Source organism: Stegodyphus dumicola, chromosome 9, assembly GCF_044657685.1.
Source record: "Stegodyphus dumicola isolate Sdum_Otavi_A_Nest chromosome 9, ASM4465768v1".
In the NCBI taxonomy this organism is placed as follows: domain Eukaryota; kingdom Metazoa; phylum Arthropoda; class Arachnida; order Araneae; family Eresidae; genus Stegodyphus; species Stegodyphus dumicola.
The window spans coordinates 5,826,057-5,948,771 of NC_140776.1; the positions used below are offsets into that span (position 1 = coordinate 5,826,057).

The 122,715-nt window shown below is 31.9% G+C and overlaps 1 long non-coding RNA gene and 1 other non-coding gene across 2 annotated transcripts; one reads left to right on the forward strand and one right to left on the reverse strand.

The window, feature by feature from the left end:
• Window positions 1-21,595: 21,595 nt before the first annotated feature.
• Window positions 21,596-21,677, reverse strand: TRNAS-AGA (transfer RNA serine (anticodon AGA)). Its single transcript has one exon. It is a non-coding gene; the product is annotated as a tRNA-Ser (tRNA).
• Window positions 21,678-59,538: 37,861 nt separating this feature from the next.
• On the forward strand, window positions 59,539-121,127 carry LOC146995292 (uncharacterized). Its single transcript, XR_015043192.1, has 3 exons — window positions 59,539-60,693; window positions 118,879-119,020; window positions 120,317-121,127. It is a non-coding gene; the product is annotated as an uncharacterized LOC146995292 (long non-coding RNA).
• Window positions 121,128-122,715: the final 1,588 nt, after the last annotated feature.

Genomic DNA, 122,715 nt, shown 5'->3' on the forward strand with positions numbered 1-122,715 from the left:
AGATAGAGAATGACATGCCATGAAGTTAGTTCGACTGATGAAAAGACATTGTTATTTTTAAAAGCACAATTAGCTATACCATTTATTTCTTCTTTCACACTCTTTAACTCAGCTGTGTTTAGTTGTTTCAATACTGGTGTTTTGTTAGGTGATAAACTCTGTAAGGATTATGCTTCTTGTCTCCATTAGTTTTCTGTAAGTCATTTTCTTTCCGTTATACCGTTTCTAACTAAAACACTTCTAATATACTTTACTTAAATTTTATGAATTTCATTGTGTGTTTTATATTAATTTTGGTTCATTTTTATATTTTACAAGCCATTTTTATGTTGGTTTCACTCTATTATTTAATTTTCGAAGATTTTTCTTACCTCTGGTTATTTCTCTAAATTTCAATTTGATTAAATGATTTTTATGATATACGTATATTTATGATGCTTTAATATTATTAGCATAAAAACATTTTGGTAGTTCTTTAGTATCTGCTTTTGCGACTTCATCTTGATTGCTGACATCATCTTTTGTTGTACTAAGAATAGTTTCTAGAAAAGCCAGCTGTAAAGCTTACTCTAAATTGCTTATACTCATTATTGTAATTACGTATTATTTAAGTCATTGAGGTTTTCATGTCTTCTACCATTTTGCTCAGATTTCAGAAACCTCTATCTCCTTTCTAGATATTTATTGATTTATGATTATAACTCTGAAGACTAAACTATTGATAATCAACCTCCTATTTTAATAGCAGTACTTGGAAAACTTATCTTTTACTCTCATCCATTTTATTTCTTTCTTATATATATATATATTTGTTTTTTCTTCTTTTGCTGATATACTGAATTTTTGCATTTTTGTTCTTCTGTATAGATGTTTTCTCTAAATTCTTAAAGACTATTAGAAGTTATTTTTTCTAATTCCAGTATTTGAATTATATGTATGTTTATATATAGATAGATACAGAAAGAGAGAGAGAGAGAGAGATGCGTGTGGGTGTGTAATGAAAGCAGGTTTAGATATAACGATGTAGAGATATTGATTGCACAGACACATAAAATTCTGTTGATCTATAATAAAAATCAAACTGACATACGAAGTAGATTAAATATTCGCCTTTAGTTTAAAACACATGCTTCGGCCACAAACAGCTTGGCGCACTACTTGTGCTTATTTCAAAACGCTTACGTTTTTATAACATTGCAGTCAGAAGGCTGCATCAAGCACCAGTCTATCTGGGTCGAAGTACAGAAAGCAAGTAAGTTGGTATCAAAAGGATATCTTAATTTAGAATGAGTTAGTTTTAATTCTCAGTGCATTTGATTGGATACTTAACCCTCGAGAACGCGCGTCGGGCCTGCAAGGCCCGTCGTTACGAAAACGTAATACAAAAATTTCTCCCTTGGTGAAATTTTTCGACCTCCTCAGTAGCTGCGTTTAAGGCCATGTACTTGTCATTCACAAGCAGGGTAATACCCGAGTAGTCATAGAAAGCCGTCCGGGTGCCCTGTCCTGCTGTCACCTGTCACCTGTCATTCACAAGCATTTCCGTAATTTAACCCTTCATCTTTTCTCAGAAACTGAGTAACCGGGCTTCCCAGGCCCGAGGCGCGCTCTCGCATTGTCATTTAAAGTTGTGAAAGAGACCAGGCAGTTGCAAAAAAGTTCTTGCTATTTGAGTTATGACAATGAAATGAAAAGACTACAGAAACTATTAGCCTAAGTGCTCGACTGATGAAGATACAATTAATGAAGAGAATGAAGAAATAGTGAAGAACAGTTCAGTGATCACCAATCGAATTCTGAAGAGGCATTAGACTCAAGCGATGATTCTAGTAATGAATTAAGTAATTTTTTGTGCAATAAAAAAGAACCAAGACTTGTTGTGAGAACTCTTGCTCACAACATTGTGAGAAAATTGCTCGGAAATGTTTGTGAAGCAAAATTTGTGTCCTTCCCTATGAACTCTTGGCAACTGCTTATGAATATTCTAGTAGACTGTGCGAACGCGAACATTTATATCGAATCCATTGCCGTCAAATTTGGAAGATAGAGAGATGCTCGATCCACAAATATTACGGAAATCGAAGCATTTATCGGTCTTCTTTATTTTGGAGGACTCCACAGGGCTTCTCACGTAAATGTTCTCGACCTTTGGGTGACTGGCGGAACAGTGCTTAATATTTTTCATTGAAACAATGTCTAACAAAAAATTTTTATTTCTAATGAGATGTTTGAGATTTGATGACATAAGAGATCAACCTTCTAGAAGGAAAATAAATAAACTGCCTACGATAAGATATGCCTTTGAAAATTTCGTTGAAAATTGCAAAAAAGTTTACAGTCTTGTCGTAACGGACTGAAAATCACAAATTTGCTGCGCTATGTGCGAGAAAAATGTTTGTGGTAAACACAGTACGATTATTTGCAAAAAAATGTGAAATGTAAGTTTTATTTTGAATTTATTGCTGTAAAAATTTAATAATGCATAAATGAGTACTAAATTTCCTTTGAGCTCAAAAAGAAATCAGTTTAATTTTTGCTGTTAATGATAAATAATTTCAGTCTTAAAATGGTTTTAAAATACAATTTTCTTAGACTTATTAAATTAAAAATATATTTTTACATTTTATACACTCTTTTTTATTATTCAAATGTTTTTCTTCAATTACACAAGCAATTTTATTTTTGTTTTGTTAAGAAATAACTCTAGTTATGTCATCATCTTTATAAAAAAGTCATAGGATATGGATTTGTCTCGAAATTACGTTGTGCAGAAAAAGATTTCTAATTTTTTTCGAATAGTGAGGGGAAGTAAACATAGCATTAAGGGGCTAAACATTAAAAGCATAAAAAACTAAGCATAAAGGGACTTAAATTACCATTTAAGTATTTTTATCTTACATATTTATTGCATTCAGATATTACAAAATCATCATTTAACCCATATGTTGCCCGTGTAAATTTAGCCTATAAAAGAGACGAAAATGCAAGAACTAGATTATGTATTAATTATAGAAAACGAAAATTGAACGAATTATCAAAATAGGTTCTGAAACCATACCTAAAATACTATTTCTAAATTTTCTTACTACTTACATGATAGCCATTTTACTGTACATACTAATCATGCTGCCCTAGTTCGGCTTAAAATATGAAACGTCCTACATATAGACTATTTCGATGTCGTTAAAATTGTTTTTGTACGATTTTGATATAAAATATAAGAAAGTTCTACTAACGTTGAAGCTGATGTGCTGACTAGAAATCCTCAACATTTATGTAAACAAACTAATTTATTATCATTAGAAGAAATTAAAGGTCATCAAAATTTAGATAATATTTGAAAACCTAAGTATAAGAAAATTAATGATATGTAAACTATTAAGAAGCAACTTTGTATAAAATTTTAATACCTATATCTGTTCTTACTAAATTACTTTAAAAAGCTGTTGTTGGATTTGGGCATATTGGAATATCCTCAATGTTAAATTTGTTGGTAACTCAGTATTATTGGGCAGGAATAATTCAAAATATTTGAAATTATTGTAAACTTTGGGAAATATGCCAATTTAATAAGAATCAGCAAAAGAATTTTACTTTGATGCAAGCATTACCATCTGTATGTAAACCTTTTGAACTCTTATCTATTGATAGTGTTGGTGGTCTAAATTATTATAATTCTACTATATAGTATATTCGCATTATTATAGATCCTGCTGCTCGTTATTTATGGGATTTGGTTTCTAAAAGCTTAATTACTGATACTTATATTAATTATTTAAAACATCTTTTTCAAATTCAGATTCCAAAGTAAGTTTTAAGGGATAGAAATAAATGCTGCTTCTTCAAAATTTAATCATTTTTTGAAAAATAATAATGTTACACAGTTATTAACTACTGTTAATAGACCCCAAACTAATGGCAAAGTAGAGCGAGTTAATGAAATTATTATAACTAGATTTAATTTAAATTCTTATCAAGGTGTGGACAAAGTCAACTGCGTGGATAAAACGGTACATCAAGTTACTGAAAAATATAATGATACACCACATTCTGTAACAAAATCATTAATCACTTTTAAATTCTTAATTGAACTTCAAGGATACATTTTGAATCATTTGCGTCCCTCTACAGCATGTTACGTCACGCTTTCCCTGCAGTGAGTGCAGTACGAAATCTTTTGCCCAATCGCTGCTCAGAATTAAAGCAAAGACTTTCCCAAGCTTATAAATACTACTGCAGTTAGTATGCATCACTTCTTAGCTACTTGCTCTGTCAAGGAAAGTCATGCCTCTTCGCTAAGCTTCTTTATCCATTATCTAAAATGCAGTCTACATATATAGAAATTGTGGGGCACGTTTAGTACTCCTAGTGCTGTACCATTTAAGCAAAAATATATCTCTTAACAATTATTCCTGTTCAAAATAAAAATGATCTTTTAGCATTAGGCTAGTTGTGGTTTTCTCTCCAGTCAGATTTATGCAGCAGTGTTTCTCTGCCATAATTGAAAAGCGGATTGGTTTCATCTTCACTAGTCAGCTCTCTGCTAAATTTTATAAACGTTCTGCGAACATCTAAAATACCATATCATGTACTGGTATTTTAATTAAGTTCGCGTCGTACTTCACGACTTTAATAATCAATAATTATATTTTGCCCCTTCTACTTTAAGACTTCAATAATAACTGAAGCTTTAATTAACTAAACGCGTGTATCTTGAAAAAATATTGTTGCTTTTATTTTTCTGCGCCTTACAATAGTTGTTGCTTAAATTTTTGTATTTTGAAAAACATGTAAACACGAAAAATAATTACTTATTTGCAAAACAAATTACGGATCATTAAATCTCAAAATATTTTTCACATGAAGTACAAACACAAATATGCTATTGAATAATGCAAATAATATGTGTCTATGCTATTAATATGCGACTATGCTATTAAGGACGTAAGTAAAACATTAACATTCAAAACTTAATGTCGGTTTAATGTAATGGGTGAAAACTATGTAGTAATATTTTGCATTTTTAAATCAAATAATTCACTTCATGTACATCTTCTACACTCGCAAATTCCAATTGTGTTCAGTCTGGATATATATTTTTTCCCTATGATAAATACTATCAAGTAAAATTTATTAATCTCTACAATTAAAAAATCGTAAATTTTCGTTAACGTAACTTTTGTGTATGAAGATCAAGAGAAAGCTATTTGTTGAAAGCCTTTTAGTAAAGCATGCGGGGGAAATGAAAATTGTCGAAAAGTGTGCATGAAGCATAGTAGTTATTTAAGAAAAAATTTTACGTTTCACGATTTCTTACATTAATTTATTGAACGGTTTGTTTCATAAATTTCTATTTTACAATAAAAAAGAAAATATTAAAATTATATGTGTTAAATTACTTTATTTTTATGAAACAGATTTGAACTATATCCTAATTAGTAATTAATCTTGCTCTTTTAAGTTGATTCATAATGTATAATGAGCGAACAATTAAATTATTTAAAGTGACTACATAATGGTTGCAATATCGCGAGAGATTTAGTAAATAATGCAAATAATTGCAGTCATGAATATAAAAATTTTCCTCGTATGCAAGGATTGCATTATTCATGTGTGACAAACTACCCCGGGTTATACCTTCGGTGAAAGTATTTTAAGGGGTAACAAAACATTTGTCGCTATCATTTAATAAATTCAAACTTCATTAGCAGGTCATCCGGATAGCAGATCACTCCGTTCTTAGCTCAGACTTTTTTTAACCCTGGTCAATTTCTGTTTCATTTCTATGTAATGCATACCTGTCATTATATCATTTGTAAGATGATGGCTGTTTATCAGATCAAACTGACGATGTCAACTCGTGGTGGAAAACTGTTTGTTCTCTAAACGTCTTCTCAATAAGGGGTGCATCAAATCAATTAACATCTGTTTGATAAGTATGTAAACAAATGTGTGCTACTGATTTCTCAAGGAACGTAAGTACACATACTTTCGAAATTCCGTTATAGCTCATGCTATAACCTTATCGTTTGATCTCTAAAGTAAGAGAAAAAATATCGTCTAAGATTTTATTAGATTCTCCGACCGTTTCCTGAAAAGACGGTAGCGTCTCTTTGCTTGAGAAAGAAAACCTTCAGGTCACACAGGAAGTTCCGGAGATAACTGAGAGGAAACTTCTCAAAAGGCATCAATCAAAAAGACATTTCGGCGAATTTCAGTAGGGAAAACAGCATCAGAATGTCAGGAATATCTGAATCAAACTGAATAAAGGTAAGTTTGAAGCAAATATTTATTCCAAACATAAACATTTCATGAAAATAGTTTTTTGCATTAGTATGGTGTTTATTAGCTTACGTACTTCATGTAAATCTTTAAATTTGTATGTACCATGAGAATTATTGTCCATGATTTCATTTTACTTATTTAAATAGTTTGCTTATTTGTACCGAAGCCACCTATTCTTAAAACTCCAAATAAAAAATCATTTCGGATAATGGATCTTTTTTCTGATTCCAAGGGATTGATTATATATGAAATAGTATAATGAATACTGACTATACATGAAATGACCCTCAGTATTGATTATATATTAAAAAATCACAACCATCACATGCATCCAGCCCTCTCTACTTCTTGGCCATCCCGCTCTGTTTGTAGGCACGCTTTATTGAAAACTGACAGTATTTTAACATTAAAATTTTAAAAAACGTGATTTCAGTTCTAACACTAATGTTAACGCGCGCAAATCCCTTAACTTCGCTAGCGCAAAATATTTAATCAATATCTATCTGAATTTAGTATTCCTTTTTGCTTTCTTCATACGTTTTTGAAAATTCTACTTTTTATCAACGCATGCAGCAACATCCTGTTTCGGCTTCCTGTAAATCAATATTGTTCTTCAGGCAGTGAGCAAAAACATCAACGGGATATTTTAATTTCACTCTTCGAAGCTTTTATAAATATTCAAATAAGGTTTCTCGTATTTTGTTGCCATTGGTTAGAACCGAGTTCTTTACTTTGTTATATTCATAAGCCAAGTTTCTTACAATATTAGAATTTGTAGGGTATAATAAACCATAGAGTTGAGTTTCTTACTCAAATTCCGTTTTTCTCAGTTACCAAAAATTATTTATCAAAACAACCAAGAATATCTGTAAAGTCTTATTTAACTCATTTTGATTAAATAAACACTATATGCAATAATATTTCTTAAAATTTGCTAAAAATCTGCATGAATAGCTCTATCTTTCATAATTTAATAAACGCGTACTTTTTTTGTTATCGAAGATGATAAAAATGATTTTATTAAATGATTGCCAAATTTCATCCCAAAAATAACTGAAGAAGATGGATAATTACCAACTTCATAACACATTATCTTTAAAATAATAATACTAAGAACGATTGGCAGTCATAAACAGATATTCATAAAGTGATGTGGCTCCAACGAGGACCGAGAGGATAAGACTGTTGAAAGCTAATACTAGCTTCACGTTTAACCAAGTAGTTTCGTAATTTTCCCAGCTTGAACTGAAACCAAACAATAAATTTCTTATACGTGAAATATTTATTTGATTTTATCCCTCTAACAACTTCATGTAGTTGCAAAATCTGTATTGTTTTACGCTTCTTCAGTGATTGTACAGTTATATTATTATTGCTACGTTCTTTAAAAGAATTCATGCAATTATTGTCAGTTAAAGTAAATTTTATAAATTTTATGCCTAACAAGTCAGTTGAATTACGATTATTACTATTCAGTGTTTATAAAACCCGTACGCAAATATATCATTCTTGAGCCTCCAAAAGTACCTAATTTAATTCATTAGCATTCATTTAAAGTGTTATTAAAAACAATGCATCTTTATAACAGTATTTGTAAATATAAGTGTTTAATTAACCAAATATACTGTAATTTCCGAATATAAATCTTTCAAACCAAAGGAAATACAAGTGCCTTATACATACCATATTATCGTATGAAACTATTTAATTCACTTTATGGCATATGATATAAATATAACAAAAATTAAATATAATAGCAAGTTTTATTTTGTAAAAATAATTAACAAAATCAGATTTATTTCAGATTTTAACAAATAAAAATCGCGTCAAACTAACAATAAAAATATATTAACATATTAAAATATAATCATGTATCGGTGTTTTCTCAAACTGCAGGATGATTAGTTAGACCCGCTTACTATATTCCTACTCATAGTCTAAAGTAATATCAAAATGAACATTCATTATTAAATCTGTAACGGTTTTAAATCTGAACTCTCAGAACAACAACGGTTCATCAATGGTCGATTGAATAAGACCCCGGAACACTACTGGTTTGACCCAAGTACGTATCCCTGTAAAGAGCTAACTGCATGGTTAGTTTCAGTGTTTCTCCCATGTGTAATGCAAACACACTATTTTCCTTTAGAAAATCCTATACGAAGGTATCAGTCCTTTTTGGCATTTAGTCCTCGTGTGGTTTGTCAAGCCCTAAATCAATATACTTAAACATAATGGCTATGAATTGAATGAATATCAGAAAACAGTACTCAAAATGATGAAGTCCAAAATTGTGAGTATAAAAGTATAACTACATTATTAATTTAAAAGGAACAACTTTTCACATTTTTTGCGTAGGAAATCGATAGCTAGTAATCTTATTTTTATAAAGAGTCATTTCCTCGTCAGTACTAGTCAATAAAATGTTCCAGCAAATTCACAATCATCTTCAGTAGTAAAATTAGTCAGAAGTGGGAGATATTCCAGTTTATATCAAGGCGCTTACACAAATATAGTTTTGTGACTATTCCGAGGTTATTAAACGACGGACACGAATTTGGCTGAAAGAACAGGAACCTTTGGATGGATTTTATGGCTTCGCGGGGAAAATAATATCCAGGTCATAAACCTGCATTTCCATGGGCGTTTTGGTGAAGGCAAAGGAGACGTGAGCTTATAAATTGGAATAATGTGCACAGGAGAGCCCTTTTATGCGCGATTTTGTTTGAGAGACGACTCGATGACTTTATGGCCATTGGCTGTTAACAGCCACATTTCTCACAATCTACTATTTTACATTTTTATCAGTGGAAGAAATAAAACAGTTTTTATTTCCTATTTTGAATGTGGGCTAACTTAAATCTTTCTAGCGCAGAAGTATTAAATTCCTAAAGCTAAGAATTTTTATTTTCTAAAATATTTTTAAATCATTTAACGTTCAACCTCTATATTATACATTTTCATTAATAGCTTCTTAAAAAAATAATAGTTTATAGATATATATATTAACCTAATTCAAACTTTTTAAGTATTTTTTAACTTTATTTTTCATTATAACACTTTTTTATCACGTTGTAGGTAACGAAAGTATATAATTCAAAGCAGCGATTGTAATAATGCAAGAAATTCTATTGCGGGACTGATTTGTTTCATTTCAATCAGGAATCATTTGATTTAACTTTGCATTCGTCTTTAAATATCTTCTGAATCGTTGAGGCCATTTGGAGGAAAAAATTTTAAGTTCTAAAATATCCATCCATCAATAGCGACTGTTAATTTGTTGTAATATTTATTAATAGACAATAGCATTAAATCTCTTAAGATTGGATCAGAATTCTTCAAGTTCTTCTGTATACAACCAAGAAATAGAGGTATTAACTATCTAATCGCCGTTATTATAAGGTTGCTTTTACCTGACTGCAGAGACATTAATTGATGAGCAATGATAAGGGCAATAGATCGCATGAAGAAAAATAAACCGACTGGAAAAGTTACGAAAGCTAAACATCTTTTATCAGAAATTAAGACACAATAACATGCCGAAAAAATACTAATTCAGAAGTCAAACGACAAATTGCGCTTTTGAAGCTGAGGATGGTGGTTCGGTAAAACCATCGAAACTAGTCCTGTGAAAATTTGAAAATATAACGCTGATTTTTGTCATTTGACTTCTGAATTAATCTTTTATCAGTTTATATCATTATGTTTTGAGAGTATGGTGTCATTACAAAATATATTCATGCTACCATTCGTAGTTCTAAGGAACAACACAGGTGGTGACATTTACAAACTGAGAACATTACTACTTATTGTTTCGATATTTTACAGTAATCTCTGAAACAATTTGCAAATATGAAATACAAGAGGCGTAAAATGAAACAGGAGACATGTCTCATGCACATGCATGAGGAGATCTGAATTTAAAATCTTTGTGCAGAAGACTGAATGCCACGGAAAAATGTCTTAAATATAAACCCATGCACGCATATTTGAGTCTTTTACTTAGAAATCCAAGACTTGTCAGACTCCGAAAAGTCTTGGCAGGGGAATTAAGGGAAATCTGCTTAAGGGGAATTTGGTCAAGATTCTGTTGATTCATTACGTTTTCCTTGGAAACCATTGTGACAGAATTTTACAACTATGTTCACTTTCGATGTGATCAGAATCCGGAATAGTGGGAGTTTTCTGTATGTCTGAAAGTAGTATCATCGAAAGGCCATAAAATTTCGCTTACGATTACAAAAATGGTGGTTTCACATTCTTTAGCATACTAAATAAATGTCATGCTAGTGATGCTTCAGACAATGTCACAGTCTTTGTAACGTGACTGCTCACATAAAAGAGTGGAATTATATTTTAAAGTTTTTTTATCCTTTTTGTATAATTTCTATACTACATAATATTATTTCAGGTTGAAGTGATTGAATTTTGGAACACAAATTATAATTTTGCCTCTTTTTTTAATTATAATGCCTAACGAGCTTGCTTCATTAGTTTACGCACAGCAATTTAAATGAATAGAAACACAGCAAGTTTAAATGAATTGATCTATCTCGGCCCCATATAGTAGTGAGAATAATAATTAGTGAATGTGTCTCGCTGTCATTCCTTGTATACTCATATGTATGTGTGCCGTGTATATATATTTCTATCTCTCCCTCTCTCTGTATAATAATATATGTTTATTCTCCGGACTATATATTACTATATATGATCAGTTCTCCGGACATATTTCCTCATCTAAATCATTAACTACACAGTCCGTGTGTTTTTACTTTAGGGAGGAAATATGACAAATGGTCTGAAATAACAACTATTTCTCCTTTTCTAACGTTCGATAGTGTCCTACTTTAGTGAAACTCGCCATTGCTCCTATAATAGTTCAGAACGACAGTGGTTCAATGCACAAAATGGTTGTGATTATTCTTTTATTTGGAAATGTATTGCTGCAACTACAGTTTCGTGCAGATCTTTTTAATAATTAGCTATGCCAAGTAGAAAGAAATGGGCGCTTTGCTGAAATAAATAACAACTTGCAGCAAAGTAAACAGCTATAAATAGCTCAAGGAAAACAACAGAGGTAAGCCGAAATTCTTCTAAGTACGCAGAAATTATCGCAGATCACGCGATAGCACTTTTAGAGTAAGCTGTAAAGTACTGTGTGTGTGTGTGTGTGTGTGTGTGTGTGTGTGATCATGGCAAAGCCTCGAGGGCTATCTGCCTAAGGGGAGGGATGCCTTCGTGGAGGACTTTCTAAGGGAAACTGGCTCGTATACACGTTACACATGGGGAAAACCACGAAAACGCCCATGCAGCCAGCCCGTTCGCGGGATTCGAACCTCGGACCGAACTACCAGTGTTCAGCGACTTTACCGCTCGGCCGCTGGTGGGCCGCTGTAAAGTACTGATCATTGTGTAAGTGCTCAATATAATCGCACAGCTTTTAAATGATATATCATTTTGAACTGATTCACGCATATAGGGATATAACAAATTTAGCTCTGAATATCGCGATAAGCAAGATGCATCCAGCTCCTCTAAATATTGCCACAGAAGTACGATTTTGTCAACATGAACTATTCTCTCTAGAAGGGGAATTGCTGAGCATATTCCCCTTCTAGAGAGAATATGCTCAGCCAGGACTCCTAATAGATACCCGTATACTCGTCCGTTAACTGGCATCTGCTGAATAGCAATTAGCGCTTTCCAGCTCTAGCAGATATTCCAGCCTTCTGAAAGCATAGAGAAAATTTTTCTAAGGTTCAGAAATAGTTTTCTCGAAATCTCCCGAAATGTCATTAGGTTGGCAAAAATTGTTAAATAATGCTAATGCTGTCAAGGCCTGTCGAGAACGTTTCGGCTTATATCTAGACTCGTTTCGCATTTTAAAGCTGTTCGGTTCAGAATTACAAAATATACAATATTATACATGCAGATAACTTCCTTAAATAAAACTACACTTTAAAATTATTACATAAAGTAGACGAAATAAACAAACAAATATAAAACATAATCTCATAAGCACACATGGAAACATACAAACAGTAATATTTACAAGGATATATCTTACTCAAACAGCGGGAACTATATCCTGTCGTTTTGACTTATATGAACGCAGCGCACTCCGTTTATTTTAATTTGATGAAGTACCATAAAGTTGAAAAGAAAATGCTTATGTAGAAAACTAAAGATTCAATTTTTTTTACCGTAAGTAAACTATCAGATCATTCACTAAATAAGCAATGATAAAAAAATAATCGAGGGATTTTAAACTTGAAATACTAATACGCCACAAAATCTTTACATGTATTGCAGTTTAAAATAAATTATCTACTTGTTCAAATGTCATACACTTGCATAGTTCCTTTTTTAAATTTAAATATTTCTTCTTTAAATTTTCGAAATGTTTGACATGTCCATCTGAGTGTTATTTTTCAAGATAAATACTAAAAGAGGTATTTTCGCAAAAATAAGGAGTCTCTTTAATATTTCTTAATTACTTTAATAAATACTACTTCCTTTTTATTTTAATCTGAAATTAAGAAATTTAAATCATACATGAATTATTTTCACGTGTTCTTTGCTTAATTTAAAATGAAAAGATCCTATCTTTTTCGTAAGGAATTATTGCCTCTTTCTTGAGACAATTCCTTACGAAATTCGTGGCATAAATGATTAGTACGTCTACCTACCAAATGATGAAAAATTCGTCATTCTAATCCTGATTGGATTTTTTTTTTAAGTTGTGTGCTCCGAAATGTGTAATATTCTCAACAGGCACACCCGAATTTAAATATGGGGAAGGATAATTCTTGAGAATCTGGATTTAGTTGAGTGACTCTTGCACCATTCCCAGTTGTCCTTTGTAAAAGGAAAAATGTAACGAATAATTCCGTTCTTTTCGTGCTTTCGTGATGCATGTAATCACCAAATTCAGTTAGCAAGTGGAGAAGAGTTGTTTAAGTGATGCGGTTGATTTTTCACGTTTCCTCTTCTGAAAAGTCTTTAGTCTCTAAGTTAATTATTAACGATGTGCTGCAAACTAAATCATTCGCGCTTTTCCAGATTACGATTCTCATGCCCCAACTTTATCTTATATGAGATCATTCTTTCAGACAAAAACGTCCGACCCTTAACCAAGAATGTCTGGCTATAGACCCTCCTTCTGTTTATAGCTAAATTTCAGCTCAGCAACTTTTAAGTCAAACCTTTTCTCAAAATTTCTGCTTCAAACGATTGCAGCAAATCTCAAAATATTACTCAAAATTTCGTTAGTATCCAGATTCTAATATCCAAATTCACGATTACCCGGACTTAAAAAAACTGCAATTCAATTTATTATAATTTTCAGAATGGTAAATACGTGACGTTTTAAAACCAGTAGCTAATTAAAAGATGTACAAGATTTTTCCTTTACTGTCGTTGCAATCATTAAGTAATTATAATTATTTTATATAAAATTTCGCTTAACAATAAATCGATAACCTTCTATCAGACTAATCATCATTTGCGGTTTTGCAGCTGAGGATGGTGGTTCGATAAAACCATCGAAACTGGTCCTGTGAAAATTTTGAAAATATAACGCTGATTTTTGTTGTTTGACTTCTGAACTTCTATCAGACTGGCAAAATAATTAAATTTAGAATCCATAAAGAAGTATTTAAAACACAATTTAAAAATCTAACGCACAGATAATGAAAAAATCACAAATAATTAACCAGACAAGTATTAAATCTAATGCAGTTCTTCCTTTGATCTATTTATGTGTATCTTGTATACGACTAAGTTTCCCTTAGAATGTCTTCCATGAATTCATCCCTTCCCTTAGGCAGATAAGCCTAGCATGCTTTGCCATAATTAACTAAAACCAAACATTTGACCTGCTTACATTTATTTGCATAGCATGAAGTACAGAGATAATTCAAATATCTTAAAATATATACGTAATGTGGTTGCCATTCAAACAGTGTTGTATTTTTATATACATCATGAAGTATATGTAAAGTTAATCAATAGCTATCTTTTCTGTGACTTCTATAACGATCCATAATAAAGACATTTAGAGAAGCCATCTTAGATAAAACTGCTAATGTACAGCGTTATTCTTATTTCCTTGAAACAGCTTGATAATTTATAATAAATAAAATTCGTAACTTAAGTTATATATTCAGAAACATTTAGTGAGTCCCCTTTTGCTGATACAGCAAATACTTGTATCATTGGCAGAATTCGTTTATTCCAATAGAATGAGCAAGGTTGATTATTGTCACAATTGAAGCCAGATAGAAATGATTATTTCTTTCAACAAGACAGTTAAGAGAGGTAATCATTACCATTTTCGTTCAATTCATTACCACATATATCATTATCAAGATTATTTACGAGATTATTACATCAAACTTTGACGCAAAGAGATCATTTCGGGAGTATCTCAATCAAGCTTGACACAAAATTAGACAGAACCCACAGGATGAGATAACCGCGTTAGTGTGGTAACCATCCTGGCTTCGGGCAAAAAAAAGTCCCAAGTGACATTTTCTGATGGATATTTGTCAGTGATACGATCTTTAAGCTTACTTTCCTCACTTATCTCCAGTATCTTCCCAACCTGGATGCTACGGTTCTTGTCTACTGTGATAAGCTGGCAGTATACGAAATGAATTATCACAAAAATGTCTACCATATGAGCAAATGTGAACGTATTGATCATTTGTAGAATACATGAACAATATTGAGTATTTTAGTACAATAAAATTTAATACCTTGAGCGAAATTTATTTGTCATGATTTTTTTAATGTTCTGCTGTTTAATACTGTATTAACAGCATAATATATTTTTTGAAACATGAATTCGTTAGAAATCTCGAAATGGTTTTGATCCATTTTATTTTGATTCCCTATGTTTCTTTAAAATTACCCATCTCTGCTTAGTTCATTTGAAAATAACAACATAAGTGTTTTATCTTTGTCCTGTTTTATCTGTATTTTCTATCCCTCTCCTTCGTTTTTGTTGTTATTTCTTTTTTTATTTTATTTTCTCCCAGTTTTAATTATATAAAATCGTTTTTCAAAATCTTTCTCACTTTATTGGAATTACAAATTTGTTTTAAAGCAATATTTAGGTGCGGGGTTATTTCAGCAGTCCACTTTTTGTTTTCACTGAGCTGTTTAAACCATGTTTATTGTGTATTTCCGTGTATTTAGGTATTTAAGGCTAAATGCATGTTATTAACCCAAACAAAATCAGAATTTAAACAATTAGAATTTTTCATTCATATTCTTCATTATTATGAAGGTCCAACGAGATTATCATTTTTCACATACCAAGGTGCTTGTATATCACTAGCTATCATCTTCTAACTTCCAGAATATTTCTAGCGAATAAGTAGTAAATATTATGTTTTTCGTGATTGCTAAGTAATATTTTTATTAATTTCAGCTAGACAGATAATAAGGTTTTCTCACTCTAAACCTGGATACGTATAAATATTTTCGAGCGTAAATACTTCACTTACCTTTCTACTCAATCATTACTTAAAACGTATTTATCATGCATTGACAATTATTAGTAGATGTAATTACCTTCCTGTTTTATTCCATTATATTATGTATTATACATCCTATTGATATTTCAGATTCATCCAAATTTAAAAATTAAAATAACATATAATAAGCAACCAAAAATCAGCATAACAAACTTAATGTATATGGATTTCAAAGATATTTAATGTACTTGACATAAAGATTCAGTATCAGTATTAGGCATATAATATTAAGCAACCGTTTTTGCTATATTTATTCTAATTCATGGATGGCATTTTGTCATACGTCTAAGAGATTTCAATTTTTTTTCTGAAGTGTTATACACGATCATATAAAACAAATAATATACGAATAAATAAAACGCGTTAATATAAACCGAATGATATCAAATGAAAAATTATTTTATACTGATTGAATTTTCTTGGATTAGTTGTAGACTCTTTAGTGGAAAAATTACTGTTACTCTAGAATATAAAAATTATCCTCAAATTTGCTTTTTATAATTTATTCATTGCTTAGTTTTAATCTTTATTCTTATTTACCAAATTTAGAAGCAAATAATATTGCTGAAATGTAAAACGTCTTATAAACGCCTACAACAAATTTGTCTTAAAGATAAATTACCGAAAAACATTTCAATCAGTTATTTATTTTCAGATCTTAAACTAGAAAAAACTTTTAAGTATCTTTATAATTTCAATTACTAAGAAGTGTGTACTATTTAAGTGATACCCTTTACATATGGTCTACCACAGCTATCCTGAATTTATGAAGAAATTGCAAATAAATTTTTTTTATAAAAATAGCATTATGAAAAAAATATTGCTAGTGTCTTAAACGCGATTTTTCTTGTTAACTAAAATTACAATTTGAAAAACTTGTGAATTAATTCATTTACAAAAATTTCACGTGGAATCTTCAGATTTTTTTATATAAATTTTGCTTGATCATTATTACTCACAACATTGGGTCACCCGGAAAGTTCTTTGGTTTTTTTGTTGAGTTGTCAAATAAATTAGTACAAAAACTTGAAATTTCATGGAATCACATAAGCATCATTTTATTCTATGACTTTTTTCCATCTCTCCAGCATCTGGAAAATACCGGTTTTAAAAAATGTCATTACATTAATTCACAAAGAAATTATTGAAGTTCTATTTGAGAATCTGCAAAGCAAATGAACTCCAGGTCGTTCAAAGAGTTAAGTGACTTCAAGCGATTAAAATCCAAGAGGCAAGTTAATGAATATGGAAGAGAACACGAAACATACCAGCTATGTTCAATAAGTCTTTGTCTGACATTCATTGAAATATGAGGTCAAGCATTGTCATCATGGAAGACAACACTATGATAATTAGGCAGTTTTGGGCACTTAGCTTCAATTTCTGCTTTTAAAACTGGCATTAGGATAAAGTATTTTTCTGAATTTATAGTCTGATTTGGTGACAACAAATAGTAGTATATAATTCCTTTTCAGTCTAGCCAAAGAAAAGCGACCGTTCGATGTTACTAGAAGAGGTTGGCTTACCTCATGAGCTTTTTTTGGGAACGTTATTGTCTAACATCCGCTTCTAATCTTCAGTAACGATCTGTTTCGAAACAAAGGAGCTTTCATTTTTTTCAGCAAAAACTCTCATGCTCAAAATCAAGCAAGCATATTCTACCCTGTCAAAGGTACCCATATATTGAAGCAGAACGGTCATGTACTACATTTGTTTTAATGTTTAGTCTATCTGATACTTCCTAAACTGTATAGGGTGAGTTTTTAGTGGTAGCTTCTTTTAATATGTCTTTGTTTACAGAGGATGGTTGTCCATAGCAGGCATCATCTTCACTGCTGAAATGTTAGTATTCAAACTTTGAACTACGTCATCCAGGCAGCACTTTATTCATACAGCAATTTTACAAGTAGTCTGGCTAGAATTTCTTTTTTTTAATAAAAGTGCATAACATGAAGAAAATGAACTTCTGTGTTTCCATTCATAGGACTGAACAATGAATTTATGACAAAATATTACACAATGTGAGCAGAAAAATCTGTATTTAAACATCTGCTTTTATCAAAGTCACGCCTTATCAGCAGGAACAAAATAATTAGAAGTAACCCCATCTTGATTTGGGAAACCAGCATAAATTTCCGGATGACCAAACAGAATTAAAAATGACAGAAATATATCAATTAACACACTTTCCATTGAAGAACTGACTAACAATTTTAATATACGTAGATTCAACGAAATTTACAGTCTTGAACAAACTAGATGGGATTGCTAAAAAGTATCTGTTTTTATGTTTAAAAGAGATTTATTTACGCATTAACTAAATTTAAAGCTATTTCCGTACGAAAGGCTTATAATGAATTATACTTAAGCAATAACAATAAATTTCAATATTCCACATGACGTATTTTGGCTTTTAATAATGCCTATCTTTTTAACAGTCCTTCTAAAAGACTTTCCTGTGCTGCTGCATATCTGTCATATCCTGTATTCTCTGGGATAGCTATTATTATTATTATTAATTGTATTATTAGTATTTCACACTTCCGAAGCGAAATTCCTAACAAGACTAGCTACAGACAAAGCTAACATTTGAAGCCCAGAATTAATATAATTTTTCAAGATTTTGAGTGTATGGTAAGGAACATTGTCTTGTTGCAAAATTGCCTTTTCTTTACGAAACAGTATATTAAACTTTCGAAAGAGATTTTACTGTTCTTTTAAATTTAAATTAAATTACTTTTGCAGACAATAAAAGGAAATAAATGACCGCGAACCTTATAAATAATGCAAATGGTTATACTTTGCCGAAATGGCAACTTCAGAAGAATACTTGAAGGATTTGATAAAAAATTATTGTACTTGGAGATTTTGATTAAAATAGAATAATTATAAATTTTTGCTTTCAAAAATAAAAATAAAATATGATGTTACCAAAGATGAATTTTTATTAAGAACAACCTAGTTTTTACGTTATTTTAATAAAGTGGGGGGGGGCTGCGATGAATTTCATTTCAGTATGGAATGAAAAGAAACAAGAAAGTTTCCTAAGATGTTTTTACATGATCTCCCTGTACTTTTGTGAAAATGCAATTCCTTTAATTTCTTCGATGTTTACATTTCCGTAAACAAATATGCTGCACGACATCATTAAAGACGGAGAGGTTTTCACCTTAATTAAAATGAAACTTTATTTTTATTTCTCCTTACTCAAACTGGACCCTGTCATTAAGTATCTAAACCGAAGTCTCATAAAAAAAAAGTACCTATTGGTAAAAACTCTCAATAATAAGGAAAGAAATATATCTTATTTAAGCAGCAATAGAGTAAGAGACCTTAAAAGACTAGAACAAGAATAAAACGAACTCTAAAGGAATTAGTCTGAGTATGAAACATAATTTAATTTTGAATAAAAACCGTGCTCCAATCCTGTGATTTCCATAGGGCATATGTTTCAGTCCAATAAAACCGTTTCTTTACGAATAAAATGTTAACTTAAGCTTTCTGTGTGATCTTCAAACTTTTAATCCAGTTTTCGAAAGGTGACTTTTTACAGTAATAGGTCCTGGCTGATATATCATGATCTTTTCACATCTATATTTATTGTGTGGACTGTCAGAGCAAGTAATATCCTGCCTTTTCCTTAACAGGATATTTTTTTTCGCATTCATTTGTCTAAAAGTTTCGGTGATATTTTTTCCCTTATATTTTTTTAACACTTACAACTTGAGGTGAAACGCCTAATTTTTCAAACATACACTTTTGTTTCAGAGCAGTAGTTTTAGAAATAGTTTGATCTGTTTTCTTGATTTTTAATGCAGATCTTTTCTTTTTCATGTACGAGTTCTGAGATAAATTGAATAATATAACAAGCAAAAGTAATTTAAATATTAAAACAAATGGGTAAAACTTAAAGAAAAAGCAACAAATTAATACAAATGAATAAAATTAATTAGATCTGAATATAAAATTTTTATTTTAATGGAAGTAATTAAACATTGTGAACTGCTAGAATAAAATCCACCGTTCTAAATGAAACAAGCCTGTAATTTATTAAATTCAAGATATTAAAAATAACTTGATATTTCTATTTGTTAAATTAAAAGTAATAAATTCATTTAAAATTGTTTGCTGAACAAAATACAGATGAGTAAACTTTAGTTTATTTTCCAGATGATGTTTAAGAAAAAACACCACAATATTCGGAACAAGCCTGTAATACTTGATAGAAACAAATAAAACAAATCTGATGTGTACACCACATGACTTCCTTGTACGGAATATTAAATTATACGCATTTTTTCTTGCATTTTGTTTAAACTTATTGGATTTAATTATATCTACTTCGCCAACAGCGCATAAACCACAAGAGAATAAGTGCATTCTTTAAAATTCACTCTATTTGTTTACCATAGCGACACTCTGGCACTAGGTTCACTTAACAGTATTATATTTCGTTCACATTATAACTCAGAATGCACAAAATTTGTATCATTTAAAGAATTATCTAATCATTGCCACATGTTCTATTCAAGTACTATAATAAAGCTAGAACGATGCATAAAAGAAATTAAGCAAACAAAACAAAAAAGAAACAGTTTTTCACAGACGATTGAGTATTTCTCATTCAATTAATTCGGTTCTCACTTCGCGACAAGGCAAAAATACATAAAAACTCAAAATATCTCTACTAAAATTTATTAATTATTAAAAATTAAATTACTAATAATTAAAAATTAAATTATTAAAAATTAAGTAAATCTTAAACACTTATTTCCTCGAAAAAATTCCAGAAAAGTCTAAGCATAATTTAAATTGCAATAATAAATGAAGGCGTTTATCTTTGTTGTTGCGAAGCTACGTTTCTCTAGATTGGCAACAAACTCACTACTAACCTGTTTCATATATAAACAAACAATGGCCGCCATCAAAATAGGCTTAGAGGCACTTAAACAACTTTTAAATTGTTCATAATTCTAAAAATATTGCATACAGATTTACTAAAGGCATAAAACCCTTAACCGGAAGATAAAAACAACATAATTCAATCATTTTTAAAGAAAAAAATGTACAATTTACAAACACATAAGAATAAAGAAACTGAGATCTCTGAGCCGGGTAACAGAGTGGATATATTTATAAATATATTTATATACGTTTTGGCGCGGACGATTGAAACCAAAATACAAGTTGCACATCTACATGTTATAGTAGTCCTATATACAAAAAAATTTCAACGTTCTGAGGCTACTCGCTTTTGAGTTATGCGAGATACGTACGGGGCCCACCAGCGGCCGAGCGGTAAAGTCGCTGAACACTGGTAGTTCGGTCCGAGGTTCGAATCCCGCGAACGGGCTGGCTGCATGGGCGTTTTCGTGGTTTTCCCCATGTGTAACGTGTATACGAGCCAGTTTCTCTTAGAAAGTCCTCCACGAAGGCATCCCTTCCCTTAGGCAGATAGCCCTCGAGGCTTTGCCATAATCACACACACACACACGCGCGAGATACGTACGTACGTTCGTATGCACGTACGTACATACGTTTGTACAGACGCCACGAAAAATTCTCTTCAAAATACATTTTAAAGCAGGTTTTTAGTTTTTTTGGAGAAAAAGAGTCTTTTTTCACATTTTATATTACGCCCAAAGGGAATTTTTTTAACGTTTTATGTATTACCTTTATTTATTAAATACCATGTTCTTCGCAGTTAAACCATAAAATTCTATTTCAAAATGAGTATAGTCCTACGTGCGTGATAAAAAGACCTTCGTAGCCGGTAGGATTCGAACCTACGCCGGAAGATCCCAATGGATTTCTAGTCCATCGCCTTAACCACTCGGCCACGACTACTCGTGATCACCTTCTACAAACGGGGATGAGTAAACGTAAATATAAAAGGAGAAAACAATTTTAGGGTTTTGTTTGGAATGCCTTCATCCCGTTCCATCACTATTCTGTGTTTCTAGGACAATTTTTTGGCATGTCTTGAATTGGCATATTTTCGCTTTTGGTCAGACTTTGAATATAACTCTGTTGCATATATTGATTACTGTACTGAGATAGCTGTAAGTTAAAATGTTGCTCTGATATCCGTCTAGCCCTACATTTTATTGTACTTTATAAAAATGCATGTAATTTAGATTTTGAGTATATTTGTGTTTTTTATAGATTTCAGTTACGAAAATATATTGCTATTGCAAACCAGAAGACTGAGTTCAGTTTGCTGATTTTTGACTTTTACAGTGGTAAATGTCAAAATTGTGCGGGACTCCTCTACCAATCATTGTCACTGAAATATTCTTTTTTTATTAATGATGTATAATTCTCATTTCGAGAGTTTTCTTTTATATTTGAATCGGTTGTTGCACAGGTGATTGCGTTTCAGTATTCTGCACGCTGATTAATGAGTATCATGAATTATATGAGAATTAAGTATGTGAAATTCCGTTACCTGAGAAAGCGTATTTTCTCGTTAAAAATGAACAAACGTCAGATTATCTGATACTGAAAATTAATGGCATTATAGAAAAGTATTCCTCTAAAGGATATTGACGAATCTTGTCGGATAAATTAGTTTTAGAATTATTCTGTCCATTAATTACATAGTTGCACTTTAACATCAAAATTAGTAATAAAAATCCATAAAGTCTAAACAAATGTTATAGAACCACGGATGATATCGTACAGTTTCATACCCATAACAATTATTCCTTAGGCATATATATTAAAAAAATCAAAAGTGGAAATTAATAAGCAAAAAATTACTTTATTATAAAATATAGAGGGGGAAAATGGATAACTAAACAATTGATCACGTGAAAAGAGAGTATGATAAGTAGAGCTGAAAACTGATTTTTGAGCTAGTTGTTAGCGCTCTTATTAGAATTTTAATACAAACGAAAATCGAATTTTGATAAGAAAGTCTAATTTTGTGGCCATTTGCAGTGGATGGTCTAATCTCAAATAATTGAACTAAATTTAATCTGTAGTAATATTCTACATTTGTTTGCTACTCTATGAAAGGTCTGATGCATTTAAAGGACATGCTGATTTTTCTTCATCGTCTTTTAAAATATATTAAAATGCTTCTTTCTTTAAAATTAATACAAAACTTAGAAAAATTTTGTCATTAATTAAGGCTTACATTGAGTTTATTAGAGATGACACTTATATATGTAAGCAGTCAAGTCCAGCAGTGGTTTGTGACAATTAAATTTAGAAGCCCCTAAAGAAAAAATAACTTATTTTCCAAAATCAGAGAACACTATTTTTAATGAGTTAAAGTGAGTATTAATTAAAATAAGGCAAAAAAAGTGGGTGTCATTACGTCCTACAGAATTCTAAAAAGAATGAAAAAAAAAAAACTCTTCTTAAATAACTGAAAACCTGGCAAAAAGAAACAGAATTTTATATGCAAAATATTTCACACATGTTTTGTTAATATAGTTTAAGTAAAAAGTAAACCATTTAATCTAATGAAAATTGAATTAAAATAAATAAGCACAAATTTATGTTATAAATATCAGTATTACGTATTGAACCCTTTCTAAGACTATCACAGACCCAGATGATTCTGATCTTTTGAAAAAATAACTGTGTTAGAGGAGATTGTTATCGGTGATGAGGAATATCGATTTGCATAATAGATTTACAGTAGACAAGGCTTTTTCAGTGTATTAAAGAAAAAATATTGAAGTAAAAGTGCGACGGATCTTTTTATTACGAACGATTTACAAAGATAAATAGCATATGTAATGCAGAAAAAAAGTTTAAAAAATTGTCTTAATTTTTTTTTAATAGCGTAAGAAACTATTCTAAAACTTAAAAGAGCAGATCTTATGTACTAAATTTTGTTTTAAATGTTTTTAATTTATTTAAGTAATTTAGAGATTCATCTAAGGTAATTATACAAGATTTTTTTCTTTATTCTTCTAATTTCAACTTCTTTAGAAGTACAGGCATTTAAAAACATCTTATCTCTCAGATTCAACTTTAAAGCTTTCCTTCGTAATTCGTTATGTCAATACCTTACCTAGCTGTTAACTCAACAGCAATATCACAAAATATTTAAAAAGCATATCTTTAAAATTCTCGCGCTGAAGATAATTTTTTTTTTCTGTACAATGTGGCTATTGTTGGCTTTGAAATCGTTGAGTTTCTTATTAAAAAACTTATAAGTAGTTTACATAATTTGAAATAGGTAATAAAACAAATTCCAAATTCGGGCTTCCAGATGTCCGTATTTATGTGAACACGTACATTATTCAAATTTTGATGGTTCTAGGTACCGTTGTTTTATCACAATGCGAGAAACATGCATATATTTATGCAGATTCTTCATGATTTAATTTCTTTAAACTATAATACAGGGCTCTAATATTTGGTGAATTTGGTGACAACAATCTGAAAAGTGATTCGCCGTTTATAGTGAATCAACGCAAAATTCCAAACCGAAATTAAGTTACCCCTTAGGGCTAATAAATCATCGTGGCCAAATTCAAGATTAGGAATATACCATTAAACAAACTTTTTTTTTCATTCGTAATAACTTTATTTACTAACACTCCAGAATGGAAGTTTAGTACTTACTTCGAGTGATGGTATCATGATATATATGAAGATCCACCATTACTTTAAATGGAAAGATTTCTCATAGTTTGAACAATAATGTTCCTTCAGGAGTACAGCTACCCCTTATTCAAAGAATTTTAGCTTAACGGCCCATTTAGCTTGTAATATCCAATCATGATTTGAATAATAGACGTAGAAATTGCATAACTTTCCGTGTTTGCATCTACTAACAATGTTATGTGTCATAAAACGTGACATCCCATTATTTTTCTCTGAAGTCCGAAGGAGGAATCAAAAGTAAGAATACAAAAGAATCGGAGTAGTTTTTTCACGAAAAACAAATGTGACATACTCCTAGCCATTCCAGTTTTGTATGCATAAGAAGGATTTAATGTGCTGTGAATGCTACATAGATAATACGCTCAAAAAATCGGCCTTTTTTTAAGGAGATCCTATTATTTTGCACAACCTGTGTATGTGAACCTTTTAAATAAATAGCATTGCATTTTTTTTTTTTTTCCTCGGGTTTAAACATTTTTGAAGATTTTAAAATCTATGAAGTATAGAAGTATGTAAGCACTGTGTCAAAACTAACGAAATCTCTGAGCGAACTCAAAATTAATGTTCGATTACAGATATAATTTTGTAATTTGGAATTAATTGTTAAACAACTGCTACTTTTAAATACGGTACATAAACCCTTTTCATTTTGCTTTTTCGAAGACCAGCAGCGGCCGTGTGGTAAAGTCGCTGACCGCTGGTAGTTCGTTTCGGGGTTCGATTCCCGCGAACAATGTTATGTACTTCATGGGCGTTTTCGTGGTTTTCACCATGTGTATCGTGTATACGAGCCAGTTCCCCTTAAAACGTCCTCCATGAAGCCATCCCTTCCCTTAGGCAGATAGCCCTCGATGCTTTACCATAATCACACATACACATTTTATTTTTCGGGAATTATTACGTAATTAGGAAACATTAAAAAGAAGAAAAGAGCTAGATTTAAAATAAATATGTGTAATAAAATATTAATATAAATGAAGTAACACGCATAAATATTTAAAAAAGGAAATTATGTAAAAATTTTAATAATTTTTTTTCTTTGAAAATTTTGAGGTTTTACTATAATTTTTTTTTTTATTTATTTTCTGTCAATTTTTAATTCGAAAATTATTTTTGGGCATTTATTTTGATTTATCAAAAAATGGAACAAACTTGTGTTCATAATTAGTTTCTTTTTCCTTTTTTATATCTATTATAATTTTGATAATTACTCAGTTACTTTTAAAATCAAATCGTAGCGTTTTTGTCTTAGGTAAACGATTTAGCTAAATAATATTTTTGTAGTTTTTTCTTAAAATATTCTCCCTATTGCATATTGATATTACTTGTGTTTTCCTATTTAATTACTTCTGATTCACTTATTTATTTTTTGCCGTTCGTTTTTTAGATTACGTATTAAACTGACTGTTCGATTCTTTACTTTTTTAATTGTACATTTGGAGCCCGTTGAAAATTTCGGACTTACTTCCTTTCTTTTCTTTCTCTTAACATTTTTAGTTAAAATTGCAACAATTATGTTAATGTGAAATCATATTTCAACTTGAATATTCTATTAAGTATTCTCACTCTGTATATGGAGATTCAAAATCTGAGCAAAACCATTGTATCAAAAGTTATTGTATTGAAGTTAAACAAGCACTTTTGTTTGTTTCTACTACCTTTAAGAAACTTACATACAGTTTATTCAGGTAATTCCTTCTGCAAGTGTTATTTTTCAGAAAAATATCTTTTAAAGCCTTGTAGTTTAAAACTCTGTTTCTAAAAACGTTTTTTCTCCCTTTATCAACAGTGAAGGAAAACTCTTCAAGCTACGTAGGAAATTACGAGAACAAAACATATCTAACGGACGACAAGCTCTGTTTCATGGAGCAAGACTTCCCAAAAAGAGTGTGAATCATGAATTGAAGCGAAGTAATGTTTATTTTCTGAATCCGCATCAGACGCTAGTATCTGCAGTGATCTGAGCAGCAGCTCCATGTTGACTGAAATTTCATTGGATTTCCCGCTCCGATACACTGACGCCATCTGCCCCTCCCCACCTCTTCTTCTTCCCTATCCATGCGGTGTCAAACGAACAGTACGTAAAAAGAACTTCCAAATAAAGGAAAAGTTACTGTCAAGTTCATTTTCTTTCTTTTATTTTTCCTTACAATTTGTTTAGTGTATGTATTATGTGTGTGTGAAAGATTGAGTTCTTCAGAGAGTTCTTTTACATTTTGGGACATAAAAGGTGAATAAGAAGCTTTGAATATTTCGAAAGGGAATAAAACTTGGTATGCAAGCAGCTGCATGCTTTTGTAAAGAAGAATGCATCAAACAATTACAAAGAAAAAATTTGTCACTTGTGATAGGGCTTGAGGGACAAATAGTTCGTATCACTTTCATTACCCGAATGAACTCCATTGATATGGTAAGCTGGAATTTCAAACAGCGAAAGTTATGAATAACAGTTTGTGATACTTTTTATTGAATTTCATGAATATGAATAATATATGACTTGAAGAAATGAGTAAAAATAATGGATTATACAGAAATCCGTATTCGAGGATACAATAAGAACGTTTATTTTATGTTTGGATAATTTCCCAAATCACTAAAAAAATTATTAACATCAGCAACAGGCTATTTAAAGTTCTTGAAAATTAACTCTTCAGCCCTTTGACATCTGTCAAAAGCTGAAGAGCCCTTTGACATCAGCCATCTATCTCCTACGTGCATCGTATCCGCTACCATTATTAGCCTTCATAGATACTTAATTTGTCTATTTTTACAAATAATGCTTATTTTGGGATGAAACTGTAAAGCATTAGGCGCTAATATTTTTAAAACAGAGCTACAAATTTCACATATTTTTGTTTGTCCTCCTATGCGTCCACCTATAATATATAATCCACTCGGAGCCAGAATTATTTATTAATTTTATAAAACAGTAAAATAATACTGAAATCATAATCTAAACTTGTGGCTTCGTACCCATATAAAAGACATATCAAAGGTTTGATTATTGTTTCAAAACTTAAGGCTATCCATTGTTATAATTCCTTCTTTCCCTGAATCAGACGCATTTGGGCTGCTGGCTTTACTGTAACATTGCTTTTGCTACAGAATGCTTTTAAACTCTATAACAAGTATACTTCTACATAGTGTAATGTACATAATCAGTTGTAAAAATAAGGGATGATTACTTATATATGCATAAACTGCTCACGAAAGGTTTTAGATATATGTTACGATATATAATTTCTTCGGCGTGCTTTTGCTCCAAATGTGATCACCAACAATCTAATTTATTTAAAATGAACCGGTAAACTTTCGATATCATAGCGCATCTACCATTAGTCTGTCCCTTATCAACGGCACTTATTATTATGACATAGAAAAAGAACGAACAGAAACAGTATTGTTATATATGTGCAATAAAATTTAGGAAGCCTCGTAAAATGAAATAAATTTAATATTTAAGTGTATAAATGAGCAAACGATTGAATAAGAGTAGGATTGTTACATACACATAAAAAATTTTAAAAAGTAAAATCAATTTAAAGAAATATTTTGTAAAAATAATCACTATTTCGAATAATCAAAGGAAAATAGACATCTTGTACTCTTAGTAGGAACCTTTCTACGATTCAGTTCGCTTACAACACTCTATAGGAGATATATATATATAAGAAACTCTATATAAGAAACTCTGTAAAATGACAATAGAGAAGGAATACGAGGAGAAAGGAGAAGCTAATTTGTGTTCCATATACACTCGATTATATTTTAGAGGACTTAAGACCGAAGAGGCAAAACTTTAATACTATGCACCTATAAGGTATTTTCTTCCTCCTTTCTACATGCCTTCGTAGTGTAACGGTAGCACACTTGGTGCGTATTCGAGAGGTCCAGGTTCGGGTCCCGGAGAGGGCACTGCACATTTTTCACGTCTGACGCATAAAAAAAAAAAAAACTTAATGATTCTACAGTGGCAGCAGAGCTAAAAAGCTGGTGGATAAGGATTATTTACCACCAGAATTTAGTGACTGGTGTGCCCTAATCCCCAGTCACCCTTTAAAAGGGGGAATATATGAGGTATTTTCCCCTTCCTTTCTACATGCCTTCGTGGTGTAACGGTAGCACACTTGGCGCGTATTCGAGACGTCCAGATTCGAGTCCGTTTTACATTTTCCACATTTCCTGCTTTATAAAAACTGATATCTCTACGCTCCAATAGGATGATGAAATACCCTTTCTCTCATTTCATGATGATATTTAACAGATTTATCTAGAAAACAGAAGTCATTGTTTTTCCAAAACCTTCGTAAAGTAGCAGCGTTTTTTGCATAATATCGTCTGGGCACATTTCAGCACTAATGTTGCTATGGCAGATATGTAATATAATGCAGTGCAGTTAAAACATGTGTCATTCGACAAAATCAGGTAAGAACATGACACCATCAAGAAAGCAAGGTTAGAATACATCAAAGAGGGATGCTATTTATCACATATCTCCAATCTATATTTTTATTCTATTATCAGATGCAGAGAATAAATATATCATTAGAAAATTTCACTTCTCATACCAACGAAAGTTTCTAATAAAAGTCTCAGAAATATGCTTTTGTGTTATTGTATATTTCATCTAGCTGTCATCGGTGTCTTTTACTATACAAGAAATGTTAACTTTCGGGTAATTTAATTTTGAAGTAAATACTGACAAATAGTTCTCTGTCGTGAAGATAAATTTTACACTCCTGCCTTGTTATTTATAAGGTTTTAAAAACGCTTCTCTTATAATTACAAGAAATATTCTGCTATAAAAAATAAAATAACCTCAACAAAAAAAGATTAACATTAGCAAATGATATTGAACAAATTATAAAAAATTGCAATTTCTGTCAGATTTGAATATTTTTCATCAATTCTTACTGCTAATCAGCTGTTGTTGCTGAATTAGAACTGGCTTCAATTACTATTTCTAAGCATATCAATCTAAAAAAAACTCACTATTATCCCATTTATCTATTGTTTCTCATTCCTATTGTTTCTCCAGTTATATGCATTTCAATTTGCATTCTTATTGTATGTTATAAATTATCTTTATTACAAATGTTTTTATCTCACAAATCACATTTATTACTATCAACACAAATTTTAATTCCATTCTCTTAATCTCTTTCTCTATCATTAATCATACCTTTGAATTCTTGGGAAATTAAAAATATCTCTTTGATTATTTTATTTAACATAAATCAGTGAAACTAAAGTTGCGATAAAGAAAATGAAACTGCAAAGGCAATTAAGAAAGACGATCCATATGTCAAAGAAATTTAAATTAATATTTCACTGATAATTTCATACATCAAAGAAAAGTAAATCAATTCATCATTATTTAGTAATCAGGCTTATTCCCATTAAAAGTATTCAAAATGCTTTATCTGTTGATGAATGAGATTTCTAACAGATTTTCGTGTGTATCAAAAATTATCATCAGTAGCATAGAAACATGCAACTTTAAAACTTAAAATTTTAAAAAATGACAATCTTGCTTTAAATCTGCATCAAAATAAGATTGATGTTTTGCCTAATTTTGAGTGATACCAGCGTATACTGTAGTTTCATTAGGTTATTTTGAAGCAAGCGACGTGAAAAATAGCCATCTTTCAATCTTATGCTAGTAAATTGTCTTGGATCCATCACCTGTGGATCATCGCTTTTCCACTTAGCGAAATTCCTAGTCATTTTTCCATTTTGAAAATTTAAGTTTGTTTTATTACTTTTTCATAAAAAGTTAAATGCACAATATATTACAACTTCTTCGAAAACAAGCGATGATATTCTCAAATCGCGTAGAAAAGTAAGATATACAAAACAACAAGAAGGCAAAATAACAAAATACCTGAGAGACAACAAATCGATGTAAAAAAAAATTATTCTAATTTAAAACAGAGCAAAATGAGCCCGGAAATGGTGACGATAAAAAAATAAAATGTAGACATGCTAATAAATTGATCAGCTCTAAAAGAATTAATGAGATACCACTATTTTTTATAGAAACTATATTTTTATTTCCTGTTAAATGTAGCATCCATTTTTATTACTCTTTTTAAAACATCATTTATGACAAATTTTGTTATGTCTATGGCTAAAAGAGTATTTGTGAAAATAAAAGCGGATTATTTTGCTAAGTCTAGCGGCTATTGACTTTGAACAAAGCTCAAATAACATAAATTTAAGGGTGTTAATATTTTTGGGTATTTAATAGATTTTTAAAAAAAACTTTGTTTCCTTGCATACCCCCTATTTTTCTCTTGCGTACCACCAGTTGGGAATCGCTGGCATAGAATATTTTACTCAAAATTGACATCAATTTAATACAACGTATTTCTCCCGCCTTACTACTGTGCCTTCGGGATGCAGTAGTTCTGCACTCTGAGCTGGTATTGCCGAGGTCCGTGGTTCGATTCCCGGCGAAGGCGTTGCTAATTTTTCATCTCTCCGGCCTCCAAAACAATCCTAATGTCTCTACAGAGTATTTAGTAAATTTCTACATTACGTGCTTCCCTTACATTTGTTACAAGGCTTAATAGTTTCAAACGAAACTATTAGCTAATATGTTAACACATAACATGACACGCGAGCTTTCAATACTGTCTTCGTCATTATTACATAACTATATATATAGCTTTTTTATAATGTGATAGACTGCTTTCTTGAAATACATGAGATACTCATTAATAGAATATTAATTAGTACCTTCTTTCATAAGATTAATGACATTTTTATTTAAATGAAACTGTACTGATTACTTCTTTTAATACTATCTTTGTTCCTTAAGCTGAAAATCTTTCAGGTATAGTCGAAATACAGAATACTTAACATATGCATAGAATCTTCTGTTTAATGTCGCAACATTAATAATCATTTGTCGCTATGAGTTATAGATTGCTATGTGGTAATGTCATTTTAGAAACTGTATTATGTAGGAGATTAGAAAAGAAATTCAATGAAACTGGAAAGTGATTGAAATAAAAACGAAATTTTGTTTGAATATTAGAATATGTCATAATATGTGACAAATTTAGAAATGATTAACAAGTGATGAATATTATTTTTAAAGACTATTTTTTCACAAGAAGGGAGTAATTTTCCAATTGTAAATTTAAGAAAGCTTTTGTTATTTGTCGAAAGCTAAATATGCTTTCTAGTCTATTTATACAGAAATACAAAATAAAACTTGATTTACAAAAAGCATAAAACGTAAGAAAATGTAAAGTACACTACGAATCACTTCTTTCCTTTCTTTTTACTCAAATAATTAAACTCGAAAACCCTTGCTAAATTTTATAAAATTAATTCTTAAATAAAAATTACTTTAATCAAAAATAACCTCACGTCTTTTAATTTATTCAATTCCTAATTATTCTTAATTAATAATAATATGTACATCCGTGAAATAGTTTAACGATTCTTACCTGCTGAAATATTTATGTGTCAAGACAAATATAATTAGCAGTTATAATTTAATCTAGCCAGAAGTAAACCTATTATATTGAAATCCTACGTAATAATAAAAAGTGTGCAAAAAATGCTTGTAGAAGGAAGTGTAAAGATTTTGTTAGCTAAATGTTAGCTCAAACTATTTTATCTGTGATTTATAGGCTGTGAAACTGCAATTTTCTCGTTTCTAATGTTATCAGTTTAGAAAGGATTTTTAATATTATATTCTATGAACTAGAAAGTGCCTGCCCTTTGGTAAGAAAAAAATAAAAAATTATGTTACATTCGTCCATTATTTTTATTAAGAGATACAATGAAACTTTTTTAGTGGCAAAGATTTATAATTTATTTACATAAGAAAGAAACTTATTAATGCAGTTCTTCCAACAAAGATTAAATACTGTTTAGAGTTATCAGATGAGTTTTTATTAACTACTTGCAAATAAAAAGGAAATGACTTTTATTGAGCTATAAAACAATGTTTCTCAGGTCACGTGCGAAATTTTCATCCAATTCACTTAGCGCAAAAGAGTGCAAGTTGCATTCCAAACAATTCTACAACGCTTTACGAGCTTTTAGGCTGATGAAACTTTAAAAACGCTTTATGAGTTAAGGAGGAATTATTGCTTTTTAAAGAGCTTTTACAGGATTCAGAAGACCTACTCCAACAATCATTATGTAGTAGCTCTCATGTTTTTTTCTTAAAGGAAAAAAATTCCAGTAAATGGTTGTATAAATAATGCAATCGCAATGCACTGGATCGTCAAGAAACTTTTTGTCGCTTATGCGAGGCTCAGGGGTTTTGCGTTACAGTTTTCTGTCATGATGATTTCCTTGGACAAATTTTATCACATCACATTCATCGTGACTCAAGCTTCATTCTCCCCAAACGACAATTTCTTAGCTTCGCTTTATGTTGCTGAGGCAAGCTGCTCAAAATGCAAAAATGTCATTTTCGAACTCCTTCTGCTTTGTGCGTCTAACAACCAGTAGCAGAGTCAGCATAAAATATGCATGTAATATGGCTGTAAACATACGCAGCGTGATATTGGTTTGTCAGGCTTTAAATTCCAAATCTTGATGGATCCCTGACCCTTTAATTTGAAGTAATTGGAAGAGTTATTTGAAGATATACCTGTATAGATATTACCCACTTTGCCCGTGGAAGTCTATTTCCATACAATAGGAAACTTAAAAATATGGAAAGTTATTGCACATTCACGAATTAGCAGTTAATAGAATATGCAAATGCACATGGATTTTAACACAAGCTCTTTACTGCTCACATGTGCTGAAAAAAAAAATTCTTTTATTGAAACGGTTTGCATGTAATATAAAATGAATCTTCCTTGACAATAAGTAAATGTCGACACAGTTCTTAGCTGAACGTCTTCCATCCTTTCCAAAACCAAACTTCCACGGGAGAAAATTTTGTTTATGCTTTTATAATCTACAACTATTTCATTATTCATTATAATTATCATAGATTTGAAATAACGTTTTCCATCAAACGTTTTAAGCGAAAAGAAAAAACTAATTCATAGAAGAACCTTTCCTCATGAAACTACATCCTACATATCTCAAATTTATCTTATAAAATCAGTGTAGGTTTTAATTCACATATTTTGTTCTCCAGATCTGTGGCTAAATAATTCCTGTTTTTTCCCTCTCTCTCTTTGTAAACTTTCTGAAAGAAAAAATATCTTCAAAAATAGTCTTTTTGCATTCAAAGAATTTGAATAAGAAATTTCTGATTTTAGAGAATCACATATTTATTTATGACACATATTTATTTATGCCATGTAGAATTTTATGTTCTAATTTATAGGATCCTATAAAATATTATATGTTTAACTGAATATAACCGACTAAACTGTAAAACACTGGACCAACTACATTATGGAGGTTTGTACTCATAGCGTTGTAAATTGCTTCCGATAAAATCAGAGGGTCTAACAATGTATCAGAAATCGGTGAAAGTCTTTTCGAGAAGCTCGGAAAAAAAGGGTCGAATTCTAATAGTTTATATTAAGGCTTTGACAGTATCTCAGCCCTTACATTCACGGTCATCGGGATTATACCTAAGTGCCTAATTAAAGAATATTAGCCGAACATTTTAATATATTTAAGAAATACATGCTGTTATTTAACACATTCATAGGGGCAACCGCATACTTTTGTCCTACTCTTTGTGAGTTTTATGAAAAATATAATATGGACTGAAAATGACTGAATTATGGACTGAAATAATATGAAACAAAATAATCAGTTTTCAGTAAACTTTAAATTACTTAAGTTTGTTTAGTAAGTGTGCTTTTAAGAATTATTTAAGGTGATTTGGACTTCAAATGGGGAATTACAGCTACACTTCAGATGAAGATACTCAATATGGTGTCTTTGATGTCTAACAAAAATATAGGTTTCAAATTATTTTAAAATATTTGTTTGTGTACCAGCCCATTCTGAACTTTTAAATACAAAAGACACTTTTCCTGTTCTTGAAAATTTGCTTTCAATTAATATTAGTAATAAATTTTGTTTTAATGATTATATTGTTTCATTTATTTATTTATATGCATTTTTAATTATTTTTATTTTTTATTCTTTCTCTTCAATCTTCAGTGTTACTGTATTTTTGTTAATTATGTTAATCCTATAATTTACTTTTACAAGCCTCTTGATACATTTTGTGAAATACGAAAAGACAGACACAAATACAGGTAAAAATGTCGGAGACACCAGATAAGTACTATGAATCAATGGGTAATGAACTCCAATAATAACTAACTCATTACACATTATTTTTTTTATTTTTGCAAATTTTATAAAAATTTGCAAAGAAAGGTTTGTAGAGTCTGTCTTTTTGGGAGCATTCACAGTAGACTCTACGTAGAAGACTGTGTAACGAATTCTCGCTTTGTCTTTGAAGAACAAATACTACAGAAGAAAGTTTTAAATAACTTTTTCATTTGAACTAAATTTAATAAGATGCACTTCCCGCTCACAATTCACCACCACTTGTGGCTAAATAAAATTGAACAGAAAATAAAAGGGCAAAATCACAATCAATTGAGATGGCTCCTTATTTATCTAAACCGCTAAATCGGCTGCACACAGGAAAGCCGAGCCTAGAATATCAATGTAAATCTGAAGACGGTGGCTAACACCAACTAGAGAACTATATCAATAATGCAGCATAAACTCGGAACTAACTCCGCCACTACTCCTCACGAACTCTTGAAACCGTCTAGATTAAACACTGCTTCTGTACTTAGATTTTGCATACTACATCATTAAAATTTACATTTCCGGCAGGAAACTGAAATCATGAGAGAAAGGAAAGTCTAACTCAAAATAATTGGTCAGAATAAAATAAGGTATTTTACAGGTTGAGAAAATGAGCAAATAAAGCTTTCCAACGGATCTAAAGCATTGGTTCTCAACAGGGGCAATATGAGTGGTCCCCATGGTGTAGTGGAAGTATGCTTAAGGGTGATGAACTTGTTTTGGGTACAGAAGGAGAGCGAGCATGTTTGGGCGGTAGGGGGCTATGAGCATGTTTTTTGGCATTCGAATTTAATTTAAAAACTCCCAAAAATTTATTAAATCGATGTCGTTTTTCCCAGAGCCAAGTTCCTAAAATCACCGTCTGTCTCAGGGTTACTAGCAACCTCATCAAAAAATGCGACGATGGTTTTATAGACTTTTATAATATATCAAAATTAATTGCTAAATCGGTGAAAGCTCATACCTTGGGCGAAGAGTTGATAACTGCCGGCTGTCAAGGAAGTTTTAGAAATGGTTTTACACCATCCAGCCGCATCCAATGTTATAAAAAATGACCTACTAATCAATGATACAGTGCGATGACGAATTGATGACATGGCGAAAGATGTTGAAGCTTCGTTATGCAAACTTTTGATACCCACCGAATTTTCTCTTCAGGTCGATTGACCAACCTTGCCAAGTACTAATGAGGCTTTACTGTTAGCTTATGTTCGGTTTGTGAAGGAAGCAAAAATTATTCAAGAGACGCTTTTTGCAAAACATTTGATTGCAGATACTAAAGGTGAATCTATTTTTAATACAGTCAAAGATTATTTTAATAAGAAAAATATTCCTCTTGCAAATATTATGTCTGTTGCCATCGGCGGAGATCCTACAATGGTGGGTCGTCATCATGCGTTCATCGCCCTTTCGAAGAAAGTGGTACCAAGTATTTTAGCTGCTCACTGCGTCATTCATACACAGCAATTATTTGCAAAAAAACCTCAGCGACCGTTAACATCAGTCATTACAATATGTCATCACTACTGTAAATATAGTTTTTCCCATGTGTAACGTGTATACGAGCCAGTTTTCCTTAATAAGTCCTCCACGAAGGCATCCCTCCCCTTAGGCAGATAGCCCTCGAGGCTTTGCCATAATCACACACACACACACACACACTACTGTAAATAACATTCGCAGTAATGCTCTCAACCATCGATTATTCGGGCAGCTGTGTAAGGACAACGATGAAAAATTCAGTCGCTTACTTCTACACACCGATGTTCGCTGGCTTTCCTAAGACTCCTGCTTCAATAAGTTTTGGAATCTTTTCCACTCTGTACTTGAGTTCCTCGAAAAGAAAAATGTAACTCTGAAAGACAAATTTCTTCAGTTTAAGATTGATGTTGCTTACATGACTGATTTATTCCCAAAATTCATTGGAATTTCTTTAAAGCTTCTAGGCAAAGAGCTCAATTTGATCACAGCAAAATCTGTTATTTTTGCCTTCTTAAAAAAGCTCATTTTGTGGAAGCAGAATTTTGGTCGCAACGAGTTCAGCCAGTTTCCAATTTTGTCTGATCTGCAAAAGTGCTGGAAATCTTGGTCGATGAAACACATATTACTGTCAACACCTGTAGTCTTTGCACAAGGACTTTTCTAAGCGGTTTGAAGATATTTTCTCCCTGAAAGTGCCTCAGTGGGTCATGAACGCTTTTATGAATATTGAGACAGCAGAGGTTCAGCTTCAGAAGGAAATGGTCGAATTTTCAACTAATGAAACTTTGAAAGCCAGCTTCCAAAATAGTGATCGTCTCACATAATTTTGACTTCAAGGTAAATCCAGTGTCCTCTATACAGGATTGTAGACTATCGTCAAAACATTTTTAATTGATTTTCCTTCCTCTAACTTGCCAAGCGAGAAATCAGTGCTGTGACTGATCTAATTATAAAAAAGAGAAGTCGATTCATGACCTCATCAAATCGTGTAAAGAGGGGCTTGAGCCGTCATCTCTCTAAAAATATTGAACCGAACGTTCGGATACTGGCTCTGAACCATTAAGAACAGACATCCCACTGATCATACTTGATTGTTTCATTGCATTCATATTTTAGTAAATTTTTTTGCTGTTCTATTATAATTATTTAATTAAAAATAAAGAATTTTTAAACATAAAACATCGCTTAAGCATTTTTTTTCTATGATTAATCGTTTCAGTTTTAACAAAAGGAATGTAATTACCTTCCAGGCAAAACTATCGAGTTAAATCAAACTTTGGTGTGCAAATCCACTGAAAAATATTACTTCAAATTTTTTCCTTTTATACTTCAAAAATCCTCTTTCCCATATCTAAATTACAGGATTTTCACAAAGGGGGGCGTTGAAAAATATTTCGCTCCTTGGGGGGGGGGGGGACAGCTTCGAAAAGGCTGAGAATCACTGACCTAGAGTTTAACCTCGTACATCGTACACTCCGCATCCAATATTTTTTTTAATAATGATTTAGGACAAAGAAATTACAATATAATTTCAGTTATTGAAACTCACAAATTAAAATGAATATATGTTTTAATTTAACAAAAATAGCATATAAACGTAATAGACAAATATAATAAGTACTGGGAACACAATGTTATAATGAACTGTAATAATAATAATAAAGAAGTGTCCCCTGGATTATTACATTTATAAAAGGTTATTACAGTTTATTAAGTTGACAAATTAAATCCTTTTGAACATATTCACAGGATGTAAATGTTCATTATATTCATGCAGCATGAGAATTTATATTTGACTAAGGATTAGACAGATATAAAAAAAGCCGTTGCCTAGTTTTTAGAAACTTCGAATACTGATATTTGTCTTTCATTAAAAACCTTTGGAATGCCATGAGATCAATTTAATACAAAAAGACATATTTATGTCTCAAAGCCAAGTTCCATGTTGCCTGGCTCAAAAGTCCTTTCGTGGCAATATTTAGCGAAGAACACTGACCGTCAAAGCGCAGAATTTTTTGCCGCTTAATTATAGATTCCATTCATCGCAAATTTGATGCAATTTGAATAAAATAGCTCCAATACATTTCTGTAATATTTAAAATGAAGATGTCAACTCTGCTTGACAAAATATGGACTAATAACACTGAAATTTACTGGTAAATGATAAAAGATAGTACTTTGGTCAGAAGAGGAAAACATGTTTTGAATTTATTAAAGAATGCAGATACACAGAATAACAGAGTAATAAGAATATTAACAGATGTAACGTTTTCCATTCCTATAAATGCTAGTATTCTAATGAATACTATATAAATAGTTTGATATTTAATTACATTTACATTTATTAATTTAATTGTAAAAAAGAAATACCATATCTTTCGTTTGCTTCCATGAAGTAGTCTGTTTTTTAAATACGCAAATTTTGTTACCAATTTTGTACATATGTACATATTTTTAGTGAAATTGTATGTGAAACTGTAGTATCTTTTGTATAATGTAACATGAAATGCTTGAGAAAACGTAAAATGAGGATACAGGCGCAAGTCTATTTATTTAACTTTGAGTAAATGGGCATCTCGCTAAATTGGCCAGACCAGATATCTCCAAGCTGGCGATGGTTTTGGCAACTAAATTTTTTTGCGAAATTTGGAAAGTAATAACCAAAGTTACCAAACCTGGCTGCATTGATCCCTGTATGTAATTGTAACCGTATTGGACTTTTTTATGTAATTTTTAACCATATCTGCCTTTCAGTAAATTCAAGAAATGGAAGGTACTATGGATTACCGGAGGCTACCGGAGAAAAATCTGTAAGCCCGGAGAGAGGATCAGTTCTCAGTTGTGGTTTAGAGCTTATTTCGAAGTGTTGAGAGATGTCCATGCGAGCTTCGCTCTTTGGATGCGCTTTGCATTGCATTGTGTTTAACTTTCTTAGTAGCCTGAAATGGTAACACTGTTCCCTGTACTACTCAGAACAACTGTGCGAGTACTTTTATGGGAAGTTCCAGAACTGTAAAATGTTTCGTTTGGGTAAATAAATTTTATAATTGGTTCTGTATGCAATCAATCCATTGCGAACCCGTACCAGCAAATAAAGAGTTGTATTTTTAAATTCAATAAATTATTCCTAGGTTTCGTGACAAGTCGTATAACTTTCTGAAAAAAAAATTGTTGAAAATTTTGAAAGAAAATAGCTGTATAATTGAGATTAATTATTATGATTCATGATTAAAGGAGGTAATTTTACCCAAACTTACATCAACATATGCTAGGCACTTTTAATTAACCTGACCAGAAACAAAGAGCCTCTCTTTCTGTTATAAATGCAATAGTGAGGCATAAATAATGGAGTGGCTAAATTCATCACAGTACGTAAGCTTTCTGAGAAGCAATTTATCTTTCGTTTTTATTTGAATAAAGATATATATCCTGTTCGTGCTTAAGTCTCCATTGTCAAGACTCGTCAGTCAGTTATACTGATAATTCAATCACAATTCCCCTGGAAACAGATGATTCTTCAAACGCAACTTTTACCGTACTTGTAAGAAGTAAGGAAATATTTTTCAAACTTAAATGAGAATAATGGTTCAGACAGGTGTGATTGATATGACTCCAGAGTCATTCTTGTGAAAATAAACCTGTAAAATATTTAAGCAGATAAGAATAGAAAACTTTCGTTCTAATTTAATTAGAATTATTATTACTTTATGTTTGATTTGAATACCGGTTATATACAATAACATGAAAAAATTACGACATAAAACTAATGTAATTTATATGAATTAGCTTCATATAAATTACATTGCATTGATCTATTTCGCTGGAGACCTTTTCAGCATAATCAACAAAATGGAAGCAAAACATATATTAATGAGATTTTCAGCGCATTGGTCATAAATTCTAATGCATGTATCCGCGGTAGGAAAATGCAGAAAATGGACCTTTTGTTAAATACAATGTCTTCAGATGCAAATTTGAAATGAAAATTTTAATTTAATTTCTCCTTTTATTATAATGTACAAGTATCCTAATTAAAATAAGTTTAACATTACAATATTGTTCTGGATCGTATTAAATTCTCAATTCTATAATTTTAAATATAAACCATATCTTAATTTCATCTTTTAAAGGAAGTTTCTAGAGTGATTTTTTTTCAGTAGACACTTATCATATATATAACATTGCAATCAGTTTAAATCTTCTGTATTCAAAAATCTATAATCTTCACAGTCTTACGAAACCATTTTTTGGCAACGGACACCATTCACTGAGTGTTAGGTTAATTGATTAAGACAAAGCAGCTCGAGAACTAGCTGCCACCCCGGAAGGATATCTTCTTGGAAGGTCTTTTAAAAGAAAATGTCACGTATCCACATTACGCGTAGGAAAAATTAGGAAAACGCCCATACAGTCAGCTAGTTTGACGAAACATGAATCCGGGTTGAAATAGTAGTGTTCATTTACTTTACCCCACAGCCTCTGATCTGCTCAGAGAGGAGTTTAGTCACCTTGTAACGATACTATGAATCCTAACTTCAACATTTCTTCTAGAGAGCGACCTATTTCGTTTTTCAGTTCCTCTGTAAGGTTTTTGTTTCTTGGAGGATACTACTATGCAAAAATACTTTAGTATATTCTCCTACCTTTTAGGAATTTTAGGAATGTCAGGAATGTGATTACCTATAACATTTATCAAGTGTCTTCTTTCTGATAGTTCTAAATGATGCTTCATATCCAAATATTTTTCTGAATTCCTTGCATGGTGAGAAAATAGTTTCAATATCTAGTGAACTTTTGATAACACTAAAACCTATATTTGCATCATAAACTACTCCACATTTCGTCATTTTTGCTCCATATTTACCGATTGTATTTACAGATTATTTAGTGCGATTATCAGGTAGTTGACTAGTTGTATGAAAACTCATTTTTAATAATAATATAAGCCGCTGTCTACTGAGCATTTCTTTTGCTAGTACTATAAGCAAGTGAAGCAATTGCCTTTCTCCCTAATCAAAGCTTTTCTAATGAATCTTGCGATTTTTGGGCGTAAGCTTTCTGATATCCGGCTGCAATAATTCCAGCTTGCTTAGTAGCTGTTTCTAGTTTAACCTTGAATTCATTCAAATATTTGGTCACCAATTATGTTTGATCAGTCGGAGTAGAAATTTCGTTCGCCCAAAGAGTTCCTTAAAACAGCACAATGCATAATTGTGACCCCTGTTGTTTGATGCAATAGATCCTATTACATCCATATTAATCGTTTCAAATAACTAATTTAGATGAGTAATGAGGATAATAGATACATTTATCAAAACGTTTCTTTTTTCGACTATAATTAGAATGATTTAAGGTTATCATAATAATTTAAATGCCCTTTCTGATTTGGGGGCAATGGAATGAATATTTAAGCCTTTTTGTGTTTTTTCCCCAAATAATCTCCTACAGACTATTATGTGCTAGCAACAAAAGGTGTTGCCTTTTAACTTTAGGTGCAAGTAGCTCAGGAACAATCTTTTCTAATATTTTATCTTGATGATATAACAACTCATCATACAAATAAAAATTTTGCATCTTCCAAACACTGTCGTAAATATTTATATTTTTCTGCTGTTGTTTCAATTTTCTAAAGTCGGAATGATTAGGAGGTGTTTTCTTTTCATGATTTAGAATTTCTTTATTCTCAGTTTTACTGGAGTTTTGCGTCGTGACAAAATTAACATCTGTAAAAAACTATAACTTCAGTAAATTTCTGTAAAAGGGTCATTAGTGCTTTACGGAAACGATTTTTATTTGAATATACTCCGTTTTTCTTTCCTATCCGTAATTAGCAATTTGAGATAAAGATTTTGCATTTTCAATAGAATAATCTTGTATTGTTTTATTTTAGTTGGAATGCAGAATTAGAGATTTACTTTGGAAAAGGCTCCATAGTTAGTGCTCATCTAAAGAAATATTTTAATGAAATTCAGTTTTTACTTATGTTGCAATTTAAAAATTTACTGTACGATCATCGGCAACGTTAGAGGCTAGTTGAAGATCTTGCTAGGTTATTTAAACTAAGAAAGAGTATAAAGCAAAAAGAAAAAACATTCCAATGCAAAATTTAAAATTAGGCCAAACAACCATCTTATGCCTGAAAAGGAGAAATAAACAAATCTTTGATAGCTAATACTAATTGAAAACAATCATAATTTGCATTTTACTTTTGCGAAATCATTTATAAAGTTCCTTTACTGAAATGGATGTAATTGAAGCTTTTGACATTTATAAAAATTGCTCTTCTTTAGTTATTTAATGTTAATTTGATTACATTAATTTCAATCCAGTTTTTTCTAATGCTTTTAAAATACTAATAGCTTAACTTTTCGTGCTTCGTAAGTATTTAAATCTAGAGTTGATGCTAGATTTGTGTTCGCATTTGCTCAGCCCTTTATTTTTGTTTTATAAATACATTTGTCTCTCCACTCATTGTTGGCATTAGAGGTGCTATTAGACTCGAAACTTTCCTTTGTCTGTATGACTTTTCAAATTATTGTCTCCAAATGTTATCGTGATGTGTTACTTTTTTAAATAATAATGAATAATCTGTATATATGTATGTTACCCCAATTTCGGGAAAATCATGGAATTTAGAGCCACCAAATGTTTCGTAAACGTAATCCTCCTCCCGAACAGGGCATCGAAGCACGAATTTTGAACTTCAAATTTGTTTGGGGTTTATTTCATATTTTGTACATTTTTTAACAAAATCAGAGATTTGAAAGCAAGAATTGGCAACATTGTTCAGTTTTAATCAAAACATTTGGCTGTCTGAAAGCAATGTGCCGCCATCACCTCAAATGGAATACTTATCTCCACGCACCAGCGTTTTGCCATTCAATTTTCTTTGGTCCAACGGCGGGCTCTAGCTGCTTATATAGGCGTTGGCCACTGCTAAGCCCAGAAGCGCTGGTCTGTTTATTATGAAGGTACCTAATGGTGAGCCACCGTTGCCTCCTATGAAGTGACGAACAAATTACTGCCAGGCCATCTCCAGGACTCGAATCAGAGCCCTCCCTACGGCATTTAGAATTACTAACGACTTTCCCGTCTGCGTGGTTGTTTTCATTCCATAAATCCTAAGACATTTAACTTGGCCTATAAAGATATAAAGTCTAAGACATTTTAACAGCAGATTTAATCTCTCTACTTCTGAATAGCAAAACAAGTGACTGAAAAGCATTAAACGCAGTTGTTAAATATAATTTCTACTTTTTAATCTGATTGATTCAAATAAAAATGCATTACATCATCAGATTTTGAATTAGAAATACTAAATATTTTAATGAAATGGCATTAGTTAAGCTCATTAAATTTATTATACCCTTTCTCTTTTTTTATGATAAAAAGCAGTTGGTCACTCCAGTAGCTAGTTTTCGAAAACATATTGTAGCGAGTTTAAATATATATATATATATATATATATGGGAAACTCTAAAACTATCGGAATTCTAAAGACATACTGTTTATAAACATTTTGTGATTTTGCTTTTGAATTTTATGTGGTGTAAGTGCGAAGAAAGAAACACTTAATAAAAAGCCAAAAAATTGTGTTAGTAGGAGTAAGCCCAAGATGCTCAATGAGAGCATAAAAAATTTTTACAAATCCTGTGGCGTAAAGTTAAAATCTAGAACCCTTCAGGTTTGTTTCTTTTTTGAGGAATATATTTGCTCCTGGAAAAGATGGACTTATGCCCTATCGTTCTCGAAATCAATAGAGCAAGGCTGCTCAACCGGTGATACGCAAGAGAAAAAGAGGTGGTACGCAAAGAAGCAAAGTATTTTTTTCTATTAAATTCAAAAATTAAAACCCCTACGTCCTGACAGAGGTTTTCTCTAAACACTCGTAAATTTATGCAATCTGAGCTTTGTTGAAGATCAATAGCCGCTTAGCAAGAGGCGAACGATTTGTCTGCATGGCAGTTTTCGTGGTTTTTCCATGTTGTACGTTTTACAGATATTCATTTAGCAGTAGACACAACAAAATTTACCATAAATAATTTTTTAAAAAAAACGAGTGATAGAAATAGATGTTGTATTTAATAGGATAATGGAAAAATGGCTAGGATTGGCTAAGCGAAAAAGTGACAATTCACAGGTGATGGATCAGGACAATCTACTAGCAATGAAAATATTGAAAAGAAAAAAAAATTGTTTCTAGAAAATATAATGAAAGTTATTTATCATTTAGATTTACTTGGAATGGAGATGAAATGGACCTTCAACCTCAGTGTGTTGTTTGCATGAAACCATTGTCTCTTAAAAGACATCTTATTAATTTTTAATAACGTAGTCTTCCAACTGAACATGGCCACTTGGTGAATTTCGATTTTGATTTATTATCTATTTAAAATTTTAAAGCATTAAAGGATAAATCTGAAGAATATTTTAAGAGGAAATTATCGAAGTTCAAAAACAGTAGACAAGTAATTAAAGGTTTTGTTACTTCAATTGAAAAAGCTTTTGGAAGCTAATTACCTATTAAGCCTAAGCATTCCCAAGATTGGTCAGGCTCATTACTATTGGAGAAAACCTTTATATTAACAGCAGCTAAAGTTATCGTTTTAGCATACTCATCGAGAAAGCGGCTAATGAACTTAATAATATTCTGTTATCAAATAATAAAGTAAGTCGATGAATTCATAAAATAGCAAATTCCATAGATGAGACATTTATTCAGAAAATAAAACGCAGTGAATATTTCGCATTGCAATTGAGATGAAAGTACTGATGTAACGAACTTTGTTCAATTGTTAGTTTACATACGTTTCCAAGAAGATAAACGAATTGCGGAAGAGTATTTATTTTGTGAATCTTTTCATGATAGAGCCACTTAAATTTACTCACTGCTCCATACATCATGGAACTTTAGTAGCCAAAACAATCCCCGAAATCCTGAAAATCGTTTTAAATCAAGCTGTGAAAATTGTTCATTTTATTAAAAGCAGAGCTTTAAATTCAAGAATATTTACGATTTTATGCCAAGAGATTGGCAGTGAACATGAAACACTTTTGTTACATTTCGAAGTTAAGTGGTTATTCAGAGGCAAAGTTTTAAATCGTCTTTTCTTAACTTCGTCAGAAATTCAAATTTTCCTCTGTGATTTAAAATTTGAATTGCAAAAATGTTTATTTAGTGAATTATGGTTAGCGCGTTTAGCATATTTAGCTGATATTTTTAGAAAATTGAATTAATTAAATTTAGGATTACAAGAACAAAATGTTAATTTGTTAATATAAATAAAAGTAATTATAAAAAAATTCGAGCTAATAATCAAATAATTGAATAATAATATTTTAAGCTTTGGACCAATCTTAGAAAGTTTTCTAACCGAAAATAATTGTGAAATAGAAGGAGAATCAGCATCCGACATTAAAACCCGTTGTTTTTCATTGATAAATAATTTCAACATGTATTTTCTCGAGGATTATGGAAACGAAAATTAGATTAGTAATCCATTTTGTTCAAATATACCTAAAATTTTATCTCATGAAGAACAAGAACAATTTATAGAAATTTCCTGTAATCGAACTCTAACTGAAGACTTCAGAAATAACACACTTATTAACTTTTGGCTTAAGCGAAAAAAATAATTTAGAAGCATTTCAAATAAAGCTATTAAATTTTTATTGCCTTTTTGCCCAACCTATATCTGTAAACAAGTATTTTTCTTCCATGTTATATTTAAAAAATAAATACAGAACAAAATAAAATGTGAATTCTACTTTACGCTTAAAACTGAGTGAAATATGACGAGATATAAAAAGATTATTTCTCTTAAACAGGCCCAAATTTCGCACTAAATTTTAGAATTAAAGAATACATAACTTAAATTTTGATAATTAAAATGGTAACCAACTTTCAGTCTAATATTTTTGTGTGTGCGTATTGTGTGTGCAAAATATTTTTTAACCCAAATGGCATTAGCCTAGCAGGGCTATTAATTTCAAAACGGCATTTTGCGTCGATTCACTTTTCAAACTGTTGCCACCAAGTATTACCGCCATGTATTATATTTAAAGAAACTAAATAATGAAGAATCTGCGTGAATGTTTCTCGCATTGTGAAAAAACAACGGTAACTAGAGCCATCAAATTTTTAATAACGTAGTCTTCCAACTGAACATGGCCACTTGGTGAATTTCGAGTTTGATTTATTATCTATTTAAAATTTTGCAAACCTTTAACGAATTTTTTATTAACAAACTCAACGATTTCAAAGCAAGCAATGGCAACACTGTAGAGGAAAACATTTTAATCTCCAGCGCGCGAGACAATGTTTCGAAAATTCTAAAGATATGCTCTTTTAAATATTTTGTGATATTGCTGTTGAATTGAATTTTATGGTTTAAGTGAGAAGAACGTGATATTTAATAAATAAAGGTGAAACACAAAACGTTGAAAAAAATCCCTTTGGGCGTAATGTAAAATCTGAAAGCTTTAATTCTTTTTTTAATGTTTCTATTTAGAAACTGAAAAATAATCATTGTAAATAGTAGTGGTGGTACTAAAGGTTTTCAATTTTTGTTACGTGGTACGCGTTAGTCAAAAGGTTGAGAACCGCTACAACAGAGTTTTATTTAAAACTACTCCAAAATAAGATTCCTGTTCTATAGTTTTAAACAGTATAAATGTTAGTTCTTCAAGTCTTAAGTTCCAGTGTTCTAACAACATATTTGTAAGGAATTTTCGTAGCGACTACTTGTGTAAATTTACGTTCCATGTATTCATAATATAATATCAAACGTTATAAATTTTATTTTGATTTAAACGTAAAAAAGCAGTTTCGAACACACATCTTAAAGTTAAACTAAACGTTTCTGATAAAAATGCTGTGCATTATCTAAGTCAAAGCATGCCTGAATAGCGAAACTTTTTGCCCTCTTTTCCTTTATTATGTTCTTTGTAACCATTCCATAAAGGTCAGTTTTAAAGATTCGGGAATATTATGTTCCCTCTTAATAAATAATCAGTGCCCAACACTATTTCACATTTCTTTCAGATATTTTAATATCAATAGTGTAACCAGGAAGTCATAAACATAAATATATATTATAAAGGATTTCTACGATATTCCCTTAGCTCGTAGATTTTTCTACTCACTTTGTATCTAGGTTTAGAAAAGGTGCTTCTATGGTATGCCTTAAAATTGTTTTGAAAGGATTCCAGTGTCGCCATGTTTGCAAAGAATGCTGTTAGAGACTATTAGTTCAAAAATGGTGTATATTCAATTTTTTCATGAATTAGATTTTAGTTATAAGTTTTTAGTTTTATATTTTAAAAATTATTTTCTTTATATTCTGCTTTACTGACTAAATGAACTGTTGAAGATACTAATTTCTAAAAAAAGAAGGTTTAGTAGCTTATACTTCAACGAACACGTGCATGAACGGATACAACGTATTAAAATATCAGCCAGTCTCACTTCGACACCGATGTACCTTATCGGATTGGGACTTTTGCTCTTAATTTCCTATTTAATGCATTTTGGAGACTTATAATCAATTTACATGAAAACCACGCTGTCAAAAGTTTATAAAACAACACTTTGCAGCCAATTTCGACTTGTATTACTTAGATACTACGAGGGTAAGTTGAAAAATAAGTTTCCCCTGTCTACTGTGGTCAGAGTTGTGTATGAAAGTCAAAAAATAAAATGAGACATTATAGATATGACATATCTTTACTTTTCCACATAGGTACCAAGTTCATTGATACATTTGTCATATCGCTTGATAAGCTTCAAAAAGCCCTCCAGGAAAAAATCAGGGCTTTGCATATGGAAGAAGCGTTGAACGGCTTGTTTCACTTCAGTATTGCTTCCAAAGCGCCTTCCCCCGAGATTTTTCTTCAAAGCCGGAAACAGATGGAAGTCGCTTGGTGCGAAATCAGGACTGTATGGCGGATGGAGTAGGCGCTCCCAACCAAGAGTTGCAATATGGTTTTGCGTTGCCGTCGCCGAATGTGGTCTGGCATTGTCATCCAACAGCTGAACGCCAGATGTGAGAAGGCCAGGCCGCTTTTTCCGAATCGCCTCTTTCAATTCCGACAGGGTGTCGAAGTAGCGCGTAGCATTGATGGTTCCAACCTCCAAAATGTCCAGCAACAAAACTCCTTGGGCGTCCCAGAAAACTGTGAGGAACACTTTACCTGCAGAGGGAGTTGTCTTGAACTTCTTTCGGACAGGTGATAACGGATGTTTCCACTCCATAGATGCGGCCTTCGATTCTGGCGTGAAATGGTGGACTCACGTTTCATTCCCCGTCACAATCCGAAACAGAAAGTCTTTGCCATCTTCATGGTAACGCACGAGATGTTCCAGGCTGACCCCCATGCGTTGTTCCTTGTGTGTCGAGGTCAATTGTCGGGGCACCCATCGTGCTGACACTTTTCTGTATCGAAGAATGTCGTGGATGATGTTTTGAACTCGCTCATGTGAGATTCCAAGTTCTTCCGCTACTTCATCGATGGTGATACGCCGGTTCGCTCTAATCATGTCATCGCCCTTCCTGACATTTGCATCTGTAGTGGCCGTGCGCGTCCGTCCAGCTCTCGGTATGTCCTCCACTTGCTGACGTCCATCACTGAATGTGCGACACCATCTCCGCACCATTTGCTTCGACATCACACCTGGCCCATACACTTTCACGAGGCGGTTATGAATTTCTGTTCCTGATACTCCACGTGCCCATTCATAGCGGATAACCGCTCTCACTTTCTCCTTTGACCACGAATTCAAAACGCACCTTCTCTCCATACCTACCGGGGCTCAAATGAGAGTCTGGTCTCCGCTTTGCGCAGGCACTGCAACAGCGCCATCTGCTTGATTTGCAGCGACCTCTACCCAATGGTGTACCGATGATTTGCGCGTTTTCCTGCTGTGTCGCCTTTCGCCCATAGCCGTTCAACGCTTCTTCCATATGCAAAGCGTGAATTTTTCTTGGAGGACTTTTTGAAGCTTATCAAGCGATATGACAAATGTCTCAACGTACTCGTACGAGAATAATAAAATAAAGGTATGTCATATCTTTAATGTCTCATTCTATTTTTTGACTTTAATACACAACTCTGACCACAGTTGACAGGGGAAACTTATTTTTCAACTTACCCTCGTACATAGATGTCCAAAAGCAATTACTACTGTTAGCAGAATAGCTGACTGCAATCCGGGTAGTTAGAAGAATAACTACCCCAACTATAAATTCGACTTTTTTCACCTTTCTAGTGATATTTAACTACTTTTCATATTTCTCAGTATATATAGCTGAGTATTGTTGATATGATATGCACTGCGAAAAAAAAATAAGGAACAATTCTTCCGTTCTACTGGGCCGACTGACGAAATTGAAATTGCGTTTTTCATGTCTCGAAAGCGCCACTTAGGATATGTATTATATTTTTATATAGCATTGTTCTAACATAGGTATTTTGACACAAAATCGGACTTTCTCTGAAATAACATGCCAATTATTTTTCCGTATTTCGATTCTCTGACTCAAATTATGCCAAATTGCCAAGTTTTGTAAAAATCGCACGAGTAGTTTTTAAAAAACTAGCTCTCGCAATTTTAGCTCCTCCATGTTAATTGAATTTGGTATATATTTATTAATATTTCCTTTTTAATTAAACATATTTGATTCTTTCACATTTCAAAATTTAAGTTCATTCCAAATAAAATTCGCCCATTTTTTAGGATTTATTTTTAAAATTTTTACTTTTAAATAATTTTTGTAAATTTTTCAAAAATGTTTTGAATTATTTAGATGTTCTCATACTGCAAAGATATTGTACATAGGCAAACATCCATGTTTCTTCCAACAGTCAAATCCATCCCCAAAATTATCGCAGCCGCTCCGCTAGCTAACCATTGCAATCGAGTCGGTTCTTTTTTTTTTTTTTAACCTTTGTAGAACCATTAGGTTATATTGATGCAGGAAGTGCTTTTGCCAAAGTGAAAAAAGTGGAATGCTTTTGCCAAGATTCGAACTGCAGACCTCTAGAATACGCGTCGAACGTGCTTCCAGTTGCATCACGAAGGCATGCGAAAAGGAGGGATAAAAGACTTTATAACTTCTAAAATTAATCTTCCTTCCAATATTGAGTATTTTATTAAAGCAGAAAAGAACCGCTCAGTATATTTTAAGAAGAAAATGCGCATTTTTTCTTTAATTCTTTAACCTTTTTCTGACTTTCTGAGAAATATTTTACAAAAGTTTTAATTTTCAAGCTAAATTAGATCCATTCCACATTGTACAAAAAACAAGGAAACTGAGAATAGCAGGAAATAATCATGCTTTAATCTATAAAAAAAAGCTATTTTACTTGTTTAAATCCCCAGATTCACTCTTAAAATTCCCGTTCTTTTATGAAGGCATAAAAAGTACGCAAGAGAATTACTTCCCTTTTAGTGCGTCTTACCTCTCCGTATCGATGAATGGTATCGAAATGCTAGTCATTACTTTTATTTATGCCGAAGGCACACAGATTGGTCTTTCTTAGTCAATATTGCGGTACTGTTTAAGAAAACATTGATATTGGCTCTGTTGCTTCTTTCTTTGAGCAAGAAACAAAAGCCTCGTCTTGGGTTTCAGATAAATGACTTTCATTGCAAGTCATGCACGATAATCGGCAATTAAAATTCTCTTATCCGGGAAGAATCAGAAACAGCGTAGTTCCAAAGAGTTTACTATATCATTCCTGTCCAAGTTAAGCTCTTTTTTATTGTTTTTTATTTTTGCTTTGTGTAATTGTTTTGGGGTAAAATGAATATGCTAAAAGTAAAATTTTTAAGTTGTTAAGTAAAAAAGGCGATAATAAATTCTGGTGTCTGCAACAGAGCAATTGATTTCAGAAGAGATGGGAGAAAATTTGGTGAAGAAAATAAAAACTGCATCCCGAATTAAAAAAAGTAATTATTTTATTGCTTTAAATTTATTGTAAAGTAATTGTTTTATGCGTTTAGAAAGTATATATTGGGTGCTTTCTGGTAAGCATGCTGGAAAAATTATATAAACTAGCTATTGGAAATTAAAATGATCCCATATGTATTAAAAAGAAATAAATCCTTTACACATAGCAGAGATTTTACTAGTAAATGCGATGTGCTACTGCAACTACGTATATAAATAACAAATATTAAATTCTTATTTAAATACTAATATTTAAGTTAAAACCCAGTTATTATAAAGTGAAATCCTTTACATTTGTTTCTATTTTAAATATACAATCAATTATTTCAGAACATTATATAAAATAATCAATTAAAAGAAGTTATGGATTTTTCTACAATAAAATTACATTTATTATGATCAAAATATACAAAAACATTCTGTTAATGAAATGTAAAAAGGATATTGTAAAAATAATTATCGTAATATCTAATAATGGTTTGTCTAAATATCTCTGGTTGATTTTGATCCAATTGGTAATGATCATCCCATGTTTCAACTTGCCTAGATTTCAGCGTTTAGTACATGGAAGACATTCTACGGTGGCAAGTGTATAGTTAAAAATCAGAAGCTGGGTGAGCATAAAGAATCTGGTTCTTTAACCAGAGTCACGTTGTTCTTACAGAATAACTATCTTATAGAATTACTGTGTTATATATGTTGTTATAGAATGTTGTTATTCCAAATTATTTGGATTATATTATCTGTTACCGGTCGTCTAAGATAGTTTTGCATTTTAATTTTATTTGTAGCTACAAGTTATTATTAGTCCGAAGGGACAATTTGCCCAGAAGGGCTATTAATTTCGTTTTGGCATTTTTCGTTGGTTCACTATAAAAGTCTGAATCACGTTTCAAAATGTTGTCCACAAATATTAGAGACCTGCATTATATTTAAAGAAATTAAATAGTAAAGAATCTGCATGAATGTATTTATGTTTCTCTCCCTGTGAAAAAACAACGGTATCTAGAGAACATTAAATTTTCAATAACGTAGTCTTCCAATCGAATATGGGCATCTGGAAGCCCAAATTTAGAATGGGGAATTTGTTTTACCTATTTCATAGTTTGTAAAACTTTAACGAATTTTTGAATTTTTGAAACTCAAAGATTTCAAAGCGAGTAGTGGTGACACTGCACGGAAGAAAAAATATTTCTATCTCCAGCGCTCGAGACTGTGTACCGGATATTCTACAGACATGCTCTTTTAAATATTTTGTGATACTGCTGTTGAACTGAATTTTGTGGTTTAAGTGTGAAGAACATGATATTTAATAAATAATGGTAACACACAAAACGTTAAAAATAACCTCGTTTGGGTGTAATACAAAATCTGAAAGTTTTCAGATTTATTTTAATTTAAGTTTTATTTCATTTTATCTAATTTTATACAGGGGAAGGGTTCAAGTACCCTTTATTAACTCTTTAAAATTTACAATGCGTCAACTCGACGCTAACAAACTTCGCCTCTACTTTGGCGGTAACTGAAAGTCAGATAATTAAAACTAAAAGTTGAAATGTTTAACAAGTGATAAAACTAGCCTACAGGGCTCAGCGAGATCCCGTACTTACCGCCTTCTACGTTAGTGGCAGCAAAGCAATGCAATTAAGCCACTTGAACCAGCAATAAGCAAACGTACCTACGGCAGCTAGAAGCTAACTCTTCTTTTCTCCTACCGAAATTCGGCTTTTAACTATTTCCTTCAAAGTAGAAATTTTGCATTCATTCACGCGTGGTACAGCATTAAACTATTCTGGCACTTACAATTAGGGAAATGAAGGCTTATAGGAAAGTTTCAAATAAAACTTTAAATTATTAGTTAAAGTAAATATAAATCCCTACAAGTCAATGAAAGACATGTCAGCATAAATTCAGCTTGAATAGTTAATGAAATTGGCCAACAATTCCAATTTTGCAGTCCATTATTCGATTTAATTCTTCCCTAAAGGATTAGTTCAGGTTTTAGCTATAAATTTGGTTTCTTAAAACCTTTTAAAATACGTTAAAGTAGCATACGTGAAAAATTGTCACAGAACATGTAGAGCTAATGTATATGTTTTTAAAAGCAAGTTAAAATAATTACTTATTAGTTAAATTACAGATTCTTTTAAATCACAGTTATTACTCCTCATATTTATAATGACATTTTATAATATGTTGTTTATGAAAACTAAGTACAGTTCAATTCTTTAAATCAGGATTTTCGATCATGTCACACTTTTAGTCAAAAAATGTGTGATCGTGGAAAATGTATTCAAACAAACTTAAAATACGATTTTTTGATATAGTACTTAACTACAAAATTATAAATTAATTATTTATTAATTTCCTTTTACATATACTTGTATCTTTAGTCATGGGAGATGACTGAATATTTCTATAATCCTCAACATACTCACTCATGAATATATAGAATTTATGTTAAAAAGACTTGTAATACTAATATTTAGGATAGCAAAATTAAAACAGGAATAATTGTTTAAATCAGAACGTTATTCACTGTTGTTAAGTAATTTAAATTTTATTAATGTTCAATCATTTTGATAAGGCAGGTCCATTTCTTAATTTAAAATAATACAAATTAACTTAATTGAAATTTTACAAATCTGAAAATGGATTAAAATATTTAAGAATGAAGAAGTTTCTCTAAATTTTAAAGTTGAATCTGTGTTATGGAAATGAAAAATTGTTAAAGATATCTTTTCTCTTTTCGCAATATTTAAATAGAAAGGGAATCACGAAACGGAAAGAATGAAGGTATATGCCATGGTGGAATATGAAAAGCATAAATTTCGACTTAAAATTATTAAACACCAAGGTTCAGATATCACAAGAGTAGAAATGCTCTCTTCCTTTGTCATGCACCATCTCCTCGTTCTATAGAACTCTCGCCCACAATGAAAATGTGTAATTTGTTAGTTCACTTTGCATATTTATGTCTTTTCAAACTGTTGAAAATAAAAATATAAAATAACTAAATTCTGCAATACTCCTTTGTAAAGTAACTACGATATTCCTTTTGTTAGACATTAGGCAAACTAGGCAGCATTGTCTAACAGAAGGAAGAGAAGATAACTTTCATACATTGTTTTCTAGAGTAGCCTTCCCTCAAATATATTATTTATTTGCGGCAAAATAATAAATAATTAAACTTCTTCCTAATAGTAACCTTTTAAAACGGAAAAATTAAATATATATTAACCATTGATATAATACAAATATAAATATGAATTTTTCAAGAATAATCTTACCCTAAAGTTTTAGTTATAATGCTGAAGCAATTTACTGACAGGTTTGGGAATTTACCGCAAACACAAATCTTTCGAAGCTGGGATGAAAAACTGAAATAAAGAAATGGAAATCTCTTGTCTTAATGTAAAAATCAAATGACTATGAAAACCCCAGCATTCTGCAGATTTTTCAAAAGCACAAGACATTTTCATGATTTGGAAAGAAGGTACCTTTCAAAATCAAATTAGTTTACAGATAATAAAAGAATAATGGTAAACATAGGTTCATTTCTATGAGAAATGTGAGAAACTGGTGCGTCTAAAATATAACTGGTGTTTTATATCACATGCTACGCATCATTTCATTTTGGTATTTTGAACTGTGTTTGTAAATCTATTCAAATGATCATTTCAAAAGCAACTTAATACTGTACTTAGCAGAAGGAATTTTCAAAAATTATTTCTTTTATTCGATAAAGATATGAGGAATCTTTAAACAAATGCAGAAAGTCAGTTTTGCTTAGAAGTTATCAAGTGGGTTTATCTAAAACGTATTTGATTTTTCTCCGTACAAAGATATTTCGACTTATCTAGACATTCTCTTATAATAACCTTTATTCAGAATATCTAATGCATGTATTCGGCTATTCCAAATAGCTTTTTTCCTTTTCCGAACTTGTCATTTTTGATTATATCGATTTTCTTAGGGCTGCATGGTCTAAGTCAGCAAAGCAAATGTTAAGCCAGCGTTTGCAGAGCTCCTGGCAAATTATTCTAATTACTGAAAAATGTTATTAAGACGAATTTTCTTCCTTTTTCCCATGCTATTGAATTAGATTTTACTTTTCTATGCTCAGAATTAAATTTCTTTTTTCTTATAAATCATTTTCCTTTCCTTTTCATGCAAATTATAGTCGCCCTTTCTATAAAATGTAATTATCTTTCTCTGGCAATAATCTTTTTCTTTTACACAGCGAAATTTACTAATGCAAAGTATCTGCCATTTCCTCATGAAAAGAAATTTATGAAATAATTTGTGAATTCATGGGAAAAGGACTTTTTTCGAATAACGTAAAATTTAAGGAACTAAACATTAAGGAATAGTTGAAAATTCTAGTAAAGCTAATAAAGGTTTCCCGGTAATTTTTTTGGAATGAGGAGTTAGAATTCATTCTTAAATAGAATTTAGAAATTTTTAATCAAGGAAATTGCTCTGAGAAATTTTTTTCGACATGGTTGTAGATAGGTAATTTAAGACTTTTATACATTGCTAAGGAACAACAAGAATTATTGGACATAATTATTAATGTTCATTATCGTTAATGTTGTTCTAATATTATCTAAACAAAAGTGTGCTATCTAAACCTACAAAAATATTAACTGTAAATTATCTTAAATGACGCATGTTGCTTACATTCTCATTTTCATTTTTCTAGGCAGTACGTCATATGAAGTGAAACGAGGAATACTTAAGTACTAGAAATACATTCATTTACGATGAATTCTCTTCTCGTAAGTGAATGTGTAGGGACATTAGGTACTTTTGAAGCTGGACAGCTGAAAAATGAGCCTCACCAGGACTGGAACCATGGACCTCTCAAATTCGCGTCGAGCGTGCTGACCACTACACGACGAAGGCATACTAAGAAGGAGGGAGAAATACCTTATAAATGTACTTCAAATAAAAAAGAATGGAATTCATACAAACAGAAGAATGAATTCTCCTCACTTCAAGCTGACCGCTGTTGGTACTATCTTTTGCTGGATCTGGTATTTTTTATAAATGTTAAGTGTTCTAGTACGTTTACCATCAGATATAGTACTTTCTTCTTCTTCCACGCAATGATGATAATGAAACACGACAGAGTTATAGGTATGAATTTGTACCTCAAGCGCAGTAGAAGATGCTGAAGTAGCCAACTCAATTTTAACAATACTATAGAATCCAATTTTTCAATTTTTCGTAATTAATCAAGGCATACTTGCTGTTTAACCATCTCTGCACTTAGTTTAATCCATGAGATATAAAAAAGAAATGAAAATGAAATATTTTATTAAATATTAAGTTGTTACTAGTCGTACAAATTTAAAAGATAAATGCAGCTTACAATGCTAAATTTTTAATATGTATCTAGGTCAGTGGAAGCTTATTGGAAATAGAGTGTAGATGAGAGAGATCTCTTGAAAGAAATATTGATTAAATACGAGTACTTATCCATCTATGCTGAATTATCAACCATCTTTTCGAATTAAGAAGTTTCACATATTTCATATATTTTATTCATAAAACCATTTTCGAAATCGTAAGTTCTGTAGAAAAACAAACTTATTCAGTAACAGTAGTTAAATCTGTATTGCGCCTCGTTCATTCGTCAGAAGCACTTGAAAAGATATTTTCAATGAATAAGAATAAAATACAAAGTCAATTACAAACTTCCCTTGAAGAATGACTCTTTGACAAAATACAAGTGTAAGCATTCATCACCGAGTGATTTTACTATTACTTAGAAGTTATAATTTACGTAACAAAGTTTTCTAAGAATAATGAATTAATACCTCCAGTATTTTTCCGCTTCTAAGAATATCTTAAACATTATACTAAATAAGAAATAATCATATGTAAACAAAATAAATTCAAATACTTACCTGTAATAGTAAATTCAGATAACTAAAGGTATAAGCTTTAAAGATGATTACAGAAGGTGAGACTTGAATTTTTCTTTTCATATTTGTCGGATATACTACGTTAATTTGGCAATTTGACATCAAATTCATCTATAGTAAAACGATAATAATGTTGTAAAATTCCTTTACTAGAGTAAACTAGAGGAAATATAAAGTTAGAACTTTATTTCCACACGTTTAGTACCTTCTTCTTGTATACGTCAGTAGAAAATATTTTACTAAGTGGTCACTTAAAGATTAATTTTCTCCAAGTTATCTCTCATTTGAAGAATTTCAAAAATAGTTTCATTCATTCGTTTTAAGATAAATGTCCTTTCTCATATAGAATCATTGAGTAGTTCATCGCCGAATCGAGATCTCTATTTATGATATTTATCGTCGAAAATTATCATGCACATAAGCAAATAAAATAAAAAAAAACTATTTCTTATATAAATATTTTTGTAACATAAGATTTCCATTCTGTCAACCAGATTTCAAAAACGTTAATTAGAAAAAACTAAAATGCATTTATTAGCTATAGAAATGTACAAGAAGATTATTCCTCCAATAGATAAGATACCTTTTCAGATATCAAATGGAAACCTTGCGAGATTTCCTTTAATTTAAATAACCAGTTATTTTATGCTGGAATGTTCTCTGTCACTTCCCTCCTTCTGTTTGCCCGCCAGAATGCAGATACGTTCTCTTATATTTAAGTGAAGTTTTGAGATTGTTAAGTTAGAGCATGTTTTGCCACTTAAAAGCCACTTTATTAGGTTTGCTCTTCTAAGATAAGAGTACAAAGTCAATTCAATATTCAATTAAGATAAGAGTTATAGTCTTCGGGCTTGCGTTACACTTGCCGACAGTTAAATGCACGCTGATGAAGTCCGAGCCAGTTTCGCTTCAAATTGCTCTGTGCACCCTTTGGTTATTAGTTATTTAAGCTTTACATAGAACCCACTCGGGGGTCGACGTAGAAAACTCTGCGAAGCTACTGGCAAGGATCTGCACCTAGGCAGTCTTGACCACGGACAAATTACGAACAAATACAAATTACGAACCTAGTGGTTTTCGAGGACCCAGAAAGGTCACTTATTGACTGTTCCGTGGGTCTGACAAGTGCTAGAGCTAACGGCTCTAGTAGCTCGGGGTATTGTACTTCAGGCATAGCGATAAGGCGCTCAACCTCCACCAAAAGATTCGTCACAATATCCAATAGTGAAAGACTGATAACATGTTTATGTTTATGTCATATTAATGGATAGCCACTAAATTCTCATACAGGTAGTTTTTCAGCGCCGGAAATACAACACCAGACGAATGAACTGTATTTGGCGGCTCTAACCTTTCGCCCATAAGCTTAATAATTATAAAAGATTGAAGCTCTTTTTATTTGAAAATTCCAAAATACATTTTTCAGTTTATAGTCAATTAGGATCGGATACATAGAAATAGATCGGTGTGTCTCATACTGTCATTATAAGAACATTTTTGAGAATCTGTAACTGTTTGGCTGACATATCATATCGTGACATAGTTTCACATTTTTTAATGATTCTCCCATTAACTTTATGACATAATTAGATATCTGTATGAAGTATTAAGGCTCAAACGAAAGAATGTTGACGTTTCAGTGCAGAGGAAATTGTTTTTGACATTTCAAGTTGTAATTAAAAATACATAATTAATCAATGACTGCAGCTAAAGTGAGTTCAGCTCCAAATTTATCAAAGAATGCAAGAAAAATTCGTTTTCAACTAAAATATTCAATAGTTACAGACAACTATTTCCAGCATCATAAAACATTCTCTAAAAGAAATTATTCTTAATATCCAATAAAAGGAGAATAAAGCCCATGAATTCTGAGTTGAAAATTTCTCTCCCTGGAATAGTATTATTTAATTCTCTCTTCTTTATTTTAAAGCCGTATTAAAAGAAAGTAGCGACTGCTTTAATATGCTAAGTCAATATTTCAAGAAGCTTTCACACAAAGTGTAGGTAGAATTAAGAAGCGAATTTGAAAAAGAGAAAGCAAACACATCCTAAAAATAAAACTAAGATATTCCCTCAGCCTCTTAAAACTTAGGAATTTTTTCGAGCAGATGACTTGCTCTGCTTCAGGAATAGAATATTCGATGATTCTAGAACGAATTTTTATACTGCCGTAAAACTTGGTTCCACCATGTATTACCATAAAAAGAAATGCGCATATTAAGCGAAGCGTAAGAAATTTATTGCTGTTGCTTTACCTTTAACAATATGCGATCTTTTTATATGCCCTTGAAAATGGGACGTTAAGTGCCTTATGCACATCTTAAGTGCCGAAGCGAAAACTTTCTGTTTGAAGTTTGATACGTCTGTGCTGAATATTCAAATGAGTGAGTAAGTCTTTTGTATTGCAGGGGCATATTCAGGATGACAAAGCTTATCAATAGTTCCTTAGAACCAGTAGTTGGCCGTAATTTCGCTGTGATACGTACATTACCTCTCGAGTATCGCTTGTAGCTTAGTTTAAGAGAAAATTAATCTTCATCTCAAAGCAGAAAAAGTTGTACAAAAAGAATTTTAAATTATCTATTCAAAGATTAATTTGATGTTAAGAATTTTGAATGAATTACTTCGCATATAATTTTACTTTCATTGTTGTTGTCTATTATTCTGGCATTATATACACGGATAGCTTTCAGGAATACTAGAACTTTACGCTGGATGCACTTTCGCTTGTCTTTGGTTTCCTATTTTGAGTAGCAATGATTTCGTGTTTGAGTAAATATCTTGATTATTACACATATTTGAGAAAGGTTTTGTTCAAATCCAGTCTTAGGTTCCATTAAGACTGTTAGAAATTTGTCCTTTCTTCTTGGTTTTGTGAACTGAAATTCTTTTATGAAGACAGCCGAAAATTTGAAAGACTACGCTTTAACCGTCCTGAAGACAGTTCTTTCCTTTTTTTCTATGTATTGGTGTATGTTCTCTTGACAGTGTGTATTCGTCAATATTCACCTAAAAGAAATACTATTTTTACAAGACCTTTTTGCATTTTTTAAGTGCTTTAATAGTTGTACCATTATTCTTACAGCAAAGCGCATTTCGCCACCTTCAGTACTCAAGTTTTCATAATTTATTAAAAAAAGGTATGCAAGGTTGCGTTTAATTCAGATGCAAACTGTTAATTGTTCAAGTTACGGTTTCGGATCTCTGCTTAAGTTAATACATGTATGGCGATAAAATCAAGAACTTGCGTTTATCGATAAAATAGGCGTTGCTTTACAATTATTGTGTTCACCGGTAAAAAAAATGTGTTGCTCTATGATTTATGTTTATATATCATTATATAATGATTCAAGAAATAACTCAAAGTAAAAAATTGTTTCAAATGTTCACCTTAATTTCAGCAGTTGGTTAATCAACACATCCTTGAGAAAGTTCGGGAAATTGGAAAGTCCCAGTACCGATTCATCCTCTGTTCGAATTCTGGCCGATTCGTCTGTGGCATTTTCCAGCGATATCCTCTTTCTCGTTAAATCCTCCCCTCGAAGTTTAACATTTTGTGACAGCGAGCAATGGCTTTCTGCTGTTAAAATGGTTTAGGTGAGATGCAAATATTTTTTTCACTTTAGCTCTTGATTTCTAATATTTACTAATTATATAATTAATATTTACTAATTATTATTAATTATTTACTAATTATTATACGTATAATGACCCATGATTCTAGAGGACTTTGGAATTTCTAGAACCGAGTTTCTCAGAAACCACTAGTAATTTATATGTGCTCAAATTTATCGGTCCCTTTCAGATGTAGTCATCCAAAAATGATAGCCAGCAACAGATGATTCACTATAACTAATTTCTAGCAGATAACAGCATTAATTTAACTTAATTCAATAAATGAATGGCTGATTATTCTACGTTACGAAATTGAAATTTATATTGCAGAAACAAATATGTTTAATTTCGGTTGCAATTTCCTCTACACTCTTTAAACACTTAAATTTTATTAGTAGTGTATTTTACTTGGATGTATAAGATTATTCCCAATTTCGGTACACAATTTAAAAATTCATAACAAATGAACTACGCAAAAAATATCAATTTGTATTACCCCGAAATAAAGGTTCATTAGGTTTTACTCAATACATATTTTACATACACTCAATGTGGCTCTTTCTATTGATGCAAAAATTAGCTACCTGTGTGCGACTGGGAGGATATACCTGGACACTCTGGAAACTGGCTGATGCCGTAATTGAAGGAAAATGGGATGGTTGTCTCTGCTATTAATGAAAGTATGTCAATAACAATGACCATCTTATTCAAAATTTTCTATAAAGACAGTAACAAGTTACTAGAGTATCTCAATTAAAATTTGCGACAAAGATGGATATGAAAAACTGAATGAGATGCATTAGTACGTTGACCCCCTTGGTTTGTCAAAAATTTATCTTTGTGTAAGACAATGTCACACTAGATTTATTATTTTGAATTATTACTACTTTTATGAAACAACTGACAGATTGCAACAGATTATGATGCGATCAGTTAAGACATTTCTTCAGTTTCTGTTGGTGAAAGAGTTATTTGCCAACATGTTTCATGTAACATGAGAAAACAGTGTCATCAGACAGAAAGTCAATTCAGTTCAGTTTGTCTGATAAGCAAGAGGAATCTTATGACTGGTTGTTCTTTTCAATGTCAATTTTTTTTCATTTGCTGAGATTCTTAACTGTTGGTTTAACTATTACTAGCTTATAAAATGCTTGAGTTTGTTGCATTTTTTTAAAAAATCTAACCTAGCTGTCCTCCTGGACTCATCGACGAAGTAATCACTCTACTTCAAGCGCCCACTAAGGCAACCACATCAAGACAGCGCTAAAACAACATGCGTTTAGCATGTTAATGTCGCGGCGGCTAGGGGAACCTGGAACCTTTTTTTACCGCTGCTTTTACAATTGAGTGAGATAGTTACTATTGCAGGCACATTTACGTGCAGTTAATATTGTGATATCTGCTGCTATTATTTCCACACATTTAAAAAATACCCCATCTTTCTTCTGGAGTATGCTGCTTGGAGGTTGAGATGCCCAGATGCTGAGTACAGTCTTCGGGTTAGGTTTCCACCATATTGGAGAAAGGATGCACAATAGGGTGAAGTTGGCTGCTATTAAAGGCTGTGAGAGCCACATCCGGAGCATGGGATTACCTTCTTCAATGCCAGGAATAGAAGGAAGGATTCTATATTTTTGTTAGACAATTTTTCTAAAACTCAGCGTGGAGCTCAGTCTAACAAGGAATAACAAACAAACGGTCTTTGTAAATACAAGCAGATCTTGCCACTTTTTGTATTGGGGACAGCTTAGATACTGCAAATATTAGAAGCCTGCCTTGAAAAAGTCACTATACCTCTCGTTATTAGTCTCAATATAACATAACCATACCTAATACATACATCAGATCTCTAGAAATTTAGACAGTGTATCACCTGGGGCTGTAGCTCTAGTCGATTGTTACATCAAATGCAAACAAAAGGATTATCGCGCAGATGTTTATTGTATCAGCAAACGAAGACACAATAAAACTGGAGCAAATGTAACTCGTAAAATTGTAATAAATAAAATTTGGTAATTCTGCTTTTCATTTGCAATTAGTGCATCAAATTGCTCAAAGCTACTGCATCGAAATTGAAATTAAATTTATCTCTTATTAGATTTTAATTATGTACCGAGCTCCAGAAAGAATATATTTGGTTTACGTCTCGTTTCTATTTTAATATTTTTAGTAAAAGTAATAATTGTATTATAATATTCAGCTATTTCACAGCATTCAGGCAATTCCAAGATTACATAAGCGATATTTTATCTGATAACCAATGGCTGTGTGTTAAAATTAATTTTTATCAATTCCACTAATTTCGATATATTTGCTACGGCCAATTAAACAACATTTTATCAATGCAAAACTAGATAGTTTTTGTAAATTGTTAGATAGAACGAACTAATGATATGTAATGCATTTGTATGAAATAAACTGATAAATCAAAGCATTAAAAGTAAACATCGACTTGATAAAGATCCTTGAAATAATTCAAATAAAGAAAATTTAAGAGTAAATTATTTTTTTAAATAATTCAAACTTTGAAAGATCCTGGTAGATAAGATAAAATTAAGGCTTCAAAGAAAATTATATAATTATGTTTTGCATGTTTATGTTATATTAGTTTTAGAAGTATTAGTTTTACAAGAAACTGTAAAATTTTATTTCATTTTTATTGTTTGTTTTAGCACCTCTTATACCTTGGTAGTACTCCAAAGTTAGAAGTAAAAGCATAGTAATATAATAATAGTAAAGTACGTTAATAATTTTAATCAGCATAGCTAATGAAATGTATTTAATGAATACCCTCTGTACAAATAGAATTGTAATGAATGACAAATCCCCTGTTATTATTCATTAAAGTTTTGTTAGAACAGGTTTCATAGGAAAATTGAATTCAAGATAAGGAGAATTTACCATGCCATGTTCTTTGTCTCAAAGAAGCGGATGGAATGGAAAAGATTTCGACATTGTTGCTAATGCGGGAAGGAAAGGGAACAAGAACGACGTTAAATTGGGTTATTGGAATATGGTAAAGTACATGAGGACTAGCTAGCTGAGAGATGCCTTTGTGGAGAGCTTTCTAACGGGAAATTGTATCATATTCACGTTACACATGAGAAAAACCGCCATAATCAACAGCAGGACTAATTACAAAGGAAACCAGAAAAGATAAATTGAAAAGTTACTATTTTAAAGGATCTAGACCCACGAGTCTATGATAGTAAAGCTTTCTTACCATCATTCTGCGAAAAGGAGTTTTGGATGACGGATTTTAAACTCCAACTTAGCAAATAAACTGTAGTCATAATCAGCCGTTGTCTTATCCAAAACTCGAACTAAACCCTTCGGCACTAAAATAATCTTAACTAAGCATCACAGAGATCAAAAAGAGCCACAAGCAGTTACTAACAACAAAAACATATTTTTACAAATTTGATAGAAGTGAGTTTAAATGTTACCTTTTAGTTCTAAAATGAAACGTATGCCATGCATTCTTTCACTGTGCAATAAAGTTAATTACGATGCCTATCTTAAGTGAAAAATTTCAGACATTATTTGCTCTCGCTTAAAAATGCCCTAAACATAAAAAATTAATTTTTAGGGAATATTTAGTACACCTAGTTTGGCACTAACAGCTCAAATTCTAACTTGAATACTTTCATCTCTTTCCTTTCAGTTGTCATTTAAAAATTAATGTGTCACTTTTACATTGCATTTGCATTTACGCATCAAGAAAGATATTTTCATAACTGTAATATACTTCTCACCATGCAGTAACGTAAATGTCACATACTAATAAACATGAGAAATGCAATAATTGCCATCAGATTTAGGAAAGTGTGAGCTATTTACGCATTGCATCCTGCCTGCCTCCTCGCTTTTCAGTTCTATCTAATGAGAGACACTAAACACACGGAGGCAACGCAACCAGCTTGTTTATTTTATCGCAAAATCCAATTACTCCTATCACTGCTTAATCACATTTATTTGCATCGAAGCGACTAATACCCCCTTTAAAACACTGCGGGTTTTTGGTGCCAGCTGGGCGCGCTGCGGTCGCATTGTATTGAACGTTCCATCTTATTTATAACCTTAGCGTTAATGAAAGGCAGCAGGGCTTTCAGAGAGTATTAGGAAAGTTAGAATATTTTTTTCCTCTAAGCTGTTAGCACACTGGATGGTAGTGAAAACTTGGCATTCCATTTTATACGACACCATTTGAAATTTTAAGCCATGACATAATAAAGACAGAAAAATTAGCATTTTATATAATTTTCAGTTCTTTACTAAAAATTTGTATTAATTCTTCTCATTTATATCAGGCATCAAACGATAAACCATTGCAATGGACTGATAATAATAAAAATTCTTAAGTAAAATCAATTACATAATTTTTTTATCTTATCTGCATCAAATTTAATATTTCAAGAAACCACAAAGATAATTAAAGCCTCAAAATCAGGAATTGATGACGTACATAAAGCTGAACTTTTAACATGCGTTCGAATCTTGGTGAAGCATAAGGTTTTGCATGGTTTTCCTCACGTCTAATAGTAAGCATAAACCAGCTCCCCTTAGAAAGTCTTCCAAGAAGACACACTTTCTTAAGACAAATAGCCTTCGCATATTTTAAATACACTCGCATGAACAAGCAAAAAGCATCATAAAAGGGTTATCACTTTCTACTTAAATTTAAAATTCTGTGTATTTCTGGACAGGTTTAGACTTTTACTACAGTACACTACAGGTTTAGAGCTTTTAAAGATAAATCATGAAGATAGTTTAGTTCAATTATATCGAAATTTGAAAGCTGACGTTAACAAAAGTTTAACATCTCCAATAACTATAATCAAAAATTGTGCAACATCTTTCAATTGGTCAAGAAAAATTATCAAACATCGCAATTCTCTCTATAAAATATGAATTTATTAATGAAAGAATCTGAAGAAAAAGAGAAATAATGACTTGATGTTGGATTCTATAAAGGCAATAAAAATTATAAAAATTAAATTATAAGAAAATGTTAAAAAAAGTGGAAAATTTTGTATGTTTAACTTTATTATTGTCCTAGTTTAGAGTGTCTTGCTATTTACCCAATGATACGTTTTCTACTGCCCTTACGAAATTCTCATTAGGTTTTCTTTAAAGTATTAAAATATTTCACCATTAAGTTACTTTTATCTCCAACTTTGTGTTAGATATACTGTTTAGTTGTCTTCAGTGTTCTAATTTTAAAAATGAATTTTTTTTTTTTTTTCGAAATGAAGGAAAAATATGCCTGAATTTTTCTAAAATTCATTACAGGTTTAATTGATCTAATCGGAGCTTTAAAATGGATTTAATAGATAGAATTTGACAGAATTTCTCTGAAATCTTTGCCTCTACTTGGCCTTTCATTTTTCTGCAGCAATCTTTAAAATTAGAAATGTGCAGAAGAAAAGGAAAATTTCGTTTTAAAATTTGTACTAAAGAATTTTCTATTTAAATGAAACACTTTGTTTCATAATCACAGTCCTTTATAAAAATTTCCAAATTTTCTGTCTACTTAGCTTGATTTTTTGCAAGAAAAGACTGACTGTTTGAGAAAAAGGCACACATTATGGAAAGATTTTCCTTGGGATTTGTTTGTGGCGCAATTAAATGCTGGGATGAACTTAAAGAGTTTTCTTTTGAGATGAAAGAAACATCCATATCCATTGACACAGTGTCTACAAAGCAAAAAGATTACACAGTTTCTACAAATGCCAAAAAGAATTTTTGTCTTAATAAAAGTTTTAAACTGTTGTTCGATAATTAGACGTCCGCCACCTTTTTGGTACTCATATTTCTTACATGTGTTGATTATCCATTTTAAAGCACATGAATCCTTCAAGTCACAGTTTATGAAAAATTTAAAATCAGTCTTTTATGTCCTGGGTAGGAATACCTTACTTTCAAATTCAAATGGGTAAGGTTAAGAGACTTGTTTTCTTTGCTTATCTGAAGTTTTCTAACAATACGAAAAATCGATTTTGCATTTTTGAAGCAAATAAGATGCAAATTTTTCACAAGTTGCTTCGTTTCCTAAACCAGATTGAAAGAGCCTCAGATTTTTCTTGCTTGTTTCATTTTAAAAATCATTTAATGCTAAAACTGTGATATGTCAAAAATGATCAGCTTTTCACAGCACTAGAAATGAGTATATTTCATTCGTCGGTACTTCTAGTGTTAACCAAGTCTTAAAGCTTATTTAAAGAAATATTTTGAAATTTAAAACAGTTTGTTGCCAATTTTAGGCAGCAATTTATATGAAATATCTTGTTGGCTGTCCGTTCTGGAGAAACTAATCCTATATATAAATGCCAGGGTGCAATCAAAAAAGTGCAGATGTTCCCGTATTATTTGAAGTGCTTAGATCATTTCGCCGACACTTTCAAACTCTCAAGATACAGTAAAATAATACGTATTCGACGCAAGACTGATTACTTGGGAACTTCACAAAAATGCCAGATTTTAAATTAAAAAAAAACGTGAAAACGTTTAATGTGTTATTCAGAAAGATTAACCAACATTTAACTGTAATTTATTGATAATAGTAATTTGGTTCTGATTTTTAATAATTTAATCAACATTAATTAATTAACTGCGCGAACTTGGTATTAAAAACTTTAAATAGATGTTGCAAAATTTGAAAAGTTTTAACAACATACAAAATTTAATGCATTTTGAGAGGGTTTAATCCCGGTTTAAAATTAGGAATATTAATTTAAACATATATCAGTATTAAAAACAGCGGAGTATAATATACTTAAATAAAACAGCGACAGCACGCCACAACGTATGCAACCATGAGACACAGAAAATGTTCGTGGAAAAACAGAACAACTCAGTTGCTCCAGCAATAGTGTATTTAGTATCTTCAAGAATGTCCAAGAAAAACCTATATACGGTAAATTCTAGTTCTTTTTTATAATACTTTTACAATAATATATATGACTATAAACATTTTTCTGTATTTATGCGCAAAATTTATCATGTTCTGCTGTAAAAAAGAGTTTTTATATTTGTAATTTTCAAAGTGAAAAATATACCGTTTAACGGAAAAATACAAATTTTGTTGCTATAAGCAAGAAAATTCAGTAAAGTTCTAAGGTTGGAAAACTTTGATCACCTGTTTTAATCTCAAACCCAGACCTGGAATTTTCTGAGCACTTCGTCTCACGCCAAACCTCAATTCGATTTATTTTTATAAGAAAGTGAAACAGGATCACAGTTTAAGTAAGGCTTCACTTTCAATTAAGTTGGAGATTTACTGGAGTTCTCTAGTATGCGTCGACACACTTTCAATTGCTTTTAATCCGGTTTCCTGACAAATGTATGGCTTTTATTTCTTGTTCGCTACCGGGAAGAAGAAATTTTATTTCTTTTTAGAAAGATTATCTGTGACACATTTAACAGTATTAAATTTAGCAATAACTGTCTGCTTTTCTAATTTTCTAATTACTGTTCATTCTTAATTAAAATCAAGATTTTTCATTATTGAGAATTCTCATTCTCTCTAACTCTTGAATAGTTGGCTTCACTGCCGCTGGCAGTTTATACCCCCGACAGAACCTTAATTAGTCACAAAACTGCAAGTAACGCAAGGGAAGCTAGGCATCTAAACTTTAATATAAAAAATTTGATGTATACACCACATGACTTCCTTGTACGGAATATTAAATTATACGCATTTTTTCTTGCATTTCATTTAAACTTATTGGATTGCATTAAATCTACTTCGCCGACAGCGCATAAACCACAATAGAATAAATGCATTCTTTAAAATTCACTCTAGTATTTGTTTACCATAGCGACAATCTGGCGCTAGATTCACTTTAGTATTATATTTCGTTCATATTATAACTCATAATGCACAAAATTTATATCATTTAAAGAATAGAATTATCTAATCGTTGCCACATGTTCTATTCAAATACAGCTAGAATGTTGTATAAAAGAAATTAAGCAAACAAAACAAAAAAGAAACAGTTTTTCACAGGCGATTGAGTATTTCGTAATCAATTACTTCAGTTCTCACTTCGCGAGAAGGCAAAAATACATAAAAACTCGAAATATCTATATTAAAAATTACGAAGTAAATCTTAAACACTTATTTCCTAGAAAAAATTCCAGAAAGGGTTAAGCATGATTTAATTGGCAATAATAAATGAAGGCGTTATCTTTGTTGTTTCGAAGCTAAGTTTCTCTAGATTGGCAACAAATCCACTAGTCTGCTGTTGCAAATGTAAAAAATCAATGGCCGCCATAAAAAAAAGGCTTAGCGGCATTTAAACAACTTTAAAATTGTTGATAATTCTAAAAATATTGCATACAGATTTACTAATGGCATAAAAACCTTAACCGGAAGATAAAAACAACATAATTCAAGCATTTTTAAAGCAAAAAATGTACAATTTACAAACATATAAGAGTAAAGAAACTGAGATTATTGAGCCGGGTAACAGAGTGGATATATATATAAATATATTTATATACGTTTGGTGCGGTCAATTGCAATCAAAATACGAGGTGCACATCTACATGTTATAGCAGTCCTATATACAAAACTTCAAAGTTCTGAGGCTACTCGTTTTTGAGTTATGCGAGATACGTACGCACGTACGTACATACGTTCGTACAGACGCCACGAAAAATTCTCTTCAGAATTAATTTTAAAGCAGTTTTATAAATTTCTTTGATTAAACGAGTCTTTTATTCTGTTCTTACGTACAGATATCACGCAAAAACATCGTTAAATCGCATTCGATAGCGGTCAAAATGGATATTTTCGTTGAAATATGCTGCCTGAAACTTTTCGCGATTGCAATACTTCCTTTTTACTTCGTACAAGGAAGTAAAAACAATTAAATAAAGTCTATGTCTGTTACTTTTACAAACTAACTGAAATGTAAGTTAAATTACCTTATTCCTCGTAGGGACTGATTACTAGCAATTATATCAAAACAAACAGAAATATCCAAATGACTATACTACCAAGCATCTGAGTAAAGTTCACTTCTCCAGGTTACAAGAATCAGACTTAGATTGAGTTCATTGGATATGCGTAAAATTATTGTTGTGTGCGCCAACTTTCTTGTGTTTTCCTATGAAAGGATGCAGTTATGTCGCAAAACAAATTAATTGGGATCCTTTCGGATACTGATGGGTCGCTAGACCATTAGACCTACTACCACTTTATTAAACGAAGATAAAAAGTTAAAAGATTAAACGATTATCACTACAAAACAGCAGAAACTTTCGTATAGACACACTAATAAACTAAGCATGACTTATTTCAGAGGTACTTCACAATTTCTCACGTTGGGTTCTGATTATGTGTATGACCTATGAATACTCTAGTCTCGTATGCGCAATTTCATAATAATCATTAGCAGCCAACTGCTGAATACTGTCTACTAATTATTATAATGCAAACTTCGTCTTTACTAACAGCTTTTAACCTGCATTTCTTAGCGTGGACTGCGATGGAAAGTATAAAGAGGATCAGAAACAGCTGTTTTCAATCATCGTACACCTATTGTCTGATATTTTGTAATGACGGACACCATGGTCACTGCAATCGAGAGTTCAGTAAAGATGGAATGTTATTCACTAACTTTTACAACATTTGGCCATATTTTTATTGGGTTCTCAATGGTACATTGTCCTCTAGAAATGCTTCTTCAGTATGATATAAATCCTTGTCACGTAAGCAGTTGTTTCATCAGGAAGGAGCAACCATCCACAGAGCTGGATTCTCCATAGCCAATCCTGCCTAAATTGCTCTGTCCTATTGTAATTATTGCATTAAAAGGCCGAATTCAGGAATGTATGCAGCCAATTCCTGAGGCGATACTTCGGTATGCAGTGATGACGTAACAATAATGTTTGCTCGAATGCGTTCAAGAGCAGAGAGGTTACTTGCTTTGCGTAATATACATAATATAACATTATTTAATATAACATTATTATATACATATTATTATGTACATATATACATTATTATATACATGTAAGATAAAAATGTATGAATCAGAATTATAATATAACTATAAGCATTAATTCTTCCTCTCTATTCTAAAATCGTAATAACTTATCTGCATTGCGTCATTCAAATTAATCATGCGATCTTACGTAACCGTTAATACCATATGCCTCTTGACGACCAATCACCGAATTGTAAACCAAAACTTTTCTCTTCGCGTGCTTCCATCTTTCATAACTAAGCACTTCAGCTTTTGCCCTCTACTCTGCTAAGATGTAATTTCGCTGGCTTGCTTTCCTTCTCAATTATATCAAAAATGTAATGTTCTTGAATAGGCATAACTAAAGTGCCAAGGTGATTGTGGCCACAAATATCAATTGGAAATAAAAATGGAATTAAAATCGCTTCTACTGCCAAGTTTTATTTACGAAGTCAACACATTAGCTTACGACGCAATCAGATTACTTCCTCTTCAATATAGGATAACTACGCATCTACAGTGTTCCGTTTTTCCTTTGCTTTTATTATTACATACATATATACATTATTATATACATAATATAACATTACCATATAAAAGGCCAGAACTTTTGTAATTCACTTTTCTTAAAAAAAATGCATATTTTCACTTTCTAATACTATTTCATTTTCTTTCAAACACTTATATTTGTTTTTGGTATACTTCAAAGAACCAAATGATAAACTAAAAATGAAATAAAACTATTAGAGGAACGCTGTTAGGCGAATATTCTATTAGTAGTATACACTCTATTAATAGTATATACTCAATTAGTAAAATACTATAAGTAGTAACTGTTAGAATATTCTACGCTGTTAGTACCTTTTATTCTTTATATGCTCGAAGTTAAAATCATATCAGCCACAAAAACTAATTATGCTTTCTTCAAAACCAATAATTCGGTATTCCAAAAAGCCAATACATTTTTAACCATTTCACTCAGCAAACATACTAAATTCATTCTATCATACTTTATCTAACTATATCCTTTCCTTTATCTCGTGCAATACTTTTACCTTTTCACAATTCTTTTTACAGATAATGCAGAAGAAAGAACATATTTCTTTCCTAACTAAAATATAGAACTACAGGGAGAGCTATGAAAAGTTAATGCTTTTAGCTAAAAGAGATTCCTACTATTCTTTATTCTGTTCTAGCATAAGACCAAGTTTCATAGAAAAGATTTCTCACACTAGTTCTCAGTCAGTTGAATTTCTTTCATGAAGTACACACGCTTCTTAATGCTAAAAAAACTGGAAAACTAAAAGTAGAAAGACTAAAAACAAACTTTCTGAGACCGTCGCCAAGCTGGGATCACTTGTGAATTCATGTCAGAAATGTGTTGGCGAGATATTATTCATGATTCTGACAAGAAGGTTTTCAAATCTAAGTTTGCAGACCGGATAAAATGCCATCATGTATTCTTGGAAGAATTTAGAGCAAAATATGTCAGATTTTTATAGCACACCTTTTTTTTTTTTTTTTTTTTTTTTTTTTTAAAGCATGAAGAAATATACTGAACTACATAAATTTTACATGAGGGGAATATGAGCATAAAATGGCTAATGCATGGCGTAAGAAAACATTTTCCGTTAATTGTATCAATAACATAAAAAATGAAATCTAATCATATAATATATTAAATGTAACAAATATTAATAAATAACTAAATATTTATAAACATTGTTATTGATAATATAAATATAGAATGATCCACAAATAACATGTCGTGTCCTCTTATAAAACTTGTACTGAGGTATTTAATTTCGCCAAAGTACACTAGGACTATTTCTCATGGGGCTTTTTTTAAAGACAATTTGCCCATAGCTAAGTTGCACATGAGGAAAACATAAAACCCTCATACAGCTAATCCCTTCTACTATTGAGAGCATAACCGAAATCTATTTCCAATATCGCAGGCTTAGCATCTCACTTTTAATCGGTAAAAATAAAAATGGAACTACATAAAGATGTTCTGATGTCGAAATTAGATATCGATTCTTATTTTAGAAGAGTTTTCCAAATTTTAGAAATGTTTATGTTTTTACATTAAATATATGTTACGTTCATATTAAATTATACTATATTACATTTTCCTATTGAAATACTTCGTATTTATGAGCAATAGAAAAAGTTAAGCTTTGCATTAAAGATTATGAATACTCCCATTCAAATTTTATTTTTCCCAACAATGTAGAAAATTTCATTCTCTCCAAAACGCAATCTATACAAAAAAAAAAAAAAAAAAAAAGATACAGAATGTTGAATAAAACGTTTTAAAACATTTGTTTTAAATTTTTGTTTGAGCAACTTTGTAACTGGAAGAATATTTAATATCAACAGTTAAGAAACACATGCTCAGAACTACTCTGTCAAAAAAACGTATAACAGATGAATTATGTATGTGAAGTAACAGAGATCATGAGAATATAAGTTTTATACTGCAGCGAGACACTCAGAATCGTATCATATCAAAATCTATTTAAACAGGTGCATGTAGAAGCTAGGCCAGCACATCTGTAGTAGCATAAGTGATTGAGGCATTGCTTAGCTAATTGTTAAGCTTACGCCCTGTTTAGAATTTCGAAAGAAAACACCTCGGGGTCAACCTGAGAGTCTTCCATTCCCCTTACACTCGCACTAAACTCTAGACAGGGTTTCGGCTTGCTATGCGTTATGAATGCCCTCTTACCTGGCAGATACTGTGCGGTTACAAACATAAAGGCTTTCTTCCAGATTCGTGCCGGCCCCTTCGATATGGCAGTCAGCGTCACTAACCACTATCCCATGTGAGCGTCAAGGATCTATGCAATACATCGAAATCGAACTAATCGAAATTGCCTCATTAAAGATCTTTATTGGTATCAAAATAAATTTGCCTATCATTTTAGCTGCTCATTCAAATCTACGAAAATATAAATAAGGAGATAAAAGTGTTGCATGTTTTCTATTATTTCATTAAAAAAACAAACTAATCCATCCATTAAATAAACCAACTAATTCATTAAAAAAAACCAACTAATACCATAAATATTCATGAGAGAGTAGCTTTGAAGCTCATTCCGCTGCCTTTTTGAATAACGGGTCTAAAATGATAGTACGTAATTACATAATTACGATACGGAAATCTTGTTAATCTCGACCCCATTCTGCAATATTTTTTTTCCTTTCTGGCAAAGTAATTTGTTCCTGTTAGAATGGAATGAGCCAAAATCCGTCGTTTATTTTCCTTTGCCTTAGTTTCGGAGATTGTGTAAAAAAAGTAATTTAAACCCTGAAAAATGAACCACATTAAATTCTTAGAAATAACTATATATAATGTTTTCTCTTTTAAAATCAAAAAGTCTAATATAGCATTATGTTTTCTTAAAGGAAAAGCAAACTTGAAATTGCATCGTTTGTTTTCCATTTTATTTTTGATTGACACTCTTAAATAATAATGTTGAGATGATCGTTTCCAATCTCATATTTTAAGTTGAATTTATCAATGCGCTTTAGACTTTACACATTTCATATATTTCAATGTATATAGTTTTCTTACAAAAGCATAATGCCATTTTAAATTCAGTGCATTGTTTTGAAACTAAATATTTTATTACTTTTATAAGAAATTTCAAAGTTTCAGTAAAATATCGAAGAGCACTCTGCTTTTGAAATTAACTTTTACCCTACCTGAAAAGAAATCCTGACAAAATATTGTTACATTTCCAAGAATGTACACAAAGAACACAGCTCTGTTCTGTTGGAAATTATTGACTATGAACTTTTTGTAGAATTATATTTAAAGAGTACTTAGAACTAAAAAAAAAAAAGAACCTTCAGGTCAACGAATTCAGGCAGCATTTCCCTGTGAATGTTCATTAATGCCTAAGGCTTCTAAAACTATGAGAATTTGAGTAAATAAAGAAATTGTTTTCGAGAAATATCGAAATAATTATCAGAATGAAAACAAAAAAGTAATCTAAGTTTAAGGAAAGAGAAAGAAATATATTTAATAATAACGATGGCAAATACAGCAAAGCACTCAAGTACAGCCTGTCTGTTATGAAAAAAATCTATGTCAAAGACTTAAAGATATATATATATATATATATATAAACAAGGAGACAGAGAGATGTAAGTGGCAGATAAACTATTATAATATAAATCTCACAACAACTAACCAAAACACTGATAAAAGTTCCAGCAGTTGTGAGTCAGGTTCAAGCAAAAAAAGATCGCAGTTCACAAAGAGTAATATAGCACTTCAAATTCCAGCGGACATACTAGATAAAACCCCGATATGCAAGTTACCGTAGAGAAATCAGTTAAAATACAGTTTCCACTGAAGAAGCATCATGTTAGGAATATGCTATAGACTTCATACATTCTGTAGAAGTAGGAGGGCGGAATGGTGTAATCAGTCGATATTTGCATTATAACTCATTATTCATACTCATCAGATGAAAGCATGCTTATTACCAAAAAACAACCGGTATTCATTTCCCCACAATTTCTTACAGATAAGAACAGATATACGCCATCAATGCGTAATTCGTGTTGGCACTAGTACATTTCATTAACCAGAGGAAGCAACATTTACTTGGAAATGTTGTTGGAGGTTAGTTGCAATGGTCTTAGTTGCAGTGGAGGAACAGTCAGTCTCGATGTAATCAGTCAAAATTGACATTAAGCGTGCTTTCTTCTGGATGTAGAATGTGGTATTATAAGTAATATCCTCATTAGAGTCTACTTTCTACCGTCAACTGCTTCGGTTTCTTTTAACACTGATGAACCTATTGGAAAATATACAATTACTCACACATAAATACCGATTCGTGCGTGATTGCAAAACCTGAATATTTTACAAAGAAATCCGAAGCACATTTTAGTTATACGTATGCTAGTAGATTTAGTGAGCGAAGTTTCTGTGATCCAAATTCCTTAAACGAATCCACTGGACTTTTATGCGAATACCTCAAGCGCATACTTACGTACATCTTATAGCTACATCAGATATCTTTAGTGATTACTGATAATGCTGTCATATACACTTGTAACAGCCTTTGATTATGTGTCTATCTGACTGCGGGACAGTTTCATGCAGTGCAGCTTTTGTTGCTATCGAAATTTGTATTTCAAACACTAACTATTATATTTTGCTCGAGTCCTTATAATGAGTTCCCGACTTTAGTCTGCTCAAGAAAGTTTTCAGTTTCAGCTCAAGAAAGTCATCCTGTATGCACAAAAACAATGGTAAAGCTTATTTGAAATTATAAAAAAGATTGAAAATAGAATATTTAAATTTCTGAAATAAGCGAGAAACAGAGATTTAATAAGCTATCTGGTAGCTTTTACGAAACGGAATATGCTTAAAATACGTGTGACAGAGCTCTTTGTAGTCAAAAGAAAAGATTTTAAAAATACTTGATAATTTCATAATTTACTGTCAGCATGTTTAATGGAGATGCATAATCGTTTCAGGAACACCTATATTCTGCACAAAAATTGTTTTTCTTGACTATTTTCATAGCGGCTGACTAGCCACCTCCTTTGTCTTACAACCTCTATAAAAAAAACTCTTACCAGCGAAAGCTGATCAACCAGCGATAGGTGATTATGTTAGCTTTTCTTTGCTGACGTCATATTTCCCATCAGGCTAAGTATATTGCCGGCTATAATATTTCAAGTTGGAAGGTTACAGTACACCTTCTATTATATAATTTTGATTTTTTTATCGTCAAATTAAGATTATTTTTAACTCTACTTCAGACAATGATTTTATCATGAAAGCACATGTTCTCAATTTGTTTCTTTCGCAATATCTTTACATATAATCAAGAATATTTTCATTTTAGTTTTTATGTAACATACCCGTTATTTATTTGAAGAATTACTTTTAATCAGGCATTGGAAAATTATAAAAAAGAAAATTTTAATTTCTACCAAATTAAGAGAAACTCTGAAAGATTATAACAATAAAAATTTGAATAATAATTCTATTAATAAAGTAGTAAGATTTTATGATTCTAACCATAAAATAGGACACGTAAATTTAGAAAATGTTCAATATCTTTGAAAGAGGAGGATATTCTAATTTCGGAATTTAAAACTGTTCTGCAAATGAAAATTTACTTTGTCAGAATGGCAATGTGCCAACGAAAATTCAGAATGCCTTTAGGAGACGCACGTTTGTGGATTATGCAATTAATAGCATTCTTTCAACTGATTCTTGGTAGGGCAATGCCTTTTATAAAAGCCATTTGTTTTATAAAAATATTTCGCTTTATTAATTAACGAAACATTTTCAAGAAATTATGTATTATTACTTTGTTACGAAGTGTTTAATAATGATAGAATATTCGAGTAAAATTTTAAAAGACGTTTTGCTGCGTATCTCAGCTTTATTAATAACAAGAACAACAATTTTGGTCTCATGCATAAACAATATTATTATAAATGTTGTTATTATTATTATTATTATCACAGATCAAGTCATGTCAATACTCAAAAAAAATTCAGAAATGTAAAAAATAAATTTTTACCGGAGGAAAGGGAAACCAAAGTATTGAATATTGAAAAAAGTGAACAAATGAGTATAGAAATAAAGAATTAGTCGTACAGAACAGACGAACCACAGAACTTGTAAAGTATTTATAAAGCCACGATATGCTATATGTAGAAAAGCGATTTTCTGCTGTGTTGCCAAGGTACTGGGTAGCATGCTGTGCTGTATGATATCACTAAGAACAACAACATGCTTTTCTTAGTTGCAGCAATACATTTTATATCAGATAGGTCTCCTTAACTTGGAAACCAACTTTTCCTTCAAACAGGTAGTTACGTTCTCTTCCATACTCTCTGAGTCTTAATAATTGAGTATGTCTCCGACGTATACTTTTCTTATATGTCTGAAACGTGATGCTTTCCCTTTATAGCTTGTTTAATCCCTAGATATCATTCCCATATGCATTTTCTTCTTTCTGAATGCATATTAACAAATTATTTGAATGCATATTAATCAATTATATACGATTAGTTAGGTAGGTGATCGATTGTGTGCTAAGAAGCTTCATAATAAAAATATTACAAAGAGCGTAATTACACTTATTATAATAGTCTTGTTTTTACAAAAATTAATTTAAGGAATATTGAAATTAATAATGAAATTGTTGTTGAAATGTTAGTTGAAATTAACTATAATTTACATTTTCCCATAATTTGGTTTACAATGACTTGGAAAGCCTCAAATCATCATCTAACGCTTTGCGTGTTTAAGCACATGATTTGATAGACGAATTTGAAGTACAGAAGACATTTTAAGACGAGTTATTTATTTTTTTTTTAATCTCAGATCGTATTTTACAACTTGATATAAACAGAGGCTTTCTGCCATTTTTATCTAACAACACAATAGACGACTTTGCATAGGCACTTAAGCGGTAGTCAAAGTTAACTAAAAGACTTCTCTTTGGTCGTAATGTCTTAGAAAAATGTCCTATTTTAATCTGGACTAAAATAATTTGCTCTTCAACTCACCATCGGCAAGCAAACTCTTTGGTGACTTACAGCAACTGTGGGTTAGTTTTTCACCGTTGGCTATTCCTTGAATCTGTGAGACACATAAAGTCAAACTGCAATTGGAAAGTCGCGTTAATTAATCACATTCGTATCTTTTTATTTCATAATTCATTTACACAATTTTGATACAAAAACAAGCTAAATTATCTAGAATAAATACTAGTAAAGCGAATTAAAATTTTAAATAGTAGGATTTTTGAAACGCGTTAGAAAGTTAGAAAATTATTCCATCTTAAAAACAATGTCTTAGTTCTAGCAGTTCAAAAAGTTAGAATTATTGCCTGAGAAAATACTGCATAAAATTCTTTTTAGAACTGAAGAAAATTAGTAACAGAATGATTATATCTTTGAAATCCTTTAAACCAACTTGGAGCTTAAAAATATTGAATATGAGACAAAGTAAAGAACGACGTGTTGTTTGATTTGAATACTAAAAAAGTAAATTACTAACTTCATTCATATTATGTTCATTTTTACTTGTAGCATATAATAAATATTATGTCTTCTGTTTGATTAAAGTATGTAAAATCTGAATTGCTAAAAGCGCCCTTTTAAATTTTGTTCAAATTTAAACATTCTTAACTTATTTTGCCTCTGTTTCAGAAATTTAATTCTATAGATATATTTCCTTCGTGTTTTTGCTATTGTTTGCTTTTCAGGGAGAATAAAATAGAACTTAATTATGAAAAATACATTCGTAAAACTTACAGATTTCTAAACTTCTCAATATGTAACATTCCAATGATTTATAATCGATGCTTAGTTATTCAATTAAATGAATAATTAAGTTTCGTTTTATTTGCTCGTTTAATTTTTTCGAATTACTACAAATCTGCAAATTCAAAATTCTTCCGGGGTATTCTTATACAGCCTTCCCTCATAATTAATTTTCCTTTTAATGGAATGAATTTTAATATTCTAAAATATTGCAGACTTCTTAAATGTATCTCAAAATCTAAAATATTTGTGCATTGTGCATTTCCTGCTAAAATTTTACTGTTTGTTTGAAGTAAATATTCAGAATCCAACCTTAAGTATAAATCTATGCAGCAGGTAAAAATATTTATTCCAAAATGAATTTCGAGTTCCCGTCTATTTTGTTCGCCAAATATGCAAAACTTCCATGCTACACAACAGTTTGCCCGCAGGTATTTAAATACGCAAGATAACAAAAATTTACTGAAGGTTAAGTTAAAAAATATGAACTAATAATTTAATTTGGAGAATCCGTTAGAAACGTGAGTTGCAATAAATTCATTTCGAGACAAAATAACAAAAAAGAAATAAACTTATTTTTGCACAAAGGAAATAGTGCATTCTGCAGGATATATCATAAATTTTAAAATATTGAAATTTCAATTTCTAAAGAGAATTTTCTCCTAGAGCATAAAAGTTTCAAACACTCGAACTAAGGAATACATCAGAATTGATAATGAGAATCAGAAACTATACTGCATTTATGATATTATAAAAAATTCTCAAAGAAAGAAAATTTGTTAGAGAACTACAAACATTTCAGAGCCAAATCTAAGAATAACATGTGCAGAACAAAGAATTATTTGTTTTTAAGTTGCAACCTTTACTGAGAGAAAAAATTGCAGACTCTACTGCAATTCCTTTCAACCAAAATATATCAATTAATTGAAAGATAAAACTAGTAAAAGAATTTTTACTGTAAAGTCATCTCTTAGCATTCAGTACGTTTGTAGATAATATGAAATACTTAACAACCGGTGAACATAGGGAAAGAATTACATCCTTGTCGGCATTTCAGTCATAGATCTTTCAATGTCATCTAGATATGGTAAGCATTTATGTCCTGCCAACACGCCCTGGGAAATACAGTAACTCCGAGCTTTCTGCCCCGCGTAAAGGGCTACTGGCAAGATCCTCAGAGACCTATTCAAATAAATTAAAACGCATTATTTTCTACTATATTTTTGGTTCGGAACCCACTCTCCTGCAGACACTGTCAGATGTTTCACAAATAGAAAGCAAAAAATCAATTGCACCGTCCCCGATAATTCCTTGCATTCCTTCCTACATAAAAAACAACTGTAAATAGGCACGAGAACCAGTTTATTAAATCCGTTTTCTTACGAATTACCGTCAGTTACATTTTAGTTTGAATGCCACTACTATATTGTTCAGTATCCACTATTGGAATTTTCAGAATTCCCACGCCTAATATTTAAAAGATACGACTTAAGTGGTGGTACGATTTGCGAAACCTTACCTTAAAAGTAATAATGCGCTGTACGCAGTTTCTGGATAGAACATTAAATTGTCTTAGTTTGATTTGCCGATACTCACAGGAGATTTGAATTTTTGGTTAGGGTCTAAAGACATTGGGAAGAACTCAGAATACGCTGCATAAGCAAACCTGCGAAAGCGGAGCCTAGTTGTAAAGGGGTGCGATTAAGCTTGCGACATCAAAATGTATTCTCGTATTTTATATTACGTGTAATTTACATTTTCTGGGGCAAATAACACTAACCAATTGTTTACTATTCCAAATTAGCATTGTTTTAAATTTACATTTCTAACAATTATACTTTGGTTTTATTGAAAATAAAGCATAACAAATTATTTATTTTAAACTAACATGATAAACGGTGAATAATATTGCAGTCGCACGTACGTGTATTTTCTCGTATACTGTGCAACTTCAATATTTTCAGAAATTTTTAAGTTTTCGCATTAATAAAAATTTTAAAAAATTAATTAAAATTTATGTCATGGAATATTTTAGTTGTACCGTTTTCACAAATGACTTTATTGCTACACAACATCGTAACACCCGATATACTATAAATAATAATCTTCATTGTTAGGTAAAATTTTTAAGCTTTAACACTAATCATCTTTTTTTAGTGAATATACGCACACAGCTTTCATTTGATTGATTCTTAAATTCCGACGTGGAGTCATATTCTCTTTATGCATATTAGTATTCATACATCAAAAACCGGAAAAAGTATAATTTTTCACAATAAAGAAAATAGAATAAAATGAAAACTACGAATTTCAATAATAGTGAATGTTTCGTTTAGAAATAAAATAGCAAGTGCAATTACAATAGCAATCACTATAAGAATAATAAGGTAGAAGTTATTTACCGGGTGAAGGTTTCAATTTGCTTACTCTTTTTACAAAGTTCGTCAACAAAGCATGTGATATTTGTCTTAAGTCGAAAACCATTACCAACGTATCAAAAGAAAACAATTAAAAATGCAATCTAAAATATAAAAAGGATGATTAAAAATACATTTTATAGTTCATGTAAAACAAAATAAAAATACATAAATGACATATTAAGCAATACACATAATATATGTTTTCACTAAAAAACGTCAGAAAATTGCACAAATTTGGCATCGCGCACAGCCTCGGCATTGCCCACATTAAACATTATATGTTATATGCTATATTACTGCTGTTCTCCCACTATACGCAGCGATCTGTTTTCATTTAAAAGAGCCGATACTTGCACAAACTCAACATCGCGCAGAGTGGCCAATAAGCAATCCATTTATGTCACATGATACATTACTTTTACTCTTCACATATATCTGCATTCACTAAAAAAAATGCCCATAATCACGATCGGCGATTGCAATGACTAATAGATAGCGCGTCAAATTCATCTGTGACGTCGAAGAAACCTGAACTGAGAGCTGTTTATATTATGTTAATACTTGTCGTAAGATGCTGTACTATAACTGAAGACGGACTGCAGATTTCAGCAAACTGAGAAAGTGCTGTCTAACTATAATCTTTGGCGCAGACCTTCGAATCAAAACAGCAAAATACAATTAACAATTCAGGTAAAACTAGCGACTGGGAGAAAATAGTTCGGAGTAGGTCAACGGCTGCTGCCAAAAGTTCTCTCTTAACTTCAAGAGTTCTCTTCTTATGTCCGTTAACTAATTTTTATCCTCTCAGAGCCAATAAAAATAGAAGGGGTAGTAATGATAAAAATATTGAAATCATAAGTTAATAAAGATAAAATTGAACAAAGTTACCTTTAACCTACTTAATTTCTAGTTTCAGAATAAAAATGCGTCTAAGAAAAGTGCAATATGAAAAATGCGTCTACTATGAAAACATGTGAGAAGTGTTATGATTCAACAGTCCCAAGCAATTGTAATGGTAAATATGTTGTTAAACTATAGTTAAAATCAGATCCTAAGTTCAGTAATTTTTCATTTCAGGCATTTAAATGTTTCATGAGCCTTGAAAACAGGCTGAACAGAAATCCTGCTATTGAATCTCAATATTCGCAGTTTATAAGGAGGACCGAGTTAAATCACAGAAGTTTATTCCTAGGAATGGCCATCAAATTTCAAATAGACATACGGCTATTATTTATTCCATTACCTTTGTCTTGAAATCTGATAATTCAACAGCAAAGTTACATGTAGTGCCTTAAGAAAGGACTCTTGAAGCAGGAAAATAGATCTCTTTATTAAAATAGCGAAAGTAGACATATATCTGCTGAAACTACGGTTCCACTTGGTGAATCGTTGATTTTTTAAAGCCAAGATTGGCGCCACGAAGGATTGGCACCAATTTCAAGATAGTGCCGATCATTTTTGACGCCAATTTGGGTACTACGAAAGATCGGCTCCAATTTCAAGATAGTGCCGATCATTTTTGACGCCAACTTGGGCACTACATAAGATCGGCACCAATTTCAAGATATTGCCGATCATTTTTGACGCCAACTTGGGCACTACGAAAGATCGGTTCCAATTTCAAGATGGTGCCGATCTTTCCACCCCCTACAGAAAATTTAAAAAAAGAAATCAAGCACTTACATAAATTGCATAAACTAGCAGTGCTCACTTATTTAACTTTATACATGACCTATTTCAATCGACCTATTTTAACTTCTAAAAAGTCATCAGAAAATTGCATAAACTAGGCATTGCGCACTAATTTCCCTTTCTCCATGTACACATCGATCTATTTTCACTTAAACAAAATCAGAAAGCTAAAACAAAGTTAAAACTATCATCTTAACCAGAAAAACATTCGCCGCTGTCTTAACACACAGACACGAAAAAATAACCAAAAATACACAAACACAGAGTAATAAATAACCAAAAATACATGTTTCCTAACATAGAAACATTAAACAATAAAAACTAACGCACAGGCACTAATAAATAAATAAAACGTCAATTCTTTAACATACCTATTCTTCCTGTCTTTCTTCTACCATTTCTTTCCTTAACGCCTCTCAACATCATCTCGTCCACGTAAGCAATTCAATTAAATGAATCTGGTCGTTTCGGCTCATCCGCTGTTAATAGCGGATAAATCTATATTTGATACTTAGCATACAGAAGAAACTTCGTGTTTTAAAATCTTGGGCATCCTCTGGGATTTTACTCAAAATGCATCGCAAATTAATATTTCTGAATAATGTAATCTAGATAATATTTGTTCCGAGCAAAAGCTGTTATCCGTCACAGCAACAGCTTTTGACGCCCTAAGATTGTTGTCTCAGTTACAATTCTAAATTTTATAACGCAGAATTTGTAGAAGGATTAGTTAAACAACCGGTGTCCATCACACTTCACCATATCCATATCCATATAAATTAAGAAGTTCGCTAAGTTTTATTCCTGGCGCAAACTGAAAAAAAATCCACCAAGGTAAATTTTTGAATTTCTCCCTAACTTTCGCACCAGATTTTTAAAAATTTACTATTTAGGCATAATTTGAGTCGTAGAATCGAAATATGGAAAAAGATTGGCTTGCCATTTAAAAAAAGGTCCGATTTTGTGTCACAATACATATATTAGAACAGTGCTATATACAAATCTGATATATATCCGTGAGCGTGAGGAAAGTCGTGAGGAAAGTCGCGCTTTCGAGACATGAAAATCGCAATTTGAACTTCGTCAATCGAGAGATATAAAACTTTTTTTTTTTTTTTTTTTTTGTTGTTGTTGTTGTTTTTTAGCAGTGTACCATTAAACTGTAAAGATTTTTCGATGCATCTACGAGAGGTATTCAACTAAATATTCGTTAAAGGCATTCCGAAATCAAGTGGAGATGTTACCGACAAAGTTTGAAATTCGGCATTCTCTAGAATACCTAGCCATTGTATATAATGCCTAAAACTAGCCGGCAATTTAATGAAACGATTCATATTTCACACATTTCCTACGCATTCTGTAGAATGAAAATTACAAACGGGCAAAGTATGCAACACATTTCCGATTCATTTCGAAGAACCGAAACTACTTATCAGAAATTAATAAATGATGTAAAAAAGCCAAAATGACCACTAAGAAGGACTGGCCGCTGAATCGCTAGGATATGATGTTTGTGGAGAATAAAAGAACATTCATTAATCCTGTTGAAGAAATCGTCAGTACCATAGAGTATACGTAACGGTAGCTGAGTTATTTCCTGTACTTCATGAAAACTAATTTTAGTATTGAACATGGACAAAATGACAGAATACTGAAAGAACTTTCAACCAAATACAAACACGTTTACACGTAATGATACTGAACTGTACAACCACTTTTTTGAGCACTGCCAGAAAAAAAAAGTATTAATAAGGGCATTATTGTGAAACTTATGACTGTTTCTGAATGTAATTTCGGTTGTTAGGTAGATCTTACTGATTCTCAGTCTCAGCCATACAGAAAATACAAATTTATTATGCTGTATCAAGATCATTTTACAATTTTTACGTATTTTGAATCACAGTTTTTAATGGCCCTTTTTCATTATTTTTTCAAAATAACATTTGTATTTTTGAGAAATGAACATCTTTTAAGTAATAGCCTTATTATAACCTTTTTTTCATGCTTTGCAGAGCATTTGTCATTCTATAGAATGACTAGGTATTAAGCACAAAGCGTGAGGAAAATGTGTAACAATTCTCATACTTTCCCTGAAAACTTCCGGCATTATATGCAATTTCTAGGCATTCTACATAGAGCTGGCATTTCACACTTTACGATAACAGAGACATAATCAGTCTAACAGCAGCTTAAGCAAGAGTTACAGCCTAAAACCTTTTACAATATCGCATCTTAAATTAATTTCAACCTTGTTATTGCTTAAACTATGTAAAGCCGTAGAATCTGTTAGAACTGTAGAAGCAGGAAATATGAAAAAAATCAGTAATGCCCAAACCCGGTTTTGAACTCGGAGTCTTCCGATTACCAGCTTGACACTTCCAACTACGCCACGAAGGCATGCGAGGAGGAAGGTGAAAATTTCTTACTTTCTGCCCTACCCAACTTAAAGGTCGACAAGGAGTGAGGGAGATCTAGTCACTGAATGCGGGTGGAGACGAATTATCGTCCTCCTCATTTTAGTTCGAGTATTACTTATAGTGTATATTGGTGTTGTCGAAGCATGAAGCATGCAAAAATAAAGACACCCTCTCCGTGATTCAAGCTCCAGACATTCCGGCTGGTAACGGTACAAGACCACGTTTCTAGGTTGGTTAACTCAGCTAAGATTATATTCTTCGATTTGCTTTATAATTGCCGATATTTAAATTATTACGCCGGTGGGAAGTTTGTGACAATTTTGCGTTAAATCATTTACACTGGTGTGCAAAAATTAAGGACGAAGTCGGAAAATTAGCATATCAGCTGAACGAAGAGGCGGACAGAAAGACCAATCAGGAGATTAAATAAGATGATGTACGGTAGCACATGCGCAGATATGCAGGTAGACGTAATGGGGGAGTGTCTGAGTAGTATAAAGCATGTTGTCGGTGTAAGATCAGTATTTCTGGGAAAGAGATTGCACGCCGTATAGCAGTTAAAATCCCACCGAGTTGCTGCCTCAGTAAGAAATGGCGAATAATCAATCTGTTAGACGACATCTGGATGCTTTTACCCGAGGTCGAATCATTGGGAAGTTGGAGGAAGGCCGCAGTGTGACAAGTGTGGCTGCAGAGTTCGGAATTGCTCACAGCATCGTTTCACGACTTTGGAGACAATTTCAAATTACAGGAACAGCTATCCGGGGGTTTAGTAGTGGTCGTCCACGAGGAACCACAGCCGCAGATGACCGGTATATTGCCTTACAGGCCAGAAGAAACAGGCGGCAGACAGCGGGAGAAATCGCTAGTTGTCCGACGCCCTGTACGGTGTGTACCTCTAACGCCTGCCCATCGGAAGGCGTTCTCTGTGGTGCCGGGAACACCGGAATTGGAGAGACAATGAAAGGGGACGAGTACTCTTTACAGATGAGAACAGATTCAGTCTGAGTAGCGATTCTCATCGCATACTCATCTGGAGAGAGCGGGGAAGCCGCAGTCATCCCTCGACCATCATTGAAAGGGACAGGTATGGAGGTGGCGGTGTTCTCGTTTGGGGAGGCATCATACTTGGTAATCGTACAGACCTTCACATCTTCGACGCAGGTTCAGTCAACGGGACCCGTTATTGTAACGAGATTCTTCTTCTATATGTGCGTCTTTTTAGAGGCGCTATGGGTCCGTAGTTCCTTTTCATGGACGACAATGCACCATGTCATCGCACAGTAGCTGCCGAACAGGGGTCCGTGACACTTAGCCGAAAACCACTTAGCCGACGGGACACTTAACCGACACCGTTAGCCGACAGGACATTTAGCCGACACGGACACTTAGCCTACAGGACATTTAGCCGACACGGACACTTAGCCGACAGGTCATTTAGCCGACACGGACAGTTATCCGACAAGACATTTAGCCGACAAGGACACTTAGCCGACAGGACATTTAGCCGACACGGACAGTTAGCCGACAGGATATTTGGCCGACACGGACAGTTAGCCGACAGGACATTTAGCCGACACGGACAGTTAGCCGACAGGACATTTAGCAGACACGGACAGTTAGCCTACAGGATATTTGGCCGACACAGAGAGTTAGCTGTCAGGACATTTAGAGCTACGGGACACTTACCTGTCAAGACATTTAGTCAACAGGTTACTAAGCCGACAGTGACGTTTAACTGACACGTACGCAAAAATTATTTAAACTATGAATTACAAAATTTCTCGACTACTCCACAAGTTCAATATATAAGTCATTTTTTCACCTATCAGTAAAATTCATTTTTCGATTCTTAAAGATTTCATATGTGCTATTAATTATTGTGTTAATTTAGCATTGTTTGATATGTATCGTGCTGTTTGGTGTACATTGGTCAAATTGGAAAAGCGCTGAAATTTCTCGAAAATGAATAAAACAAAACCTTAAAGAATATTTTACTTCTAAATTAAACATTATGCACTAGTTTAGGGCTATAAACATTCACCTAAATAAGTATTTTAAGCAAGAGGCGTGGTTAATAAAATGTTACAGAATTTTTATCTCAAGAATGGTGTCATGAACTGCATATTATAGAGGTCACAAATAATTTATACCTTTGCTTGTCTTAATTCCTTTTTTTAAATTGTTTTTAATAACAAAATAAAATATATTCGCTAAACTAACCCTCACCACTATATGTTTCCATAAAAAGTATAATTCAAGGATAACAATAATTTTTATTGCATTGCATTTTGCGCATTTTTTTCAAGCGTAATTCTTGTATAAATTTCTTTACTTTAGTAAAACGGTAAAAATTCTAAACGCAAAACTTATGAACTTATTTTTGTGTACAAGTAAACTTAAATAATACTGATATCATATGATGCTTTAAAACAGATAAGGTAAAACAAGATCTGATAATTTTCTTTGATTTTATGAGCATTTTCAGGCAGTAGTTTTTAAAATTATTATAACATAACAAGACGATCATTTATTTGATTATATGATCATTAATTATTAACATTACAAGATGATTATTTATTTTAGCAATTCATAAAATTCGGAGCATAAACGTTTTTGAGTGTAATGAGGAAAAAAAAAAGATAAACTCTGGAAGCACTCAGCAATATAATTTTATATTACGTCCAAAGGAGCGTTTTTGTAACATTTTGCGTGTTACCTTTATTTATTAAACATCATGTTATTCGCAAGTAAACCACATAAAATTCAATTCAAGAACAATATCACAAAATATTTGAAAATGACATATCTTTAGAATTTCCGCGTTGGAGATAAAAATGTTATTTTCTGTACAGGGTTGCCATTGCTTGCTTTGAACTCGTTGAGTTTGTTAATCAAAACTTCGTTAAAGTTACAAAATATGAAATGGATTAAAACAAATTCGAAATTACGCCTTGCAGGTGCCCATGTTCGGGTGGAGGATTACGTTATTCAAAATTTTATGGTTCTAAATTCTGTTGTTTTTTTCACAGTGCGAGAGAAACATACATGCATTCATGCAGATTCTTCATTATTTAATTTCTTTAAATATAATACAGGGCGTTAATATTTGGTGGCAACAGTTTGCAAAGTGAAACAAAGCAAAATGCCGTTTTGAAATTAATAGCTTTTCTGAGCTACCGCCTCTTTGAGCTGATAAAATAAATTAACAATAAATAAGAAAACTTATGCAGAACAAGACATAAATTTTAAAAATAATCACTATAAAATACTAGCACAATTAATTATTACAGTCAAATACAATTTCTAACTTTATAATAAATGCATAAAAATTATTAAAGTGTTAAAAGTGTTAATCACTATAATGTATTATGAAGCATTATTGAAATAAAACTTCTTTGTAGAATATTATGCTTTAATATTCAGATATAATTTTAAAAAAGCAGTACAAGTAAGAATTTTAAGCAAAAACTTTCAAAAATCCCTTTTTTCAATTTTAGTATTTTTTTACTTATTTATACCAATAAAAGCATAAAAATTGTAAGAGAAAATTTTTTGCTTGAATTTTTCTATTAGTTCAGATTTAAAATATTACTTTTAAAAGAAGGAAATACAAATTTCCTTACAGCATAGGAAAAGCTACAAAAATATCCAGACCTGAAAGCATGCAACAGCTTTATAATTATTTAGAACATCAATTATGCTTGATAAACATGCTAAATTTTTAAAAATCAATCTCAGTTTCAAAAATAAAAATATCTAAAAATTCTAATTTGTGAAATGAGGTGCTATCACCAGCTTTTTCTTGAAAATTATACGTGCTGCATACTCCTTCGGATATGGGCAAGGTGACAGCCGGCGATACACCAAGGCAAGGGAGAAAACCCATTTTGGTTGGTCTATTTCTTATAAGGTCCATGGATACATATCAAACAATGCTAAATTAACACAATAATTAAAAGTACATATGAGATCTTTAAGAATCGAAAAATGAATTTTACTGATAGTGAAAAAATAACTTAAATATTGAACTTATGGAGAAGTCGAGAAATTTTGTAATTGAGAATAAGTTTGAATAATTATTGGGTACGTGTTAGCCAAACGTTACTGTCAGCTTTGTGTCCTGTGGATTAAATGTGTTGACAGTTAAGTGTCCCGTAGCTAAATGTCTTGACGGCTAACTCTCTGTTTCAGCAAAATGTCTTGTCGGCTAAATGTCCTGTCAGCTAACTGTCCGTGTCGGCTAAATGTCCTGTCGGCTAAGTGTCCTTTTCGGCTAAGTGTTTTGTCGGCTAACTGTCCGTGTCGGCTAAATGACCTATCGGTTAAGTGTCCGTGTCGGCTAAATGGCCTGTCGGTTAAATGTCCGTGTCGGCTAAGTGTCCGTGTCGGTTAAATGTTCTGTCGACTAAATGTCCTGTCGGCTAAGTGTCCCTGTCGGCTAAATGTCCTGTCGGCTAAGCGTCCATGTCGGCTAGGTGTCCCTGTCGGCTAAATGTCTTGTCGGCTAACTGGTGTCGGTTAAGTGTCTTGTCGGCTAAGTGGTTGTCGGCTAAGTGTCCGCGACCGGCCGAACAGCTCTTAGAGAGTGAGGATATTGAACGTATGGATTGGCCGGCACGATCTCCGGATCTCAATCCCATCGAGCATGTATGGGATTTTCTAGGCAGACGCTTGGCAGCTCGTACCTTACCACCAGTGACGATTCCGGAGCTTCGATTGGCGCTGCAAGACGAATGGGCAGCAGTGCCTCAACAACTCATTGACACCCTCATTCTCAGCATGGGCAGACGCTGTGAAACCTGCTTAGCAGTCAGGGGAGATCATATCCCCTATTAAAGACCGGATGTTTCTTGCTGGACACCCATCACAGGGATGTTTCGGCCTTCAGTCGCATTGCGCTCCATGCTACTTTTTCAATAAAGCTTCTTTATATCCCTCTGATTTCTCTTTTAGTAAGTGTTGCTTACATTACTCATGTCCTTACGTATTGGGGATCTTACGGTATTAAATGTGTTGATTTGGAAAGCTTTTGTACAAAGTTATATTGAAAAAACCGTCTCGTCCTTAATTTTTGCACACCAGTGTATGTAGCCATTAGCTACTAGACTAAGTTTTGTCGCCACAAGTTGTGGTGGTTTATGTGAGCACGAGAAGTGCCGTTATGTTAAAATTCTGGTTTAATGGAAAGGTTTGCTTTAAAACTTTCTTAAGACTTTGTCTGAAGGACCATTACCTTTGGTCCTTCAAGTTTGTTAGCAGTTTGGACTTATGTTAGCAAAGAAGACTATACTTTAAACTGTAATTAACTGCTTGAGAGGCCAGCTTCCTAAAATATTTATTATAAGAAATAAAAATATATATAAGGATTTTAATGAGTCCAACAAGAATGATTTCAGCATAGTATTTAAGATGTCTAATAATATAGCCAAAAGTTTTTTATTATTATTATAATAGTTTCATCAATAGTACCATACCATGGATGATAAAATTAAGATGAGAGAGAAATTATACAATGAGCTGTAGAGAATGCTACAGCTCATTTTACAATTTCTTTAATATAACAACTACTAATTATATTCAGAAGAGGAATGAAATGACAGAAAAGGTTTCACAGCATTTTACTTTTTAGCGCATAAAAGCATCTTATTGTTTAACAGTTAAATATGGAGAGTGAAAAGGTACCAACTTATTTTCTTTCCTTTATATTATCTCAACCATATTTATATTATTTTCGGTGAATTATTCTATTTTTCATTACATATTGTCAGTATTCATAATAGCTCAAATATGAATTGATTTTTTTTCACTAGAAAATTCAAGAACAGGAGACACAAAAGTTATTTGAAGCAATTATATTGCATATTATTTCTGTAGTAATATTCCTTCCCCCCTCCAACGAAACTTGACGAATATTTCTCAAAAATAGAAAAAGATTGCAAAATGAACTTAAAGATAGCATCATATCATAAGATATGGGATGAACTGGACGTAATACTAAATGTAACTGGACAACTTCCCTGCGAATTATTCATGGGTTCAACTAGCCCTCTGGCGGCACGGGTTTTTGGATCTGTCATGAAGACCTGTATTCAAAGACACTTTGTTAACTAAATTTGTATATTTACTTACTTTAGGCTCTATTTTCATAAACTTACATTTATTAAGATAATATTTATATTATTAAAGAAAGTAAGAAAGCAAAATATCATAAATTATAAGCTAATATATAACAAATGACAAAAAATCTCATGACCGGATAAAGCCGGCCATAACGCTCAAAAGGGCTAGGTAAGACATTGCATCCAAAGGCTACAATTACAATATAAAACCTCGAACAAGGATTTGTTTTTAAAAAATTGTAAATATCTATATAAATTTATTAATTAGATATATGATGAATTAAACGCATTTTTATTGAAATCAATCCGATTCATTATTAGAAAACTTTAAAATATTATTAAGAACTGCGTTTATTGCTTTTCAATAGCTTAGTTTGTTAATCAATGACAGAGTGATTAAGTTTGAAAGTTAAATGTCTTACAAGGGCAGCGTACTGGCACGTCAAAGATAAAAGTATTTTCTGCTGTGCTAATACATTGCTTTTAAATAGCTGAGTTTGTTGAGTAAATTCGAAAGATAAATATCTTATACTTTGCCGAATGGCAAAACACTGCTGCGCGGAAAATAAAAATATTTTATTTTAAGCAGAATCAACACATTATTTTTTAAATCGTCGATAAAAATTTTAAAATGATTTTTTTTACTTTTTTAAATTTTAATTTAATAAGTTTAAACAAATAAAAAACCAAATTTGAAACTGAAAATTTGAGCTTCGAGATGCACTAGCTCGGAGGAAGAACTGTGTGCGATCAAAATTTGGTGCTCCGGATAGTTCCATTTTTCCATACAGGGCGATCACGGATAGGTCCTTTTCCTTAAGCAGCAAAAATATTTTTATAAAATGGAAAAGCGATAGTTGTTTATATCGAAATTAATGGACGGAGTAAAGGAAAAGTGTGCCATCCATTGAGAAAATAATAATGGCACTATTTTCAAGTTCGGAAAGGAATAACGGCACGTTTATTAATGCTAATTCGTCTCCTCTGTCAGTTTTCCTTTTCATTAATGTAGGGTTTATATTTATTTTAACTAACATTTATTTTAAGTTTAAACTATCTTTCCTGTCAAGCCTTACTTTCCCCTGGAACTGCCAATGCCAGAATATGTAAATTTGAGTAGAACGCGCAAGCATTCAAATTATCAGCGGAAGTAGTATGATTTAAATAGAAGGAAACAAGTTCGGTGAGAGAGAGTGATTCTTACTTAGTGAGCGCGGAGGTAGAAATCGAGAGTTGAAGAACCCCGCGTTGCGGCCTATGTGCTTGGCGGGAAGTAGTTGCAATTGTTCCAGTGAGCTTCAAGTCTGCTGAATTAGCTGCGGTATTTGTAAAACGCGGTGAGTTAGTTATTTTAGAGAGCCTCGTAGTTAGAATCTTGTCTTTATTTTCTTTTCAGGTTATTATTTTATTTTGATTGCCTAGTTGGCAAAGTTTGTAAGCGTCAAGAGGACGCAATTGTAAATTAGTACGTTGAATAAAAAGGGACTTAAACCCTTTATAAGACTCTGTGGTTTATACAAGCTTTCACAGTCACCTCTTGGTTGCGTGCTAGTTAGAGGCGCGCAACGTTATATTCTTCTAACAGTTGCGATGCGAAATTGCTCGCATTCTCCAATCTATCAATCACATTTCCTTTTCTATACTTAAAGATTCCATTTCTGACTTAAAAACCTTGTGGAATTTATTACGTAACTTCAGCGTGATTTGAGATATATTGGATAAACTAAAGGAGCGTAAAATTTTAGCGTCAAAGAATACACAAATCATATATTCGAAAAAGAGAAATAAGCAAATCTCCGGTAGCTTATCATAGTTGGAAGTTTAATCACAATTTTGACTTGGGACTGTGAAAAATTATCCATAAAGTTTCTTTACTCATTAAATTTGATTCCTTCGAAGCTTTTCACAATCACAAAAATTTATCTTTTTTAGTTAATGCTATAATCCCAGCCCAAACCTACTGCTTAGTTTGTTTCTAGTATTTTATTAGCCTTTTTCTTAACAGATTGTGTTACGCTTGCTTTGGCTTTTCTCCGCCCGTTGCTTTCGGTATAAAATAGTTGCACTCCTTCTATTTTGGGGGATTTCTCCCCTTCTTTAAGAAGAGAGACTGCCTGATTGCTCTCGAAATCGATAGAGTTTCATTCAAAATTTACGCAAAACTAAGTTGCTCTTACATCTGATTATAAATCTTGATATTTAGGTATTAACGCAACCACGTTGGCACAATCTGGAGATTTTGCACAGATGAAAATATAAAAGTTACTTATCGGGTGCAAAATTCTGGTTTTCGTGCCCTCCCCCCACCCCTTTCTCTTTTCTCTTTTAGAAAGATTCCCAAATCAATGTTTAAGTCGATAAACATTATCAGGAAAATGAAACATGCTTTAGGAATTTAAAATGCAAATTTTAATTATTAAATAAGGATTATACGATGCATTAAAAAAACTTACATTCCTCTTCAAATGCTTCTGTAATTTTTTTAGGCTATTCTTCTCCCGAAGTAACAACAATCTGTTTTCGCTAAAAGAAAACATCAGAGAATTGCGGAGACACTGCTTAATGCAAACCTCGGCAACAGCGGCTAAGAAACGCATTTCTTTGTTGTTCTTTTTAGAAAATTTTCAGCAAAATTCTGTATTCCCATAAAACATTTACAGCAGTGTTTTCCATTGCTGGCAAATTTCAAAAGCTCATATTTTAACATTAAGGCAGAAAATATCACAATTTGTTTATAAAAACCGTTCGAACTTGGAATATAGCAAAAGAGAACTCATACGAAAATGGCGACGTTGCTCGAAGGAAGGAGTGTTGTGAGCATGTTGCCGGAAAAATGGCTTTGCGCATGGTTGCCAGAGCTCGGCACATTCTGAAAATTTGGTGACGTCTACTAAGATTGTTGCGTTAATACATAAGTACCTAAATCTTATATTGCGGTGTTTCACTTAATGGTTAATTTGGTTACTGGAACATTTTTATTCTAATTAATGAACATTTAATTGCTAAGAAATTAAATATAAAAAACTCATTATTTTTCATTTAAGGTTGCAGTTTATTAAATTATGATAACAAGAGCGATGACATTAATTTTAAATAATTCCAAAATCAGAGTTTTAATATTGCTAGGACATATATAGCACGGGATGACTCATAAAAAAATGATTACTTTCATGTTTAAAAGAAATTTTATGTATTAATTCTGCCTTTTATTCGCATACTTGGTTACTAAATTAATGAACAATCTAATTGATTTAAAATTTGGTCACCTTGTAAGCCTTTTTTACCTTCTTACCCTGTGCCTTAATTGAAAAACAGGTCCGGTTGGCAAACCGGCGGGCCGGAGTTTGAGCCCCGGCAAGCTTTCATGTTTCCTGCTTCGACAAATTTAATGAGTTTACATCTCTTTAACGTAATGAAGGTTTGCAATAAAATCCATAAGAATTGTCTAGATTCTTCCTCTTTATTTTCGGTTAAATTTTTAAAAAATATCCTGGTATAAAACGCGTTAAGTTTATATTTTGTAAACACCCTAAATTAAAACAAGGAAGACAAAAAATTAAAAAATAAATAAAAATATTTTTAAAACATTAAGAGAAAAAGAGAAAATAAAGAAATCGTACCAAAATATGAAAATATTTTTAAAAATTTTAAAACAACTTCGAATGAAAATATTGAAGTTTAAGATTATCTCACAAAACAATTTATATAAAATGCACTTTACGTGAAACGTATTTAATTTATATCAGTGTCATCTAGTGTTTTAAAAGCATTATAAGGAGAGATTTCGTGGTAGCTTTTCTTCTGATTCTCAAGCTTTGTAAATCGGGACTTGAATCTACAGAAAACTTAGTTTATACTTACTAAAATTTTTGATTTCTTAATTTCCTTCAAATATACTGCAATAAAAAAATTATTGTTTGTAAGAAACCTGCATCCATATGTTATTAACGCTAAATGTTAGATAGATATGCCATAAGTTTTCTCAAAAGCTCTTCAGTTTTTAATTGAAATTTAACTCTTGCAAACATTAGTTTAAAATTATCAGATTCGTAGAAAGTGTAACATATTTTTATTTTTTCACTTATTCCAGAAACTTTCGAGGTTTCACGTACAGACTTTCAAGGGAAACGCTATTTTTCAAAATTAGCTTTTTAGTTATTTATTTCAGAGGGTAAACTTAGTGGTGCATCTAAACAAACACAGACCTTTCTCCTCAAATTTTTTTCTTCCGAGTGAGTGAGAAAAAAAATGATTTATTCTTTTACCTCGGGAAAATTAAATTAAAAGAGTGGAAAAAGCGGGATAATTTTTTGTTGCATAAATGTGTTAACAAAATTATTTCATATAAACATCCTAAAATACTCTCCTTTTGAAATTGCTTAGAGTTGATGTAAACACAAGAGATTAACATCGTTATATTATCTTTTAACAGCAGCTTTATTTTGTTAGAATAACTTAACATCTCATTAGGAAAAGTTCTAATGATTCTTAAATATTTTGGTATCTAAAGAGTATAAGAGGAGTCCTTACTTAACTACTAATTTTACTCGCCAAAAGAAATGTTTAGTCAATTTTTAAAACATGCGATATTCCTTGTTATGCGTGTATCCTTGCTTCCTAGATGTAATTTCTTTTCTTTGAACAGAAATATTCAGATTGGATATTATATTTGTTCTTTCAAAAGTTTAACAACATATAGTAGAAGCCCCATTACCCAAGCTAAAATGAATCGGGACTAATTTGGATAAGCAAAAATTCGGATAACACGGATTATTACAAAAAAGAACATTTAATAGTAATATAGTCTTATTATACATACTTTAGGGAATTGATACAGGATTCATGCAGGTACATAGCGATATAAGATATATTTACTTTGAAATATACAGATATACACGTAGTAATTTAAACTTGATAATATAGATGAGGTGCTGTACAGTATGCATAACCTATCACACATTTTTAAAAAATTAATAATAGCCTTCTGTTTCATTTTTGCTACCTTGTTTCCTTGCTGCCATATTGCGTACACATGGTGACATCATAATATCGGCTGGTGAAGTGTAGACTTGCTGTCCAGCATAGAACAATGGCTTTCCGATCACTTTCAAGCCGTCTGTGTAACTGTTCTCGGTTTGAACAAATCCCAGTCTTTGTCACAGGAATTTTTATTGTGCGTGACTACATTTACAACAGCCTCTTTAGATCAGACAGTTCAATTTTTTCATCATCTTGCATCCAATTACTACATCTTCATTCATTACTGCTTTTGTAAATTGTAGAAGGTTTAATATAGCCACTAATTGTTTATCATCTGCGTCTTAAATTTGTGTCTCTCTTGTGTTATCGTCATTCGGCAAAATATTTTTCAAATTTTAAGAATGGTAAATTGTTTCACGTCGTTCCACGATTCTCCCGACCAGTAAATGGCATCTTTCAGATTAACCTCTTTTATGTTTCCAACAAATGTTTTATTATTTTCGAAATCTTCTAAAAATGTTTGAAGAGTCTGTGTCGGTAGTTTGATTTTAGGTTTTCTAAAAGACCTTGATCCATAGACTGAATCAGAGGTATAACGTTAGGGGAAAACGAAATAGCCCAGATATCTCCACTAACCAGCTGACATTCATCATGATTACTAAAATCATTGTCCAAAATTAAGACTGGCTTATGAGAAAAATTATTTTCATTATGAAATTGCTTAACACTTCCCACAAACTTCTTCTGGAACCATGACTTTGATTATTGTTGAATCCATCAAATCACTGTTTATGTACTTTATAGGAAGATTTTCAGCATTCGTATTGTTAAGCCTTTGAATTTTTGTTTTCCTTATCAATAAAAGCTTAAACTTGTTGTCGCCCTATTTGCACATGCCAAAACCGCCACCTTTTCTGTACTTCGTTTGTAGCAAGAAGCTGCTTGTTATTGTTTTGACGCTAGCATTTTTCTTGGCAACATTTTTAAATCCAGAACCGATTTCATCAAAGCTATAAATTTTTGTGGGGCCAGTTTGTTTTCCTGAATGATGTTTCTCACTTTGTTAAAAGAAGGAAGTCACTGCATTCGAGTTACGTGACAAAATCTCCCCTGTAATGCGGTGAATTCTTTTTCGGTCTCTTTGCAACGCTGGAAAAAGTCTAAAGCCTTAGCTTGTAGTATCGGACCAGATAGTGGACTTGCCTTTTCTCTCATCAGTTGAAACCATAAAAACAGTGCTTTTGATGTCTGTTCATAATCGCTATCTTTCATTGCTTTTCTTTATGGCCTTATCACTTCCAGTACCGTGTACACGCTGAATCAACCAATTTTCAACTTGCTCCCTTTCCTTTTGCTTTCGCCCATTGTCACTTCGCCAATGCCTAAACCACTAGTCAACTTTTTAATGATTTCATCCCGCTCTAGCCTGTTAATAGTAGCAAGTTTTCCTTCTAGCGTTATAACCACACGTTTTCTTCTAGCAATCATTGTTCAACAAACAGTCTCTAGAAAACCCAAAATCAAATCGACTAAAGTTGCTCGCGCAGCTCTATTATTGCGCAAGAATGTACGGAGCTCAAATATGGTACCCATGGGACCTCAGGAAACTTTCCATTTTGAACACATAATTTCTTTGGAAATGATTCTCCACAATAGGTTGTGCTCTGTTTGTGTTTTTTCTTCAACATTTTTCTATCATGAACAACCACTTTTAGTTCTGTCACAGGAATATGCAGTTTCTTTGCTCACTCAGCTTTTGTCAAACCAGTGTTCTCATCAAATTCTTTAAAGATTTGAATTTTATCTTTCAACGACAATGCCTTTCGTTTTTGTAACATTTTTTATCTGTTAATTCTGCTCCACCTAATTTACTTAAAATAGCGTCCTGTTCAGAAGAAAAAAATTATATGTTGCACCTTTCAAACATCCTCTCTATCCATGATCCTCTACCTGCCTTCTACCTGTTTTCTTCTAGGGAAAATACTTCGACTGTGGGACTGCAAAATGTAAAACCAATGCAGTAAGTCAAGCAAAAGAGACATATAACTGAAGTTATGAAACGTATAAAAGAAATATTTTAGTATTAAAATAAATAGCACTGATTCGGGGCCAAGGTGAAATGACGTATAAATATAAAAGACAAATAAATCAGAAACACATAAACAGTGTCACACTGTATTTCTTTTTTTTTTTTTTTTGAAATAAACGGAAAAATATAATTACAGTAAATGAATTTATAATAATATTACAATAAATATGCTTATAATAGCATTACAATAAATATATTTATAATAACATTACAATAAATATGTTTAAATTGCAATAAATATTACCTATAGAAAAAATATAAATCACGGGTACAAAAATTTTGAATAAGCCATTGAACTTTAGTTACATTCGATTTTAAAGTTGTTACTGTAGTGAAAAATTAACTGCTTCATTTATTTGCATAAAATAACTATTTCTATTTAGCTCATTTGTGTCACATTAAAAGCACTCACAATGAAACAGTACTCGTTTACTGTAAAAAACTACTTACTTTTATTGCCAGTTTAATCAAAACTATTGCATCTACATTAATATGCAGGAACTCATTCAGAGTACAGAAATTTAGAATAGTAATTTCCTTGTATCTCAATAGAAAAAATAAGCGCATTTTTAAAACTCATTCTGCGAATATAATTAAAATTCCTACAAAACTATCTCTTCACATTTTGAAAACAACTCGAAACTTAAAAATTTTCATTTCACTGCATAGGAGACTGCAAATCTTTTGCATATTTTCTGACGCCTTTTAAAATGCAACGATACATGTAATCTCTAAATTGTTCTTAAGAAAAAAAAAGGTTTCTTAAATAAAGTTTTTTAATACATTGAATTGACAAACATGTAAAAAAATACATTTTGTAGAATGTGATTAATAAACGTTCCAAGCAAAATTGAGAAATAAAAAGATCTCTGCAGAGAAAATCTAAAAAGCTTTAAATGCAGGAAAATGTCGATTAATACCGTCTGAAATATTTGCTTCCGCAAAGCTGAGCTGAGTAAAGCTTCAAATGAATCTTAGATGAAAGATAAAGTATCCCTAAGATCCTAAATAAATAGTATTCTTTGAAATATCTAATGAAGTGCTTTTTGTTGTACAATCACTGTAAATATGGAAATTAATTTTTGAATGACAGCTTTGCTAGAATATATTTAGTTTTTGCCCGTTTGTTTTTCCAGTGTAGAACATTTCCAAATTGCAAAATATTTTAAAGGTAAATGAAATCTTCATAACGAATATGCAAGAATTAAAAATTTTCTTTAACATATTTTTTGCGTCTGCCTGCCTTTTAGAGCAACGAAAATTAAACCTTAGAAAATTCAGAATATCTAAATCAGAATGCTAAAATGCATTCTTATTTTGAAATTGAAATTTTTAAAGCAAATTAGTATGCTACATAATCACTGAGAATAAAATCGGAGAAACTGTAAAAAATGGAATTAAAATTGAAACATATCTAATCAAAATAAAAAACTAAGAAAATGTAATAGAAAATGCATACAGATGTAATCTTCTAAATTAATAAAATATGGAAACAAATAACAATAATATTAATAAGAATAACATGAAAATATTTCACTATCAAAGATAAATTTCGATCTTTTAAAAAATTATTTTAAATCGTATTTAATTAAACGAAATCTCACTTTCGAAGCAGTGCTTTATTCTTAAAAAAGTAATATAATGAGAAAGGAAATATTGCTTTTAATACCTAACGTGCACTAAAATTTGTTAGAAATTTAACAAATTTCTCTTGTTAAACTAAATCATGGCTAACTTTTAAAGAAAATCGGAAGAGTGTTATTATAACACCTCTCAAATTTTGGGGGTCATTGCAAATCTAGAATTTTTGAAGTAAACATCTTTAGTGGAATCTATAAAAATTTTAGAAACATTACCCTATTCTGCGAAGTATTCTGGAAGTTTCGATAATCCACTCTGTTACTCAAGGTAAGCACCTTTGTCACACATATATCATTAGAGCTTGACTTAATTTTGATGTACATTCTTTCAAAGTTCAATCTCAGTATGCACTGAGAAATATACCGGGAGAGAGACAAAGAATACTGAGGAATGTATAATATTAATAGTAAAATACTAGATATTTCAGTAATCTATATTTACATAAAATATTCATAAAAATATTCTTATTATCTAAACACCTTAAAAAACGGCTGTAATTTTCTACATTAAGAATAAAATTTTAAAGAGTTTTTTTATTCTATCATAAAAGCAAATGAGATTTAAAAATTGTTCACTTTAAAGAAATCAGTTGAAAAGTTTATAGTGGAATGGGTTAAAACAGAATGTGATCACTGGGAAAATGGAGTAAAAATGAATAATGTGATATCCTTTTGTTGAAAATTTTAATAAGTTTATATCTGCTGCATCCGAAATCTATAAATATAGTTTCTGAAATTATAAGGTATTTTCTCTCTCCTTTCTGCGTGTCTTCGTGGTGTAACGGTTAGCACACTCGCGCGTATTCGAGAGGCCCAGGTTTCAAATCCCGGCTAGGGTATTACATATTTTTCAGTCTTTCCGCCTCAAAATAACCTTATGCTTCTAAAAACTTTGAAAGAGAACAATAAAAAGCGAACATTGAAGAAGAAAATGATTAAACTTTAATGCATATTTTAACAGAAAATAATCAAAGGTTTTGTGGTCTTATGCTTGCCGCGATGAAAAGGCATAGCCAAAATTGCTGCTATCAGAAACATCAGCTTTTGACTTGGTCAGTTTAGCAATGAAAATACAGAACTCGAAGCCTCCAGTTTTACATCCGACCAGAGCAGCAACAGCAAATAGCAGCACCCTTCACAACTATCCTCTATTGGCAAATATCGCTTTTATTATATAACTAAGTAGGTCAGCAGCTACCAGTTATAGATGGCGCCACGAGACCTGCTCAAAACAGCAATGGCAACAACAACAGCCACTAGTAACTTGAGGAGGTGACTGTGTGCCGCTCCTCTCACAAAGACAACCAACTGCATCACAGCAGCTCCGATTATCAGCTGGTTGGAGGTTGTCGTGATTGTGAGGTGGAGAGTTTTTGCTCACTCTTCATCCAACAACTTAACCGTGATACACATGCCAACAGACCGTAGTCTCTCATCCACGCCCAAGGACCCAAAACGGACTCTTTCGTGCATTTATACGGGCTGTCTATCAAACATATAGCACTTCTCAAATCAAGATACTGAAAGGAGGCTTGCCACTCAGAAACGACATTTTCATAATTACTAGACCATAATTTCTGATTTGATATGCTCCCGATATGAGTACAAGGATGTCGTTTGCTCGGTTGTGTCACTTTTGAATTGCTGTTCTAAGTGCATAGGAATGAATGATATCTGCGCGTTTCTCTTCGTTGAACACAAGGTTATTCTCATTGGGAGTGTCGACATAAGATTTCTTGCTTGATGTATCTCCAGCAGCTGCCTTCTTCGATGCTAAAAGATCAGATTTTATTTTCCCGTTGTTCGGTTCCGTATTTTAGGATCAGATATTTAATCTTTTCATTTAGCCTGTTGGTACTATATTTGGGGCATTTTATGGTGTCGTGTGACATTCCAAGTTCTTTCCATCTCACAAGTAACACACACTCTTATTTATACGGATGGTTAGAAACCAAGTGAGGGTGTCAGAAGTTCATTTAGAAAGTTAAGCAAATATATAACTTGAAATCACATTTGGCATATTATAACAGCATTTCTTTACCGAAAGAGCTTCCAATATAAGAAGCTATATACACAATGTCATAGATTCGAATAAATGGAATTCAGTTATATACGCCATCATGATGTCCGTACTTTTAGCCATTTCTGATAATCAGAATCAGCAGCTGATGATGTAGGGGGAAGCGATTATACTCACTTATCCAGCTCCTCTCTGACACTTATAAACAGCTCTCTTGGAAAAAGCATTCCAAAAATGGCAAAATGAATGGTGTCCCGATGCAACAGAAAGACAAATGTATGACTTTATGTTAAACTAGGTCGTAGTCCATTTTCTCTATACTTCCAAAAGGCTCAGTATCTCAGAAATAAACACCTGCGTCAAAAACCCATGTGTATATATTAATAAAATTTGTAAAAGGTATCAATATAAAATCAGCGATGGAGCAAATACATGTCAGCCAATCTAAATTAAAATAATTACTAAGCTGTCAACTCAATACAGGTTTCATTTTATTTTATTTTATTTTTCCCAAAATCTTCTGAACTTTCTCAGGAGTAACAATGCTTACATCAGTGAACAATTATTAACTTATGAACTTTTAAAGTTGTTAAAAACTTTAAATCATGAACTAACTGCAGTATAGAATAACAGTGTAATGACAAAGAAGCAATGTATTCTGCTTTATATATATATATTTTTTTTACATTTCTTTAGATGTATAATTTTATGCTGTATGTGCATATTCATGTATATGTTGTATGTTATGTGCTATATATTTATGGTGTTTATATGTAACATCACAAAATACGATAGCTGCTTTAAGAAAATAATTGACGACCTCAAAATTAGCGATTTTAGATATTGCGCTTTCCCCCTAAATTCATCTCTTCTCCCAAATTCGAGATTTTTTCGTTTTACATAACGCCGCTTGAAAAAGGTAACTAAAACTAAAATTAACCAATCATAACTTAGAATACTTTCCGCACCTATCTATTATAAACAGCTTCTAACTGCGTAGTCTCTCTCTCTTTCGCCTCTTCGCCTGCCTGCTGACAGCATGTCACTCTGCCTCTGCTAGCTATTCGCCATTATTTAAAATGTAATTGCATATCTAAATTTATGGGGTGCGTTTAGCACCCGTAATCATCTACCAGTTATGAAGATACATGCTAAGAAATTCTTCATCCAAAAATAAGTGATATTTAACTATCAAGCTGGTCATGCTTCTTCCAAAATTCCATCTTTTTCGCAATTTCCAGTCATCTACGAAGCAGTATTTTCAGCCATGACTGAATGTGAATTGTTTTCACCTTCTGCAAAAAGTAAAGTATTACATATAAATATATGCTCTATTTTATAATTCTATGACTAAACCAAAGGTGCCACTCTGTGCCTTATGTAACCAGTGTAGAAACCATTAGCTATATAAAACTTATGCTCAAACTACAAAAACTCCCGAAGCGGCACTCTTGTTGCCCCTGGGAAGTGTTGCTCTGGGTAGAAGAGGGAGTGGGACATATACCTGTTTACCTACGTGAGACATCAGGTGTAACTTAACTGTTCACTTCTGTAAAATGAATGCGTATACATAATCAATATAATTTTTTAGGTAGAACTGTCTTTATTTTGCTCTCCATCAGTGGCTAAGACGGCTGAATACTGAATATCACTGTTGATTTTCAAAGTTTTCGACGAGTGTAACATGAATACAAACCATTTGCCTTAGAATAGGGGTCTTCAACCTTTCTGGCCCGAGAGCCACATCAATAAATTCGCAAAGATCCGCGGGCCAGATGTCTGTTAAAAAAATAATGTAGTCATAAAATTTACATGAAACAGGGAGGTTTGTTTTGCAAGATTACAATTGATTCCAAGCGAGGAGATAGTGTTACAGATTTGTATATACAGGGTGTCCGTAATTAAACTTGAACTTTGCGAGCAGTCTGTAGCAAAAACTATACATCGGAATTGCATGAAAATTGGGTAATGGCAGAATGAAATGACGGGAATTTTATCAAGGGGGGGGAACAATGAGTTTTAAAAACCACCCCTAAGTGACGTATCATAACTTTATTGAGAAAGTATAAATAATCTGCAAAAGTTTACAAAACATGCTCGATATGATGTCCACCATTGTCTGCTACTATCTGGAAGTGTAAAATGGCATGTTCGACTATTAAAAGCAGCATGACCTGGGGAATGTTACGCACATGGCGTTCTATGCTTTCTCTAAGATCGGATAGAGATGTGATGGGATCACGGTAGACCATGGCTTTGAGGTATCCGCACATCCAAAATTTACAAGGATTCAAGTCGGGGGATCTAGTAGGCCAAGCTGTAGGAAATTGCCGGCTGATGATTCTCTCGTCAACGAAATGGCGGCTGAGCACTTGTTTCACACAATGGGCGATGTGTGGAGGAGCACCATCCTGCGTAAACACTGTGGTTGGATCACAGCACCTTGCCTGAAGAACCGAATAACGAATTGCTCTAATAATGAAGCACATCGTTGACCGGTGGCGGTGCATGTCACAGACCCTGCGGCGTTGAGCTCTACAGAAAAAAAAAACTGACCCACAATGGAGTTGGCAGTAAAGCCGTACCAAACCGTTACATGTGAAGAGTGTAATGAAATTTTTAGGAATTGATGTGGGTTTGTAGCAGCCCAAATACGGCAATAGTGTGTTAACCGCACCTTCCATATGAAAGTGGGCCTCGTCGGTCCACAAAATGTTCTACGGCCATGCATCCTGGAGCTAAACTCACGCAAGAAACCGCAACGCAAAAGTTTGTCGACTATTCAGATCAGCTGGTAAGAGCTGCTGCACTAGCGACAGTTTATAGGGATAGTAGCGTAAGACCTTTTCAAGAATCGTATGAACCGTGGAGTGAGGTTGGCCAACAGATGCTGCAATATGCCGAACACTAGTGCTGCTGTTATATAAACAACATAAATTCATACTTAATAATTACAATGAACACCATATCTGTGAAACATCTAGAGCAAAAGTTCATTCTGTGTTATGCGGTAGGTAACTGTGTGTATAAGACACTTAACTGAACATATCAATCAATAATGTAACAATAACATACTAAGTATTGTGAGCAGTCATAGTGAAACATAAATGCAAGATAAGTAAACAATTTTAAATTCCAAGATGTTGCGTTGTGTTAAACAAAACCCATTCTATGTTTAAGGTCCAGTGTAAAAGATAATTACAATAATACAAACAGGATAATAAAATCAACTTACGTTTATTTAAGGTAGGAATATATTATGATTGCAAAACATAAAAAGAGTCATGACCTCACTAAACATTACAATAAAACGTGGTGGCTGGTTCAATTAATGAACTAATTTGAAACAACAGAAAAGGATGACATACCCTTCTTTTACATATTTGGGATCCATCATTACATTTGAGTTTTGTTATCGAACATTATTACTCAAGGAAAACTTGGGATAGGATCTGAAATGAGAAAACAAAAGGGGTTAGATTGACGAGACTCAACCAAGCTATTGGTTCGGAGGCCAGGCTTCCCTCCTATTACTGCTTCCAACCAGCAGGTGCTCAGGTCTTCCCTCCACAGGCCATCATGACAGCGTAAATTTTTGGATTTTAGAAATATAGGTGTTGCAGCCTCTCTCCGGTGTTGGTTAATTTACGTTGCTACGTCAAAGATGAGGCTCACCTCCGAGCTGCTCGTCCAAGTTGACATCTTATAAGTTCTCGTGAAATTTCATTTTTTTTCCGTCTCTCTTCTGTCGTCTCCGTCACTGTCCCCGTCTCCCGAAAAAAAGCCTCTCGAAAAACACTGCGCAGCCGTTTTAGTAGCTGGCGCGTTTTTTGAAAACTTGGCGTAGATGGTGACTAGCAGGAAGCCAAAAAAGGCAACCCACACTCTGGATCTTCACGGGAAAAGGGTTTCCCGACTACCAAAAGGAGCCGTTTCTCGCCATTCAATCCATTACATCGTTCAACTTCCAAGGGCACACCAATGTGTCATCACAACTGCAGGCGGAAACAAGGGGGAAGAAACTAGCCTCGCTCCAGGGTCCCAGTCGATAATGCAGATCTTCTGTCTCAACGTATATTTTCCCCCATCATAAGTATGCTGTAGAACATCACCCTGCTAGCCTGGTCCAGTAAAACAGGGTCCCTTTTTCGTGAAACCCAGATGGTAAAACTATCAAGCACTTTCGCCCCCCACCCATGGTGGAACGCTTAGCAGAAAGGAATTTTGGGTGCAGTACAACTGCTGACAAGAATTCCCGCTGAAGGAAAGAGGGCAAGGGGTGAAAATTTCTGAACTAAGTTAATACAAAATGACTTTGGTAAATTAAAAAAAAATGAAGCTACTAATTACACATTATAATACATAATAAAAATGTCAGCACTGTAATAATTGTTTCCTCAGCCACCAATTGAGACTAAACACAATTTATCCAAACGAAATACAAATAGAATCAAATTATTTTTCTTCTACCGCCAGTCAGAAAGTATGTATTCGTTTAACGTTAAAAGAAAGAGGGATACCAATTAAATTACTCAAAGTTAAGGAAAAAAAAAATTAACACACAAAGGTGCAACAACAAAGTTTTAAAATAAAAAAAATTAAAGTTAAAAGTTAAACAACCTTAAGGGTCAAAACAACTAGAACAAAAACAAAAATCTAAGTCCCTAAACTCAAATTAAAATTAAACAACTTCAACTCAGAACTTTTAAAAGCAACCTAACCAAAACTTAAAGTTTACAAAAGTTACAATTTAAACTTACAACCCACTTTAAACAACAAAAAAATTAGAACTTCAATTACAAATCAAAACTGAAATAAGCAAAACAACTTAAGCTTAAAAAAAATATATATATAACGTTTAATACATAACACTGCCGGTGTTTTGCGATCTGGCTTCTTTCACTTGCGTCGCTACATCATCACTACCTGTGATGGTACACACTTTCGTCCTCTTCCTGGCTGAATCACCAATGTTCCTGTTACTTCAGATTTCCTAACCATGTTTATTAGTCCTTGACTAGTGAGTGGACCTTTCCGTAACCGCTTCAAGGATCGAAATTTACACAAAGCTTCAGTAGCAGAGTCTCCGTTTTGGTAAAACAATTTCACCAGTAAAGCACGTTCCTGGAGAGTCAACGTCATCTTCCTTGATTTGGAAACGAGTATGACAGCGGTATCCGTATCCTTACAAGTATTTCCGCTATATCGCGCGAAGCGCGACGTTTCCGGCTCATGAGAAAAGGCCCAGAGGGAACATGGCGACTGTGCAAGTAGTAGAGTCCGAGTGAGTAAATTAAAAGTCACCGGCGAGAGAGAAAGGGAGGTGACCATGTATCACAGGACAAGACAAGGCGAAAAAGCGAACAAGTGGAAAAAGATTACACGGAGCGGTGAGAAAGTGAAGCTGAGCTGCGTGTATGCGTTACACTAAGGAGGAACAAGGACAAGTCATGACAAATAAAACATGAAATACAAATTAATTCATCAAAACTTCATGCACGCATATAAATATGACTGCGTTTAGCCTCTCGCATCTTTATTAGGGTTCTTATGCGCGCACAGGATTACTATACTTACGACATTTCCATATGCCAATAGTTCATATTGCACAGCGCCATCTAGTGATGGATTTTGAAACTCGTTGTTTTTTATTCCTCGATAAATTTCCCATCATTTCATTCTGCCATAACCCAATTTTCATGAAGTTCTGCTGCAGACTGCTCTCAAATTTCAAGTTTAATTATGGACATCCTGTATATATACATTGGTTCCAAAACGTTAAATGGAAATCGAATTAGAATCGATTGCAACATTTTTAACTATGGAAAAAAAAGTGTAAAGATGATTGTACAAAATCATGTTACAAAATGCATTTACAATAAAAAGATCTTACATTACGGCCGGGAAATGGTAATTACTTTAGTTTTAACGTGAAATTTGACATTGGTTTTGCTTGATTAAAGCTTCAATATTTGGTTTAATCTGTGTGGTTTCAATTCGTAAAGTTTCCTCCAAATGTATGTCTGTCAGCCGTATTCTTGTGATTTTAGGATTTTCATTTTACTAAAACGTTGTTCACATATGTAGGTACTGCCAAAATTAGAAAACATGAAGAGTGCATGTTTACGAATTCCTCGATACTTGTCTTTAATTACGTACTTCGAATAAAAATCAATTAATGTAGGATTTTCAAGAAACTTGCATTTTACTGCAGAGTCGCACTGTAAATCTACAAATTCTAGTTGAAGTTCAGATGGAACACTTCCAACGTCTACTGAAAATGACGACATTCTCATGAACATCGGAAAACCTGCTTTTAAATTCCTCTTTCAACTTTTAAATGCATTATACGTAATTATCTGAATTCCACGTTATAGACTTCTTCAGACACTATCAGTTTTGGAAAGTGAGTGGAATTCTTCTTTAGCAACTGACTTTCCCACAGGATTAATTTTGTCTCAAAAGCTCTCACAAAGTAAGAAAGATTATGAACAAGTAGATCTTATCTTTCCCTAGTAAACGGTAGTTCATATCATTACAATGACCTGTAATATCGACAAGAAATGCAAAGTCTTTCAATTATTTCTCATCACTCAACTCGTGAATACATTTCTCTTTAGATTGCATGAATTGTTGAACTTCGCTGTTCAAAGAAAAGAGGCGCTGAAACATCTTTCCTCGGCTCCGCGTACTTCCAACGTACTTCCGCGTTATACACAATCCAAATCACTTAAGAACTATTGAAATTGCCTGTGTTTAAGTCATTTAGACCGAATGAAATTAACCACTTTTACAACAGAGATAAGAATCTACCCTTTTTATGGAATTGAGATTAGATGCGTAGTCAAATTTTAATTTTTAAAATTACATAAAATAAAGTAAAATTTTTGAAAAACTCGTCATTTTTAGAAAATTTTTATCTTAAATAATATCAGGCACGTCAATAAAATGTTTTAAATAAGAATAAGAGAAAATGATTTTTTTTTTTTTTTTTTTTTTTTTTTTTTTTTTTGCAATTTTACGAAGCATTTTTTTAATTCTTCAAATTGGAATGGGGGGCCACTAGAATGCCTTCGTGGCCCGCTGAAGGTTCAATTAATGCCTCTCGTGGCCCGCGAGCCACTGGTTGAATTAAAATCGGTTGAATTAAACCTTAGAACATCCTCCATAAAGGCGTCTCTCAGCTCTTTGCGATACTCAAACAACCATCTAGTTATCTTGCATAATGTATATTCAAGAAAATTCATGATATTAGGGGCAAAACGTGACAGCAGCTGTTGATTGACACTCGTTATTGAATGCTTTGAGTGCTTTAGCTGCGGCTAGTTAGTGATGACATCTGTGGGTACTGAATGGAAGTGTGCTGCAAGAGTCCGGCGTCCTTGAAAAGCAAAGTGTCTTCCAAGGCCAGAAACTGAGTCTAATCCGTCTGAGCGAAATGCTTTACTACTGTCACATAGGAGCTCTTGCCTGACGACGGTAAATTTTCGTAGCTTTCAACGCCAATTTTTACTATGCCTTATTTTTAAATAACTTTCCTTTTGACTAAAATATTTCACTGAAAAATGCAAGTTAATACAATTAAAAAACGTAAAATAAAAATTTCTTTTTAAAATAGTTTTGTTATTTCTCTGCCTCCTTGAGATATTAACGTATTACAAAAAAAAAACATTTTAAAAGTCTTGGTGAGCATAAATTTTCATATCCTTGATTGCAGTGCAAATAAAACACATTAATCCTTCATATATTGGAACGCCGTTTGAAGAAGTGTAAGATGTTTTAATTTTCATATTCGCTTAGAAAAGACCATTAGGATTTCAAAAGAAGGCTTTTACTTTGCATTCATCTCATATATTTATTCTATTCTAACCAATTACGTTTTTCTGTTATTATTTTTTATTTTGGTACAGAGCAAATAACACCCATTTGTCTTTTTTTTTTTTTTTTTCAATCTCACCTTATTTATTTCTCTAATTTCTAAGCTAGCTTTAGTTTAGTTTTCTTGAAGTCAAAATAATGTTTTCAAACCAGCAGCAAAATACATAAAAAAATGCAAACCAGAAAATAGTAATGGCATATTTTATCTTACAACAGTTTCTAAACAAAATGATTTTTTTATAATTGCCTATAGCAGAAGGAAAACAGACTGCATAATAGATAACTGGATACTTAGAAAAAATATTTTTCGTGATATTAAATTCTCATTAAGAAAGCTATGTTTTAGTTAAATTATTTATACAGTATAGGGTTAAAGCATAAATTCCTACCTTTTATTTCATAATATTTTTTTAGAATATATTAGTAGTGATGTTGCCTAAAAACATTTGTATCCAAAATATACTAATCATAAGAGATAACAAACTCAGTTTCCAATATTTCTCTAGCAGGAATCATAAGATTCCAAGGTCTAGACGATAGATTTTTGTTGTGTGTAAGATGCTGTTACTCCAAGCATCGGAAAGGTTTTGACTAATTATGTGATGGAAAATTTAATATTGGGAGTCTATTTATTACAATTTTCTGACTCATTTTAGAAAGGATCACTTGAATAATTTAAGTGATATGGATAATCTTTAAGCCAATCACAAATTTTCCTACTTGTGCTACATCTGTAACAAACAGAAAATATCCAAAATCAGAGTTTTTAATGCTTTCAGTGTCCTTGCAAATAGCAATAATCAGTATATTGTCATATGTTCAATCGTCATCCCGAATCTCTCATCTGCAGAAACCATTTCTGATACATATTACATATCGTTAGAGGATGAAAATTTTTTCTTGTATGATGCTAATTTATAGAGGAATTTCTGCAAATGAGAATAATACCACACAGGAGGGAAACCATTGAAAATATAAAGATATTTCTACTTGAAACTCCATAATTAACGACTTGAAAAATTATGTCCTATTTACCACATAAATTTATGTGAATTAGATGTATAGTATCTCGCTACATTTTGATATATAAATGTCTACCTGTACTCTCACTACTATCCTGCCAAACCAAATCCTGACATAAAACAACATTAATTTATGCATCAACCCTAGTAATATAATAATTATAAATTTCTATATCCATGGGAGGAAATAGCCTCCAAGGCGGAAGCCATTGTCAAGAATTACATCTTAAGTTATATCCCTTCGACTATAAACAACATATTTAATTTTTCTTAATATCCTCACATAAAACTTCAAGACAGAGATTTATAATTTCTCGGTGTCAAATCAAATTCAGTGCTCAGAATGTTTTGTTATCAAACTGGTAAATTTTATTTGGATAATTAATGAAATGTTAGTTACAAAGAAATTCTTGCATTTTAATACTGAGTCGATTTTAATTGTATTTGGGGATTACATTTAAATACAAATTCTGTTATGCATTTCTAAACGGCAATTTGACATAGATTTTTTTTTTTTTTTTTTTTTTTTTTTTTTTGTAATTCGCTGGCAACAGATGTTTTCTGTATAATTTTACTGTTTTCTGTATAATTACTGAATTTTACTGAGAAAAAAATAATATAGTACCTGATTAAGAAACCAACAATTATTAACAGTGGAAATTTCATTAACTCCTTCCCTCCTGACATATCATTCAGTTTCCTTAATGAGAATTTTTGATTCCGTCTTAGTTTGACAAGATTTAAATAAATAAAAACAGTTATTAGCTTATTAGGTCTCTAATAATATATTTCTGTAATTCTTTTCAATTCTTTATAAAACTACTCCTTTTATCTACTCATCTCTTTAAAGAACTATATTTTTATCAAGGCTCATTTAGTTTGATCGATATAAATAACAAATTGACAAAAGATATTATAAACTCCTCAGGAATTTAAATCCCATATAGGGTATTTAAATTAAAAAATCAAGCACTGTATTCATCCAAGAAAAATTAGCGTGGAATTTATAGGGTTGAACATAAGTATGGAAAACTTTATAACTATTCGTAAAAGAAGGAATGAAGATATAAGAATGTTGCGACTTTTTTTAATGAAAAAGGTCATCTGGAATGGTAATAAGAATACTCGTTTGTATGCTCTATCATTAACAAAAGGAGAGGAAATTCTATTAATGACAAAAGCTATGGCTTAATCACGTTCCTTAGCAAACTGAATTAAATAATTCAGTTCCTGAGCAAACGTAAACTGTGAAGAACAATCGTTAAGAGCATAAAAACAAAAAAAAAAAAGTAAAGAAAATCTTTTTTTTTTTTTTTTAACTGAGTGGAATAATAGTTACCATGAAGAGAACGGTTAACAGAAAACTGTTAAATTAGATAAACTGAAGCAATTAAATTCATCGAGAATTACAGAATGTCAAACAAATGAAGGAAAGAGGTATTCCGTTTCAGGAGCGAGATTAAAATAGCAATATTGACTGAATTCATAGTTCTAAAATATTTATTAACTTTCTTGTCATCAAAAAATGTGACGGTCAGAAAATGTGTCGTCTACAAAGTGAAACCGAAACAGGAGAATTGGGTTTTTTTAAGCAACAGTAAATGTAAATCTTAGTAAACTTTGGCCTAACGTTTCTTGTTGTTAATCCTTCAGTTTGGAACTAATTTTTATTTTAAAAGGCAATGAGAACTAGATTTCTAGAAATTCTGGTAAGAAATATAAATCATTCAATTTTTACATTTTTCACAATTTTTACAAATTTAACACTCGTGGTCTAATTCAAAGATTTTTTTAATTATTTCATCTGAATATTAGCAGTTACTAATTCAACATTAAAAAGAACAATAAGAGAATTCTGGAGGAAACACATTTTTGAGTTTACAGAAAGATTCTGAAAAATTATTTAAGTCATAATAACCGTTAATTCTACAAAAAAAATTATTTTTGACTAACGAATATAAAGCAATTCTTCAATTAGAAACTGTATGGCAAATTTCAATTTTGTCAACTTTTGTGTGAGCATCTACTGCAGTACAACTAACATGAGACGAAATTAGAAACGTTTAAATGAACTCAATAATTATTAACTGACTAACACCAAAGGTGCTTAGATTGCAATTTTAAAAAAATCTGAATTTGAGGAAGTTAGAAAACTCTAATATATTTCAGTGAGTAGTAAAGGTGTTAGACACCAGGGTGCCTGTTCATAGTGCACTATCCCTTCTGTACCTGAGTTAAAAATTTCAAAATAGATTGAGGCCATAACTTAAGAAACTAAGAAATTGAATTCTTAATAATGTAACGTTTTCCCCTAAAATAAGAGATAGAAGGATTTATGACAGTGCAAGCTAGAAAGCCACAGAACCGGTGATGACAAATGTGAATACTATGTATCTAATATATTTATAGACTTTCATTATTTCACGTAGTTCCTTTATCTTTTTTTTTTTACTGTTTTGTTCGTTTCATGATGATGATCTAATTACGATTAACAGTTAAATATGTCATAACGGTGATAGTGTCCTGTTTCCTGCAATCCCTTTTTGATTTGAAATTAATGTTGAATATAAATAATTTAAACGGAAATTGATATTGTAACTAAATAATTTAGTTTCTTTCTTTTATTGTGTCACAAATATTGAAAATCGAAGCACTTATTCGACAAAAGAAATAATTTAAGAAATGACAAGTTTAGATAGTAAAACTTTATCTTTTATTTAGGTAGTTTATTTTGTTTTCTCGAATAATTTAGAATTGCTATTAAGTATAGAAAATATTGTTTACTGTTGAAAGATTTCTCGACTAAAGTCGAACAATGTGACCGGAAAATTAGTTTTTAAGCTCTAGAAAGAACTGTTTTGAGCCCCTGACTAATACTCTTAGACTAAGATTTATGGGCCAATCATAAGGCTTAGATTTTGGGTCACGTGGCGTATTTAAGTATTTTAACGGATGAGCAGTGAGTCTCTGCAGAGCATTTAACTCACTGCTTATCTGCCACAGAACTCCTACATTTAAAGCAAACTGTACTTTTTCTATACCTAAAATTAATTTTCTTATCAAGAGAAAGACTTGTTATGCAAAACCGTAACATTTCTGGAATCATAAAAAGTTTTTTCTTTCTTTTGGGGGAAAACTCTTTCAGTAGCTAAGTGCGAAGAACATTATAGTTAATAAATAAAGGCGTAATTCCTTTATTTAGGCGTAATATGAAATCTGAAAGCTTTCAGATTTTATTTTTTTAATTTATTTATTTATTTATTTATTACGTGCTACGCCATTAGGCTGAGCACAGAAATGGAGCTATGCCCCATGAAGGCCTGTTTAAGGGAAACTGACTCTTATCCACTATGCACATGGAGAAAACCACGAAATCGCGCAATCGCCCATGCAAGACTGCTCGTTCGACGGGACCCGACAAGACAGAACTACCAGTGTTCAGGGGCTTTTTACCGCTCGGCCACTGGCAGACCCGCTTCGAACTTTAAACGTCAGTGTAGTGCACTTCGATTACATCTTATGAGATGCATTATTAGCTCCAATAGCACATTCCAGTTTAATGAATAAGTGTGGTTCACTTTCTGTTCCTGAAATAGTATTTGACATGCAGAGCTACAGCAGGAGATATAAAACGCGACTGAAAACAAAAAAAAATGTTAGTAAACTTCGTCTAATTTCTCAAACCTTGCTTCAGTTTAAATCCTAATTCAAATTATCATAAAACTAATATTAATGACTATCGAAATCAGTGACATATTCATCTAAACTGCAGTTTCAGTTATTGGTAAAATATAGCACAAGAAACTTAAGCATTTAAAGTTACGTGAAACATTAAATCTTTATTCTTCGAAATGTATAATGCAGGCAATCGAAGCGATGGGTGACTACCTATTCATTGCCATTTGTTTAATAGTAGCCACCAGACTAGTTTGCGAGGAAATAATTAGTTGCAAATGGTTAACTGTAGGATTGCTGTTGTGAATCTCTGAGTTCACAATTCGTTACTAAATGGCTACCAATTAACACAAATTGTGTATTGTAATTGTAATGACTACCACAGTGAAATACAGAGCTGATACAGAATCAAGCCAAAAGCAATACTGTTAGTTTATCTGCCTTGGTGAATTTGCATTGCTTAAAATACTTCTGTTAGCTCTTCTTTCCTTTTTTTTAAAACTTCCAGGTAATTATTACATAAACGAACGTAAGAGTTCGACGTAAACTTAACATCCCTAAATACAGATTGCATGGATTTAAGACTAGAAATAATAATAGATATACAATAAATATAATTTTTTGATAGCAATACATTATCTGCTCTGGACTGAAATTTTTTACTTATGAGCAATGTTTAAATTAGTCTATCTAGTAATATTTTACTTCTTCTCATTGTAAATTGAAACATCAATCTACATGAAGTTAGGCTAATCAAAATTACGTACATACACGCACAAAGAAAAGCGGCTGATTGTATAAAAATATCTTAACTTTCGTAATTAATGTTTGTAAATGAGTGAAGGTGAAACTGAAAAACGGTAAATCTTAGAAAAGCTGCAAATAAAAACAACGAATCCAATGTATAAAGTGTTTATTTTTGACGAATAAATTTCCTGCTGTTTAAAAGAAGTAGAGTTTGTAAATCAAATTTAAGACAACTGAAAGTAAATCTGTGGTGCCCTTATTTAGTTTAAACGCATTTCAAACAAACAGGAATGATCAAAGAATGTTATTTGCCATTAAAAATGACAGTCTGAAAGACAATTGGTAAATCCTAAGAACATGAAAATAAATGAGAAATCCTAAAATGTTACTACATTGCATGTAAGTAATTTATTTCCATTATTACGTTTCTTTGCTGCCAGAATTAGCTTACTGCCAAAACAGAAGCTGTCAAATCATGAGAGAAAAATATATATGCAGATCAGTAAAATTATTTTTAAAGATTATTATTATAAAGAGGAAACTTGTAATTTAGAAATTTTTTAACACTAGACGCAAACTTATTTATGCAAACTTATTAATTAATAAATCAGCACATTATTTTTAAAGAGCTGTAATTTCGACCAGTGATTGCATGGCTAAAGCCAATAGACCCTGGTAACTCGCCTTGAGCTCCATAGTTCGCTTAGGCCATAAAAGACTAACTGCGTAAGATATTCATATTTTAACTCATGTGTAAAATAATGCAAATGCAGAAAACGTTTTCTTAGGAACTCCTCCAAGAAAACAGCCCTTAGAGTAAATAGATAGTCCTAGTGTATTTTGTTACAATAAAATAATCTAGTCTACCCCAAATCAATGAGAAGAACTTATCTTATTTTTAAATAATAAAATACTAAATTTATAAATGTCACTGACTGCAAATTGAATAATTATACGCAATGAGATATACCCAAAACGTTTTGAGTTTGATAAAGATCTTGTTCAATGAGAGCAATTACCTCAAGATACACCACAGATCTTTAAAATGTGCAGAAATTTTCACTTGTAATCAACGCCACGTTAAAACTGAAATTTTCCTATTTTGAAATATCAAGTTGCTTTAATATTTTTTCTCTGCTCCGAAACATACATTCTGCCAGATTTAACATATTCTTGTGGTAAAAACTGTAATACACTTATTTGCATTAGAATACTACTCAATTTTTAAAAACAGATCAATGAGAAAATTTAATTGGAAGCACGAATAAACAAACTTTAAGCATACTATTTAAATAGTTAGTGACTAATATGTAGAAAACGTTTATTTTATGAATTTTTTGGAACTGATTAGGCATTTTTAACTAACGTAATAGTAGTTTTATTTAAATTTTACTTCGTTTCATCAAGTTGTAAATTTTAGAGAATCTTGAATTTTCAGTGACTTATCAGCACTTATTATTAATTCACTTCTCTCAGAGACGTTTGCGAGGAATTTTGTTGAGAAAATATAGAAATAAATTTATTTTTCAAAGTAATATTGTAAACCTATCTTGAATGGAAGACTTTTCAAATGAAATGTTTAAAAAATAGAATCTATCCAAAACTTTATTCAATTGTGCTTAAAATAACGCATTTGAAAGCAATACCAATTATTTTAGATCCTTTTACTGACGATTTTCTGTACATTATTTTAGCAGCCTCCTCTATACTTCAAAATACCGATTAAGAAGACAGCTAAACGAAATATAGAGATTTTTATTACAAGAGTATCGAATATTGTAAAATATCGTAAAATCGAAATGCTTTTACAATCAAATTTTGTTTCAATAATTCGATTAAATCTTAACTTTTCAGAGAGAAAATAACGATAGTTTCAATAAAAAATAATAAACTAAGAAAGAAAAGTGTTTACTTTTTTTAACTCCAAAATAGAGATCTTCCTTTACGTATTCATAATCTGTAAGATTCACATCAAGCTCAGATTACTTGTAGTCATATAACTCCTATAGAAATTCCAAATCTCTAAATAACAAGTGTCTTAAAATGCCACAATTCATTATCGCAGTTCACTGTATATTACTAAAGAGTATAAATTGAGTTGATGAGTATTATAGATAGCAGAAGGCCTTAAAAGTGTAAACTGAGATTCTAATTATTATTTTTAAACAAAATTGCATATGATTAGCTTGATATCTGACCACGGAATATATATATAATTTTCTAAAGTTTTTAAACAATTTCGCTTTCAGAATAAACAGAAACTTTTCTAAAGTTTTTAAACAATTTCGCTTTCAGAATAAACAGAAACTTTTCTAAAGTTTTTAAACAATTTCGCTTTCAACGAGCAGTTTCGAAGCAGATCGAAAAATCTTTTATCATATAAGCTCCAAAAAATCATTTATTTTTGTTGATTGCTTAAAATGTCTCATTTTCGAGACTGCAGTTAGTATTTTAATTTAAAATAAGAGTTCTGTCAGAAATCAGCTAACTTCTCCGTTATTCGAAATAAATATAATTTAAATTTTTGAAGTGATTTGCGCAAATAACACAAGGAAGTCAAAAACGGATATTGAAGAAACTTAACGGATTCAATTTCCTCAGAGTTAAAATTTACAAAGTCGGTCCTGCGATCTAGTGGCTTCGAATTTCATTAAAGCGCTCTTAAACCTTAAATTTAAATGCGCATTTCACAATATGATTAGCTATGAATATGGATGCTTGCCTGAAAGATATTAAACAATAATTATTAAATTTAGAATAAATGCTTTTTCCCTCCACAAGACATTTATTTATAGAGTATTAAAAGATGACAGGACAGGCATAAGTCGGGACACCGACTACTTTACCGCATGGACTCGCGGCCCCCAAAGCAATTTTATGAGACCCGCGAAGATATTTTAATTATGTATTTCTTGCAAATACGGTATTTCAAGGATGCGAAGATATTTTAATTACGTATTTCTTGCAAATACGGTATTTCAAGGATTTTAAGAGCTTTGAAGTCCGACTTAATATTATTTTCATTTCTGTCAAAGTAATAATAAATAAAATGATATAAATCTTACTCAGAGATTTGAAGATACAGATTTTATTTTATTTTTACGAATTTTCATCCTAAGAATAATCTTTTTGTTTGGAAGTACATTTATATGTGAACACCACTTTTTTTTCACAGGTGAAAATTAATATATGAAAAGATCCCGATTGACGGATGAGCATCTACAATCCGTGATGAAGATAATTTCTTTCCAAGGTTACAAACTTTATCAGAAAAGAAATGCCATCAAGTATGAAGCTAAAGTAAGAAAGAAATAAAGGTATTCATAGTTATTTTTATGTAAACATGTGTTTTTATTTATGCATGCAAGAAAAATTTAACATATAAAACAAAAAGACTAAGCTGCAATTGTTTATTTTCAAGTTTTGTCTCACTAAATATATTTTTTCTGAAACCTTAAAAGGCTTCCCTATTTTAGATTTTTTTTTCAAATTTATATTAAAGTAAGTCATATGATTAATTAAACGTTTTAGAATTGTTTGAAAGAAATGTTAGTATAAGAATTTAATACTTAGCTGTCAATATATTTGGATTACAATGTGCAACCAACAAAAATGTCTTTCAGGCATCAAACTTTAGATTTCAGATTGTAAATAAATATAAATTTGATTTTTTCCTTTGCGATATTATTTTTATTGTTTATGTATGTTTTGATAAATATTTAGTAAACAAAATTTGAAATTTATTAAATGTTTTTTATAAAATTTTTCATTTTGTTAAAACAAAAAATTGCCCCTCAGCTTTCATATCGTGTGTTCGGCCTGCATGCAGTCTGAGTTTGAGAGCACTGGTCTGCAGTCTCCGTGCTGCATTACCAAAGGTTTTACATGTCAGTATTACTTTTGGTATGTATGTACACTAATGCAAAGTCAGCATGATAATACTAGTCGCATATATATTGGCCTTATTCTGAATGATTTTGTTGAGCTTAACTATAAATTTTAGTGTTTATTAAATACCTTTGATCCAGAGTGCTCATCAAATACCTTCGATTGAAAGTGTTTTCAGTTGAGAATGCATTGCAGATACCTTAAGTTTATCTTATACTCGACAATTTCGTAGATCTTATGATGAAATTTCAGAATGTTTACCGAACGCCATCAGAACTCATGTTCTTCAGCAGTTGGTCTAACACTGTAATATGCTTGTATTAATGGACACGAGCAGAAGAAGTCAGTGTGTTTCCCTTTCGCTAAAAATACAGTTGTCTAAGAAAGAGATATTTCTGTTATAGAACTAGGTAGGGAAGAGACTTTAGCCTAGACATGAAATGATTTACGTTCAATTGTCCTACCCTTAGCAATCGTAAAAATATAAATTCTCAATTTATAGATCTTGAATAAAGAAATAGTTTCGCCTGTAGCATATTTATGTTTTTATGTTACATTAAAATAATTTATAGATCTTGAATAATAAGAAAATATTTTCACCTGTACCGTATTCACGTTGTTATTCACAACCATTAAAACATTTTACAGGTAGGTCTCGTTATATTGTACAAAATATAAAGTAATTTCGCAACCAATTAATAAGTATCTTTTTCTTTCTTTTTTAGTGCCATTTTAAAGACATTGTAAAGAGATTAGGTTCTTTTCGAAGCAAAAGATGTGAAAAACGAGCAGTGCTCTCCTCGCTGGGACTCGAACCTGGACCTCTCGAATACGCGTGGAGTGTGCTAACCATTGCATTACGAAGGCATGCAAAAAGTGTGAAATTACAAACAAATAGAAAAGGATAAAATTTCATTACATATTTTCTGGAACAAGCAAATACCTTGCTTACAAAAACTATAAAAGTATAATAACGATCTCTCTGACATGAGTATGAAAATAAGATAAATTTACGAATTTGCTTAATTACAATGTTAATGAAGAACTTTAGCGATTCCGAAGGGGAAAAAATCGATCTTTACAAAAAAGACTTCTCCTTTGGACTGCAAATATATAATTGGAATATAGTACTAAGCTTAAAATTCTAAAAAAGAAATGTGTAATAATACACAAAAAGAAGAACTTAAAATACAAGAAAAAGCTCTTTTATAACCTTTTTTTTTTCAACTTATCTCTGAATCAAAAACAAAATATTTAAATAGCTGATATTTCACTTATTTTTTAAACTATATTTTCACTATAACGACAAAGTAGTGCTAAATCAAGGAAATTTTTTGAGTTTCCTACGAAATAAGTTTAACTCGTTTATAATCAATGTCATTTTTTTTCTTTTGATGTGTAGTATAACCTTGATCTTTCGTGTTTCGATGAAATATAATAAGAAACGATGAATGCAAGAAAAGAATTACCCAGGGAAAAAAATATGCTGTAAATAAATAGCATTTATTTTTTTCACTACTAATATATTACATTAAAAATCTACTTTTTAGCCAAACAATTTGTGCATTGTCCTTTACTTTTTGACTGAGTTTTGTCTAAATTGAATATACAAATTTTCTGGCTGTCTTGTTTCAGTTTTGCGCAGAGGAAAATGCTTAATTATGAAGTATCATAAATCTCGATGAAATTCTTCACTAACTCTTTGTTAGTTTTGTCCGTATCTTCTCCCTCCATATTCCTTGTAATACGAATGTAAATAATTCTGAAACTAAAAAAAAAAAGTAGTAACAGAATTAAAACAAAAGGAAATGCATTGCAACTTGAAACGAAATAGCATCTCGGAATAATGTTAAGACCACGGACAAGGAGCTCAGCGCCACGTGAGAATTATTCCTGCATTACTGTGTAGCCAGATTTTTTAGTCCGAAAAGAAATACAAGGCAAATAATTCATAAGAACTCCATCACAATTTTTTTCGAACAATCCTTCGGAGAATAGCTGCGCCGAGAAGTAATTTACAGACGATAAATATGTTAAAACGATAGTTCGTGGAGTATCTGATGAGGGAATAAGTAAATGGTATTTATATAGTGGTTCTCAATCTTTTTATCTCCATGCACCCTTTTCACCACTGCTAGAACATCATTTCTCCTCCTTTCTAAAATTTAAAAAATACATATCGTATGTTCAGGAATACCACGCGCCTTCGAATAAGACGCACACCCGATTTTTAGATGTACCAGAAAAGAAGAAAATGTCCGAGAATATGGCGCGCATATTTTCATCAAGCCCACTGAAAGCTTTATTTACAGAAAAATCTGTTTTCTGAAAGAAACAAAGAAAGAATGAAAGAAGAACAAAGAAAAAGAAAAACTTAAGCTTAAGAAACAAAGAAAAATGATACCGATTGACGGTTATAGGGAATGAAATCTGAGCTGCCACCTGCATCTTTTGCAGCTCCTGCCTAAGTACATAGCAACATATGCCCAGTAACATTTTAACTTAATGGAAAGGAATAAATCTGTTAGCAGAACTAAATTCTCCGGCGCTAATCTAAGTATATAAAATTTTATTTGTTAAACAACAGCTTTAGTCAACAAAAATCACTATTATGGATTTAAAATTTATTTAATTATGGATTTAAAAGACCCGAGTTATCCTTTAAAATCTGATATATCAAAGGTTGCCACACTATGGCACTTCTTGCCGCTTTTTCAGTCTGAAAACACAATGTAGATTGTTAATCTTGCTCGCCTTCTGTGCTGCTGTCATCACTGATGCTTTCCGAGCTGCCGGTATTATCTTCTTCCTCATCATCCTACACTGCACAATCTTCACTTCCGTCCAAGCTATTTCATATTCTGCACTTTTTGAAGCTCTTAACAACAATTTCTTGTGAAATTCCAACCCAGGCGGCTTTGATCCATCCATACATTCGAGTTATTCCGGGCTTCTTGATGCAACCAGTCGATGTCAGTGAGTGATTTCCAGGGGCCATCCATTCCGAATACATTCTTTTCAGTGCTGCTTTAAATAGGCGATTAATGCATACATCTAGTGACTGCTAATGGTATATATCCTCTACGAATTCTTGGAGAGGATTTATTATTTGAGAGGGTACAGT